At 38.7% G+C, this 130,666-nt stretch overlaps 3 protein-coding genes and 1 long non-coding RNA gene across 7 annotated transcripts; 2 read left to right on the top strand and 2 right to left on the bottom strand.

Moving 5' to 3' along the window:
* Nucleotides 1–17,031: 17,031 nt before the first annotated feature.
* TKTL2 (transketolase like 2) lies at nt 17,032–23,507 on the bottom strand. Its single transcript, XM_036233986.1, has one exon. The coding sequence runs from the start codon at nt 21,468–21,470 to the stop codon at nt 19,590–19,592; it is 1,881 nt and encodes a 626-aa protein (XP_036089879.1). The 5' UTR covers nt 21,471–23,507; the 3' UTR covers nt 17,032–19,589.
* A 2,159-nt stretch (nt 23,508–25,666) lies between these two features.
* Nucleotides 25,667–43,534, top strand: TMA16 (translation machinery associated 16 homolog). Its single transcript, XM_016154579.2, has 7 exons — nt 25,667–25,823; nt 31,579–31,691; nt 36,364–36,401; nt 37,641–37,725; nt 38,894–39,042; nt 40,379–40,421; nt 41,844–43,534. The coding sequence occupies exons 1-7, from the start codon at nt 25,821–25,823 to the stop codon at nt 42,022–42,024; spliced, it is 612 nt and encodes a 203-aa protein (XP_016010065.2). The 5' UTR covers nt 25,667–25,820; the 3' UTR covers nt 42,025–43,534.
* Nucleotides 43,535–46,608: 3,074 nt separating this feature from the next.
* On the bottom strand, nt 46,609–111,948 carry MARCHF1 (membrane associated ring-CH-type finger 1). 4 transcript variants are annotated; one of them, XR_004954968.1, is made up of 6 exons: nt 111,632–111,948; nt 110,567–111,328; nt 83,874–84,054; nt 57,188–57,335; nt 51,316–51,423; nt 51,022–51,116 (listed from the first exon to the last, which is right to left on the bottom strand). XR_004954968.1 is itself a non-coding variant. In XM_016154581.2 (5 exons), exons 1-5 carry the CDS (start codon nt 111,937–111,939, stop codon nt 50,818–50,820), a joined length of 1,698 nt encoding a protein of 565 aa, XP_016010067.2. In that variant the 5' UTR covers nt 111,940–111,944; the 3' UTR covers nt 46,609–50,817. The 4 variants fall into 4 exon arrangements, 2 of the variants coding, with proteins under 2 accessions (XP_016010067.2, XP_036089878.1); XM_016154581.2 differs by lacking the exon at nt 51,316–51,423 and having other exon boundaries at nt 46,609–51,116; nt 111,632–111,944; XM_036233985.1 differs by lacking the exon at nt 51,022–51,116 and having other exon boundaries at nt 51,172–51,423.
* Nucleotides 51,402–54,338, top strand: LOC118612467. The gene is made up of 2 exons (XR_004954969.1): nt 51,402–52,062; nt 53,736–54,338. It is a non-coding gene; the product is annotated as an uncharacterized LOC118612467 (long non-coding RNA).
* Nucleotides 111,949–130,666: the final 18,718 nt, after the last annotated feature.

Here is a 130,666-nt window from a genome sequence, read left to right as displayed (position 1 = left end):
TTCAAATTTTTATTTCATGTATCAATTTATTTTGCGTCCACATTAAAATTCATCCAGGTTAAAAAGGAGGGGACTCTTTTGTATGGGTTTTCAGCAAACAAAAGTGTAAACAGTGAAATGACTTGATTCACTATTAATTGTATGTAATTGCGACATCATTCACTGAAAACCCAGCACCAATACTGCAGAAAAAGGGTTAAAACCATGAGAACATTCATTTTGTAAAAATGAACATGAAAACTAAAGAAAATTATTCACTATATAAATCACATTTTTGAAGCACATATTTCGTCCCGTAAAAAGCCGATTCATTCCATTACCATGGTGACCTAAGAGAACATGAAATTGCCATGGATTAATGGTTTCACTTAAGGGTCAATTTTCAAACTAATAGACACATGTTCCTTTTTGTCCCTTACTCTCGTTTCGCATTGACCAATGGTCTTACATCACCTTTTAGGATACAGTGTATTATTCTTTTAATTAATTAATTTTAAATTAAATTTATTGGGGCGACTTTGGTTAATAAAATTACATAGGTTTTAAGCATACAGTTCTGTACTATACCATCCATATATTGCAGTGGCATTTATCATCCGTAAGGGTAAAGAGAGGTCAAAGATATGGTGACAGAAGGAGATTTGACCTTCGGTTATGTATCGCTTTTTATCAGAAGGTGACATGTCCACGAAACTGAAGCAGAGAAAATCGTAGGGCTCTGACAAGTCTCCCCGAAGTAACCAGTGAACACAGAAACCATTTCAACGAAGTGCATTTGCCTTGGCATTTAAAAATGTGGCAGAGGCTGCTAGAGGTTCGTTCGAATCCATCATCCTCTCTTTTCTTGGCAATAAAACATGACTCCGTTTCCCTGCAGTTAGGTTTGTCCGTGTGAGTTGCGTTCCACCCAGTGGATTATGACTGGAGGTCACATGTGCCACATCCAGAGATGACTGATGACATCATCTCCTACCTAAGTTTCTCCATGTTTCTTTCCCCTGCTGAATGGTTACGAAGGTAATGACCCCAGATGACCTTGGAGGCAACACATCGAAAATGGCAGAGAAGCTGTCAGCCTGGTGAATGAGCAAGTGCGTAAAGGAATGCCATAGCTTTGAACTGCTATAGAAGAAAGAAACTATCTTGTTGTTCTTTAAACCACTGAGTTTCAGGGGTCCTTTCATTACTGCGGCTTAGCCTACCCTAATTAATTTTGAGCTCAGACTTGGTGTGGGATAAATGGGTGTCTCATACAGTTATAATCATAAATTGAGAAGAAATATAATTATTAGGAGCTTAAAGTGTAAGATTTGAAGAAGGAAATGATACCTCTTCACAATTGACCTGGTTTTGAATAAAAATTAGAGATAGCACAGTGTGTTTTATACTTGTATCTTTTGCTTAGCATAAACTAATGTGACAAACACATAAATTAAGGGCTTTAGGAATTTAATCATTAATTCTTTAAAGCGTATCCACGTATTTTTCTGAAATTTAGGGGTTTGTCATTATTTGGAGTTCTCTATTTTCTTACTAATATGGATCCATCAAAATGTGGCAAATGGCCAATATTCGATTATCCTAACCATATTTTACAAGGCTCAAATAGCACTGTCTTGATATACCACCAATGCCAAATGACTAAATTTGCCATTAGGTAGCAACAGTGATAATGATAACGTTAACAGCAACTGTCATAATATTCATTGCTTACTGTAATATAAATTTAATCTAATCTTCACACCAAAGCTGAGGTTGATATAATTAGCCACACGTTACGGATGAGAAGCTAAGGCTCAGAGGAAGTTAAATAACTTGTCTAACGCTCTGAAAACATAAGTCGCTGGAACTAGGATTTGGACTCAGGCTTTGACGCCAATATTGGTGCTTTTGGTTTCCCTCTATACCAGCTCAGAGAGAAAAATACTCGGCACAATCACTTTGCCGATTTTCCTTGAGTGTTACTGATTCAGAGACAATTTCATGTGCCAGCAAGAAACTGAGACAGCTCCGTATTGCTAAGTCAGAACTGGACCCTTAGGAACATCTTTTCCGAATCGAGCGTAGAACCACATAATGTAAAAAACGATGGGAAAATTGTCTTCAAAACTAAAAAAAAAAAAAAAAAAAAAAAAAGAGGTTAGAATTGTGAAGTCATATCATTGGTTCTATATCTGCAATGAAAACATCTGATGTTCCATCCGATTTTTTTTTTTTTTTTTACAATTCGAAACTATATCTTCAATCTTTATTTTTAACGTGGGTTTCTTAACATAATTCCCAGTATTTAAAAGGTAATCCCTCCCAATTTTATATTAAAACCTTTAACACAAAAAATCTTTAAGCAAAACTTACAATTCCCCTCAGAACTTGATTGGCCATCTTGAAATTCCCATTTATTTCTCCAAGGAAGGAATTAATTTCTCAGCTCTTTTGCCTTCATGTTACTCAGTTTATACTGTATATATACCAATTATAAAATTTACAAATTTTAACTATTTTATACACAATTACCTCCTCTAATTGCTTGTAACATATATTTTGTGCATATCTTTTGTTTAGAAGAAATTAACTTTAACAATTTAAAGGTCATGGATTTATTTACTTAACCAGAAGTTTACTTTAAGGGACAGTGTCCATTTATACCTGAAACTAATATAATATTGTACATCAATTGTAATTAAATTTTGTTTTAATTTTCAGAAGCGAAATGGTGTTTTTGAAGTAGGTAAGAATCAAAGCTTTATCTTCATCTTCTCAGAAAGATCTGGTGCGATGTCCTGATTTCAGTTGGGTCGTGGCAAAGATCCGTTGAGTAACAAATCACGTATAAATATATTAATAAAGAACTTTAGTAATGATAGATAAGATAAATTCTGAAACAAGAAAGTGCAGTTATGTGAAACTATAGCGAATCAACACCCGATGGGCAGGGAGTAGGTGAAAATCATCTTACATTATGATCTTTAGAAATTTTTAGTTAGAATAGTAAGGTGATGAATAAGAATCCAACAAAAATATATCTGATGTACAAAAAGCTGTAATCTTGAAAACTGTAGTAATTCATAAACATGATTTGATATTTGTAATGACAGTTTTTACGTTAACATGAAATAGTGAAAATGAGAACAATCGTATAAGTAGTAAGTCATAAGGAATATCTGAATAAAAGTAGGCTATTAATCACAATTTAAAAAATATTTTTTGAACATATATTTATATATCCGATGTAAACCAATATAAAAATGCTGTTAGGGAACATTTAATCAAAATCAACATAGAGAATTTTTTGCTTCTCTTCATTTAGTTATAAAACCATACACTTTAAGACTCTGCTCTTCATTCTCCTTGTAAAGGGAGCAGACATAAAGATAGATAATTGTTCCTTTAGAGTCAGACCATTTTCCAGGTCAGAGACAAGATAAATGTACTCAACACCACACTCTTTGCTACTCAGTTCTTTAACTTGGGTCTCTCAGCTCTGGTGTAAGCGTGAGAGGGGACCAACTTCAGGTAGGACTACTAGGACCCAAGTACTGATCTCCAAGCTTCCATTTTCCAAAACTCATTTTTAAGTGCTCGCTCCAAGATTCTGAATCACATTACTGTGGTCAGATCCTCTGACCACTGCATAATTTATACACTGAATTCTTATTTATTTATTTCGAATGAGAAACTAACATTATCCTAGCCTAATAACTGGAGCCAGTTATCTGAACAGGCTAGTCCCTCTCTGATGATTTTGGAAAGTAAATGTTATAGAAAAATTCTGCTTATTGAACTTATTATTATAACCCATAAGGTAAGATGTTTCTAAGGCACATTTGATAAGCTTTAGTACTCTCTTAAATTGATTTTTTTCTATTTTCGAGATACTTGTATCTGGGACCAACCATCTGGAATCAGCGTACCTCTCCCTTGTCACACACCAATTTCTACTCTCCATGCTGCCTTTTAGATATTTCTTATCAGTTAGTAACATTTCTGTCATTACAATACTATCTCATGAACAGGTTAGTGTTTCTAAGCTTATACTTTTTCTTCTTTAGTTTCCAGGATGTGTGGCTTCCTGGCTTGTTAATTCAATCAGTGCACTATCTCACTGGCATGATCCGGGATGAGTTATTTCTGGGAAGTTTCCTAAAAATAATTAAATCTATTTGCAGTTTGTTGGCGCTGGTGTCTTACTGATAGTAAGACGTGTGTTCTCGACTTTTATCCTTTTTCTTCAGCCTCTATCTGTGTTTAACTAATATGTTGGACATTACAAAATGGGCTAGATTCATAAGTATAAGTGTATAGTATAAAATAACCATTTGATTTCTCATGCAGAGTCAGCATGAGAAAGATGAAGTGAACACACAGATCGCGCCTTGTTCAGACTGATGATGAGTTACCCAGCTGACAGGTGAGCCACGTGAGTCATGGAGGCCAGGCTGGGAAAGGGACTTCAAGCTGGATGGTGCCAAGCATTGCTGGAGGGCTGAGTAAGGAATATCCCAGACATGCTTGGCATGTACTCCAGCAGGATAAGAAAACGTCTCAGTGGTGTGGGGTAAGTGCTCTCTTTCTGCCCGACCCGAATTGCACCTGCTCTGTGTGAAGAAACAGATGCCAAGCAGAGGTCCTCTGTCTGGCCCACGGCTGAGACACACCCGCAGCCCAAATGCCTTTAGGTACAGCTATCGGCCGGGTGTTGTTTCTGAACTTTCTCATTTCCAACCATGTTGCTCTAAATTTGAAATCAGAGATTTTTGTCATATCTTAAAGTTGTTTTTTTTTTTTCAATTTGGTCCATTGCTTTATATGAGGCAGACATTATTTAAAATGTTTGCGTGACGTGGTAGCTTTCCCCTAATTTCAGTATAGAAAAAGTCTCTTCTCCAATAGTTTCTTTTTTCTTTTTCTATTTTGTGTTGTTTTATTTTGTTTAGTTTTATTTTATTTACCCACTTATGAAATTTTACTTTCATTTAAAGTTCAGGTAGGGGAGTTAAACAATTATGTACTACTTGGCCTTCTTACCTGGAAGTCACATATTTTCTTCTTTGATTAAAAGCCGTAGGAGGCAGAAACATTCCTAGTAAGCCTGTGGCTACAATTTAATTGTATCAGCTCCAAAGCGTCAAAGAATTCCCTTCTCAGCGTGTTACTGGCTACGGAATGAAGCATCCCTAGAGTCTCTAAATTAAATTAAAACAGAGTTTTTTTTTTTTTTTTTTTTTTTAAATAGATGGCCTAATTAGTTCAGGAGGAAATTATTCCAGCAGTTAGTAAGATCAGTGCAGAAGTCTTAAGTGATTCAGTTCTCACCATATCACAATTTAGAATGTCGTAATTTCCAAAGAAGAAAATAAAAGAAAAGAGCGTAAGTCTTAACAGAATATCTCACTTTAGGGTAGCATGCTGTCTTCCAAAGAAAAAGAAGTGCTATTTCATTAGACCTGGTTGCATGTTCCAGGGTTTTCGTGATTGCCCTGTTTAAAAACCTCTTGCTAGCAACCTCAGCAACTGAGTAAAGAGAAAATATTGTGACTAAGCTGAATTGCTTAAAGTAAATTTCCTGTTGGAGCCAGCCCCGGGCACCGTTACCGAAACTTTGTTGAGTTATACAAGGAATCGTAAAACAGTGCAACTAAGAGGAACCACTACCCTATTTTAAAAATTAAACTTTTTAAATTACGTAGCTTAAATCATAAAAATTGAATAACTGGGACAAGGCTGACCAAAGCTGGACTAAGGAGATCAGACTAAAACTCAGGCTTCCTGCTTGGACTTGTTTTTACTTGGCCATTCACGATTCCAGAGAATAAAAGAATGCAGCCACCATTTCAACCTCTTCTTCTCTGGTGAATTCCCCGCCAAACACTAAACACCAATTTTTCAATAGCCAAACATTTTAAAATGTTTGAAATATCCCCCCAAACCCTGTAAACAATATGGAAATGGTAACGCTGGTTGCCTCGAGACAAGGGAACTATTGGCTGCGGTAGAAAGGAACGGGAGAGAAATTTACGTTTGCTATGTACTCAATACATGTTCTTACATTTTGCACTATAGAAAATTTTTTTCTTAAGTAATTGTTTTACTAAAACACATTGAAACTGATAGAGAAAACATGCGTATGTATGGATTAAGGAGATGTCTATATACAGGTGCCAAGTTGACAAGGAGTAGACTTATGCATCGACCCTCGTGGGCCGCGGAGTGCCCAGACATTTGGCCAAACATGATTTCTGGGTTTGTCTGTGAGGTTGTTTCCTGATGAGATTAGTATTTGAGTGGTGGACTCGGTAAAACATATGGCCCTCCCCGGTGTGGGTGAGCATCATCGAATCAATTAAGGGCCCGAGGAGAACAAAAGATAGAGGGAGAATTCGCTGTTGCTTGTGCCGGAACATTGTTCTTTTCCTTCCCTTGGACTGAGGCTTACACCATCATCGGCTTCTCTGATTCTTAGGCTTTTGAACTTGGATTGAATTCCATCACCAGCTTTCCTGGGGCTCTGACTTGCAGACGGCATGTTGTGGGGCTTCTCGGCCTCCATAATAACGCTTCATATTATTTCTCAGAATTATACTTATAATACGATTGGTCGTTTCTCTGGAAAATCTTGACTATTACATTGTATTTGTTATGTGCCAGGCACATTATATACATCATTGTATTGTCCTCGCAATAATACATATTGTCCTACGTGTTATGAGGTGAAAGAAGTAAAGGCGCTGGTCTGTGAGCCTCTTCTTTTCTCCTCCGGAGAAATGTTAAAAGGCAGGTGATTCAGTGTAATCTCCTTATCAAGATGATAACTGAAGCTCCGAGTAAACAGACTAACATTTGCCAGGAGGGGGCTATTTATCTCATGAATGTTTTTTTTTTTAATAAGGTGTGTCTGGTTAAGTAAAAATAAATCCAGAATCTACGGTTTTATAGGTGTGGCTCTGTGGAAGAGGTCACAGAATCTGGGATACAAAAATGGAAACGTGCTGTGTGTGGTAAGCCCACAATAGGTTACTTTGAAACTTCATGTATTACCAGGGGTCAGAGAACATGTGTCTGAGGCAAGAAGCAAGAACTTGGGGAGCCAACTCAATGTTCCGGAATTCACCCTGCATCGACCTGGGTCTGGAGCCTTCTGAGTTCCTTCTTATTTCAGAGCCTTTCAGGGAAATTTACTAACTCCTAAACAGCTCTTTGATGATGAGTTGCAAGTAGAAATTTTGTTAGATAGACCTATTTTGCAAATGAGCACTGGGCTAATTGTGTGTGAGAGAGAGAGAGGCAGTGGAAAGAGCTAAAGGAAGACTGAGAGGATCTGTATAAATAGGCACCTGATAAAATCTGACTCTTCACACCACCAAAAGGGATTAGTTGGTCTTTCAAAATATAAAAAGCGTAACGCTCATGTGTCCGTGGCTTGTGAACTCCGAACACTGAATTAAAATAAATATATCATCATAATCGCCAGAGGCCATAGAGTGTAACAGTTCTGAACTCAGCGTCTAGAGTCAGACTGACTAGATTTTAACTCTTGCTCTGCTACGTATTAGCTATGAACGTGGCGGGCCACTTAACTTCTCCACGCCTCATTTTTCTCATCTGAAAAATGGAAACAATATTACTAGTACTTAGCTCATAGGGTTGTTGTAAGGATTAAGTAAGATAAAATATATGAAGGACTTAAAACAATGCCTAGTATATAGATAATAAGTATGAGATGCTAAGACACGAATGTATTGCACCGGCTCAGTCAGGGACAGAGTCCGAATTCGGATCTTGCTTTTCCCAAAACACTATGTTTCAATAAAATACAATTCTATTTTGAAGAGTTTTGTAAATATTTTAAAATTAAAACCACCTTTTGCTCTCTGATTTCAGAGCACTTTATGCACATATCTAATATACCTCTTTGTAGACGATTTTTGTGGGATTGTTTTGGTCTTTTGCAAGCTTCTCTATCGAACTGTGATTTCAGAGCAGATTTGTGGAGCATACATCCTTGTCTAACCTGTGTCCGGCATAGTGAATGTTAAGGAGTGTTTTTTTAATAAATATTTGGGAAATAAACATGAATGCAGCAGATATTAATAAATATACTGTTCAGTCTATAATTATCTAACTCTTAAAATCATGGTACTTGAATTTTTATATTTTATTATATGTGGTCACATTTGAGCATATCTTTGGTAGATCATGGTCAAAACTTTGAATGATATTGAATGGCAAAAAGACATTTCTCAAATTTTACTTACTTCCTATAATCTAACCATCCTATTCTATTTAGCAAATGTTACTTATGACTCCCAGACTAGTAACTCAAATTTATATCCTTTCTTAACCGAAAGTACATATTATCTAGTTTTCGATAAGTTTATTTTCCCAACAGTTGAGATCTTAAATGCCTCAGCTACGCCTCCGTAATTTAACTAAGGCCGTGACTCTCCTCAAAAACAAAAAAGTGAAAATTAATCTTGTAGATTCCTTTCTTGATAGAAAGTGTTCAGTAAAAAACAAACAAATAAACAAAAAAACAGAAAATTAATATAGCAGATTTTAGCATTGTCAAAACAGTCTCGACCTTGTTCATCGTGGTAGTTTTCTGTTTTATGTAAATTGCTCACACGCACACACACCCTACAAATATCCCTGAAATTATAGAGTTTGAAACTGTTAAAAATGGGAGAGCGCTGACCCAGATTAATCCAGGAATGAAACGGTATGATGTCAGGTGGGAGAAGTCAACATGAAATGCATCAGGGAGGCAGCTCGCTGTTCCTGTCATGACTGCAGACCATTTCTTTTTTACAAATCGCTCACAGTGTCCACAAATGCAATAACGCTATCACAGTACTTAGGGGCCTTAACACGCAAAATCCATTCCCATGTGACCCTTATCCCTATAAATCTACTTTCTTGGTTAAATGCACTTAATGCACAATTTCTCATTAACCAGAAAGATGTGTTCATTGGATAATCAAAATGTAAACAGAATCTGTGATTACAAGGTGTAAACAGTGTGTTTCACAACTAAGCGGAACACATTGCTTTAAAGTGAGATTGTGAAGCACTTTTAAAAGCTCTACAAATCCAATCAATGTCACCATATTGAGCCTTAACTTGAGTGTTAGAGTAGAATATTTTGGCTTCGATTTCTGAGTTTTGAGGTCCTGGATATATTAACAGGTATTCAAATTTTTCTCTAGGTAGTCAGATATATATATTTAGTGTATGGACGTAACTGTATAATTAAATTATACCTTTTTATTAGGGCTTATTGAAAATAGGTGTCAAGAAACAAAGTCAAGTAAAAAAATGAAGGACTTCTATCTTATTGGGTCATTTTTTTGTGGATAAAAATGTATTTTGAAAGGTAAACTTTCAGCCTCTCATAAATCCTTATAGTATATAGCTCTTTTATTTTGTTTTGTATGGCAAGAACATAAGTTTGCTTGTTATACAAAAATGTAAAGAATATCTTACTCACAAAAATGATAAATGATAAAATCATAAATCAAAAATGATAATTGAATTTAGATGGTGTTCAGGTAGCAGATAATGTACATCCTATATGCTCAGTCAAATGTAAGCTCCTAATAAGCGATATAGTATATATTTATAGAAATCTCATTACATAATAAAAATGAAAATTAATAAGGGTAGCATGTTGAAATTTGAAATCAGGTATCAATAAATATCTTAGTGTCTAATGGTGAGCAAAATGAGAGTCTCATGATATAGATTTCTGATTAAAAAACGGCCATAATTAGTTTATTTCACTTTTCAATTAGTAGATGAATATCAGGACAAAGCAAATACGGTTGAAGAATTGTAGAATGATATCAAGTTGCTTGTCTTAGACTGATCCATGGGAATCACACGCCCACACACATACGCTCACACACATAAATCTTATTTTCTGCTATGTATGTACAGCAGGGATTCTTAATCTGCATCCAAGATCATAGGTGGAAATAAAAGTTATATTTTTTGCCTTAACTTCTAATTAAAGTTTAGCATTTTCCCCAATTTTTAATGTATAGGAAATCAAGCAAAAAGCTAGCGACGACACACCATTAACGGTACGATAGAAGTCATATTAGTATATCACATGACAGTTATTGCCAATATTGGTTACGTCCTTTACCACTGAAATGATTACAGTTATTAGTCATCGCAATTCTTATTTAATGCTTACTATAGGACACAATTATTTTAAAATATTCTGATTATTATATATGATTTTTCCAGCGTATTCTCATGTAGTTTATTTTATAATTTAAACACATTATTCTAATAAGAAAACGGCAGACTTTACCGCACTGCAAAGGCGTCTATGTGTAGAAAACAGAAAAATGGCCCCTCGAAAGATATTCACGTCCTAATCCCCAGAACATGTGACGATGCTACTTTCCATGGCAAAAAGGACTTTGCAGATATGACTAAGTTAAGGAGATTGGGAAGGGGAGATGATCCTGAGTCAATTATTGAAGCAAGCCCAGTGTAATTGCAGGGTTCTGATAAGAGGAAAGCAAGAGTGTGAAAGCAAAAAAAAGACGTGCTGATGGAAGTCCATGTTGGAGTGACGTGCTGAGTGGAAGTCCATGTCGGAGTGACAGAGAGAGGAAGGGGCCACCAGAATTCAGGTGGCCCCTGGGAGTTGAAAAAGGCGAAGGAAACCAACTCTTCTCTGGAGCCTTCAGAAGGAGTGCAGCTTGATGACAGCTTGACTTTGGCTCAGTAAGACGCATTGTGGACTTCTGACCTCCACTACCGCAAGAATACAATTTGTATTGTTTTAAGCTACCAAGTTTGTGGGACAGTTATCACAGGAGCAATCGGAAACTAATGCACCATGGCGTCAAAGCGTCAAGGACTCCCGAGAGGGTGATGTTGATCACTTGTTCCACTGGTAATACCAATTTTTCTGAAATTTATGAGAAGTGCTTTCAATTTTTCATATGTGGCACATGGTCTTGGTTAAATTGACTATCACTGAGAACAAGGATTTTGTTTTCCTGGAAATATTTCAGCAGTAAAAGATTTTTAAGGTTTTAGCACAATTATATTGACCTTACATCAAAAATAAAAGAGTAGATATATTTTCTGTTGTTTGGAGACTAATAATCACTTTTCAAATATCAAACTGACTATATCTAAGACCTATTATTTACATAAATGACATCCTTGACTCAGAGACAATTTATTTTCATAGAATGTAATTTTAAAAGCCTTGAAAGTCATTTTAATATAATTATAGCAATTTTTTTCAGCTGGGAAAGTTCCACAGTGTTTGATGTTTTTTTCTTGTTCACACAGAATTGCAAAAATAACTTACTAAAGGCAAAGATCATGACCTAAACTGCCTTTGTCACTCTTGAGAGTACACTGACTAATACATTGACCACTATGTATGTCTATATGATTAATATTAGCCTGCAGATACCACTTTGTAATGACATATTCCTTTGGCTTCACTCTCTGATGTACATATTATAAATCCACACTGGCTGATAAAATTCAATATTATCATATTTTTAGATTATTTTTCATAAAAATAGGCCGTTGTTTTATCCACATAACGGTATCAAAAAAATTCACCTACTCTTTTATAAAAGCAGCTTGAGGAAATAGCATAATTTTGATAATGGAAAGGTCCTCATTTTATGAGTTAGTGTGACTGACTCTTTGTGGAAACAGTTTAAAGGCAATCCAATCATTTGTAAACATCATCTTCATAATGCTAGAACTACTGTTGCTATTTAATTCATTTGAAATCATGCTGTTATGATAACTGGTTCCTGGCAGTCAAAGATTTTTCAAATACAAAACATGGAAAGGGAATTATTGTTTAATGGCACAGGCTAATTGTATGTGTATAAGCTTTGGAATCATTCCAATAAATCACAGGTTTTAAATTTGCCCACTGATGTAAACTTTTTGCATTTAAGGTGATGCAATAGACTCCCAGTTCATTGTATAAATTGTACTTGGGAAAAAAGCTTGATAAATTATAATCCTATTTGTTTTTAAGTCACTGTAAGAGATCTGATGGCCTAGCCAGATTTTCTAGTCAGCCCTCAGTGCTCGAGAAAAAAGCCTTATTATCAGTGATCACTTTGATCTCTTGTGCCTAGGAATGCATCACCGCTCTTTATACAAATTGTGAAAACTCACCTAAAAAGGTCAACCATGAGCACATCAACCTGAACCATTGAGAATTGGTAATGAAAATGACGTTAAAGATCAACCGATACCTTCATTTTTACACATTAGGAAACAAAAACGTACAGAGGTTAAGGACTTGTACGAATGAATGTAGTTCACGTAGGCAAAGCTAGAAAACTAGGTTTCTAGCTCTGATCCTGTATTCATTCCATTAGATCACATTAGTTTATCTTCAAATCAATTCATTCTAATGCATTTGACTCAGAAAGAGAGAGAGAGAGAGAGAAAGCCTGGGTAAAAGCAAGAAAGAATATTCTTTTCTGTGACCTATCCCTGGCCACTGCTCTAACAGGAGAAATTACAGAGGGAAAACAGGAACTTCCTGTACTCCAGGTATGACTGTCCTCCTGATTTCTACGTCTCAACGGGCAGGAATTAAGTGGGCACCACGTAATGTCTCCTCTTCTCCAGAGGCATTAAGAGAGAGACTCATAGATTCAGGTGTTAACAGGGAAGACTGCCCCTCTCCTGGCCTCCACCTCGCTGTCAGAGGTCCTGGAAGCAGGTGCCCCAATCTAATCTCACAGCCTTGCTGCCACATTCTGTTTGAGACGATTAGGGTTGATCATCTCATAAGAGTCATGTATTTGATCTGTGATTATTACCTCAGTCACTACATGTAGCCCAAGACTTCCAAATCAACCCTCATCTCCCAGTTTCTCATCCTTACAGAAATTCTGTACTTCTCCCTCTGAAACTCATGGTGAGTCTATTCAAGAGGACCAGAGCTAGCTAAGTCATAGTATGGCACCATGCAATTTCAAAGGTACGCCCTTCTCCCAGTGTGAGCGCTCCAGGCCAAGGCATGTGGGTTGACTAGCGAGGCCCAGTCTTTAGTGTTTGCTCCACGTGCATAACACCCTTTGGCAAAACACGACCTGCATGACTCTTAAGTGGTGGCTGGGATCTTGAGTCATTTTTCTGAATGTTTCCTTCACATTCTCACTTTAAGTGAAATCTCACTCTACCCTAAGAATATTGCGTCTCTTGCATCCCTTTTAAGAGATACTGTTTTCCTCTCCTTTACTCTTAGAGTAATGTTTAATAACTGCAGTAAAGCAGTGGAGATGCTCACCAATCGAAGACCACAGGAAACACCAGAATCAAAGCTGGCCTGATTACTTGTTGCAAAGGAGACCATCTACTGTGGGGAAACAATGGGGTATCTCAGTAAGAGGATATTATGAGGGGATTGTCGTAGGTTTGGGGCTCATGTTAGATGATTCTAGAGAGGAACGAAGGAAGTGTGGACTCAGCATTTTCAGAAAGTGGGGCGATTCTCTGCTCGTGTATCATTCTTTTCATCTAGGAGGTAGGTGCAATGGAGTGGGGCTAAAGCTGTAGTTGATAAAGGAAATAGCAGTCAATCATGGAGCATGCAGAGGGATGCTTGGTCATTTTTGTGATTTGCACACTGTTCTATTTTTCCATGCTCAGAAATGATTAAGAAATAGTCTTGGTTTTGCTTACTCTATCCCAGCCTTTCAGAGAGACCTTGGCCAGTGTGGATGTTCTATGAAATTGTTAATATTAAGGAAGAAACAGCACAGCCTTGCCATGAGCGCCCGGTGTAGCTGGCAGCAGCCAGAATTGCTTCTTTTCTTTCTCAGTAAGTATCCTTGACAGATTTTTTCTTTTTACTCCAATATGTAAATACTTTAATTCTTTATCACTAAGTATATTTGCTATAATTTTTCACAGATACTTTTAACAAAGCAAAGAAAATTGATGTTTATTTTTACTGAGAATTTTTATCATTAATGGGTATTAAGCTAAACCACTACCGAACGACTGAATGATGAACAGAATAAGACAGACACAAAGACCTAGGTGACCATCTCTAATTTGTTCTGTTTCCTAGGCCTCTCTATTTTTAGGCTCTTCATTCTCTAAATTATACTTCATATTAATATTCAAATCATATTTCTAAAATATAAATTAATCAACACATTACTCTAAATATTATTCAGTAATTCTCCATTACATAATAAATTCCTAAATTCTCTGCATAAAAATGTCTTGAAGTTATAATCCCCTATTTATATCTTTAATTGTATCCCTTGTAACCTCCCATACACCTTTCTGTTTATTTATATCTAAATGTTCATTAATTCAACAAATATTTGATCGCATGCCAAGTAAGGTTCTAAGTATTGTGAATATAACAGTGAATAAAATCAAGAGAATTTTTTGCCCTCGCTGACCTTATGACACCCAGAGAGGGAGCGACAATAAAAAGTAACTCCCACCACATCTTTCTTTAATGTTTTTATTTGTTTGTTTGTTTGTTTGTTTTTTAGCCAATGTGAAAAACTGATTCACCATTGAAGAATGACAGTGCATTATAATAAGCTTCATCAGATGGGCACAGTCCACATTCCGATTGCTGCTACCTTTACGGGGGGGAGGGTCATATCATTAGAACTCATCACGCCATTCACAAATGATTTTTTCTCTCAACTAAGAAGAAGAGATCTCTAGAAGCAATTTACTTTCCCTGGAAGGAACGGCAGGACATTGAACATTTTACGTCAGAACGATGGCAACTCTGACTCTTTGCTGCCATTTAATAAATGGGAATTAGATCATCTCACCAGCCCACAGGACATCTTACTGTGCTGATGACGCCATGCCTTTTGGACCTGAACAGGAGGAAAGGTCCATATTCTAAATGCTTTTGTGAGATATAGAGTATGAAGATAAATCCCTGGAGAATACAGGGGTCTGTCACCTCATTGAAGTTTCTAGGGGAGGAGATAGCAAAGTAGTCTTCAACAAATTACAATCTCACCTATCAAATGATGTACCTGTTTTCATACCTTGTAATCTTTACTAAAAAAACCCCACAATGCTTAGTATTTGGAAGCAATATATAGCACATTTACCTGATGATATAAATAAGGACTTGTCAGCTTTTAGAACTAAGAAAAGGACTCTCCAGATGATGCAGGATGTTTAAGCAGCTCTGCCATTTTTTATCTGCATGATCTAAGAAATCTAATGATGCTTAAAATACTCCATGAATATTCTCTATGGTGACTGTGGCTGGCTTTGCTAAGAACAGCACGGCAGAGTCTCAGAATTCTGGAGCGAGTTCAAGCCACTTTTGGAAAGTAAGTCTCCTTTCGAGACACGGTTCTTGGATTGAGCATCTGATCACTGGACTTTAGAAAACATCAAGAACTGACATACTCGTCAAGAGCCGAGCATTGTGATATCAATTCAAAGTTTAGATTATACTTAGTAGCATTCTGTGCTCAGCTAGAATATTCTTATTTGGAGTGTCTCCTTGGGCTTTCAAGAGACACTCCAAATAAGGATGTTCATACTTCTGCTGGTTCTAAGCCTTCATGAGAAGTTGTTGTAAAGCACTATTTATACTTGAGAATCTGCAATAAACTGAAGTTAGACTAATATAAATCTAGTCTGTGGTAGCAATACGCACTATCAGAGATAATGAGGAATATCGAAGATTTAAAAAAGGAGAAAAAAGGTCTATCAGTGACAACGATCTAGAGCCTTACATCCAAATGAAATAATGTATATGGCTATGCATTATCCAGAAATCTTGTCACGAGTCAAAGAAACAATGTCCCCTGTGAACCTAAACAGAATAGTACAAAAAAAAATTAAACAATCCATTAGTCGATTAGAAATAAACATGGAACTTCTAACTTCCTCTGCCTTGGAATCATGCAAAGTCTAATTTCGTACTATAGACACAAGTAAATGAGAGTCTTTACCGTCTCTATAATGAAGAGACTGAAAATGCTTTTCATAAATCTTGAATATTCCATTTCTAAAGCTCATAGCTGGATAAGACCTAGAGACTTGTCAGGACTTGTGGACTGGGTGAAATAGAAAGCTGCAATCTTCCAGTTTAACATAATAAGATAACTCTGTAGAAAACCAGATCAGTTTAATAATTTTAGTTTAAGAAAATAAAAAAGCAGCTATTTCTGGATTCATCGATTTTAATTATAAAACAAGCTTACGTTTTATTCTCTTTTAGTTTGCTTTTTGTAAACTTAATGCAATCTTCATAGTATTTCTTACTATATTCTTTTCTTTGTTATCCTGTGACTCTAAGCGATGCTTTGACAGAAGCTCAGGCATAGGAGTAAGATCTTGTCGAACAAACACGTCATCTTTGCCACCACTCCAATCTATAATATACCGTGAACTCAGAACATACTCATATGGGTTCACATAACTTTCTAATTCCAAGCTCTACCTTTACGAAAATGAGCAGGAAGACAAAGAAAGATACATGCTTTACTAGCTGGTTCATGGCGGCTTCCTTAAAGGAGTCTTTTCCAGAGTCAATATCTTTAAATGCTCCTTTGTTTGGCAATCTGAAGATTTCACAGCTGCCAATGACTGATAACAATAAGAATGGGTGAAAAGTATGGCTTTGTTTTGAAAAGTACAAGAGGGACCATTATGAAAGAGAATATTGGGGAAAAAAAATCACAGGATTATTGTCAGACGGATCAATTTTAGAAACAAAAATATGGATTTGAGGATCTGGAAATAGATTTGCTTTAGAATCTTCCATGCCTACACATCACTTGGAAAGTCTTCAGGACCTACATCCCACCAAGGAGTACCCAGCCACATTGCAAGTCACTTTCTCCTCTATTTGAAAACTGTGGACTTAACTTGCTACAATTAATGAGATCTCTTTAGTTTAAATGCCTTAAAAATATTTTAATAATATCTCTTTAAATAGAATATTAAAAGGCAATATAATCCAGATATAATTGCATCAAGATGCAAGTGAATATTTGTTGAAATTGACAGTCTGTTTCTAAAATTAATATGAACAGTCAAAGGATCAAGAATAGGCAAGGCCATCTTGTAAACAAAAAGTAGAGAAAATGGAAGACTTAAACTGCTAAATATTAGGACTTATGAAAGAGCAATGGTAATTAAGACAATGTGGCATTGGCACAAGAATAAACAAATAGACCAATAGGACAGAAATAAATGAGTACGTGTGGAGTCACCTGATGTATGACATGAGAAAGATAACACTCGTGTAGTGAGGGAAATAATTTTTTTTTTAATAGTGCTGTGCAATTGTGTCAAAAATTGTATTGACCCCAAACCTCACGCTGAACATAATAATTACAAATGAAATGTAGATCTATATGTGAAAGATATAAAGTTTGCAAAAGAAAACCCAAGAAAATACCTTCAATAACCTTGGGGAAGACAATCATTTTTTAAACATAACACAGAAAGTGCTACCTCGAGAGAGAAAACAATGATTAAACAGTACTACATTAAAGTGAACATTTCAATTTGTCAGAAGAAACTCCTGAGGAATTTAAGGCTGGAGAATATTTGATATAACAAAACGGGATCGATTCCATCGTCCTTGAAGAATTGTAGATGCAAGATAATTTTCGCCTCTCATTCCTCCTCTCTGGAGCTGTTAGCACTGATTGATGCCTGATGGCAGAGAACCTTTCCAGGAAGTCTTAAGGGCTTGCCCACCTTCCTACAAAAAATATTTTTGATGGTCTCTGAGAGTGCACTAGTCATAAAAAAAAAAAAAAGCCTGATCTACTGTCATTATGAAGGTGTATTTATGCATGTTTGGTTGCAAACAGACCATTTTGAACCCTACTTTCACATTATAAGCTATAAAAGCTGAAGCCGTATCTAGTATGCGCACTCCAATTATGACGAGTAATTTTGTGTTCGTGTTTTATCTGTTTTACTCTGTCTGAATCAATGTTATCTCTCAGGTGTGAAAAATTGGAATGGAGTCTTGCTATTCAATAGCACCCTACTCATGGGTATGTAATGCTGACTTGATGTTACTAGAGGGGATTAATATATTGGAAAATTCAGGTATAATCTCAGGGCAGCAAATACAAATAGTTTTCTGTGTGTGTATGTGAGAGATAAATGGAAGTAATATTTTTTGCTTGTTTGTATTGTATAAACTTTTACAATGATCCTTTAGCAACTGTTTATTTTTACAAAATAATTTAAACATTTTATGAAATAAACAGAGTGCTTATGATCGACTTTTAAAAGAGGGAAACAGAACCAGCTCAGAGAAAAAGGGCAATGGTAGAATGAGTAGACCCCTAATCGTTCCTATTTTCAGGTAGGTCTTTTTTGGTCTCTACCACACCTTCGAGAATAATGTTTCCTGAGACATATAAATCCAAAGAACTTATATGTCTTATTTTATGCACTTAACAAAGGCAATAAAATAAGGGATTTTCTGATATGCCAGACACAGAGTAATTTTAAATTTAGTTTTCAACCTTGGGTCCATCTTTAATTTACCTGACTGGTACTCTTTTCTTGTAGTCTAGCCAGATAATTTATCTACTCATAGCTAAAGGTTAGGAGCCTGCTTAAGAGATGGCTTTTCAGCCCACACATTGTTCTCGAGTGGTTCATCTCCAGCTCAGATCTTTTCCCAGGATTATTGTGGAGAGATATGAATCTTTCTGCTCCTAGTTTTGACAGAAGTTTCTTTGTCACTGGGGCAAAAACAAATCACACATATGTGGCACAAACTAAATAAAGCTGCTGATTTTTAAATGCTTTATTATGGTGACTTTAGTATTCTTGGTAAATACAGTCTAGTTAGCAATCTGGTTTGGTCACTGAGAAAATGAAACATTTAAATCTCTCCAAACAAAGTAGTGTGCAGACTATAACTGGTTATGCCTTCGTCTCTCTATGGAAGCAACGTGGTACATCCTAAGAACCTTTGCTGCTTCTGTACTGCCCCTAAACTGCAGAGGAGAGACGAAGTCCAACTCGGGATGAAATCCCAAGGCAACTGCAGTGAAACATTATCTGAGGAGCTGCAGGTAGGACCGCATTGCATGAGAGTTCGAACTTGCTTCAAAACCTGGGCTACTGTGGTCAACAGTTAAATTCAAATTTTCTTTACTTACAAGGAAATTACACCGTTTAAGAAACTGTAAGCTCTGATTCTTAACCCAGTCAGTTATTTGTAGTCTTATCAGACAACTTTGTATTAGGTGGCTGTTTGTTTGCTATTTGGTTACTTAAAATATTAGAACTTACTTTAATGCTTCAAAAATGAAAGTGATTTTATACACACACGTACACATATATCTATATATCTATCTATATATCTATATCTATATCAATATCTATCTATATCTATCTATATATATCACAGTATAACAGAAAGGTAGTTAAATTGAATTTCTGAATTAGGAATAAAAGTGTTAAATATCTGTCAAAAACACAATGGTATCGATATAAACGGTTCTGTAACAATGAGCATGAATGCAATATAATGTAATATAGAAGATAACAGACCAAAGCCAACAGACTGACTTTTGAAGAAATCAGCCGTTTTAATTCATTAAAGTATCTTTCACGGCCTCCGTGATGTGTCTGGCGCTGATTCCAAACATATCCAGCAATTCGCTCGGCTTCCCACTGCGGGGGACCCCTGATACTGCCAGCTGCCGAACAAGGATGTCGGGCTCCCTGGAGACAGCCGCACACACGGCTTCTCCGATGCCTCCCTCTCGATAGTGATCTTCCACTGTGATAATCCGGCCGCCGGTAGCTTTCGCGTTGGAGACGATGGTGGCCACGTCCAGGGGTTTAATGGTAAATGGGTCGATGACACGGATAGAGATACCTTGCTGAGAGAGCTGGTCGGCAGCCGCTAAGGCTTCGTGCAGAGTGACTCCGGCCCCAATGACCGTGACTCGGTCCTTGGCGCTGTGGCGGACGACCTTGGCCTGGCCGATCTCGAAATTCTCTTGCGGGGCATAAATGACCGCGGTTTCTGGTCGGCTGCTGCGAATGAAGCACATCCCCTCGGCGTTGGCGGCCAGGTAGACGGCGTGCTCGGTGGAGACCGCGTCACTGGGGTAGAACACGGTGCAGTTGGGGAGGCTTCGGAACATGGCCAGGTCCTCCAGCGCCATCTGGGACGGGCCGTCCTCCCCTATGGAGACCCCGCAGTGGGAGCCGGTGAGATTGATGTTGGCCTGCGATATGGCCCCCATCCGGATTTGATCGAAGGCCCGCGTCAGGAAGGCGGCGAAGGTACTGACAAACGCCACGGTGCGACCACGCGCGGCGCAGCCCAGCGCCACGCTGACCATGTTTTGCTCGGCGATGAAACACTCGATGAAACGCTCGGGGTGCTCTTTCTTGAATATCTCGGAAAAGGTGGAGTTCTTGGTGTCGCCGTCCAGGACGATAACTCTTTTATTTGCGTGGCCCAGTTTGGCGACGGCCAGACCGTACGCTTTCCTCGTGGCCACCTTGTCGCCAACTTGATAATCAGGCAGACAGGCCATTTTTATATTTTTGATGCTGATTTGCGGAGAATCTTCAACGGGGGGTTTGGGGGTGAGATTCTTGTTGGTCTGTATCTGACTCTCGATTAGTCTGATGATCGCGTCTGCTCTTTCTCTAGGCATCGGCTTCCCGTGCCAATGTTCTGCATCCTCGACGTTAGGGATGCCCCGGCCCTTGAAGGTCTTGGCGACTATGGCCGTGGGCTTGTTCTTCACGCGAGCTGCCTGCGCAAAGGCTTGGCACAAGGCTTCCACGTCGTGGCCGTCCACCAAGTAAGTGTTCCACCCGAAAGCCTCACAGCGGTTCTGATAGATGTCCGTGCAATGCTCTAGGGGCGCGACGCCACTTTGTCCCAAACGGTTCACGTCGAAGACGGCCACGAGATTATCCAAACTGTAGTGCGAAGCAAAGGCCAAAGCCTCCCAGACCGAGCCTTCCGAGGACTCGCCGTCCCCCATCAGGCAGAAGACCCTGTAGCTGGCCTTGTCAAAGTACTTGCCCGTGTAAGCCATTCCACACGCGGCCCCTAGTCCTTGCCCAAGCGACCCTGTCGCCACGTCGACGAACGACAGTCTCGGGGTGGGATGTCCCTCCAGGTCGCAGTGACTCTTTCTCAAGTTCAGCAAGTCGGATTCGCTGACGTCGCCCACCTCCGCCCAGGCGGCATAGAGGATGGGAGCCGCATGGCCCTTGGAGAGGATGAACCTGTCGTTGTCGGGATGTTCTGGGTCCGTCTGTTTGTACCTCATCGTGTGGAAGAAGAGCACCGACATGATCTCGGCGGCGCTGCAGCAGGACGTGGGGTGGCCGGAGCCGGAGGCGCACGTAGCCCTGATGGAGTGGATCCGCAGGCGGTTGGCCAGGTCCCGCAGCACCTGCACGGTGTCCGCGTCGGGGCTGGCATCGTCGTCGGCCATGGCGACACTCCGGCCGCCTCCCGCAGGGCAAACGTTGCCTGAACGCCGAGTGGCCGTTTCGTCACGTGACGGCCGCACCTCCTCGTGCAGGTAACGAGCTCGGCCAGCAACCGGCGAAGGCGACAGCAGCGCGCGGGGATCACGCGCCCAGGGCCACCCGCCACCTCACCTCGGGACCCTCCGCGTGACCCCGAACACCTCCTCCGCGTGACCCCGCCTCTTCCTCTGCACATGGCTCACCTTCCGAGCCCAGGTGAATGGATTTCCAATATTAACTTTGTTACTTGCATGTTCAATATTATTAAAAATAAATTTCTTTATACATTTCCTCATGTTATAAATTCAAAAGGGGGCATTCGTATGTCCATGTCACAGGAAGCTATTTGTGAGGTCGTGCTTCTCTGCATGAACGCTGTATCCGAGACGGCACTGTTCACAGCAGAGCCTTAATAGAAGCGATCCAAAGTCACTTCCTTTTTTAATTTTTTAAAAAACTTCAGTCACTTTCAATCTAAACTAGGATGGCGACGCGGACTTTCTCAGAGCAATCAAAAATTTTGATTTCCACTTATAGGAGAAACAAATCTGAAACCACTCAATGGCAGAATGTCTAGAACCGTAATTTTCTAGGACATCCTAAAATACTAGTATTGTTACTATAAATAATAATTTTAAAAAATTAATTTACTTACTTTAGTTATGAAACTAAATTTGTGCCACGAGCTCTTCTAGTGGGGAAGGGTTATAGCTTGTCACAAACAACAACAATAGCAACGACAACAAAAAAATGAACAAACCCAAAGACACAATGATGGTGTGTCATCTCCCAAGCCGCATGTTAAACATCTTGATTCTGGAGCAGTAGCATTGACTTCACTTTAAAATCATGACACTGAAAACAAAACAAACAAAAACAAAAAAACAAAAAAAATACTGGGTTCCACCCCAGACACACTGAATTTGAATCTGTGGAAGTAGAGTCTGGGAAGCTATATATTTTTTAAAATGCAAGCAGTGATTCTAATGTGTAGTCAAAGTTAAGAGCCGATGATCATCTTCAAATAGACCAGTGGTTCTCAACATTGGTTGTACTTCAGCATCATCTGGAGAGTTTTTAAAAATCTCATGTGCAGGCTGCACTCCAAACCAATTAAAGCAGAAACTCTGGGCGATGTATCTAGGCATCAGTAATTTTAAAAGCTCCCCCAGACAATTTGAAAGTCCTATCAATCAAGTTGCAAACAACTAACTCATGGGTCTTGTTACTCTTTATATATCTCTTACGTTATATCTCAGAAAAATATTTTAAAGATTATTTGCCATTTAAACTAGTTTTATCATTTGCATTTTTAAGGATACATATTAGAATAAACCATAATGACACGAACAAGATTTTAAGACTTGCTGGAGGAATGTTGGAATACGAGAAGTCCTGAAGAGGTCATCTTGTATTCATTACTCCCCATGCCCTTTGCAAATTAATGTTTGCTTATCCTTTTAGACAAAGGAAGAGAAAATAAAAACAAACTAGAGTTAGACTGGGAGTAGAAAAAGGATACTCAGAGCATAATAATAGCAAAACTACTAGTGTCTTACAGGAAGGCACTTAGTATGAACACTGGTAGCTCACTGTTATTTTGGCTGAGGAGAGCTCTAATAAATCCAAGTAACTGGTAAACATGATCATTTAAAAATGATGTACGAGGCAGTGTTCACATGAATAAAAGATAGGAGAAATAGGAACTACTTAACATTTCTTTTTGAGTTCCTAAATTCTTCCATTCATTTAAAGTATTGCACAACTGTTTCCCAAAATATTAAATAGAAAGTTTTTTTCACATTAGTAAAGGTCAGTTGTGTGAAGAAAGGAATGTGGTCTTGGAGATTTAATACCTAGATAGTGAGTATGAATTTTCCACTACTATTCTAGGAGACCGTGTAGAATTTTTGCAGTATAATGACAACGATATTTTATAAATTATCTGTAAAATATTTCCAAGTGTTCTGAGATATTTTTAAAGGGAAGATTGAAGTTATATAAGTTATTAATAATATTTCCTTTAAACATTTTAGCCTTTTAGAATCCATTTTAAAACATACAATAAAAAATAACCATATAAAGTATGCATAATTTGATAATATAAAATTATCCAATGTGGCTGTGATCACAACTTAGTCAAATAAATCAAAGCCATAAAAACACATTCTATTTCCCTCATTTAGAAGAGGTGATTACCGACAAAAGGTCAGCCAAATATTTTTAGGTCAACATCCTCAAAATTTAGTCATCTTGGAGAAAAGTCCATTACTCATTTTAGAGGTCATATTGGAAGATAATCAAAAGTTTTCTGCAAATGGGAAGAAACTATTCATTTATTAATTTCGGTTTATCCACACAAAGTAGGGTATGGCAAACTCAAGTACCTACTGAACTAGAGAGGTACCATGAGTATATGAATGCCAAATATTATATGAGGGTTGGAAGGTGCTCGTGACAAATTGGAGAATACAAGCCCACGTAAAGACATTCAAAGCTGAAAAATTTGTGAACACTTTGTTGGAAAAAAAGATCCATAAAATAAAACATATCTATAGGCTGCAAGTTTGATCCTTGATTTAAACTCTATTGAAAATAAATGCTTTTTATTTTAATAGTATGGAAAAATGTTTATTGTAGGGTGTGCTTCAAATAAAAATAACACCTAGCAGGATTACTAATACAAATAGCTATGAAGGGAAAAATAGAAATTGCAGGTATTGGTAAATGCAATTTCTACTGGGTTGCAGTACAGAAAATAACACACATAATGATTACTCAGGAGGTGTACACTGATTTATGAAAATACATATATTTGCTCTATAAGGGTGAGTTATATTTAGAGATTGAGAACACTAAAGTTACAGTTATATTTTACCTAAATTATTGAGTTTTGTTAAAATATTATTAAAGAAAGGCACAGGTGCCAAGTTCATTTTTTTCTTCCATGTCTTGAATTTGGTTAGTTTAGTTGGCAGAGTATGGAGCAAGTAAAGGTAAAATTCTTTTGCAAGACAATAGGTTTCCTGGGAGAAACAATGTATTCTTGTAAGCACTGGAAGCAGTATTCTAAATAGATTTGTTAGGCCAAATCGTATTGTGGTCAAGTCTTCTAAATCATTTTACATCTTTATCAGTTTTTTTCTATTAATTACTAAAAAAAGGTAATTTCCCGCCAAGGCAGTTGGTTTTTCTACTGCTTGAAATTTTATCAGTTTTTTCATTGTATATTTGGAACTATCTTACTAAGTACACATATATGTCAAATAGAAACTTTTTATCATTATGAAGTGATCTTTTCTACCATAATACTTTTTGATTTACAGTCTATTTTGTATATTAATATATCTATACTAATATTTTCATTAGTATTTGCTTTGCATATCTATTTCTTTGCTTTTTAATTTTTCTGTTTCCTTATATTTTATATATGTCTCTTATAATCAGGACAGAGTCGTATGTTTTAAATTCAGTATGACATGTTCATTTTTAAATTAGGGCACTTTGTCCATAATTATTGTTATATGTATTTAAATCTATCACCATATTTTTCTATTTTCCCTAGTCTTATTTCCCCCCTTTATTTCCTTGCTTTGAATGATCTGAGTGTTTTCCAAATTATTCTGTTTTCTCTATTTGTTTGTATCCTATTCAAAGTTACACTATTTCTGTTCTTTTAATGGACACCCTAGAAATGAAGCATGCATTCTCATTTTATCAATACATAATGTTAATAAATACTTAACCATTATACACAAACGCAAACCTCTGTGTATTTGTTAAAGCACAGGGAAATATCTACAAACTACAGTAGTTACTGAGTGAGGGGGTGTTGGACTGAAGTGGGGGGTCATTTTGTCATTTCTGAGCAGTGTGCCCGGGAGGGGGCCAGCCTCTGCGAGAAAGGGGCCCCGGATCTGTGCACCGGGGCAGATGCTCAAGATCCAAGTCCGGGCACGGAGCGTCACGCGTCTTTAAGCACCGCTCGAAACCCCGCCTCGCACTCGGCGCGGGGTCAAGGTCACCCTCCCGCCCCACGCTCCCCCCCACCTTGTCTTGCGACTTCGCAGGGAGGCGGCTCGCTGGGTTACGGCTGAAAAGTCCAGCTCGGGCCAAAAAGACACGGCCTCGGTTCCCCCGGACGACTTAGACACACGTACTCGCCCCGCCTCTTCCGGTCGGCTCCGCCCCGGCTGCTTCGGCCCCACGTGCGTTTGGGCAGGACTCCCACGGTGAGCTGCTGGTGCTGCAGGCGGTGAGGTTGCCGCGGTCCGGAGTGCAGAAGCTCCCCCCGGGGCTGCGGGGACGTCGCCATGGTGGGGCCCCTCCCGCTCCCCTGAACCCGCTTGTCTCCCTGGAAGGCTCCCATCCGTCTGGGGGGGGGGGTGGGTCTTGGGAAGCTGGGAGAGAAGAGGATGCGAAGCGATTCTACTGGGCTGCACGCAGGGGTCGGGGGGCTAGGCAGCTCGAAGGAGGGCCCCCGGCCCAGCGTCCCGACCGTCGGGTTCCGCCTCTGAGTTCTGAAGCGCACGCAGCGCGCCCTGCCACTTTTCGCCCCGTGCCTAAACTTCCAGGCCTCTGGTCCCGCTCGACAGGGGGGAAATCCGCACCTTTCCATTTTTCGCTACTCACCAGTGTAGGGGGTTACAAGGAGTCGGCAAAACTCGTGGGAGCGCTTCTTCCATACACCTGTACCCCGCTCCGGCCGATGTAGACAGCGTGGGTTCTTGTTACTCTTATAAAAATTGAGCGGACGTAAAAGAGTGTTTATATAACACCTAAAGAATACAGATTAGTAGTAGAAGTACTGTTGTTAATCCATTATCCATTTAAAGAAATAAGACAGCATAGCTTTTGAAAGCCTCTCTTGGCCTCCTTGATCCTATAACCTTCAGTAGCCTCTCAAAGGGAAACAATATCTAAATTCTGTATTTATAATTCCCTTGCTTTTCTTTATAGTTACCACTTAACGTTTGTATTTCAAAACTGTTTGTGGTTTCTTCGTGCTTTTTTTCACTTCTTATGTCCTTTAGAATAATATAATTCTTGAATGGGATCATGTTTTATTAATATTCATTTTCAACTAGTTTTTAGTAAAAACAACATAAGGAAGTTTTTAACCTGGTAAACGTTATGGTACTCTGACTCAACCTGTTCGTTTGTTTGTTTGGCTGTCATTTTTGTCTTTCATGTCTTATCTATAGTCTTTGCTTTAGATTATATTCACATTTGTGTAAATCCATTCTTTTTTACTTATCACTACACTTGTGCTATACCCAACCCTTTATAATTTTCTTTCATAGCCTTTCCTTTTCAGAGTGGAACATTAAAACATTAATAATGTGATCGTGTGAGTGATTCAGGGCTTGGTCGATATTTGGTTGTAGTTGTCCCTATCGGAACTTCACTTTGTCAGGCTATAGTAGGAACATATTGCCCTATGGTAAGAGTCAAAAGATTGACTTATAAATCCGTTCTCCTTGGCGCATTTCTTGCCCTGTCATTTTTTCTGGTAGGTCTTCATGACTCTGCTGCATCCTCTCTTGAATTTAAACTCAGCTCAGTACTGGAGGTTTTCTATCTAGACTTTTATCCGTTACTGTAAACTTATTTCAGTAGAGCTCAGAACGTGGGCTGTGGTAGCCCAGTGGGCTGAGGCTGGCGGCTGTCTTTGCTAAGTAATGTCAGTTGTCGTATCTATTAAATTGGGATAGCCATAGTGCCTACCTCAGAAAATTGTGAAAATTAAATATAAACCAATTATCTTGATCTCATATTTAGTACATGTTAGTTGTATTTAACTTTAGTAATAGTAGTATATAGTAACAGTACAGCTTGTAGTTGTCCACCTTTGTTTCTTTGTTCATTTATTTTCCCTTACTGTGAATGTTTCCTGGAGCTTCAAAAGTTCATACCTTTTCTTATATCAAAACTTAACTAACATGAATCTTTATTTCATTTTATTCTTTATATATATATATTTTTTTTCACTTGATGTAATTTACATAACTTCCAACACAAATCTTTTCAAACTAATCCATCCCCCCCAACACTTTTTCTGCATTTAAAAAAGTTTTAGTGCTTTTAAGTTTGGTGCTAGTCTCTCTTTTTAAATGTAAGCCTATTATAGAGTTTAAGTGCGCTTATCTACCTAGCTGGATTATAAACCATTAAAAAGTGTACCATCATTCTCCCTTTAGTTACCGTGGGGATTAACTATAGCTGACTACCTACATATTCCTTAATGACAAGAATTGTGTGTTGTTGGGTTCACACTTATAAATGTAAGCTGTAACAACAAATCAGCCAAATACTAATACATCTTTTTCCCCCTCAGCTGTATTGAGATATAATTGACATATAACATTGTGTAAGTTTAATATGTATAACATGTTTTGTTATACATATATAAGATTTTTGCCACAACAAGCTTAGTTAATAATCCCTTACTTAGCATTGTTCCATTGTTTTTCCCGTTGTAAGAACTTTTAAGATTTACTTCCTTAGTAACTTTCAAGTATACAATACAGTATTGTTAACTATAGTCACAATGGTGTACATTACATCCCCAGAACTTATTTATTTCATAACTGGAAGTTTGTACCCACTGATCACTGTCATTCATATGCTTGCCCCACCGCTCACCCCTGACAACTACCAATCTACTTCCTGTTTCTTCTTGTTATTTTTCATTTTAACAGGAATGTATGAAGCATATCACCCCCGGAAATACCTCTCTGTTGCTTTTTTCCCGAGTAAACTATTTGTGTGTTTCCATTACTCTAAATTCTGAATATAAAGAATAGCTTAGAATCAGTTTTCTGAAGTAATCACTAAGATTGTAGGAAAGATACTTTCAATGAAGGATTTCTGACTGGAATATTTCCATGCCGCTAGAAACTTTTCAAAGGTGGCATAGTTATTCAAAACCGTCTATGAAAAGAAATTGTATTTTTTCTATATCTTTGAAAGTTAACTTTGTTGCTTTTAAAACATAAAATGTTAATCTTCCATAGAAAATATACCTTAAGCTCTCTTCCCCAGTTTTGTTATATGTTTATATTCTGTACTGGTCATGAATTGTCAGATACTCTTACAAAATAAATTTGGAGAACCCCTCCGACTAATGGAGATTGATTGCGTTTTTAGTTAAGAGATATTTAATCGAGTCCTTAATAGATTAACATTTTATTAATAGAGTTTTACTTCAATTTTCTCCTGTTGAAGCATTTTGTCGTTTTTCTTGCAATATATTTTAAAACATGAAAACATTTTGATATTTAATGTTTTATTGTACATATTTCTGTGTCTTATTATATATACATACCCTACCTTGAGGTAACCTTTTCATGAATAAGTTATTATAAGGAATCATACACTACAGTTGAGTCAGAATACAAGTTCAGTTTCTTTGTACCTTCTCTGTACTCAGTCTCAGAGGTTCTTAGTGATCTTCTAAAGCTATGAGGACGTTTTCATACTCCAAGGGTATCAAACTATTTCTTATTCTAAAGAAAGTTTTTAAATTTTTAAAGGAAATTTTTTTTATAGACTTGAACATACTACTGAAATAGTGTTACATGGCTCTGTAACTTTAGTTGTTAAATTTTAGTGGCTTCAGCGAGCTTTTTTTTTTTCCTTGAGATTTTTGTGACTTTTGTTTCATTTTATTTGTTAGGATATGAAACAAAGATATCTTTTTAAAGAGCATGTCTTCGGTTTTTTATTGGGGGGGACAGGGTCTTGTATTAGTTTTCCCTATCTGTGTAACAAGTTATCCCCAAATTGGGTGGCTTCTCAGGCTTACCAGGTTTCTGCCTCTAGGTTTCCCACAAGGTTGCAATCAAGGTATAGCTGTGGTTTAATCCCAAGACACAACTTGGGAGGATCCGCTTCCCAGCTCACTCACTCTTGGTACATCCATCTTGTGGACTATTGGACTGCAGGCCTCAGTTCTTCACTGGCTGTTGGCTGGAGGCCTCCCTCAGTTATCTGTCAATTAGACCTCTCCACTGGGCAGCTCACTGCCTCATGGTTTCCATGAGAGCAAGCCAAATGAGAGAGCAAAAGAGAGAGTAGGCAAGAGAGAAGCCAGTCCTTCCGAAACCTAACCTCGGTGTTGAACTCTCATTACTTGTCAAATGCTGTTTATTAAAAATAAGTCACTAGGTCCACACTCGAGGGTGGAGGGTTACACATGGGTATGAATATCAGGAGGTGGGATTCATTGGAGGCCACCTTAGGGGCAACCTACCATGAATTCTGAAAGTTTTTAGTTGATTCATGCTTGCTAGGTAAACCTCATGCATGAAAAATCCTCATCCCTCTCCCCAACCTCTACATGTGCGGAGAGACACACAAAGGGATGCACATACTTTTTTTATGATGGTTTTACTCTATATTCCCTTATAACTGGAACCGACTTTCAGTACCATTCTGGGTTTTTCATTTCGAGCTGTCATCTCTGGTCAGGTTTATCAAGAAGTGAGCAATACATCTCTGTCGAATATTTTAGTAAATGTCTGTTGAAAGAATGAATGAATGTGTAAATGAGACATTGGTGGTCATTTTAATTCTACCGGGAGAGTTTTACAGAAGAAATGACTTTGACTTGTCCTATCAAAGGACAAGTGAGGAAACAGATTTTTCAGGCAGAGGTAATAAGTACAGTCTCAAGATGTTACAAAACAGCAAGGTGTGTCCCGGAAATGGCCAGAAGTTCAGTATGAATGAGATGCTGACACTTTTAAGAAAGAGAAAGGTGCTGGGGACGGAGGTCGTGTAGGTGGTTTTCCAGGTTAAAGACTTGGGACCTAACTGAGCTAGTAGAGTTAGTGCTGTAGAAAAATAATCTCTGTGACTTCCATGACGAAAGGACTAGTGAGAACCTAAAGACCACCATAGTCATGAAAGATGAGGCTGAATTAAGGCAGGAACAATATTTTGAAGAGATTCTAGAAACACTTGGCCTGTGGAGCATTAAGTATGTTAGAGACAGCTGTCCTCTATAATAGACTTTCCTTTTCCTGTATGATTATTTTTTTCCAAGACTAAACATTGTATTTGCAACCCTCTCTCATATAAGCCTCTGATTAAATTTTGGTCAGTGGGATGCAAGCTGAAGAATCTGCAACTTCCCAAATTATTGCTCTTAAAGGAAAGTGTGTGCTTTTTGATTTTCTTTCCTGTTTCTCACTGGCTGGGGTTTAGAGCTGGCATTAGGCCATCTTGGACTGTATAGATATGCAGAAGATTGTATAGCCCAAGGATGGCAGAAAATGAGGTGAAAGGAGCCGGGATCTCTGAGGGCTTTGTGGAGCAGAGCCTCCAGCTTCTACTTTTGACATGACAGAACTAAATTTTATCTGGGTTAAGCCATTATTATTTTGGGTTTCAATCATAGGAAGGCAAACCTACTTCCTAAATAATAACAGGTGTGATAAGATACAGAATTATGTAGGAAGAAAGAATTATTGAAATGCCTAGTTTAGAGCACTGATTAAATTGTGACCTAGTTAACTGGCATAAGACTTGAATGGGAAAAATGGGAAAATAATTTGTTTCCTTTCGGGTATGCTAATTTGGAGAGGGACTCCATTATTTTCTCCGTTCCTCTTTTCCTATGAGCCCACCTTTGACTTTGTTTGGTTCGCTGTGTAATATGTGTAACTTCTACAATCAAGCTGCCATTAACGTGCTATGTATCCTGCCTCCTCCTTACCTTTCTTACCTGGAATAGAAATTTCCAACTTTGTGTCCTCGCACTATCTGCATTCTCTGTATTGAAGATGGAGCAGTCGAAGAGCTGGGTTTATTGACCCTTTCCGTTTCATTATTTCCTTACCTTACGGAGAGTAGTTCTGAATATATCATTTCTGTTATGACCATGGAAACAAAGACTTTGAATTATTTAAAAGGTGTGGCTTATCTCCTGATTCCTAGTATGGTGTTTCTGGCTCACAGTTTTTCTGTTATATTGCGGTTTTAAAATTTTATTTCTGAAGAAATTTTTTTTTGACAGAAATCACTTTTGTCTCTGACGTATATGTCATACGTTTTCTTACATTTTAGCCTAAAGCACCAAAGGGGAAAAATGCAGGACGGGAAAAAAAGGTCATCCATCCATATAGTAGAAAAGCAGCTCAAATTACAAGAGAGGCCCACAAACAAGAAAGAAAGGAAAAGTAAGTGTCTTTTTCTCATTTGCATTGTGCATTTCTCCCTCCTCAATATTCCTCGTCTTCCTTTAATGAATGTGTTAGGTATGTTCTATGCCTTGAAGGTAAAACCAAACATGAATTCAGCTCTTACAGACCTTACCTATAACAGGTACGTAAATTTAAATAGGTTGTGATGAGTGCAATGAAGAAAAACTAAAAAGGCCTATGGGATGGAGAGCGAGGGGGAAGTTCTATTGTACAGTGGGTAGTCATGGAAGTCTTCTCTGAAGAATTCGTATTGTGCGTTGGTGAAAAGCAGAGCTAAAAGGTGTGAGAGAGTGAGCTATGCACCTATGTATCTATATATATCTATATATATATACACTGGGCATATAGGTTAAAGTACATATTAGACATAAAAAGATATTGAATGGGCAGCTATCGCCATATAAATGACATCTTTAGACATTTTAAGGCCATAAACACAGTTCATGATTATTGTTTCTTTTGTCTTCAATGAGAAGGAAGGTGGTACAAACAAATACCCGTTCACGCTTCTCCAGGTGTGTTTAGTCCTGTGTTCAGGAGCTGGGGTGGGATGTAGACGCAAATTTGGGAGCCATCAGCATCCACATAGGACTGCAAGCCATGAGACTAAATTGGGTCACCTAGTGAGTAAGCGTGGGTGAGACTTAGAAGGGAGCCGAGGATTGAGTCCAGAGGCCCTTCACCCTGGAGAGATTGGAAAAAGGAGGACCCACCAAGTGAGACCGAGGAGGGAAAGAAAGATAGCGTTTCAGAGAGAAGGCGATGATCGACCCGTGTATCATTTGCTGTTGATCCATATGAGGACTGAGAATTGATTTAGTAATTTGATTTAGGAATATGGAAATCATTTAGGAAAGTAGAGATCACTGTATATGTTTTTGAGTTATTTCTTAGTTGTCGCCCTGGAGATTACATCTTAAACAATCTAATTGAGGTTAAAGTTCATTTCAATAGTATGCGAAAATTCGCTCTATTCCTGCCTTTGTACTGTTATCGCCATATAAATGACATCTTTAGACATTTTAAGGCCATGAACACAGTTCATGATTATTGGCTTTTTGTCTTAAATGAGAAGGAAGGTGGAACACACACATACGCGTTTACGCTTCTCCAGGTGTGCTGCTTCGTTGCTGCCGTTTGCTTCGTGTCTTTTTCTGGACCGATTTCGTGAAGTCTGTTGTGTTCGGCCACTGACATTTCTGCTCAGTCAGCGGTCAGCTAACATCGAGACAGGGATTTCTCAGAATGCCTTTAGCTGAGAGTTCTCTCAGCCTTTGTCGAGGGACCCCGAGCGTCTGTCGGCCATGCGTTCAACGCCCCCGTTGCAGTTTGCTTAGGATTCGTTTCTTGTTCGCACAGAGCCTCAGGGTTTGGCAGAGGTGAGAGGTGAGGAGCTTCTCGGATCTCTTCTTGGCATGCACCAGTCCCGAATATGCACACAGCATTCTCGATTCCCAGGGATAGGTTGGAGCTAGCTTTCCAAAGCCCTCTGGGGACCTTCCATTTCCCAGGTTTTCCTTTCAGATTTTTTGGTCAGGCTTTTGTTAGCCTCCAACTGGTAATATTGTTCAGGTAGCCACGATCTTGGACAATTACTGCTGATTTTTTTCCCAGAAACAACCTGGAGATGGGGCCGTTCCTACAGAGAGAGCTCTGAGTCCAATTAAACAAAGACGAAGTAACCCCGAGAACGGAGCTTTTTAGCATGTCGCCTGCCGCATGAAATGGTGTCAGTTTTGAGTGTCAGCATCACTGGCCATGAATCATTTTTTATTTAAACGGAAGCATGGTCGCAGTTAGCATCTTGGCACGCTGCTCATCTCCTGCACCGGGGCACCACTTCCAGCAAGACAGAGATGCTGAGTGGTGTGTTTTCAAAAGTTGGTTGTGACAAGATACTCAGACTGTTGGGATAGCGGTAAGCAGGATGATAGAAAAGGTACCGATGGGACTTCAACTTGACCTTAAGGTGCCTGTAGTTTTTGAGAAACGAGTAGCAGTTATCAAATACTGCTTTAATTACTGATTGCTGCATGAGATTAAGTATACCACGCATCTTAAACAGCTTGAAATACACATGGTTTCTCCATCAGGAATCCCAGCTGCTACTTAACTGGGTGCTTCGGGCTCACAGGGTCACAGTCAAGATGCTGTTTGGGACTGCATGCGTCTCAGAGGCTTTGCTTCCAGGCTTGCTCACACGGCTGTCGGCACGCTTCAAGTCATTGCTGGCAGTTAGCTGGAGACGTTAGTTCCTTGCCACGTGAGCCTCTCCGCAGGGCTACTCACGACTCGACAGCTTGATTCCTCCAGAGCAAAGGCTCGGAGAGAGAGCAAGAGGCGGTGACCAAGATAAAAGACCGTCACTGTAACCTAATTTAGGAATGACATCCATCACTGCCGCGCTGTTGTATTTGTTGGAAGTGAGTCACTAGGTCCAGCCACACTCAAAGACACGACTATCAAGAGCAAAGATCAGCGGAGACCATCATAGATACTACCGCCTTCTGCCGCCGTCTGCCCACCGAAGATGCTTAGTTTTCTCAGGAACACAGGTGGCCAGGAAGCTTGTGTCCAGTCTCTGTACCTTTTCACGGAACCCAGGATTCTTTGTACCACTTCCTTAGGCTTTTTTTTTTTTTTTTAAGGGAGAAAGAGAGGTGGCGGTGGGGGGTGGGGAACGAGGGACAGTACCCGTCAGGACGCAGCGCCTTTGGCCCGTGGTAGAGAATACGGACCTGCCGGGTTGATCCGATGGACTGTTACTGATGTCCGCTGACTGCTTAGAGGTGGTGCAGGAGTGAGAAGCAACAGAGTAAGATTTCAAACACGTTCTTCGTCCTTAGTATCCGAATGCTCTAATTTAGACCTATGCGAGATATGGCTTCTGTTGATACTAAAAGAAACTAGTGTGGTTTGAAGACTAGCGCATTTCAAGCAATGCAGAATTTGTAGGCAGCAAATGGCTATTCTGTATCATGATTTTAGCTTTGTTTTATGATTTCTCAGCATAGCCACATTTCTCAGCATGATGTTTGGGTAGAAATGTTCTCATTTTTCATTCAGTTCATAGAACGTGAATTGCTGGGTCGTTATAAGAAATTAAGTTTTTAAGAATTGTAGGTCATATGAAAGGGGTGTTATTTAAGTATGTAAGAAATTGCCTTTTTAAAAATGATCATACTATTATAGTTTCACCACCAGTGTATAAGTATTCATTTGCTCCGTATCCTCTCAGGCATGTTGTATTATCAGATTTTTTTTTTTTTTTTTTTTAATTTTAGCCAACCTAGTAGGTGTACAGTAGTATCTCAGTGTGGTTTCAATTTGCACACGTAGTAATCTTGATGGTTGACAATGTTACATATCTTTCGATGTGCTTATGGTCATTTGTATGCCTTTCGTTTGATGAAAAAATTTGATGTTAAACTCTTTTGTCCTTTTTGGTATTGTTGTGGTGCGTTCAAATTTAAGACTCACGGAGCCAATTGAGATTCATTATGAGCCTTTATTAGTGGGCCGGGGACTGACTCTCCCCACTAGAGAATCAGCCCTGAGCCTCCAGAGGGGATAGCTTAAAAAGCCCTAAAACCCCCTCTAGCAAGCAAGCAGGTTTACAGAAGCAGAGGCTGGCCATTAACACATCTTTACACAGGATAACTGCACCCTTAACATTAGCATATCTTTGCACAGAATATCTCCTAGAACTACACCCTGTTTAATATTAAACAATGGAAGCAGAAGTTGGCCATTTGAAAATTTTCCAACGTTAACAGTGTCTATCTTAAACAACAGATAGATAGTTGTTTATCTATCATTAAGTAAGAAGAACCGTTTATATATTCTGTTTGTAAGTCTATTTGTTTGTTTTTGGTATGGTGAATGTTTTCTCCCAGTCTTTGGCTTAATTTTATTTTTTATTTATTTATTTTTTATAAAAGAGACTTCATTTTATTCTCCAGTTTTCTAATTGTTTAAAGTGGGAGAGTAAACCTGGTCTGGTTTGTTAGGGTGGGGACAGCGGGTTTTTGTTCATTTCTGTATCCCTAGCGGGTAGTGTCAAGTGTGGCAAAAACTATCCAAAGATCTCTTCTGAATGAATTAGTTCTAAATGAATATCAACAAAAGAAGGCATATATTACTTAGACTGTTTTCTAAGAATAAATGAGTTCTTTTTTATTATTATTATTATAATTCTTTTCAACTTTATGAAAAGTAAACATTCCGTTTTGTTCTTGTTGAAGTTTAAAAGAAATGTATTTTGGTTTTGGTGGTAGCACTCAGTCTCTTCTAGAAGGGATTCATTATTCTTTTGTGCACAGATATTCTGCATGTTACAAAACCCGCCTGAACATTCATAATGCAGTCAAGCTCTCATTTGTGTTTTCAAAATTGATTTGTTTTATAGGTGTCCTTTAGTTATTGAAGAGCTAAAAAAAATGTTTCTAAATAACATTTTGTTCCATCCAATGATTTCAAAGAGAAGCATGGTGTTCAGTGTTTCTGTATTAATACAATTAATTTCATAAGTATGAAAGAATGATCTTTGAATTAGGTTCTTTAGGCAGTTTTTCTTTTTGTCGTTTTGACAGATATTTAAAACTTGCTTTGGAAATCTTCTAATACATTACATACCTTTTCTTCCAAGGTTGAAGAATGAAAAGGCTTTGCGTCTCAACCTTGTTGGTAAGTGGCTTTACTTACTTATTTGCTGTTCTGGCTAGAGTCGATTGAAGTTCTGCCCTATACCTATTTTTCTTTTAACTTACCTGCCGAAATAACTATTTTTATCTAAGTGAATTTTTCTTTACCAGACTTGATTATAACAAAACGAAATGAAATCAGTTATTAAGCTCTTAAAACTGTTAATAATGTTTAGCTCAGTTTTTCAGGAATTATTTGGTTTATATATACCTACCTACATCCATCCATCCATCCATCCATCCATCCATCATCCATCCATCCATCTTATCTATCTATCTATCTAGCTATCTATCTATCTATCATCTTTCTATCTAATCATCTATCATCTCTCTGTAGCTGAATTTAATTCTAGCCCCTTAACCATTAGAATTAAGGCTTAAGTAATTTGGAAACAGCAATTCATATGTAATTATGTGGACACAGATACAATCTTTTTTTGGGAGGGGGCATCAAATTTATTGTTAGTAAATTTTTACAGATAAGCCTGAGATTTCAAAATAGTGCCATTAGGCTTTATTACAAATTAAAGATATTTGAACTTTTTTTCTAATGCTTCATCAAATAATGGAATAGTATTTCTAAATGGGTCATTAGTATCTGGGTAGGGCCATTTCTTTATCTCTAATACTGAGAAATCTCACTGAAAGTGACCCCGATGGTCTGATTTAGTTTTAACAGTGAGGTCTGTTAGTTCTTTGTGTCTGGCAGATGTTCTGTGCTTAATGAATTTACTAATTTTGAGGCCCTGGACAGGTTACTTAACCTTTCTCATGTGTAAATGAGAATAATAATAGTACTAACCCTCATAGGATTGTGAAGCTCTTGACATAGTGCCCGCTGCTTATTAAATGTTCAGCAAGTACCATTTTCACCATTAATCTAATTAAGTTTTCAGTTTATTTTAGATAAGTTCTATCCTTTGCTTTTTAAATACTTAGAACTTCATGTTATATGAAAGTATTCTCTTTTTTTAACTTCTTGCATCCTTATTGGTTAAATATGCAGAAAAGCGACCCTCTTATCCCTGTCTCTTCTCCAAATTAAAATGTGACAATTTAATTTCTTGCAGACTGGTTTAATTAGCTTTGAGCCCACACAAGTCTTTATATTTAGCATTGAAATAAATTTTGATACTGTTTTAAACACATCAAAGTTGAAAATTATAATGAATACCCCTGCTTAAATGGTGACTTGTGTTTATCTTGGTGCTTGTTGTTATAGGTGAAAAACTGCAGTGGTTTCGAAATCACCTTGATCCCCAGAAAGCAGGATATTCAAAGAAGGATGCTTGTGAATTAATTGAAAGGTAAAGACTAGACATGTTATGAACAGAGTCAGCAAAAGGAATTCTTGTATCAGGTTCTTAAAGAGACAGAGTTCTGTTCTGGATTTAGAGAAGGCCAGATGCCTTTGTTATTGAAAAGACTTCGGATTCATATCCTAGCCTCTCAACTTCAGTAGGTTGTAACTTTTCTGGACCTCGGAGTGGTGGTTATCCAAGGTTCTTGGGACCTGGAAAGGTTTCTTGGGGAAATAGCATCTAAAATGACAGCAGAAGGCTAGAGGTTAGCAGTTTGAGGTAAGGTAGTTTGAAGAGCCTCTAGACAGAGAGAACAAATCCAAAAGGCCTAGAGGTGAGAGTGACATATACAGTGACCCAGCAAACATCTACTATGACTGACATAACAGGTTCAAGGAGAGAATCATGACAGGTAGGTGACAGTCAACTCATTGAAGACATCAGTATCATTTTAAGAATTTGGACTTCATCAAAGGACATTGGGACCCATGGGAGGCTTTTATAGCAAGCACCCGAGGTGATCATATTTAAACTTTGGAAAGGTCATAGTAGCGAGAATGAGAATTATGGTCCCAGGGAGCATGGCTCTGGCCAGGACGCCGTTGAGAGGCTGATGCCGTAATTCAGCTAAGAGATGCTGGTTGCCTCTGCTTGGTTAGTAGCAGTGTGATGAAGAGAAACGGATTACAGAGCTGTGAAGAAGGTAGACGTCTCAATCTTCAGTGGAAACGTAGACGTGGTGTAAAAGGGAGAGAGAGGAATCAAGAGGGACACTTACATTCTTCATTTGGGCAACTGGACGAATGGTCATACTGTTTGCTAAGATACGGAGCCGAAGAGAGAGCAGGTTCGGTAGGGGATGGGTGGGGACAGGGATAAGGACCTACTCGGTTTTGCTGTGTGAAGCCTCTACGGGACATCCAAATGGAGACGTCCAGAAGGTGGCCGGATACGAAGATCCGGAGTTTAACAGATACTTTAATAACAGGCAGCGATTTGGTTGCTAACATTTGGGGAATGGTCGAGTTATCCTGGGAAGGGCTGAGGTCTGAGGACCTGAACTCGGAGGAATACAAAAATTCAAAGGACAAGCGAAAGCTAGGCTTTGTTTCAATGAACTAATATCAGCCAAATATACAAACTTGGTGACTCGAATCATCTTCTGGCTTTTCAGGTACTTAGATCGATTCAGCAGTGAGCTGGAGCAGATCGAGCTACACAACAGCATCAGAGCCAGGCAGGGAAGGCGGCACTGTGCCCGCGAGACGGTCATCAGACAGACGCTGGCGCGGGAGCGGCAGCAGTACGGAGGATACGGCCTGGGTGCGCGCGCTCTTTCTTTCTTTCTTTCTTTCTCAAACACAGAGCAGCGGCAGCTCTGCGGTTCATGCCAAAGGTGTATTATTCTACTTAGTTTAGTTGGGTTTTCTTCCTTTGATTTTCTTTCTTTTGTGAGTATACGGACTAATTTTAATTCTTTTTTTTTTTTTTTTTTTCTACATCACAAAACTATCAGTTGTGACAGTGACATCATATCTTTCTAATGTAAAAGTTAAGTTTCCCCGTCCCCTTGGGCACATCCCCGTTTGCTTTATTGCAGAGTTATCACTTGCCCATCTCCAAATCCATTTGTTTCTTTAGAAGGTACGTGTCCTTGTCTTTGTGATTCTTGTGGCACCAAGCTATACTTTTTGCAGTTATTCTTGAGAAACTGTAGAAATCAAATAGTAATTTCTAGCATTGTCACATTTCTTACCTTTCCTAAAGACGAGTATGTTATTAGGTTCCCAACACTGAAGAAAAACACTTCATGGGAGAGGGTATTTAAGGCATGCAAAGCCCCCAAATAGTTGAGGACCCTAAGGCTATATATGGCCTACAAATGATATTTGATTGGCTTATTAATTGTCCTTATAAAAATACGTGGTGATTTTACATGAAAAAAAAAATGTAGATTTCTGGCTTCTCTTAAAAAAAAAATCAGTTGGTCTGGCAACATAATTTGCTAGATGTGCCGTATACTCACCTTTCAGTTAAAGGAAGCACTTTCCAGCTTCTCTTTGGCACGTCCGACTTGCCGGCATCACTGCCTGCGCTTTGGGGCCACTGTTAAGTAAAATCAGGGTGATGTGAACACAAGCTCTGCCAGGCCGCAACAGCGGATCTGATACCCCCGGCAGTTGCTGAGTGGCTCACAGGCAGGTGAGCGGATACTCTGAGCAAGGGGATGGTTCACGTCCTGGGCAGGGTGTTGTGAGATTTCATCACGCTCCTCAGAAGGGTGGCGATGAATTGTTTATGTCTGGAATCTTCCATTTAATATTTTCGGACTGCAGGATCTCTCAGATAACCGAAACCTCGGAAGTGAAACTATAGATAAGGAAGGACTCTGTGGTTTGGTTTTGTTTTACAAATTCTGTGCTAGAATTTATTATTTAATATCATTCTTCTTAAATCATCTTCTTAAACTAAGCCCTTTATACTTGCAAAACTTACTTTCATCTGGCAGTATGACAATGCTTTGATATTTTGTTTTGCTTTGGATAGTCCTGCTGTCTGTCAATTATTATTTGTTGTATCTGAGATAATAAATGAGGAAACTAAAATGTTGTAATTTAGAAAACATTGCCTAACGAACATAAATTATTTTCTTTCTCAGAGATTCCAGATATTGTAAATGCTGGGAATCTGAAAACTTTTAGGTGAGTCTGTCATTTTTATTGTTCCGTGAAACTGTGTGTAAAATACATGAGACATCAACTTTCTTCCTTTTTGAATCTAGACATTAGATCTGAAGGAAAATCGTTTTTTTAAGCTTTTCTGTTTTATCAATTTTCCTAAATCGTGTTTATTTGAAACACCAGGTATACACTGAAATGACAGTGATGTGCTTTTATTTCAAAATACTTTAAAATACTTTAATATAGTACTTAAGAGAACATCTCACTGTTCTTCTCCAATTCTTATTTTATAGAAAGATAAAATAACAGAAACGGATTTGATGGCTCAGAGTCACATTTCCAAACTGTTCACAGCGCCCTCTTTTGGAGAAGTTGGTTAACGGGAACTGATGCCTGGGGAAGGACTGAGTCTTCCAGAAGCAGGAGGTCCCGTGGTCGCTCTGACAGTGCTCTGTTTTGACCAGAGGCACCACTGAATAGGATTTTAGTTTTTCAGTTTGCAAACATGGCTTCTTTGTCTTTGGAACAGTGATTTTTATTAAGCATTTTGGTCTTAACCATGCTGATAGGTTTGAAATGTTATATGTTAATCGAAATTAGATAAATTGAAATCCATTCATATTCTTTGAAATCTTTCAGCTTATTTTATATTTTTATACTTCTGAATTCATAGAAAATTACTTAGTATTTAATATGTATAAAATATGAGCTCCAATCAAATTTATCATTATATATAAGAAGTAGTTTGCGTTTGTTCAGATACATGGAGCTTAAGATTCTTTTTACATCTTTGTGTTTGTTTGTTTGTTTATAGTATTAATTAATTAGATATATGTATGCTCTTTATTTCTAAAACTTTGTATGTTCTGCTTCCCCCAAAGAAAGCCAGATATGAGAGACAAAATTAGCATAGACTGTTAGTATTGCTGGTTGGAGTTCAGTTCTCAAAACAATCTCTACGTTGCTCCTAAAGTAAATAAATGAACATAGGATCGTCACAATAAAGGCGGAGGTTGAAAAATGAAGTTCTCTTATATAACCATAAAAGTCGTTTGATCATTGAAACTTACCTGTGACTTAACCACTGTGTGCAAAAAGCAAAACTTTTCTGACTGCATTTTGGAGGTTCGCCAGGCATGACACACTGGTGAGAGATTCTTGGCACCGTAGGGCCTGATTGAGAGAAGCGTTTGGGTTGGGAAGGACGGAAGAATGGAACAGAGTCTCCTTGTAACTTCTGCCTAATATTCTCCTGTATTGCTTTGGAAGTTTTGAATATGTGGGAGTCTCTCTAATGCATTTATATTGTTTCTTTCTAGTGCATTTGAATTCGCTATAAATTCATAAACTTTGTTCTGCTCCTTCCAGAGTTTTGAATATTGACTCTTTCCTGTTTCCCCACCTCGCACCCCGCCAACCCACTGTACTTTTTCTTTCATCTAGGGAATGGGATTTCGATCTGAAGAAGTTGCCAAACATTAAAATGAGAAAAATGTGTGCTAACGATGCAGTTCCCAAGAAGTACAAGAAGAAAACTGTCACAACTGTAGACAAAGATTTAGGGGAATTGGAATTAAATGATGAGTCAGGTGACTCAGATGAAGAAATGACTGCAGTGGCCTAATTGTCCTTAACTTGAGCTGAAAATAAATAGAGAGCTGTTTATTCGAAGTTACACTCTAATCGATTATGGTAAATGTCTAGATACGAGAATTTGCTGTTTAGCTTATTCTCTTACATGATGAGAATGTCACTTGTGATTTCAAAAACAGTGTTATGATTTTTATTTAAAAATGAATGTTGCTTTTTATTTACATCAAGTTGCTAAAAAAGATATAGTCATTTAAAAGGATGATCTTTAAGATTGATTTAACCTGAATTTCCGGGACAGGAGGTAGCGATGTGAATAAAGACAGAGAATGCTTTCATTTTTTTCTTCATGTTTGCGTGGGGTCACGTAATCTCACATTTCGGGGTTTGGAAAGCAACCTGTTTTCTAAAAGGGTCCTTTGGGTACTTCTCGGGCAGTGATGGTAGCAAAATGGTCTTTCAGTAATAGTGTTTTAGTAATCTCATAAACATTAAACCTCTAGTTTGGTTTAATGTTTATATGATGCGGAATTCATATATACTGACGGCTCTTGCATTATTTTTATTTATTATCTTTGAGCCACAATTAGATGGTAAAAGAAGAAAAGGAGTGACTGTTCTCGCTGTGTTGATCTCCCGTGCTTGATCTGTTACCTTTGACAGCGGAGACACATGATTTCAGGTTAGCGCCGTTTGTATTTCATGTTCTGCTTTCTCTTATGTGGGAACGGACCTCATGATTAGAGAACCAATTGTTTTTAAGTGTGTTTATTTTCATCTAAGAGATAGATTAAATGACATGATATAATTTCTTAGTACAGGTATCGTGAAAAACATGGATGTAGTAGAATGTTTTTCACAGAACTCGTTAAGTGCAAGTATCTTTCAGTCTGTTTCTAAAAGATGCAATGCAAATGTATCTGGGTATTTTTAAGAAAAAACGTTAATGCAATATGAGGTTAACTAGCTATCAATTAAGTTTTGTTAACAATTTAAAGCATCATGGCTTCTTTTTTTGAAAATAAAAAATAAAATTTATTTTCATAATTTCACTTCTTAAAGTTCTTATTTCATTTGCAGCGATGTAAATGATGCTGATTTGCTTTTTGCTTTAGTAATCTGAGAGTGTGGTTTAATGGTTACGTAAGAAGTTCTATCTCTGTAGTCATTGGAAGATTTCTGTTTTTTGGTCCTTTTATAGTCTCAAAATTATTCTGAAAACTGAGTCCTGAATTACAGTAAAGCGAGTAATAACTATTCTTTTGTCTAATATTTAAAAAGCCCTAATGTTAGATGAAGGACTCGTGAAAATGGCATCTCCTCCCCCTCAAACATTTGTTCCCAGTCTTCCCTATGCTCTCAAAGCAAAAAATAGAACAAGCCACCATGCTTAGAACTGGACAGATAAATATTTGTCGAATGGATGAATTTACTATTTAGGTCCATATTTATTATGTCACTCCTGGCTGGACCAAAGTCGCTTACGAGATGATTTGTCTTTGGAGTACCGCTTTTAAATAAATGATATCCTCGTTGTTTATAGAGCATGTTCTTTCTGGAGTTGTAATTTGTGCCGTCTTATCTAGACCCCTTTTCGGTCAGTATTGTATCTTTGTGGGCTGGCTTCAGCAGTCCATGGCCATGGAACAGGGTTAAGGTAACTCACTTTGTAGGTACTTCTATATCAACTAGGGGCAGACAAGCTTTTCTCTTGTAAGAACCAGACAGTAAATGTTTTAGGTGTTTCAGGCCAAATGCAGTTTCTGTTGCACAATCATGTGCGTGTGCATGCGTGTGTGTATTTTACCACCCTTTAAAAATGTAAAAACCATTCTCAGTTCGTCGCCATCCACAAATAGGCTGCAGGCTGGATTTGGCCTGCTTGCCAGTTCGCTCACTGCTGGTCTAAATTGGTGAGTTAGACTTCCATGGTCATAGGCTGATGATCTATCTAAGCTCGGAACAGCTAACTCTGACATCCTCGCGGCCTTTTCCCCTGATATCCTAGTCACTTCCTTGCCTTACCAACATAAGTTTCTCCCTAGGACTTGGGAGCCTCAAACAGAAGCTTTTTCTACTCAAATCCCTGGCATTTCCGGCGCAGGAGACGGGAGAGGTGTCTTTTTCGCTGCACTGTCGCGTTCAAACAATTTCTCCCTTTGTTCTCTAAAGTTCTCTTCCTGTCTGCCTTTCCTTACTATCTTCCCTCCCAGAAGAACCTTCTGCCCATTCACTGAAAACCTTAGCTCGGCTTATTCCTCTTCTATTTCAATCATGTTAGTGATCCCAGTAGTGATAGCAGATCGAACACTGCAGCTTTCAGGTTTCTCAGTCTTTTTCTCTGTCTCGTAAGAGGCCTCTCAGTGATCACGCCTGCCCAGATCCTTAGATACACCTGGAACTCCTCTAAACTTGGCTTCGAGCCTTTCATTCTCCATTGACTGTTTTCTCCTTTGCCATTGCCGAAGTTCTACACTTTTATCTCATTCTCTCATTATACATCACCCGTCTCTTGTCTTCAGATTCTTTCTTGTTCAGCTTAGATTCAGAGTTCGTAGTCGCTTCCTTGCACATGCCCTCAATTCCTCTGCCCCCGACTGCACAGCATTTCTCTTTCAAAACCCAAACCAAGTAAGGCTCAGTTGTCTGTCTCCTTCGTACCCATTGCTGGTGAATGTCAGACAGACCGTTTTCCAGTTCATGTTTGCAGATCTCAAGTGGATTCTCAAGAGTGCTTAGCAATTTCATTGTTTCCTTAATACATTCATTTTTCTAAATTCGAGATTTTTTTTACTACTTCATACTTTCTAGCTCGACTTTTTAGTAACTAGCCTCCTCAACGTTCAGCCGTTACCTTTTTATGCATCACCGAGAAAACAGAAACTCATTTTCTTTTGATTTAATGGATATAGTAGCTTTTCTCCTTTTAGTGGTGAATTCTCCTACTGATAGCCTAGATCCCACTCTGCACTGTCTTCTCGGGAACCTTGATTCTCCCCAAGTTTTTCGCCTAATGTCTCAAGCCATAAAACTGCCTATAAATCATCCCTGATTCTTCCTTGTGTCTCTCCGAGGCTCTTCCCTAGTCTAATTTAATGAGTGGGCATTTCTGGTTCTGCTTCCAAACCCGAAAGCCATGGCAGGCCACGGCAGGCCATCTCCACCTTTCGCCCTTACCTACCCCGCCACGTCTTGGCTGTGCCGTGCGCAGTAAGTAGCTTCCTCACTGGCCCTCGACCCTCTATTCTTCCTTCACTTGATTTGTTCTCCAGAGTTGTTCACGTATTTAAAAAAAAAATGGACACTAAAATACGCTGTTCCTATGGCCAGTATCGTTACAGCGTCATTCCACGTTTTTAAATGTTTTTTAAGAGCAGTTCTAGGTTTGCATCAACATTGAGAGGTAAGTGAAAGCCATTTCCTGTATACCCTCTGCCTCCACACACGCACGGCCTCCCCCGTCATCAGCATCCCAGAGCGGAACATTTGTCACAGTCGATGAACCGACAGTGGCATCTCTCATATTGTGCATGAAACTCACGTTCCGTGCCCCAGTCACGGAGGCCCAGCATGCCTCCATCCCCGACTGCTTCTGCAGCCCCAGCTTGCTGCCGCTAGCCCTTGGCTTACGGCACATCGGGCGCACTGGCCTCTGTCCGTCCCTAAGATGGCCAGGGTGTTCGCCACAGTGGGGCAGCTCTGTGCTCGCACCCTGACCACCTCATGTGTGTGTGTCCCCTCAGTCCAGGCGTGGTAGCAGCCCACCTCAGCCTTCGAGGACTGCCCTGTGATCTTCCTGGGGCCTGGGGATGTGGGACAGGTGTGGGGAACTACCATAGGCCACTTCACATGTGCCTTCCTGTCACCCAGGCAGGACCTGCGGCCGTTCGCAATTGCCTCCTGAGTTCTGACGCAGGAGGAGTTTTTCCACCTTACCCCTGTCTCTTCAGGGTGCAGCTGCGGGCTGCAAAATTGTTTAGTTGCCTTATCATACCATCTGGCCGTTTTTCTTTCTGCGTCTGTCTCGGGGCAAGACTGGTGGAGAGCGGGCGGCTCTGTTCATCTCTCTCTGGCTGCATAAGCAGTCGCCTGTCTGGGCCTCGCGAGGGCTCGTGCTCTCTTGACCGGCTGCATCTTGCTCGACGTTTCTCGTTCCGCCCCTGGCGCTTGCGGTTCCCTCTGCCTGAGTTGCCATCGCCCTGAGTTAGCCTCTCCCCGCACCCTGGTGGCTGTGGGGGTCTCACTGTCCTCAGCTTTAGCATCATTAGCTGAACACGCAGTGAAAACGGTTTGTGCTCCAGGCGTGCTCGTTGTTATTTGGGAGATGGGGGAAGACCGTTAAGTTCAAATACCCAATTTGGGAAGAAGAATGAGCTCATAAGATGAGCAGCCTCCGTGAAAGGCGTGTAGGCGCCCTGGGCCGGGCGGACCCTTCACCCTGATTTTTGACCCAGAAGTTGTTGGGACTTTGGAAGGGAACATTTTTCTCACTAATCATCCAATCTCTTAGATTAGAAAAACATTCCAAAGTCTTTCTCTGAGTATTTATTATCTATGAAATTATCTGAATCTACTCTTATTATCTGAGTAGAAAAATGCTGTTACATTCTTTCGTGTGTCCAAGCCTTATTCATGAGAAAATCCTTTCTCTATATTACATTATGTTTCTTAATTTTTTTTTTTAAACAGCGTTTGAAAATCTGTATAGATTATTTCCATTGTTTTCTCTTGTTACTGCTGGCTTTAAAATAATTAAAGATATGTTCAGACCCTGCTTAAAAACCCCCGGACCACTGTCAGATACGAACTCAAGCTTGTTTGAATGTTACAGATATAAATTTGGAGCAGTCCCTGTAAGTTAAGCAAAAAGTATAGAAACCACAACAAAGGTATGAGTCACTTGTTTAATATACAAAGTCTTTCACAGATAATTATTTTCTTTTTCTTAATTTGTCTTAGTACACATTATTCACAAAACAGTCAATTGTTAATGCAAGAGAATTGGGTAAAACCAAAAAAAGTACAAATGCTCAACCTCAAAAATTGCACACAGTTAAAATGTATCCTTGTTTGTTTTGATGCAATATCCAATTTCAAAATGGGCTTTCTTCAGACGTGGACGAAACACCGCGCAGCCCAAAATGACAGTACATCCTCTCGACTGTATTGATATGTAAAATAGCACCTTTGGGCTGCCTTAAGAAAAGAAAAAAGGTTTTCATCTTTCTTAATTAAAGTGTAAGTCCTACACAGTCAGTATATAACAACTACACTAATGATGATGATAAGTTTTAAGAGCTCTACTTTGTTCCACGATATTCATTGGCCAGGCAAGGCAAGGCAAGACTATGTCAAGCAGATGGAATGATCTTCCTCACCTCTCCCCAAGGACGGATATGACAATCTGTGATGTCGTTGCCCTAATAAGGAGCTAATTTTCCAAAGAGTAGCTGTTTTAGGGGTGCGTCACAAAACAAATGTAACTATGAGGCCACCTCACTGGGACAGGAATCACATGTAACAGCAGCTCAGGGAGACTTTTAATTCTGGGGCGTTTTGAAAGCCTCCTTCAATACATACCTGTCTTCCTTCAGTTTCTCCATTGCTGTATCGTAGGTCGATGGGATCCTTTTTGTTTTGATTTTTTTTTTTTCATTTTTGTTTTGTTTGTGTTTATACTTAAGCTTCATTGCTTTTGGGGCTTCACTTAAAAAAAAAAAACCTTTGTGTTTCATTCTTTTACCATTTAATCTTTAATTCTATACAATAAAAGTGACAGTTCTTTAAAAAATGAACAACATAACTGCTGCGGTGTACGGTACTGATAAAACCCCAGAATCGAGATCATAAAAAAGCCAAAGTTTTTAACAGAACTGTAGTTCATTCTTCAGTTTCAGTCCTTTGTTTCAATCCATTTTACTTCCTAAGTGAGCAGGTAAACATGCTTCAGGAAAGTCATTCTTTCTTTTTGAAAGGTATATCCAGTCCACAAAAAGTATTGTCACAAAGCAAATCCTTTAACCGAAAAGGCAAATGTACTGGTGCCACACAGAATATAAGAAGAAAATAACCTTAGGTTTTAAGTGCACGTAATACTTTAAATTAAACCATAAAGAGCCATTGCCGGACAACTTCTTAAAAGATTTGCATTCAGGAGTTCAGGGTTTAAAAAGGTCAAAAGAATAGCGGAATAAAACGTTGACTTTTAACCTGCTAGGGAGCTATGTTATTTTCTCATTTCAAGAAAGTCAGCCTATACAAGTGCACTTTGAGAATGGTTTTAAAACAGTATGTCATCTTTTATTGATAATACAGTAATGCTCACCTTTACTTTTCATTTTAGAAATGTTTTCTTAGTGTTTTCTTAGTCCTAATAAATGAGGCCTGTTTTAGCTAATCGTGAAATGAGCTATACAGTTATCTTGCTTAGGTTTGTACAGAATTTAAACAGTATTTTTGGTAGGAATTAGGGTAAAGAATCCTTTTCCTTCCAGAGCAAACAAAAGAGAAATCAACATTTTTTTTTTTTTACTAGTGACTAGATAATTTGCCCCTCAGGAATATTTGTCAACAGCATGTTGCCATTGCTAAACCAATGGAAAAATGGATTAGTAGAAAGCCTAGGAAAATGAACAGATAAATCGAATCAAGGGTAAATCCCTTGGGGGAGGTGGCATGTCAGTTTGTTTAAAGTTCATGTTTTTGATTATACCACTTACGTCCTTCTCTGCACAGAAATTTTGATCCAGTTAGTTACCTTTAGAAAAACGTTGTTTTCCCTGTGCCTTTATCGTCCCTACACTAAGTTTTAAGAAAGATGAATGTTCAACCTTCTGTTTCCTGACTGACGGGAAACCTCCATGTGTTTCTCATGCACATACTTGAACACACACACACACACGCCACGCACACAGAGAATTGACATTATTTCCCTTTATTTCGAGGACTCGGGATCATTTGGACTCTGTGTCATCCACTGCTAACTAACATCCATGTCATCTTTCTCCTCGTTAAAAGGCTATTTCTTTTTTCCCTTTTCCTATGATGCTCTGACAAACAAGCACATGGATAATGACAAAGTGCATCGATGTGAGACCCAGACTTGTGCGATGCAATACCCATGCTTTGGTTCGTATGGCCATCACGGTCGCCTGTTCACAATAATAAATATGACAGCTAACAAAAATAAAACACTTTTTTTTTTTTTTTTAATGTAAGACATCTTTCTTTGACAGGCCACTATATCTATAATCATTAATATAGCTCACTGCAATATCATTCACGCCTCGGTTTTACATGAATATGCAAAGGACACAATAATCAACCGAACTGTCAAATCTAAACAACTCAATTTATGACTAATCACAGAACCTGTGGAATATGTTTGCTCCCCAGCTGAGCAAGGGAAATACTGTCAGCTTTTAAAAATAGAGTCTCAGTGCTTGACTACTCATCTGTCAAGTTGACACCTCACGTGGATTTTTTAAAGAAGCCTTACACATTCGACTTAATCACAGAAATAGTTTTGATTTTCCCTATCGTAAGTGCTTCGTTGTAGCAAACAAGTTAATTTCGGGACTTTGCCACAGGCAGATTGTTTTACCTTTCTATGCGTTCGTTTTTTCAACCTTTAGTGAAATAGTAACTCCATCTGACTCCTCAACCAGGATATTTACTTTGACTGATGTAGTGCTTCGTAAAATTATAACATTTGGGGGACTTTGAATAAAAGGATGAATTAGCCGCTGTTTTGAAATACTCAACTGTTACATGAAGCAGAGGGTCTGTCCCTAATTTTAGGGTTGTGTCACCCAATATGGTTAATTCCAATTGAGATATGCTGTACGGATAAAGTACCTAGTGGCTTTTGAAGACTTAGTCATAAAAAAAAAGATGTAAAATATTTCAATTTTTAATATTGATGACATATTGAAATAACTTGGATATATCATGTTAAATACAATGTAATACCAAAATTAATTTCACCTGTTTATTTTTACTTTTTCTAATGGGGCTACTACAAATTTAAAATTTACATATGTGGCCTGAATGAAATTTAGCTCACGTTATATTTCTGTTAGACAACACTGTTTTAGAGGGTCTAGATGAAATATGGGACCTGATAATTGATTACAACTTCTGTGTGTATTTACCAGAGCTAATTAACCTCAAAAAAATCTCTGAAAATATTTTTCTCATGATTTAAACATAATTCCAAATATCGATAGCTTCAAATGTGTACTGCCATCTATTTTAAAAACATGCATCTGTCAAAACAACTGGACTCCACCATAGCCATAAAAATCTGTTGTCTGTCAAAGTGACTATCAAAAGATGCATCCTCCAAGTGTGCTTCTGATGTGCCTTAGGGCTAATGCGGACAATTTCAAGCTTAAAAACAAATGTGTTTGTTATTTCCAGATGAGATAGTTAACATGACGAGGCCCTAGAAGAAATACACATTGCAATTCAAGTCTGTATTCTTAAACTTTCCCTGCTACCCGAAGAAGATCGTGTGTCCATTGTCGTCTGACGGTGAACATTGCCTAAAAGTATTCCTTCCTCCAGGGCTTTTTAATTGTTTTAGAAATTACTCTTTAGCAAGCTGTTCACATCTCCATCTCACATTTTAGACTCTGCTTCAGGGGATCCTGGTCATCCGACGTCCTTTCCTCCTCTCCTTTTTGAGTCAAGTAAGGAAAAACCAGTCCGGAAGGAGGAAGGGGAGAACATAGAGCAAGTGATTAATTCGGGATCCCTTCTGACGTTTGTAGTGGCTGAGGGCTGGAGAGATTCTTCCGTGGGGAACCTCCCACCTGTCTCCCCGTCACACCGGTATACCTTCAGGGGGGCCGCCTTCCGCAGGCGGCAGTGAATTCGGACCCGTCTGTAATACAGGCACTACCACAGCGTCCTTGCTGTCCGTGTTTATGCTGCACGAGAAGTTCTTCTCCTGCTTTTTGGCAGCGTCTGGGCAGTTCTGCACGAAGATCACACGGTTGTAGGCCTTCAGCCTGCGCCACAGCTGAACGTAGGCTTTGCACTGTACGTACATGAAGACGAGGCCGCCTGTGAAGCCGATGGCCACCACAACCAGTTTTGTCCAAAATGGCCATTCGAGGATGCCTTAGAAATAGAAAAGAGAGAACGCTATCACAAGTTGTTGTCAGTGGATTTGGTATTTTTTTTTTTTTTTCCTACGGCTCCTTCGAAAGGCCACGCCTGCCTGCTAAATTTTCGGGTAAGACTTATAACCTGAATTGCTTAATTGCTTTCAGATATTTGAAAGGTACTTTTAACACTGTATATGAAGAAATCCTCTTACCTACCACTGTGATGACTTCTCTTATTTCTCCTTCTAGGATCAAGTACCCTCTGTGATTATCAGATAACTACGTTTGACTTTTGAGACTTCGACATTTACTCCTTGTAGCTAAGTCGTTAAGGAAGGATAATGAACATACTAAGTGAAAGAATCAGAATTTAAAATCCTTGTAAGAAGGCAGACTAATAGATACATATATAGGATTGTATATACAGGTCTCCGTACCACACTCATTCCCTATAAAAATAAAAATTTTTGAAAATGAGAAAGTGGCTACCACATCTCAGCAGAGGAGCAAATTTCTGAGTACAGACATGCATGTGATTTAGGATTTTAGTCATATGAAATTTGTTCCGTAAATTTTATATTTTGTTACCGAGAACCAACACTTTATTTTTTCTCCCCAATATAGCCAGAATAGTATCATTTAAACATGCAATCGATATAAAGACGATGAACGTGCAAGAGATAGCATCCCTTAAAAATGGAGGTGATAGTAAGTTTCGCCTCAAAGTGGTTCGTATGGATTAAATGAATTAATAGCTCTGGACACAGAAAGGGCTATAAAAACGTAAATTGTTATTGTTGCCTCCTGAGAGATTTAAAAGCTGCACATCTTTGGCTGATTGAGATGCAGATTGATAGCGACACTCTTGAGCCTACAGGGAAGATCTTTCTAACTTCGTTGGGCTTCGGCCTTTGGAGGTCGCACCTGGACTCCAGGCAATGGCTACCTCAGGCATCTAGGTGAGTGGACAGTCGGGTTAGCTGCTCACCAGGCCTCAGCACTACACCGCCTCACCTGCTTCCCTAGGCATCCCTTGCGATTGTAATTCCTTTCATGAGGAAAAGCTCAGAAATGTCACCAAAAATGAATTATAAAAGGTCCTGAAATGCTTAAGCGGCTACTGTGTACTGAATTTTCTAAGAAGCATTTATGCCAAACTTTAAGACCATGAGGGCAGTGGCTTGTAAGCTAGGATGTATCTACTGGCCCCTTTCGGACTCATTTACATTGTTTCTCTGAAAATATGTTTCCTGGGTGATAGAATAGGGTCCCCTCCCTCTCTGCCTGAGGCACACATTCCGAATCTCCTGTGACATCTGGCCTCTCCGTTTTCTCTTTAGTCAAACGGGGTAAAGCACGAGCTCGCAGGCTGGTGTGTGTAGTTGGCTGCAGAGGTGGCAAATTACTTATTTCTTCCCCTTTAAAACAGTGATCTTTAAGGTCTCTTCCAGCTTTTAAATTCGAATTCTCCCAGTATTCTGCATCTGTTAGGTAGCAAATCACGTGTCGGGAGGCACCTGGGGTATGTCTAAAAAGCCTTTCTAAATCCCCAGACGAGGGAAGAGAACCTGCCTCCTTGAACTGCGACAGGGACCATGTAGAGCTATAAAAAGCATCTCATTGGTAATTTGGGATATTTCCGGCTAGGTGCTTAGGTTATAGTTACAAATCGTATTCGCTTACAGGTCTGTGTCGGGTAGGACTGGGAGGCGGTTTTCTCCTGTTGTATTGGTTGCTTCTCTACAGTTGTATACATTATTTTTAAAAGCTCACATCCTCATTACCTTTTCCTTAACTTCTGTAAATGGTAACATTCACTGTGACTAAAACACCTTATGATAAATGTGCGGTATTATGTAAATGCTGTTTTATCCGATGCGAGGTCAAGTTCATGGTGTCTTTGAAAAACGAAGCATAACTTAGTTTTACAAATGAAAACACTGAGTTTCAGAGTGATGAATTATTTTATTCAAGATAACTAGAGCGTGACCGAGGCAGAACTAGAATCCAGGCCTTCTGACAACAAGCCTAAGTCCATGTTTATCATATTTAGATTGTTAACAATAACGGCCCATGTAATGACTTTTAAAAACGGTCTAAACAATGATGCAGAAGAGGAAAACATTATATAGATTGCAGGGAAGTGATTTTTAACATATCCTGTAAGTAGATGTTAACAACCAACGAGCTGTGTAGCCACAATAAAGTGCTGGACGTGGCCATGGCCAGCAACCACTTCTGAGCCTTAACTCATACCAAGTGCTCCCTGAGTGATGAACTCGGCCCTTGCCCTGGAGATGCCGAGAGTCTTACAAGTGAGTCAGGCATGACAGAAACGAATCAGTCCGTCATGCCAGTCCCTTGAGGTGTCAACACTTCGGTAATCCTGGAGCAATATAGACAGCTACAATCTCTTTAACGGGTAGTATAAAATTATTGCTGTTTTTCTTAGTCTGTAGTTTTGAGTTTTGTTTTCAACACACAAGGAGTAAACTGGAGCATTCTTCTAGAATATGTAAAGATAAGGCAGGAAGAGCAATTGTCCCCCCAGAGTAGAACTGGCAACATGGGTAATTCAGGATGATAAAGTTTCAAGTACTGTGTATTTAAATTTTTTTTTTTTTAATTGCAGGTGACAGAAAGCACGAGGTGAGAGAGCTAGCTGGGGCATCAGGCGTATTTAATTTAAAAGAATAACCATTTAAAAACATGAAGGATTTTATTTTTCCTTCCAGGATTGTTATTACAGTTCAGAAGATTTTGCTGTTTTATATTCAACCTCAATTCCGCTTGAAGAAGGACAATTTGTTCCTCTTCGAATATTTTTGAAGGTTTCCAAGATAGATTTAAAATATTTTGACTTTTAAATTATGCAGTTAAAAAAAAAAAAAACTTTGAAAGTAAATTCAAGATCAGGGCTCACAGTCCAACGTCAAAGGAAGAAGAAAAAAATAACGCATACGAACGGCCACTCTACCTTAACATATACTTTGTATACTTTGGGAAGTCAGGTTTTAAACACAATTTGCACGTAAGTAGGGACGACTTCCTTTACGAAAGTCACTGTGGTTTCCTTTTGAGATTACATGCCTGCCATCCCACCAGCAAGCGATTGCTTCTCGATGTTCATCTTGCTTCCTAATTCAAAAGCTCTGAACGTTAAAAATGAGTTAATTATTTTTCATTTGCTTTTAAGAAACTGAAAATAATTCTTAAAAGTATATACTAGAAAGCTGCCCCTTGACTGTGTGTGTGTGTGTGTGTGTGTATGTGTGTGTGCGTGTGCCGACCTTTAATGATCATCCAGGCGGACGATAATGGTGGACAAGCTCGAGTGCGAGGTATTTACACTTCATTGTCCCTTTTACAACACCGACTGGGCCACTTTCCAGGACCCACACACCAGGGATGTGCCCAGCACCAGGGATGCCCGGGTGAGCAAGGCAGCCACGGCCCGGCCTGCTCGGAGCTCAGGAGGTAGTGGCGAGGGCCGCATTTCAAGAACTGCTGTGGTCAGAACAATTATTCTAGTTTAGGGAGCTGAGCTGGGTTTCCCAGAGGGAGCGAAGCTTAGGGTGCACTGCAGAGTCTGGGGGTTCAGGGAGCGGTGTGAGAGTGTGTGAGTGTTTCAGTGAGTGCGGGGGTGGACAGGAGAAGCCGGGGGGAAACGTTTCGTGTAGAGAGAAAAGCTGAGCGAGGGTCCAGAAGTCGTCGTGGGGGGCTGACGGATGTTAGGCAGAATTGGCCACCGCTAGGTCGCGGGGGTGGGGCAGGCGGTCCCGTGAAAGAGTTCGGGTGTAATTTTAGAGTAATGGCTTAATTAGGGAAAGGAGGTGATCAGATTTGTATTTCGTAAATTTGCGGAGGGCACATGATTCAGCATGGGCTGAAATTGGGCAAAACTAGAGCCAGGCTAGTTACAAAGCTGCTGCGGGTTTCAAGTCACAGGCGCGACAGTTTGCACAGGGCCGTGGGCAGCGGGGAAGGACAGAAACGGACAGATTTACGGCAGAAGCGAGGGCGAGGAAGGAGGTGGACGGAAGGGGACCTGGCCTGTGTTAGCAGTGCCTCCCCACGGGCGTTAGAGGGTCAGCGGTAGCGGATGGTGAGTTCGGGCGCGCCGAGTTTGGTGCCAGGAAGACCTTTACATGGAGACATCCAGGAGATGGGTAGATGCATGATCGGAGTGCAATATGAGCTGTGGATAAATGTTTTTTGTTTTTTTTGGGGGGGGGAAGGAGGGTTGTTATCGGCATAGAAATGACAACTGGAGACAAGGATATCCACGGGGACCAGAGATTGATCAGGCAGAGTGAGATGAATGGGACGAAACATGGGGCCCTGGGTTTCCTGGGTTCTGGAGAGACGCTGGTGGCTGCAGTCGAGATGGTCAGGTTCACAGTGGAGTAAATGACCATATGCACTCGCCTGTCTCAGAAGTGGCACCGGATGAGCGAACGTGTGAGAGGAGGCCTCACCTGTCTGCACATGGACGCCGTGAGGTCGCCGCTGCCCGTCGTGTCTGGCAGGGGGGCCCTTAAATCTTTTTCCCCCCCGCACACGTGGCTAAAGGAGAGCAGAACGAGCCCTGCAGGCTCGTGGAGCCAGACCCAGTCAGGAGGACCCCGGGGCGAGGCCAAGTCATGATGCTGCCTGGACTCCAAGTGACACAGCTACGCATATTAAGTGTCCGCTCGCGCCGTGCGCTCGTGCGCTGGGTGCAGTTGGGTGGGGACCGTGGCGGGGCCTCTTCCCCGCACACACACTGTCACCTTGTTTCTGTCACCCGTCCCGTTACGTGGCTTGGGCCAGTGCCCGCAAATACAGGGCACGTGGATTTTATTTTGAAAGCTCCTCCCCTCTAGGAAATGATTGAATCGGTATCTAATAGGCATGTTTGAATCCAGCATCTCAGGAAGAACGCATAATCTAGTTGTAAACCATGTCATTTGCTAGAAGTTACATGAAAATGAGTTCAGAATGAACCGAAAAACAAACAAAATTCCACCCTACCTGTTTTCTCTAGCGACAGAGCTTTCGTGCTCTTTCGGAGGAGGCCAGTGGGATCTGTAACTCCGCCGCCCGCGCATCCGCCGCCCGCAACACGCGCACTTCAACCGCACAAGCCGTGGCCCGTGCGCACTGCTGCCCCCATGAGGGCACGCGTGAGAATGCAACTCCCCGTCTGCTTTCACGAATCTCCCCAAATACAGAAATAACCAAGCCTTCCTTTTTAAAATTCTTTTACTTTTTCCTTCTTTTCTTTATTTCTTCTTATTACTTTCCTTCTTTCATCTTTTTCTTTTTTATTTTTTTTAGGAAAGCACAAAGACATGTTCCTAACACCACAAACTGACAGGTATCATCTGAACAATCTCTCCTTTGAAACTCACCAGGGGTTTAAGATTGCCCCCTTCCCCTCCACCAAGGGGTGCGTGGAGGTGGGTTTAGGAGAACGTTTCTCACTGCTTTACTAGCTATGATTTAGGCTGTACGCTCAAGCTGTTAGAGCCTGATTAAAAACAGGGCTGGGTACCTTCAGGAGTGAAGATAATCTATTTCAAATGACCTATCCATTTGAAATATTAGAATATGCCTTAATGATTTTTAAACACCTTGCTTTGGCAAACTCGATACCAACCTTCACAACCAAACTCAGCACATTTAAAATATCAAACCGCAGTGTTAATCCGCTCTGTCAAATGATATAGTATTAATTAATAAGCTACGACATTCTTTACTAGACTTTCACCTTATTCATGTTTTCAGAGAAGCATGACTATGTAAGTAAGGAAAATGAAAATCTGATTCTTCTTCGGCTCCCGAAAAGCCTGGAGTGGTGAATGACATTTATAGATTTCTTCCGACTCAGGTTTACATGGACCTGACCATCTCCCATCTCAGCTTGGGACCCCGTGCATGATCCGATTAATAATCCATAGCGCAGCTGGGGAAGACTCAATTGCTAGTAGTTGTTTTTGCTAGGGCACCACACACGAAGACCTGCACCTGAGCAGTGGCTTTCCCGCCCAGCTCTGGGGACCGTCGCAGAATCCAAAAGAGAGAGAAAAAACGTGCACTTACCATTATCATTGCCTTGTCTGATTTCCTCTGCGGTGCGATCTATTAATACATACAAAGACCAAACCACACAGGTGATCGCGATGACGTGGAACGTGACTGAGCAGAATATCTTCCTTCTCTCACTAGAGGTCATCTGTAGTTTCTCCCACTGCGATTAAAAACGAATCACACACAACTGAATGTCTAACCAGGACATTTTGGCCCCCGTTTAAATCTCAGACACGGGAAAAACGTTAAGTATTTGCAATTTCAGATGACACTATAACATTCGAATATAAGTCCTCACGTTTAGGAGGAAATGAACCATAACCTGTGTAGCCATATAACTGAAATAAATGTATTAAGGTGAAAACAAATTTTTTTTTTCTATTTCCAAGCGTGTTATATCATTTCTGTTTCGCTAGCCTGTATGTGGTTAGTTACCTTATCTGTAACATGAATGGGATAGTTTTAATACTGTACAATTTTTAGAAAACATTTCCTTTCAGGTTTCTGCATTTCACTTCTCTGTGGTACTGGGTTATAAACAGTCAGAAGGAATCTCAGTTTGGACTAATACATAGCCTGATACAGTGTCGCATTCTTGAACGTGTCACGCTAACAAAGTATTTGAATGGCCGGATGACGTCTGTGAGAGAGAACGTTGACATGGGTTTGCATCTCTTCTCCTAGGAAACACATTCATCTGGGCAATGGGAGATAATCAGCTGAGACCCCTCTCAGTGCCGTCTTGATTTACTGCTGCTACTACTATCTCAACTATTGTCCCTTAGTCACATTCTCCGGGAGGTGAGGGCTGCTCCCCCAAGTCAGAGAGGAAGAGGGCCACCGTTTTTATAGCCCTACATTAAGGTTTAATCGAGGGAGCGTGTTCATTATTAACGTCGAAGAAATCGACTCCCAAACGAAATCGACTCCCAAATGAAATCTTATTGCTTTGACACCTAGAGTATCATTTCGTTTCTGTGTTAAGAACCGTCTTTATTTTTCTTTGTGAATGTCGATAGCAAAATCAGATCGGTGTGACCTAATGAGAGGCGAACCGATGTGCCGAGCTTTCCATAATCCGTGATTCTTTACATTCTTTACTTATTTTGCACTTCTTCCCCACCCCACCCCCCACATATCATTCCAAGCATGACTCAGTTGAAAACAAGTGGGCACGCATCAGGCTCCATAAAATACTGGCTCTTTCATGGGTGAAGTCGTTTAATCTCTCCAGGCCCACTTGCTTCAGCCTAAGGTGCAAATTGTGGCAGAGGCTGTGACAGAGAGGTTTGGGAAGAAGATGCCACTCCTTTTTTAAATTTATTATTATTATTTTTTTATGAACAGACTAGTTAATTCTATGAGGGTTCATTGTGGCAGTTGAAAGCTGCTTACAACCTTCCTTGGCAGAAGTGGACATGGGCTGTTTTCCACTCAAGAGATATGAGTGACTATCTAGTGGGACATCGAGTTTTTGACCTACTGACCCAGGAGTTACCCCTTCTTCCTTTCCTTCATTGTCTCTTTGTGCTACCCGGAATTCATAACAGTAAGAGTACCGACAATCATCTTCAAGGAACCTTGAGGAAAAGTCTAGAGAATTGGAGAGACCGTGTCCTGAAGAGCGGCAGCTTACCTCGGGATGCCCATGTATGCGCAAGGAAAATAAAGCCCTTATCTTCATAAAATAAGCCATTATCTTTCAGGACTCTGTTACACACTATCAAACGCGATTCCCGATGACAGAATCAAACGGATACTTCCTAACTCCCCTCCAAGCATGATGGTTAAGATCCTACAATGTCATCTGTAAGAAAGCGCCACCCTTCAAGTCTGATCGTGATGCTCTAGCAATCTTCTTCAACATTTTAGATGCATAAACGTTTTCTTTGCAAACACCATCCATTTCTCTCCTCTTGCGGGTCAGTTATCATGTAGTTTTCCGTAAAAGGTTCTATTAGAACCAAGTAACAATTCACATTTCATCTTGTACTTTCTTTTTCATCAAGCTACATAATATATATTATTCCAAGTAAATAATGGAGAAATCTTAGTAATGTGACCAGGGGTTTTTGTCTAGAGTCTATTTTTAATTAACTGATATTAAATTGAGAAGATTTTAGTATGTGTATCTTGGTTTTAATCGAAATTTCACATCATAACAGTGAAAGATGTCTTTTTAAAATTTTGTTTTGTTATTGATTTATTGTAATGTTAATTTGGATAATCCGTATCATTATAAAATAGAATATTATCATTTGGTAATGCCATTTTGTGATTTAATAACTGTTTCTTGAATTACCTGAATATTCCACATGACCAAATAAAAAGTATAGGATGGTGCAGAAAATACAACTTTACAACTTCGAAGTTCCTAAATGTTCCAAGTAGGTGAAAATACCTCCGGTAACAAAATTTCATACCAAATCAACCCTCAACTGTAAAACTAGCTTTTAAAAAAGCTATTAAAATGGGGTCTTCTTAAACCTAAGGAGCGTATTGATTGATGTGCTGGGTGAAACACATTCTTCAAAATTAATGAGCCTCAAATAGAAAAGTATCAATGAGGGTGATAGGGACGGACCGAATCAAATAAAGACTCTTTCCAGTTCCAGACAATAGGAGCTCTGAAGCTGTCACTTTCTAATCTCAGAATTTTAAAAAGGAATAAAGTGTAAAAAGACCATGAAAATTTCCCACCTTCCTTTATAAATCCTTAAGAGAGACTATTCAGGAACTCACTAGCCGACACACAGGTACATGCAATACCACAGCGCCCCCTGCCGCATGATCACAGTTCTGCATGCAATAGCACAAGGCATCAACGGAGATCTGTATAGTTTATATGAGATTCATCCTTATCCTTGGATTTTCAGGTTTATATACAAAGTTTGAATAAGCCCTGAAAGCCTTCACAGTGAGCAACGCATCGAGAAGGCAGGGATAGAAATCTTATTTTAACAAAGCTGTTACGAAAAAGACTTAGTTTAATCTTTGGGATGCCGAGATTCAGTACCCGCCCACAAAAGATTTTGTGATAGGAAAGTGATCATCTGCCCAGTTTTATACAATAATATGTGTATAATGTTCACTACTGTGACGCTTCTGGGAGGGGGATACTAGAGAGGAGCCTCGTGGGTCCTTACTGTGGCCCCCCGCTCAGCGGCAGCTTCACCTGGTACCTGCGAGAGATGCAAATTCTCACGGTCCACTTTTGGGGTGACTCTCTGCTGGCTGCACCCCGTCCCTGACAGCTCTCTGCCAGTGCAGCAGCCTCACGTTCACTGTGCCACCCACACGGGGCAGGGCCACCACTCTCTTCTTTAGATTATTTAGACCTGAGTCAAATATTCACCCTAAGCCCCTCAATTCTGAGGTGACACATGTCTCTCCAATTGGTCTCAGTGAAGCTGGTGCAAATGCTAAAACAGCAACTCCCTTCCCCAAGGGGCAGAGGAAAACGATGGACCACACACCTGTCACCCGTCACCCAGCTGTTGAGAACTCTTTACTAACTCCCCCAGCTGCCTCTTGTCAGCCTTCAAGTTCATTTACACCTTCAAAACAGGGGATAAGCTACCAGTTTCACAAAATCCTCCTACATAGGTGGTCTTGGACCTTGCTGTAGGCTTTATAATTGCTGGGTCTTTGGTGCTTGTTTTATTGTTCTTGGCCTTCAGTCCCATGTTGAACCCCCCCACCCCCACCCCCACCATCCCCCAGATTGGAAAGAATTGAACAGAACTCTGTTATTCACTTAGAAATATGCTACTGAATATTTCTGAAAAGACTTCCGCATTGGAGTATACATTAATGCAAACATTGTTTCTGTGAAATTTTCCATTCGTTTTAGCTAAATCAAATTGTTCAGGTTTTCTAATTTAAATCACTTGCATTTATACTCCGTCCTAAAATACAAATTCAAAAACGCTGCCTAAAAAGAATGTTTTTCTAATCTTTGTGCCAGTGAAGAATGAAGGCAGTTTATTTGCACAAAATCAAAATACATGAGACAGGAACTGCTTTCCTGAATCCCTTGCCGTTTCTTCCTTGACACAGGTGCACTGCATTGTCCCGTTCTCTTACCCACAAGAACCAGAATTATCTACACAGTGCTAGAGCAAACAAAAACAAATTCCACCAGGTGGCGCCAAGCCCCAACTGTTGCTAATACAAAGACGGATTTTTTTTTTTTTTCCCACGTACAGCAGACCCAGGAGCTCCTAGCCAGCTGGTCAGTCATCAACATAGCAAAATTGCAAAACCACATTTTAACCGTTTAAAATTTTCTGACCCTCCCTTGCTTATCACATTGCGATGGAGTTTTACTGCGCACGAGTAACAATAGTACCCAGAACGGCAAGTCTAGAGTTCATTCCATTCCCTGCATGCTTTAGTAAGATATATTGTGCTAGAGGAGAGTAAATAAACCCAGCAAAAGTAATGGGGCTTACGAAATCGGTGAAGTTCCTGGAGGGCCCATTTACAGGCTGCGAGTTGGGTTTGCTCACCTAGGTCTGGGAAAGTGGTTCTTAAAGAACGGTCCCCAAGACCAGGAGCATCCATGGGCCTCGTTAGTGTTAATTAAACAAGGAGGCCTTTGGGCTGACGTGGCCCTAAAGCCAGCGTGGCCTATGTAAGCAAACTCAGCTCTAAAACTGTAAATTCCTCCAGGTCTGGACATGGAAACCTAAAGGTCACCAATCACGAGCAGCCAACTGGGCTTGAAGCTGTAGCCATCATACAATTTCCTTGCTTTGCTTCTGCGCTTTCTCCAACGACTCCCATCTCGCTCTGGTGGGTGGAGCCCTCCTAACCGCTTCCGGTTTGGCACTGTCTGGGTTCCAACGAAATATTGATCCAATAAACTCTTAAACAATTTAATATGCCTTAGTTTCTCTTTCAATAAGAGTGTGATTATTTTGGGCCCCACATCAGACTTGCTGAGTCAGAAACTCTGGTGGCCAGGCCGTGCAATCTGCATTTTAACTAGCCCTCAGCTGATTCTGAGGCGACCACCTGCCTCATGAATGATGCTTGGCAGAGTTGTATGTGGACATCAATGGAGTCTGTATTAGAAGTAGCATTTGTCACTTCCTGACATAAACTAAGCAGCAGTCCAGGGAAGGAAAGTCAACGAACCAGTTTGATTACCCAGCTGTGATGTTAATATTTCAGGTTGAATGAAAAAAAAAAAAAAATCACAGACTTGGTGAATTTGTTTGAAATAAAATAACATCGTTTGGAGTTAGCTCATTAATCACTGAAACAAACTGTTTCGTTTTTTTTAATTCCACTTTTCAAATTAGTGTTTAGGTACATGAAAGCCTATTAAAATCTAATTTTATTAGTTATAATTTTAAATACTCTAGGAGAGAACGGAACAACAGACTCTTAACATTTATGAGGAGTTAACTCCTGAGATCTTAATGAATGCCCAAGTTCACGAATATGCCTATGGCAAATAATTGACCCCTTAAAAGCGAAACAAAAACAAGACTCGCAGATACAGAGAACAGACTGGTGGTGAGTGCCAGAGGGGAGGGGCGTGGGGGCCCAGGCAGGAGTGCTGAAGGCATGAAGAAGCACAAATTGGTAGTTACAGAACAGTCCTGGGGATTTAGAGTACAGCATGGGGTATACAGTCAATATCATTGGTAAAAAAAAAAAAAAAAAAGGAAAACGAAAAAAAGAACCCTGGAAGAAAAAATTGACTTCTTTAGGCTTTTAGTAATAATCGCTACAAACCTGACAGTAGGTAGGAGACAAGGAAACCGGTTAGGATGTAGATTATTGGCAGTTGTGTAAGTTCACTGATGTTAAGGTGCTCACTATGGGACACAAGCCAGAAAGTATACAGGATGCAAACTTGCCTCTCAGCAGAATCACAAATAACCACGTATAGAGAGCTCCCGGCTTTCTTACTAAGAGACAAAACCTCAAATGTTATATCCACAAATGCTCTGTGAGTTTACTATTATCTCCTGGTGTGGGGGGCGGAAATATCTTTTCCCCTATAGTTCTCTCATCCCTTTTTGGTCCACCAATAGTAATTATTTAGCATCTTCCCTGCGTGGGCCAATGCGAAGGGACGTTGGATGATTTCTGGTTGCATGCAGCTCCTGTTTCTCTCGGTAACAGGACAAGAGGAAATTGTCCTGCCCTACAGCAGGCGCTAGGACCTCCATCCAAACAAATCGCAAGCAGGAGCAGTGAGGAATGGGCCGTGTGCCTAGATGACTCTTTAAAGTCTCCAACTGCAATATGAACGTCGGGTTAACCAGTACTGTCTGGGGCAGTTTGATCACATGTTGATTTAGAGTTGGAGGAAATAGTTATTGATACCCAAGTTAGGGCGAAGCTAACAGTGCATATTGGCAGTCTTACTGAAAAATGGTTTCTGAATCTTCCCGCGAAGAGGAGGAATACTTGGGAACCTGAAATCAATGGCTACATTCTGCTACACTCAGACTGTCTCCTTTGGCACTCAGAGCTATTGAAAGATGGGCATTACTTGAACATGGAGGGGGAAAATAATAAAAATTATTCAGTTCTGGGAGTCTTTTATAATTAAAAGTACTTCCCAGCCTGGGCTGTCTAACAGAACGCCCTGGGGATCTGAGTCCCCATATCCACACCCAGGCCTCGCTGAATCTACCGCTGAGGAATAAACAAACCATGCAGTACACAGTGTATTCTGGTCCAAGCTGTACACGAAGGATCTGGGTTCAAATTCTGACTCTGCCACGAAGTATTGTGTAACTGTGGGTGAGCTATTTTAATTTTCTGTCCTCTCGTTTCCTTACCTGTAAAATATAGTACCTACTTTACAGGGTCAAGTTTAGGTGAGTTCATACGTGTAAGTGCAGAACAGTATCAGGCACGTATAAAGAAATGAATGAACGATGATTATAACTGGGATCTTGCGGCATCGAATCCAGTCTGACTTTGGTTGTTTTTAACCTTCATGTCAACAACAGCCCTGAAGGGCAGAGAAAGGGTGAGCTGGGCTTTGTTCATGCAGAATCGAGACAACCAAAGGCCCCATTCCTCATCTATTTTCTGAGTATAAGTAGACTTTTATAAATAATGAACCTCACAGTAGGGAAAAACAGCCCACTTTTGTGAACTATTTTTGCAAAAAGTGTTAGTAGATGAGTTACTGCGCATAGACCTGGTAGACTCATTTAAAAGACTGCACAATTATAGCTTCTTTTCTGTTAGGATTAAAAAATATATATATACACCCAGGTTATGATATATGCTTCAGTAAGTTTTCATTCTTTTTGTCTGAAAATTTCATTCAAAATGTTAACACTTCCCCCCAAAGAAACACTGTGCCGGATGACAGTTTTCACAAAATGTTAAAGAGATTCAAACTTTCGGGATCAACTGAAAGCCCAATGCGAGTGTGTGTGGGCCTGAGTAACTCAGTGCATCAAGGGCGGCTGCTCAGAGAGGTTTGGAAATGTGCCCCAGGCACCTGATCTCTCTTAGTGACTACAAAACCCAAGGAGCTCCTCGAGATTGGATACATGAAAAAAAATGGCTCTTTATCCTCAAAGGTAATTTAACTTGGATCTTCTATACAACTCAGTGTTTGCCTTCCAAAAAAAATATTTTTTAAGGCCAACGATATAATAGTACTTTGCTAAGAGCTCGCATTACTTTACCGTATTTACAATAGTACTTGGAAGAGCCCGGAGCCCGGTTGAGTAGATAAGTAGAGGTGGTAATAATAGGTCAAATTCAACTTACAACAAAAATCCGAGCCTTATTGCAATACCATTTTAAAGCTCTAGGAAAAGGTGCTCTAGGAAAAGGTGCACTTAAAGCAATAGTAGTAAAAATATATTGTGATGATATGCTTGTCACATTAGTTTACGATGGGAGAGATAAGTTAGTAAGAAATGTGGCTCGTTGCTGTTGCAGAGACAGGTGTCAACTACCAAACGAGAAACTGTCCATTGTAAAGATACCGGTGGGATCATAGACCAAGAGACCGGAAGATGTCGCAAAGAACCACGGGGAGCAGGAAGAGCTGGGGAGAGGCAGGGGTCCGGGGTGGTCAGGTAGAACAGGCAAGAAGCCAAGTAAGTGCTCAGAGAGGCAGGCACTGGATTGAAGAGGTAGGGTCGGGCCGACCCGGATTAGAGCCCTGGGCAGGAAATCCGAACTGATTTGGGCCAGGAAACCTTAAGCTCAAGTTTCCTCACTGATGAAATTGAGATGATGGCTCTATCCCTTGTACAAGGCTGTGGATAAAATTATATGAGATGATATCCATAAATAACACATGGCAAGCCCTCAAGTAAACCAGGAGCCCCTACCTGGCTAATGATACAGCCTGCTACGGTTCACAGATGATGTTTTAGGCCCAGGGCGGGCTTTATAACATTTGAATTCCTTGAAATGTAACAAACTCAGCTTGCTTAGTCCCCACCGTGCTTTTTGGTTTACGCCCTGCTCATTTGATTCATTTATATTACCTGCTGGGCGCCTACGCTAACTGAATTTGTGATCCTTGAAGTATTAGCATCAGTAAGCAGCATTTTTCAGAAAGGTAGGAGTCTCGATGTGCAAAACAGACATCCAAAGCGTTCCGGATCTTGAAAAAAAGTGTGGGTCTTAGAAGCCAGTATGGAGAGGTCTCAGGTACCTGAGGGTCTGCCAGGTACCAAAAGACGCCCATAAAGGAGCACTTAGGAAGATCTAGGTTACTGTATTGATGTGCTGGAAGCTGCTGTATGAGAATGTCAACCTTACAGATAAAAATGCTCTAAAAATATTGTGGCCAGTAAATTCAAAGTTACTGAAATATTGTAAAAACAGACGTGTTTCGTTACATCAGTCAGCTTTAGCAGGATTAAAATGTTCTGTCTACATAAAATGTACGTATGTTACATATTAAACGTATATCTGAATATATGTGATTCTGATGTTATAGCAAACAATTTTTTTTAAAGATAAACTTTTCCTGATCTCTTATTATTTCCTTTCAAGAAGTTTATGAGAGATGGGATTTCCTAACAGTTTTGAGCAAGGTATTTACAATGTATGGGGAAAAAAAAAAACAAAAAACAAAACGAGTAAAATCGCCCACTAGAGGGCGCAGTGACAGCACACATGAAGATGATATGAGAGAGAGAGAGAGAGAGAGAGAGAGAGAGAACGAGGAAGGAAATGAACGCATGCTTATTTTATGTTTCCGTCTAGGTGGGGAGATATGGTAATGTGGTACTTAGGCACATCTGGGTTGAAATCGCTATGGTAACAGTTACCACCACACATTCCTAGGCTCCGCCCCAGACCCACATCTGGGGTGACCCGGGATCCGCGTTCCCAGGGGTCACTCCCTGTGATCTCCGTGTGTGTGTGTGTGTGTGTGTGTGTGTGTAAGTTTCAGAATCACTTTTTCGAGGAGAGAAAAATTTAGGGAAATATTTTAGAGAGAAGCTCTAATTTCCAACACCTTTTTAAAATATTTCAACTCCCCCTCGTCCCCCCCCCCCCCAAAATTTCAAAACCCATCTATATCTGGGTTGATTAATATGTCATTAGGAACAAAAATTACTTTAAAAACTTAATAGATGCATTTAGACTAAGTCAGATTTGGCCCATACTCGGTTCTCTGTTTTCCCTTGAGGGTGACGGTGAAAAATACTTCCACACGCCCTGGAAGGGTCGTGGGCGTATCACTGCTTTGGGCACTGGTCACAGAATACTTAACCACGGACTGTGACTTCACAGAGAAAAGGAAAAGAACAACGGGGCAGCATTTCATAAGACGGCACATTCCCTCCTCTCTGCAGATTTAAGTCCTCGCCTAACACCCCTGGCCATCTGCACCGTGCCTTCTCCGAAGCCCGTTTCTCAATGTTTATTTCTGCTGTGTGCGCCGTTCTCTCGGCCTCTTGTGTGAATATCCATCCTGCACGTGGGGTCTCCACAGGCCATCTGTCACCCCTTTGTGCCTGAGATGATCACAGTCCCATAGTTTGGGAGACAGTGCCCACGTGCTAAGCAGAATCATAGAGACACGAACGTTAGAAGATATTTTAAAAGATCCGATTTTACCCACTCATTTTCTAGAAGAAATTGAGGCCCGGAAAACCGAATTGATTTGCCCAGGGTAATAGAATTATTTATTAGATTTTTTTTTTTTCCTCTAGCTTTATTGAGCAGATTATTTTTTTCTCTTTAATTCAGGAGCTAATTATTAAAGCATTACAATGTATTAGATATTTTCTAGGTGTCGAGGAACAACATAGTCAAGATTCCTGGTTTCATGAAGTTTACATTAGTGTTGTTATTGTGGAATTTGGGGGTATCTGTTAGAACACGGGCTGTGTGTGTGTGTGTGTGTGTGTGTGTGTGTGTGTAGTTATCTTTCCAAAATATTCCTTTGGGTGGCAGCAAAGAAAAAAAGAGAAGTTTTTTTGTGGAATCTGCTGTATAATCCGGAATGGGAATGATCTTACTGACAACCTTATCGTCAATATTTATTTTCATGGGGTGGGGGGGTAACCAGATCCTATTTCCAATCTGCTTTAACAGTATGTCACATCTGAACATTCTATGCAAAGTGATTAAGTTGAGTTTTTTGTTGTTATTGTTTTGTTAGGTTTTTTTTTTTTACCTTCAGAGTCTTTTAATCGCATAAACAGTTGAACTAAATCTCATAAATATGTATTTAATTTACATATTAAATGACAAGTTCAGCTTAAACGGCAACCAGTGAAGATTCGATCTCTCCAAATACTGATTTGGATTTTGCATATAATAAAACTAGTGCACAACTAACATGACAAAACAAATAGTTTGTAGTTAATATATCAAAAATCAGTTTCATCAGTAGTTTGACATCAAGAATGATTAATTGGCCTAATATAGTGCCTTTAAACTTGTTTTTGGCATTTTAGAGATTTAGCCTTTGCTAAGAATTTTGTCCTAAAACTGAAGACTTTTTTTTTTTAAAGAGTAAAGTTCTTTAGAGTTTTCATGGATATATAAATTCCCTAAATTGTATGTAAAATGTTGTAGTTTCTTTTTCTGGGGAAAGGTCCATAACTTCATCGGATTCTCAAAGACGCCTGAGACATTTCTAGATTAAAAGTCCTTGCTGGAATCTTCTCTTCCTCAAATTGACTCAATAGTGATAAATCAAGTTCTTATAAAATAAGGAAGGACTGGCCAGGGAAGGGCAGGAGGTATATGTAATCTCCACAGGCTGGAAATGAAACTCGTGGTTCAGGGACTGGACTTTGTCAAGCAAAAACTTCAATTGCCATGGCTGAAAAAGTCTTCTTAAAAGAAAGGGTTTATTAGGCCACCGCTAGCCAAAAAAAGAACACTAGTTTTGGGGCGTGGAGTCTAAACCATTAGCGGCGTGGCTAAGGTAGACAAGACAGCACGTGCATCATTCTGGAGTTCTGCAAGCGTTTTATACATCAAGGGGAGGAAGATGTAACAACTCTCAAAGGAGGGAAAGGGGCAGGAGCTGAAGGGCACTAGTCCCACAAGCAGTGGAGGCCCCTGGCGTTTGATGGCACATGGCTATTCTCTCTTTTTTAGATAATCTCTCAATAGCCACCTGGAAGTCGATTTAATAATTCCGACGCACACTAAGGAGTGTGAACAGCCTTTCGTTGGTTTAGCACTGCGGTTATTAACTGATCCCCACCCACCCCCCTTCTGTCTTTTCTTTCCTTCCACTCTCTGACCTGCTGTCCTTTAATTTAGGGCGTCGCAGAATTTTCTCCTGGTCGACATGTTTGGAAAACAAAGGATGGATCTGCAACCGTAACTGGCCAGATGTCCTCATTTGAAGTATTTAGTTTAGAATGGATTTCAAATCCCAGATGCTGATTCTCAGGCTGCCGGGTGGCCAGAGAGGATGTGTAACGCTCATGCATGTCTCCGTGGGCATGTTCAGCTGGGTCCCAGTATTCTGCTGTGCAAAAAAGCAACTGTGTCCCATCCCGCCAGCCCCAAATCCAGTTTTCCTCCGCTTAAGAAGTTATTTAGAAGCAAGGGAAGCTTTCAGGTGGCTAGGAATTTCGTTTCAGTTCGGAGGACACCAGAACTATTTTGTTCTGGACCTTCAAGAGCCCTTAACGAGGAGTCTGTTTTGTATAACGATCCCTTAGGTCTGTTTGTCCTTTCTGTGGGATTTCTTGAGACACAGGTGACATTCGGGCACAGATCCCATATTTATTCCTAGAGCTTAAAAGTGAGAAGTGAGTGTGACATGAACTTTTACTCAAAAGTTCTTATTTAGCACTCATTTTTTCCCTATCTCTTTGGATACGGAATAAAAATGTTTTGGCCTTGCTTCTTTCTCTATGCCTTTTATTCCCAGTTATTAAAATTCTGATAATAAATTCCTTTTTCTACTGCAAAATTCAGTGCTCAGTTTCTCTAGTATCCTTGGATTCCTGCAAAGGGAAAGAAATTAAGTGGTAAACCGATTTAATATTCTAACAAAAAAGGAGAAGTTCAGTTCCCTGCATTGAAAATGGAGTAGGAAGCTTTTAATATTTCCATTGAGATATCCCCTTTCTATCAAAGAGCATAAAAGACTTCTGATACCTGAGCGGAGCATGATAAAGGTGGAAAGAAAAGAGGGTGAGCTTTGGGTTACGTGAAAATTTATGGAGTTGCGCGGATAGAGATTTATCTGAGGAAACTGTGATGACTGAGCAGGAGCAGGAGGTGGACGGGCAGGAGTGAGGTGGGCAGCATCGGATGATGAAGAGCGTTGACTGTCAACTCAAAGCATGAAACCATGGGGCATGGGCCTGATGCGGACTAATCGATGTGCAGAGAGAAGCAGAAAACGTTCTTCCTGCATTTCCTTCTGGGAGTTTTTTCAAGAGAAATTTCTCTGTGACTAGTTGGGGGGAAAAGCAAGACCGACCACCAAGGACGTGACTGTGGGCGGGTCCCTTTGCGTGAGACAATGGGAAGAGCTTCTCTGTCATTCTGAGGAGATGAGGGGCTGGAAGGTCTGAGCCAGCTGGGGGCGTCACTGGGGAGAAGGTGGGAGGCTCCGGCTTCACCCCTGGAATCCAGCCCGAACTCACCAAATGTGGAGGTGGGTGGATTTGGAAACAAAATCTACAGAGATCAGATGACACGGACAGAAGCGGGGTGGCCTATGAAAACGAAGGATGCGGAAAGAGGGAAACTAAGTGGTAGGCACCTGCAGAAAGCAGGTGTCAGATGCAGATTGTCCCAGGCCCCAGATCTGAAGTTTGGGCCAAGCTTAAGAAATCTCCAAGGAATAAGGCAGAAAGGAGTGTGGGGGACCAGGGTTTTAGAAAGCCCATTCTTGCAGCTGTTTGGAGGATGAGTGGGGGAGAGGGTGACTAACCAGTAGGTCCTGCTTCCAGTTTCTCTCCCCAGGGGAGGGAAGGAATGGATGTCTTGATGGTAGGCCTTATTAAATATGACTTCTACTTTGGAAAACATTGGTACTCTCATGTGTAAACTCCCGTAACTTCCTGTCTTCAGACGCAACGCATATTTATAACAGCATCACACCCTTCTTACTTCCTTCCCTCTGATCTAAGAAAACAAAATCTCTCTCTGCAGTCTAAAATAATCATTCCCCACGACTCCTAGCCCTGCGATTACGTCTTTTTATTTATTTTTAATTTCTCTCTCTCTCTCTCTAGCCCTCTTCCCTTCAACATGAAAACCTGCTTGTATGTCTCTCCCAGCTTTTATTCTGCAATAGCTGATTACTTTATTGACTACTTGTTCATTACCGAAAATTTGTAAAATACAGAAAAGTAAAACAAAGAAAATCATATTATCTCATCTGCAATGTATATCTTTAATCTTTTTATTTATGTACATATAACATATACTAGAATGTAAATATTCAGGCTATTTTAAAATAGAAATTGAATTCTCGTACATATTTATTTCTTTGGTGGAGTGATAATGGAGAATGCTTCTACCCTTTAATTAGTGGAAAGAAGGAAGAACTGAATAAATGTGGGAAACCGAGCCCCAAACTGTTTTCTGTTTACATAATTTGAAAACAACATCATCGACATACAATTGACATTTATTCTGCATATATTTAAAGTGTAAAAGTTGATAAATTTTTTACATATACACCTGTGAAAATATCACTATCAAGAATATGAACATATCTCTCATTTCCCAGTTTCCTGTTATCCCACTGTGATTTTAATTTGCATTTCTCTAGTGATTAATGTTTAACTCCTTTTAATGTTTTTATTTGCCATCTGTATATCTTCTTTAATGAAGTGTCTTGAAATTTCTTGCCCATTTTAATTTCTTGGATTGTTTTCTTATTGTTGAACTTCCAGAGTTCTTTATATATGTGGGATACAATTACTTTATCAGATATATGATTTGAAAATATTTTTTTTCCGATATGTGGCTTGTCATTTTATTATCTTAACAGTGACTTTTGAATAGTAGATGTTTTTAATTTTAATAGCAATTTGTTCTTTTCTGGATCTTGCTTCGATGTCTTATCTAAATATCTTTGCCTAACCCAAAACCATAAAGGTTTTCTCTCCGCGTTTTCCTCTAGAAGTATTATTATTTTAGGTTTTACATTTACAGAATACATATTGAGTTAATTTTTGTATATGAAGTAAATTGTGAATTATACATATTTTGCCTTTACTAAAAAAGACCATCCTTTCTTTACTGAATTGTTTTTGCATCTTTGTCAAAAAATTTTTGAACCGTATACGTGTGGATTCTCGATTCTAGTCCATTCATCTATTTGTCAGTCTTGACAAATATACTACATTGCCTTAATTCCTGTAAGTTTATTGGTAGCTTTTTCATAGTCTTTAAATCAGGTAATATTATTCCCCTCAAGTTTATCCTTGTTTTCAAACTTGATTTGGCTATTCTAGTCCCTTTGCATAAAAACGGAGACTTCAGATAATTTCTTTACCTTCTCTAGGCCTTATTTGTGTTTTCTGAACACCTATTTCCTATTTCTTGGGAAGATTAATGACGTTAGGTGTATAATAAAATGACAACGCGATGCTTGGCACCAGTAAACAACCAGTAAATTCCAGCTGATCGCTGTGGCCACGAACACAATGCACTTCAGCGTGTTATTGCTATAAATGACCCATACCGTGACCGAATCTACTTAATGGAAACGTAAGAGAAAAATTTCCCTAGGACCTAAGTGACCTGATAACCTGTATATTTGCTGAAATATTGATATAGCATACATTATGGAATTGATCACATTCCCTTCCTTGCTTTGACAGCTAAACATTTTGGACGCAAGTTAGCCTTCCCATGCAAGTGGTGCACGTGACCTGTGGTACCCATCTTCCTTACGCCTGCCTTACAATGTCACTCCACTCATTTTCTCATACTGCAGCCTCCTTAACCACTCCCCTTAAGATTAGGTATGTATCTCTGCAAGCAGAACTCAAATCTGTAATGCACGGCGATGGAACGCTAATAATTTTTGAAGGTCGTTAACAAGAGAGGGCTGAGCTAAGCAAGCGACAAGGCTTCGTAGACTGACGTTTGAATGCCTGATCTGTCAACTCACAATAACAGAAAGAAAAATGCCCGTTCTTTAGGAGTGGATATGATAATTTGTACTATTTTATAGGAGTAAAATTCTCTGGCTTATTGAAATAAGAATGGCAGCTGAAAGGAGCCGGAGTGTGTTTTATCTAATTAACGTGCAACACGAAAATGTTCTGAGCCATTAAGATCCATACGGAAACTTCATTCGAAGCCACATATTTGCATTCTCAAACCCTCGGGGATCATAAAATGAAACGTGGTTGCCTTTTATGTAGTCAACTTTTGAACAAAAAGGTAAGGAGCAGGAAGTCACATAAATATTTGAAAAACTAACTGGAAATCCAGACCGACAGTACTGGATGAATGACTAAGAATTACTTCCAATCATCATGTAAGTTAAGTGTAATCTGAGACTTGTATTACCAAGATTAGGTCCAAATATGAAGTCTCCAAATTTTTAAACCTCAGTAATAACTTTAACCTAATCTAGTTATCTCATTAACAGTAAGCTAGCAAAAATAATATACTACATTGCCTTAATTCCCTCTCATTGGGTTCTTCCTTTAAACCAACCCCTGGGGATCCCAGACCTCTGGACTCTGATGCCAGTCTCCGAATTCAAGTTCGATGTAAGCATAGCTTCCCAGAGAATTGTGAAGTTACCTTTACTTACACGGAAATAACTCTCGAAACTGGACCTTGACTCTTAGAAAGGGGAAAATGTACAACATGTGGGTGACGTTAATCCCAGAAAATACTTTGCTTTTGAGTGATTTAATTTCACGAGCCATGAAAAAGCTGTTGATTGCAATCAGTTTACATAGGAATTAGTCAAAATACGCCAACATTGTTACTACAGCTTTAAAAATGTATCTGCCTGCAGTAAACAACCTCCTGTGTCCTGGAAATGCAGAGACAGAGTTTACGTGCTATGGGATTATTCTAACTTTCATGCCTTAATATATACATCATACCTTGAGTCAAATTCTTTCACTGTAATGACACGATATCTTATTAAAAAGTAATAGCTTTGTGCATACAGGGGCTGTATTTGACCCTGTGTATTCTAAGAGATGATTGTGATTTAAGGTTTGCAACATCGGAAATGGCTTTTCAGAGCAGAGAAAACAGTGTTGTGGGTTGCCTTGACAACGTGGGTTAGTTGCATCAAGAAATCCATGGCAATGCAGGACCTTCCAGTCTGTCAAGATTACAAACTATCTACCAAATTAGGTTAGGAGAAAACTAATTCCGTTGCAAGGCGGTGTTACCTGACATATAAAGTATCAGTTCTCACTTTTTTTTATCATGCGTTGTGTTGGAAAAAAAAAAAAAAGATGAAAAATCTAGGTGGCCAAGACACTCAGGTAGAAACGCAGGAAGAAGGCAGACAGTGTGAGGGTCTTATTCAGGAGTCTGTCCCCCTCTCCCCTGCCGGCCATCGCACACCCAGCAGAATTTCAGGAGTTCCCGCATGTTCTCTGAAAGTCAGCGGTGCTAAGAGAAACGTCTTTTGCCCAGATTCGGCTGACTTCCCCAGCCAGTCTCCCACAAAGCTTCTCTACGAGGAATATCACTGGCTCATATTGCATGTTCTTAAATCGTAAGTGTCACAAGGATCGCCATGACAGAGCTAGTCATTAGCTGAAGAGAAAACAAAACCTGCTAACGTACGTGGCCCCTGGTGCCATTATTCCGGCAGGGCCGAGAAGAGATTTATCTGGAAAGGATCACGCCTCCGACATAAAGCCTGTTACTGAAAACCTCCGTTACTGAACAAGCTGGCTCCTGGCCCCCAGCAAGCACCCCTTCGTGACACTGTTCTTAGTTCACCGTGTTGATACTCTTCTTCCTAAAACTACCATAAAGCAATTTCGAGGGAGACGCATGGACCTCCCTTTCGTAAATGATTTTTTTTTAAAAGGTAAACAGAGCTCTGCTTTTTCTTGGGCTTAAACTGCAGGATGAGTTTTGTTTTCAACATAGTCTCATGCTGTGACCCCTCCCTGATATTATCAGAGATGGGCCCTGCGTGAAGGAGACACACTGTGTGGCCGGGCTGGCCGTCCCTTCGTGTTTCCTGGCTTTGAAGTCATGGAAGGGGAACTGGGAGACTGGAGGGACATGAATTAGGGGCAGAGGAGTGGCCTCTATGATAGCAAAGTTGGGAGCGCTAAGGACTGTGTGTTGAAATGGCATAAATGGGTGTGGACAATGGCGGCTGCGACTGGTGCAGGGCCAAGGCAACCTGTCCGAGTGTGCTCTTGAGTATGAGTAAGAACAACGAAAGCCTTTCTCCCAACTGATATTCATTTTCTTTCTCCTGGGTAACAGATAGGGAAGCATCATAGGTGGACCCACCACCTGCATTAAAGGCCAGTATTACTCATGAGGCTTTGTGTCTATTAGAGGCGAAAGCCATCACTCCAAGCCTATGAATCATTTAAAGGCTGCCAGTGGACAAGAGGAGACATGGCTTTTTAGAAGTACCTTTAGAAGGGACAAATGAACAGTCACGGCATCAACAATGACTTGCTGACTCTATAGCAGGTAGAAAAATAGGCATATTATTTGGGGCGCGTGCCGGAGTTCAATCCTAAACATTAGGATTTCTCAGTCAACTCTTTCTAGTTTATAGGTATATTTTCTGAGTATTCAAACTGTGGTCGAATATATATCAGAACACTCAAGTTCTTACTGCACCATCCCTTCGGCATGCATTGTTGAGACGACTACCAGAATTCTGATTACAATGAAATTATCAGGAATCCTTTGAAAACTTCCAGAACTTACTATTTATTTTTATTTATCTTGTTAGTCTAAATTTCTATAGTCACATACCTTTATTGAAGTCATTATTTATTTGTGCCGGCTAATTATGGCCTTCCTTTTCAGAAGCATCTTGCATTATTTCTTTAATAATTTTCTTTGTATTTTTAGTATCTGGAAACTTTCTCAATCTAATTTTAGACTACCTTTACTGAGGCTTTTAAAAAAATTGTTTTGTTCTTTTTTGCCCTTTTATTTTAGTTTCTGGAATATTTGCTCAATTTTCTTTTTCAGGTCTTTTATTGAATGCTTTTTATTAGCACACAATTTCTATAGATGAAAAAAAATCCACTTTCTATTTTTTCTTAATAGATAGGTGCCTAAAATGTATACAACTTAAACAATTACGTTTTCCTTGTCAAGTTCTGATATAAATGTCATGATTGGTTCCTAAAAAAATACTGAAAAAGTCATTCTTTCTCTTCCCACTGGAATTGTTTAACTAGCACATGGATTGTATAAGTTATATGTCCTGACATCCTCCAATTTCCACAAAAATCTGAATGATATTTGAAGAAGATAAATGATGGCCTCTGAGGAACAGGAACTCTTAAGTTGTGATAACTTTGGTTGAGGTGTTCATTGAGCTAAACCCAAGGGGTAAGCTGGGGGCTAAATTTCTGCCCTTTCCCCAAAGTCACCTGTTAACTGTGATTTGGGAATTTGGACACACAAAAGAAAGACAGAAGATGTGGGCTATGAGGAAAGGTAGAAGGTGATTTTTCTTACAGAAAAATATTAATTCTTGAACTCAAATCTTTATGACTTGAGTCTACCTATTAAAGGTGTTTAGAAATATCTTTCCAATAACCAGGACTTGGTTCATGGGCCTTCCTCAGGAGCTGTGAGGCTGAGTCAGAAGTTACAGTGAAGATCAGAGCCAGCCGGCACTCACATGCAAGAAAACAGCGCACCCATTGAGGCTGTGGGTGGTATATCCGCGTGGGAAACACAGGAGGAGAGGCTACATTATGGTACCATTTAGAGAAAAGTAGAAAATTGGAAGGAAGCAGGCTTGTGAGAGATTAGTTCTTGTTTAGAGTGAAGCCTTTCAGCCATCTTGCTCCTTATAATGTTGATAATATCACACAAGCATGTTAATGCACGCACAATAGGGCTAGACATCATCCTCTCAGATAAATCATATCAAAGTTTTCCTTATTTCTCTTTTACTTGTCGATTTGATAGAAAAGGAATCAGACTTGTCTAAAATATTTGGTTTAAAGAAAGCCATATTATACACTTGAAACTTATTTGATTTTGTTAATCAATGTTAACCCAATAATTTTTAATGAAAAAAGTAACCAAATTTGGAGTCAGAAGTTTGAGTAGTTATATCTAAATATCACATCAAGATTTATCTTGTCATAAACACAGAACACTATAATTAAGAAATAAATAAACAGCAAAAAAAAAAAGCCATGTTGATTTTTAGTGCCTTATGATTCTTTCTTATGTTTCATGCCAAGATTTGAGAATGTGGAATTATAAATTAAGAAAAAAATCCCAGCTGAGAAAGAAAAAATTTTAGCTAAAGGAAGATTAAAATATAGAAGCAATTTAAAACTCAATCATTATATCATTTTAAGAAAAATTAAAATGAAAGACAAATATAATTTCTTTGCCATAAAAACTTAATCGTAAGATGATGCTTTAGGGAGAACTTTATTTGTAACTGTGTGTGTGCGCGTATACACATGGATGTACATATGCTTCCGCACATTCTAATTTGATGCTTTTATGTTTTCCATATGGATCACTGTAATATCAATTCTATCATTTTAACCATAGTATATGTTTCGAATATCCAACTACACAGTATATAAAAGAAGTTCCATTGTGTCCCTTGTTATTGTCAAAATAAAATTGGATTTTCCCAAGAATGGAACTGTATCCTGTTAAAGACTTCAGTAGTAAGTCTAACGTAATTTAAGTGCTTCTTCTTCATATCTGGAAGAGTAACACAAGGTGACATTCTTAGCAAGCATGTGAGGTTGCGTTCTTCAAGTGCTAATTTTCAAAGAGAGAAAGAGAACGGAAGTAGTATACAAAAATACGATTGCACCTACTAATAAGGAAGTACCAAAGAGAAAAGTTCCAGCCACAGTGATTATCCAGGGATATTGTTTGTCTCCTCTGAGACACTCTGTCAGATCCTGCTTTGTAGTCCCAACTCTTTCTCCCCAATGTCCTGGATAGTCAACTGCTAAGTAATGCCTTCTTGACTAGGCTTGGTTATGTGAAACATGGAGAATAAAAGAGAAAAGATAGTCATTTTGCTATGTGTTTATAGTTACTGTAAAAAAAATCTTTTTATATGAATGGTCTTATAAGTAAAGACTGAGCGTATGATGGCTTGCTCTCTTTGAATTACCTTCACCATTCCCTCCGGAGTTAGAGAAAATTCTCTATCCCCATAGTACTACCCATTGACTACCATGCCTTTCAAATTTACTACAAAATATTGTAAGTAATTCATCCCTTTCCATCTTTCTTGCAGTGGACCGTATGCTCTCTGAGAGCAAGGGTTTTTTCCTGTGTGGTTCACTACTGAACACACTGGGCACTTAGTAGAGAGCACAGTGTGTTCAGTGAATGAGTGAAGTGGGTATCATTGGAATCTTTTCAGATGAATCGTTCGGAACACAGTTTCCTGCTGACATGGGCTCAAATCTGCCTGGAGGGAGCTCTGTGTTTACGCATGCGAGGGTCACAAAAGGATAAGTTCTTCTTCTGTCCAGAGAAGAATATTTCCACTTTGCAAAAATTATTTTGTAATGTTGATCCCAGTTGACAACACAATTTTTTTTTGTTTTTGAAAATTTAAAGACTAATGGACCTACAATTAATAAATAAGTAAACAGCAAAAAATAAATAAAAAAAGAAAGGAAGAAAGCCAGTGTTTCTCAAAAGACAAAAGAATGAGTCTATGTGATAAACCCCAAGTATCTATTAGAAACAAACATGAGCCACTCATATTTTCCATCCCATAATAATTTGACGTAACACATGTTGAAATCATCTACTCACACTGGAATATTATTTTACTGAAATCTCAATTGTAGTTCTGAAAGTACGAATGTGTTAAGGCAATAAAACAAAAACAAGGAAGACATTTTAGTGGAAAAGATAATGCTTCAAATTGAGTTTGAAATACCTTTCCTGTAATAATCTTTTTGTTATTTCGTAGTTTACTAACCCTTTCCATTCCAATCACCTAAGTAGCCTGCTGGGTTCTTCTTTCTCTCGGGTGAAACAATGAGAAGTAAAGAGAAGTGTTTGGACGTGCTAGACAAAATCACCGTTGTACTGTGAGAAATTTGTTGTGGAAAACTTACAACAAATTTGGAGAGTATGAGTTTGAAAAAAAAAAAAAACATTTCCTAAGAGTATTCTAAATCACTTCGACTACCCTTAGGACTCATATTATAACGACGCTGAAACACAGCAAAAGGATGAGAAAATGAGCATGAATGGCAAATTAGGAGCATGGATGTTTTTTTTTTTTTACAAGCACAAAGAAAGCTTTGCCCGCCTCGTACTAGAGCAGAGATTTTCATTGCCTGTAGGCTAATATGTTTGTGAAGAAATGAAACAGAAAATCTACTCCCCCCAAACTGGGCCCTGATTATAGGATAACAGCCTAGAGACATCATAACTTCATTGGCTGAAGGCTTTCTTATCATGCAATCCCACGTAATTTGAGTTAACACTGAGAATTAAGAAATGGCGCCAAAGAGAACTCCAGGAATCTAAGAATGATGCCAGAATGATACCCACTGAAACTCTTGCCAATGACCAAAGCAGAATCTTGTAGCAATTCATCTAGAACTGACTTGGGCTTTTTATAGCCCTAACTCTATAACTCTTGAATTGTTTGTTTGTCTGTTTGTTTAAAGTAGAAAAGCAGTAGCTATGTAAAAATGTCGAATGAGGGCCACTGGAGGAACAGAGAAGTGACATGGATGCTCTGAGGGCAGGGAAGAAAGAGAAACAATGAAAAAGCATGGAAGGGCTTTCGAAACACTGCAGACAAGGAAAGAGAGTGAGGATAAACAGCTTTATAAGTGTTTCGAGTTACAGAGCTGTTAATGTTTTTCAGCTTGCAAAATACCTGATGTTTAACTTAACTAGTGTTAAGTATTAGGAAAATACGCTGTGTAAAACATTCAGGTTTAAGAAGGGAGATTAAAAATTTTTTTGTTTAATAAAAATTCATTTTGAAAGATTTCCATTAGAAACGGTTTAAATAGAAACTAACATTTTGGTGCTTAAAATGAGAAGGTTTCGGCTATTTAAGGTCGTGAGTCACAGTGCTATAAGTACAAAGCTTTAGAAATCAGGGAGCTTTGGAGTGTGTGATATTAAATTTGACACTGTGTCTCATTTTCCTCATCTGTAAAATGGGCTTATGGATGCCTACATAAAATAGGGTTGCAATGAGGCTTAAATTAATTAAGTGATATATTCTAAATATCTGGCACATAGTAGAAATTCAGCATGTGGTGTTGTATTAGGGAAACTGCAACCCCTGTAAAGATAAGTAAATGATGCATCTGAATTTCTCTGATGTGCGATTAGGCAACATTATTCAGCAGGGTACTGGAGGACTCTCGCTAGGAATCTGGCCATATTCCCTGCCCTGTCCAATTGTAAGGCATGAATTGCAAGACCTCCAGCTCAGTAGAGAAACAATAATAACCTTTGGGCAGTCGACTCGCATTGATTCTTGGCTCTTTTGAAAAATGGGATGTACAGCAAACTAAGGAAAGGAAGGAATTAACAAGCTATTTGTCAAATACAGTTCTTTATTTTTAAAATACATTTCGACTAAAGCATTGTAAGCCATTATAGTAGAAATGTAGTCATGTCAAAAAAGATTATTCTTTTTTTCCTTGGCACAACAGGTTCCCAAAGAACTTATATTTTATGAACTTTTCAATATTCAACTGTTTTTGATCTGCAACAATGACAAGTGCATATGGTCCAACCTAACTGCTACTCAAGCCAAGGGGATCGAGTCGCTGCCTCATTTTAGAGTTGAATATTTTGTATAATGTATTTGTCAAATAGTTCATGTATGGAAAACTATATAAAGACGTATTTTAGGGGAGGGCCTGAGGTTCTCGGTAGCATTTGCTGTCCTCAGGTCTAGCTTCTTATCCAGTAGCTGGTCTCCCTCATTCAGGAGTGAGTCAAACCTAAACCCCAGCGATTCTTCAACTTCGGAACAGATTATTTTGTTTCCTAACCGATGCTGTGTCCATTGCCAAATTTCACTGAGTTGTCACTCTGCTTTCTACAGTTTTGACTTTCTTGGCTTTTCTGGGCCCTGAGAATTATTTTTGACCTGGTAACTCAGTAGATTAAAGGGACTTTTCTGGAGTGTCATCAAAGTAGCTGAGCTACTGACTTAAAGATGATGAAAACTGCTTTTTCTCAAATAAACTCTTGATTTTATTTAGATTTTAAAGATTTTTCTTCTGGAAACATCAGGGTACTTTGATGAATTCACTAACTATAGATTTTGGTGTAGTAGTAGTAGCAATTAATGAAGTAAGGTTTTACTGATATCTTTAGAGACTAACTATTAAATCCCAGGGTTTGTCAGGCTTTGAAGATTTGAACCTTTTTACTTTAAGAAGCCATTTCATCCAAATAGAATCTCCTGTCTCCATCGGCTAATGGTAGAAATTCAGAATCATTAGCTAAATTAATTGGTCATGTGGTTCGTCTTTAGTCTGTTATAAACAGTAAGGGATTAGTTACTGAGTTGAGAGCAATTAATTGGATGTACTTTGAATATATTCTAACCAAACGCTATGCCTGTCATTCTTAATGACCTCTGATAGACGACCAAAGGAAAACCATCGATGAATCTTAGTGTCATCAAAACGACATCTAGAACAGTTTAAAAATTCCTCCCGTCTGTATAATTTACACCACCTCAGAGTGAAAAGTCATTCTGAATACGGCTGTTTAAGTGTTATCTCAGTGCCTTATAGGTTTAAAGGGGAAAGTGAAAGTTTGGAATACTTTTTCTAAGTTTTTAAAGCCCACAAATCAGAGAGGCAGGAATAGAACGCACGTTTCTTATGTCTAGGACTCATGCGTTAGATCAGGAAGGAGTTGAAAATTCAGATTCCTTACAGGAGAACCGAAGAGGCGCTCAGATGAATGGAGACAGCACAAGGTCTCAGGACCAGAAAAAGAGAAAGGGATGAGAAATGTAGAGGAGTGGAAAGCAAACAGCCCTTAAAAAAGACTAGTCACCCTTTAGCTCCACTGGTTATTGTCCTGTGGAAACGCGGTTCTAGTAAATTCAGATATGTAGATGGGTTATTTACGTGACGTAATCACAGAGTTCCATGTGGATGAGTAATTCAAATTTGAAGCTCTGTGGGTCAAATAAAACACATCCGTGGGCTGTCAGGAAGCAGCCTCTGGATTAGATTCCAAAATTGTCTATAGATACATAAATGTTATTAAAAATAAAGGATGTTGAATGCTGTCCTTCATCGATATTGATGACTAATCAAAGGAAATATTTTTTTTAAAAAAAGCAAGGGTATTTCATTAATCAACAGATAGCAAGAGTCCACTTGGTTGCTGCCATATATTCATTACTAAGAAGATATTTATCATCTTCGTAGTACACAATGAATATTCATGGCCATTCAAAAAGACAGATGTTTTCACTGCATTTCTCTGGTTTATAAACAGGTGAGTTGAGAAAAAAAAAATTTCCTGATAGGATTGTAAATTACTGAGAACGGAACAACCAAGAAAAGATCAAAGTTATACGTAAGGGTTGATTCTATAAAAGCTGAAGGTAGAAGAAGAGGACTTTTCAAGTTCCGTACAGACCCATGTATTATTTATCATACAAAACATGGCAGGTTGGGGGGAGCGCAGATAGTATGAAAAAGAGAAAATGTGAATATTTTATTATCCTAGATTGCTGCCCTCAAATTGAAATACTACTTTTGACAAAGTTGAAATGAACATTTTCTGTAGATCTAGGTTTAAAAAAAAGGCTATGGAGAAATATACAGATGCTCCGAAACCATTTGTAGTTCCCTGAGGGGTTAGAAGAGAAATTTACAGAATCATGGAGCACAATGTGTCATTTAGCTACTCGAGACAGCACATAGCATCTGTTCAGCCAATGAAACAAAGGGCAAGGGGTAAGGATCCATTTCTATTTCTGGCATTTCACTGCTCTGGGACCAGAGGTATGGACTGACACCTTTTGGCACTCAGGTCACCCCGTATGTTTTAAAAGAAAGACTATGTGCATCCCAAAGGCATTTTTTTTTTTTTTGCATCAGTGTTGACGCCTTTAAACCATTGCCGACTTTTAAAATCAAAGCTACCAGAAAAGTAGAGAATGCTATTCTCCCTCTCCATAATTTATAGATTTGATGAAGAATTGTGATGGCCAGCCACCAGTCAGATGTTTATTGGAATATTCTTGTTTGCTTTACATCACTGTTTATCTCGGGACTCATCATGTTTATTTCCAAGCGATGTTCTTCTTAATCCACATTTTCTTTGCACTTAATTTAAATGAAAAAGCAGCTCTAGGCAGATTCATTATTTAAATTGCAGTCTCCATACTCTCAGGCAGGAATTATATAAAGTTCACTGTCATTGAGTCCTTTACAGGTTTTCCTTTGCTAGTTTTGAGTGAGATGCTAGCTTTATATTTGACTCATATTTTTACCTTCATTTTAAAGACAAATATAACTTAAAGGAGGAATTCAAAGATTAAGCTTATAGATAAAAAAATACTTACCTCTCTCTTACAATATGATGCACAATGTAAAAAATAATACTTTTCCTAACTGCCCTAATTACACATGAACCATCAAATAAAGGCAAACACAGAAAATGAGAAATTATAGGAGAAATTATTCTCTTCTATTACCTAATGCCTGACTTTCAAGAAATTAGATGAGCTCATATCATTTAATGTAATCCATTATCTAACCTTCCTGGGAACTGACCTCCGTGAGTACAACATTCTCGCTCTTACCATCAATTCACTGAATTACAAGTATATTTTGCGCACATATACCTACGAGCATACTTTTTTGACTTTGAAGAGTGATATAAAAATCAGAGGCCCTAGAATATCAGACAGAGAAGAAGGAAGGATTATCTGCCAACACTTGGCTGCATTATACGCGCTCAGCCCGACACAAGACATGGATATTAGCATGTTAGCCAAATCTTATTGGGGAAAGAGATTACTTTTTAAAGCACGCTGCTTTGCAAGGTCTGTCTCTCACACCAGTCCCTGCAGGTACCGTACCTTCCGGAGGGGCTTGAGCTTGGTCTCCATTATGAAGTCATACTTGCAGAGCTCACAGCAGCGCGTGTCTGAGCTTTTGATCCACTGGTGGAGGCAGGACTGGTGGACAAAGCGCAGGGTGCCCGTGCAGCGACAGGGCGTGATGAGCGGGCTCTCTTCATCTCCTTCGCAGTGACAGATCCTGGGGAAGGACACAGCAGCTGGGATGAGACCTCTCAGAGGATATTTCTCAGCCCTGGACTTCCTCGCTCGCTCGCCCTAAGCTGTCTCAGAAACTGCAACCTGAGAATGCATGAACATTTCACTCCAGCTTGAATGCTGGGTTCGAACCTGGGACCCAAATTGCTTTCATTTGCAGAGTCATTGCTGGACTTGTAAGTCATGTTATATATAGGGCGTTAGGCATTGGCAGATTCTTCCACTGAAGCCAATTTTAACTATTGAGCTATATCCTCAGCTGAATCTAGTTAATAGGTCAGTGTCTATGAAATAAGCTTTCTTTTACATATACAAGTTATGACTTACAAGTATTCTAAGGAATGTTGTAATATGGAAACTTCATTTTTAAAATTTTGCTGATAATTTTATAAGGGCATGATATATAATTTAGTACACATTGGTATCCTACCAATGTGAAAGAATTCTGAAAAATTTAACATATTACCAAACGATAAAGTGAAGACAAAAAGTTACAGCTTGGAAATAATTACAAAGATTTTTCTCGGAATATTCACCCATTTTGGTCATAGTGAATGGCCTAAATGGTCAAGAATCATTGTTTAAAAGACACAAAAATTACTGATTACATAAAGTTCAAATACAGTAAATCTTATTGTTTTAAAATATTAATTACTACATAGTCTAAGGAATTCAGAGTTCAACTAGTTTACTGAATCGTTATGAATTCTAGTGTTACAGATTCACAGTCTGTGGCATTATCATTATTCTCATCGTCAAATTAAAAAAAAAAGACTTTGTTTTCCTCATTGGATGACATCATCTTTCCTTACCTCAAGGTTGTGAATTCGAATCCTAGCCCTTTAATAATTCTTATGATTTAACCAGCTGGTAAGGTTGATAACAAATTTGATTAAAAATACTGCTTGAAATCAGTTAGAAATAGGAATGAATGGACCATTTACAAAATATCTATATAGTTACTTTTTTTTTTTTTCAGCTGAGTCACAGTGGCAGGCTGGACGAATGTTAACATTGCCGCTACTGCTCTTTCCTCTTCTCCAGAAGCATGAGTTTTAAAGAGTGAATTTTTAAAACACACCGATCTCTCTCAGCTGTCTCCCCAGGGGAAATGAAATAGCAGCTCAGGTTGTTCCTACAGTGAGATACAGGAACTGAAACCCAACTCCCCCTAACCTCAAAATAAAGAAGTATGACACAGTACGCTAGTATTTTGGATCTCTTTTCTTAAGTAATAATAAAGTAAGCCGAAAGGAACACCGACTTCCAAATTCCTTGGGATGGGAGTAACGGGATGAGGGTAGAGAGAAGTTCAAAATCGGCGTCCGTCCTCCCCCGAACTGAGTTGGGAAGCAGCAGTGTTGGATGGAGCAGCACATATCAAAGACTGGGATGGTGGGGTCACATGAAAAATTATCTGAGAGCTTATTTTTTTCATATGGAAGCCTGATAGATTACTTCTTTCCAAAGGTGTAGGTCCTAGGGATCGGGGCTTAGTATACTTTGTATCACACCTGTTAGCAATAGAGTGTTGGTCACATCATTGGTGCTGAGTATATGATTGTTAGGTAAAGGAACTGTTTGGTCAATAGACTATGAATAATTATAAAAGCAACCAGTGAAAGCAAATCTGGGTTTCTATAGTGCTGCATTTTGTTGGAGTCTCTGAAACCTAATGAATTATACAGCATGAGAGGCTGATATTTCCTAAGTCCCTGAAACTCTTATTTCCCTGCCTCCACACGAAGATACTCCCTTAGATCAGAAGTCAGCAAACCATGGCCCAATTCTTCCAGCTGCATGTCTTTGTATATAAAGTTTTATTAGAACACACCCATGTCTATTTCTTTAAATATTACTTACAGCTTTGCTTGCCCTGTAACTGTAGAATTGAGAGTTGCTACAGAGACCATGTGACTGTAAAGACTAACATCTTTATTATCTGGCCCTTTACAGAAAACGTTTGCTTATCCCTGCCTTAAACATGGTGATTCTGAGTTAAAGACAGTGCATGAATATTTTCAACAAGACAAAGTTTAGAAAAAAAATCATTCCAACCTCTGCAAGGGACAATAATTGAAGTAAAGGTTACACAGAGAAGCTCACAACAAAGTGAATGTCCATCCTGGCCTGACCCTGAAGCTCGCTGACCCATGAACAGTGCAGGGACAAGGGACACGATTCCTCATTTGAAAGATAAAACTTGCAGTTCATGCCACCTGATAATTCATCACTAAAAAACGATCGCGTCGAATTCTGCACTGCTACCAAGATGGCTCTGAGGCTCTGATTTTCTACTGACATGAAAAAGAGTAATTTATTATTCATAAGCAAATTTAAACAAAGACCTTGCTGATCACTGAATTCAAACCAACATGAGTAGTTTACAGATTGCAGTTCGACTTCCTGTGTCTTATCGATTCCTTTTAAAAAATTTCTGCTGAAACTGTTACCTGAAGCGTCACTGGCAATGTCATTTTATTTTTTCATAAGATTATTTCCCATAGGAAAAATCAAAAGGTTAGTTCATTTTTATTCCCACTTCGCAAGATTTATTTTTACATTATTTTGGACTTTGAACTTTTTCCAAATTATCCAATCGATGTTGGATTCCAAGTTTTTTCAAACCATGTTGAGATTGTTCTAAATAATTTAAGAGCTAAATATAAAGTCCCAACTATCTCCTAGAAATAAAAAAAATAATGTGATAGTCCTACAGATAGAATTAAACAAATTTTTAAACTGATATACTTCGCACAAACCACAATTGCTAAATTATAAATGAAAACAAAAACATGCTTTTTTCAATAGAACAATCGTGTGGACAAAATGATTTTAATAATAAAATAAAATCGCATTGTAAAATATTCATAATTTTTTTAAAATTAAATTTATTGGGTGACATCGGTTAATGAAATTATATGGGTTTCAAATGTACACTTCAATAATACGTCATCTGGATAATGCATTGTGTGTTCACCGCCCAAAGTCAGCTCCCCATCTGTCACCAAATATGCGACCCCCCTTTACCCTTTTCTATCCCATCTCCCCTCTGGTCACCACTAAGCCATTGTCTGCGTCTATGAGTTTTTGTTTATTTGATTTTTTTGACTTGTTACTTTCGTTTTTCTAGTCCACGTATGAGTGCAATCATAAGGTTCCGGACATAGAGAAGCTGAAAGAATTTTCCACCACGAGGCCTGCATTGCAGGGAACACCTGAAGGGGGTTATTCTACCTGAAATGAAAAGGCAGAAGAGCAGAGAGCTGAGGAAGATGACGGACAGACAGGAAAGAAGCAGGAAATCGCGACCTTTACTCAGAATAGTGCACTATGTACTTAAAAATATTCATAGTTTTGATGCATTTTTACCTGTTGGAAACAGTTTGCGACTTGAGTGATTCTATAAAGTCGTTGCTGATCTGCACTGTTGTCAATTTTACTGTCATTTTAGTATGTGGACTGACTGCTCATAGTCTGATCAGCATATGTTGAGACTTTCACCATTTATAACTTGAATAAACTTCTACTTCCATATGATTTCTAGCTTTCTGTGAAAAGCAGACCACAAAATGGCATTCTGCAAATTAAATTTTGTAAAGTATGTGTGTATGTGTGTGTGTTTACACATTTAAAGTTACTTATGTAAAGTTACTTAATGTTCGAATTATAAGAAAAGCAGATTTTTTTTTTTCTTTTTGTCCCATGTATCTTAAAACGACCTTCACTATTTCCCATTCCTTCCCTGGCCAAGGCTTCTTGGCTCTGGTAGAATAGTAATTGTATTTTGCATACTTAAAAAAAAATAATAATTGACTAAAAAAATATTCATGAAGACCATAGTGATCATATAACTTTGGGATTTTTCATTCATTCATTCATTCATTCATCACTTCATTCATTCACATATCCTTGTTTCTGCTAGATGCAAAGAAAACCAGGTTATAATGTCAGCACGTAGGGTAAATTAGAGGGAGAGAAAAGAATGTGCAGGCAGGTACCCCATTTGAGCATCTCTTACAGTCACCTTGGTGTTAAGGATCTGGAACCCTGCGGTGACATTGGGGAAGAGATGGGAGACTCAGCCTGCAGAGTGTGTAGAGGTATCCGAGGACCTTGCTTGGTTTCCACGACTAGCTATGGCGGCACAGCACATTCATTAATATGGGACTCCTACAGGCAGCGCCCCTGTAATCTTCAGACAATACCTCAAGCACAGGCCTATCCACTCTTCCCACATTCCAGGCCATTTTTCCCTTTCTCTTCTGACAAATCTTGCTGATAAAGTTCCCTACCTACATTTTTTCTCTATACTTCTCACCAACTAAATAATTTTTAAGCACTGTAATTATGGATACAGCTATGTTCGTAATGGTTTAATTTGGATGTTAATCTTTTCTCAAACTAATCATTATGCTTCAGAGTTTGGCACTCATCCTTAGAATTCACTTTACTAGGCTAAAAATGATTGGAATGTACGTTGGGCAGATGCCATATTGAAAGGTATTAAGCACTGGGCGAGAAGTCAGTGATCGAGTAAATGAGTGAGGAGATATAATCGCCCTATTATTCAGAAATATAGCAGAGCAGTGAAAGGAGAGCGGACTGGAAACATTTTACTTTTAATTTTTATTTCATTTTATTTTTTCGTAAAGCGGAAGTGAAGGTGCCAAAAAGAGGCAGGCATGGGAAAAAAAAAAAAAAAAGGCAAGAGAATGCCCTGTTAAATGAAGGTTCTTGATAAGTGAGGAAAGGAATCTCTCTGGGCAAGTGGAAGAATACACAGGAGGAAAACGTACACATTTTGCTGGGGGTGAGAGGTAGAGGGAGAATGATAGGCAGAGATAAAAAGGCAGTGGAGGCAGAGAAAATTCGAGTAGCTGGGTCTGGGAGGTCCTATTATCTTCCATGAAATAGGAGACAATATGTGTGCTAAAGAGAAGGCAGGAAGGCAGAAGGTTAAAGTCTTATAGAGGTTGTAAATAATTAGAAAAAGCCACTTGGCGAACGGGATGGAAAATTAACCAAGCATGAATATTAGAATCGTGGAGTAGCCACGGGGTCCCTGGCGAGATTAGACGGCACACATTTATAGTAGACGCTGTTAACATTGCTTTGTGACTTGGCAGTGTTCAGCGGTCAGTGAGCGGTCGCGCAATCCAACATCTTGAGATCACTAGGTCAGACGTGGGAAGGGCAAAGGAGGGAAGGATTCTGATGTATCAGAGAACACAGTCTGCAGACAGTCATGGGGTCCAGACTCTGAGCAGGAGGGCGAGGGAAACCACCTTGCTGTTAATGTGTTATGGGAAAAGAATGGGTTTGAGAGGCTGGGAGTCACTATGATGGAAAAGGCTGATGTTGAAAGTGGGAGGAAATGGGACAAAAACTGTCTCTATGTTGAGTGTTCACGTCCCTTACGGATGACTTCATACCCCTTTTGCTGTATGTTTTCCATTGTCACAGGACAAAAAATATAGAATTGTTTGGTGCTTGAGATTCACAAGCAAATCTGAGCCTGACTCACACCTTGCTTTCTGTTCCAGTGAACTGGAGTAGGTCTCAGTTTGCTCGTGTGTAAAATGAAGTTAAAAATACCTCTTAAGGTGTCATGAGGATTAAATAAGATACAAGAGTGCATACCTGGTACACAGTAGGCGATCAAACGTTCGTTAATTTTATTATGGCTAATGTGTTAATTTTATCAACGGATCATGGGATTAACACTACTGTTACTACTACTACTACTACTACTACTACTACTACTACTACTACTACTACTACTTTGGTTTATCTATGTCATTATTTTTAGTTCTGTAGAACTAATAGTCTTTAGCAGCTAGTACGTTAAGTTGGCTAGAGCAAAAGCTTGTACAGGCAAGGTCATGAATTCTGACTGCACACAAGTGAGTTAGTTACTGACACATTTGAATCCCAAGGGCAGTCAAGTCAAAGACACGTGTCAAATGAAACTAGGTGAGGGAGTATAATTCGATCTGTGAATGGTCAAATTGAGATTGAATGTAGCTTCACTGTTCTCTACATTGGATGGGCTCAGACAAATGTTGAGGCAGTTGATTTTTTTCATCTGTAAAATCATTGCTATTATGAAGCAAGACATATGAGAAAATAAGACATGTGAGAAAATACTGCAAAGTATAAATATCCCGGATTAAGGCATTATTGCCAATATATAAAAAATCAATAAAATCAGTAAAAAATGCTGCTGGGTAATAAATGCAATGCTTTGCACACTTTTTATTAAAAGCAACTCAATTTTCCATGTCTGCCTTTCAGTTTACAGACTGTCATTTTTCATCTTAAAGGACTGCGATGTAAGAAAGAAAAATATCTTCTTCATCTATCTTACTACTTAGATTACTTTTCTGATAATCCACCATCATCTTCCTAACAGTCAAGTCTAAGGACCTTTCTTAGTTCTTCATCTGTCCTTTACCTTCATCTTTCTGCATCGCTGACTAACCCCTCCTTCTCGAAACTTATCTGTTTGTTGGCTCACGTGACATTGCTCTTATACTACATCCTTTACGGTCGGAAAAAGTGGAATCAGGACATATAAAATGATCGCAGGGGTTGAAACAGTGACTATGTGTTGAGAACAGACTGAAAACGTTAGGATTCTAGAGCCTGGGAAGGTAAGAAATGATAAAGGAGATGTGATAAGTGAGATGATAATACGATATGATAGGCGAGATATGACAGCGAGGGATGATAGGGGAATAATATAGAAGTCAATAAATGTAAATTCATGGCTAAGACTCTTCTACCATAATTAAACATTATAGGTCAAAAGAGCAACCTCCTAAAGTATGGGTGTAGTCCTTTTGAGATAAACAGAAAGGAATACTAAGTCCTCACATTTAACATCTTGGAGGGGGAAATAAAGTCAGGGAAAGGGAAATGATAGAACGGCTTTCTTCAGATTTGTGAAAAGGCAACTAACTGGTTTTGTTCTGTCCTACAGCTGGATCCATTGAGTAAAAGTTAGAGGAATGAACAGCTTTCCAAAGATGTTATAAGCTGTCCAAGGAGAGTGTAAATTTTCCGTTCCTGAAAGTGCTCCAGCATAAGCAGGGTGATTATATGACGAGCATAGTGTAAAAAAAAAAAAAAACTCGAGCAAGGGTAATTCGACTCACATGACCTCGCAGCTATTTTCCAGGGCGGTACTTCTGTTTCCCTTCCTTTCTCACAGACTGATTTCCACACCACGCTAACCCCCCCCACCCCCCCATTTCTTCATCAGCGTTTCCCCCTCTGCTTATCCTGGGAGTTTGGAACTTGACCCGTTGGTTTTTCCCCTCTACACTGGCGACCCTTTTACAGGCAGGTAATGTAGGCTCGCAACTTCAAGCATTGCTCCCGGGGTTGCTGTTTTAAAACATCTGTCTCCAAAACCAACTTCTGCTTCTCCGGTAGCAAGATGCTTCAGCCAGTTCTCCGACACCAGTCATGAGATATCCCCAAAGGGACACTTACTATTTCCTACATCTTGTCATCTCCAAAACAGCTTTTCTTCCCAAAGATGCCATTCTATAAATATCTCATTCTCTTGGTGTGCCTTTTCCTTGGAACCTCCCATGTACTTCGGACTCAATATTCAGATTATCACTCATCAATATGGCAATATTTTTGTCCCTCAGAGTTTTTCATATCTTCCTCCTGTCCGCATCACGGCCATCTGCTAGTAGTTTTGAATTGTCAAGAGGTACCGAACTATCGTTAAGGCTCTGCTCCTTCCAAATCATGCCTTTTAATTTAATTTTTAATTTTTTAAATTTTATTTTGTTATTAAGTTTATTGGGGTAACATTGGTTAATACAGTTATGCCAAATCATTCTTAAAACACAATTATTCAGACCCTTTTAACATACTGCCACTCTTCAAGGACTTTAACACCGATCAAATAAAATCCAAATGACATCACCTGGTTTTCATATGACCTTTCATAATTCAGATTTACCTCGCCTAACCTTTTGTATTTCCCACTGATCCCTAACATACAGGCATTGTAGCATGGTACAGAATTTGCCCGATAATAACCTATGGGTTTTGCCACAAATAAATGACCACTGTGCCAAGATCATGATTCATCTCAGCCTAGAGGGAAGTTTAAAGGTCCTGGGTGTGTTGTCCATTAATTCCAGCTAATTCACAAATGTTATCATCCTCTGCCTGTGTCATGCTGAGAAAAATGTTGGGAAACACTGGTGTGGTTGTTAAAAGTACAATCAGCATTAGAAGCATAGTTCTGCTTATCTGTGTCTTTTACACTAAGCAATATCTACTTTATAGGAATTTATAAGGATTGTTAAGTTAATTCTCAATGAAGGTTAAATAGCCTACCACATTCAGGAAATGTCTGCCTCTGAGAAGTTCCTCAAATATCATCTCATACCTGTGACACCCTCCCCTCTTGATAACACCTCAATTCAAGCTATCCTAAGACTCGCATCATTAATGGAACAGCCTCTAGTTCTTCTTTCCCTACGATATTCTCCATTTCTTGAGGTTTCATTGCTCTTAAATCCTTATCCACACAGATCTAATCTTTGTTGTTTGTTGTTTAATCTAAGTTTTGCTATTAAGAGTTGAATAAATTCCTGTTTATTAATTTTGAGGGGGCAAGACCTTCTTTGTATGTAAAGAACGGCATGATGTTAAGAGTAAATTATATGATGAGAGTGTTAAAAAGTCAGGATAAAGATGGCTAATCACCGGAAATGGACTGGGAACAGTAGAAGTTAAGCTATGATTTAAACGTGTACAGAGTGTAGACCGAAAGAGATAGCTTAGTGAAATGATTTAGCAGTTCTCAGAAACTGTTACCAACTACCATTGTTTTGTTTATGTTTCGGGAAAATTCACTTATAACGAAAGTGAGAAATGCATACTCTTTCCACATACCATGCACTCCTTAATTTACATTGAGGAACCTGACTGAGGTGTACCAATTTTATACCCTATCTGAGCATCAGAGGAAGTCAAGCAAACCGATCTGCTATAGAAAGGAGAAGTAGCTATTATTTAATAAGCCAAGGAGAAGATGGACGGTATTTAATAATAGTATTCTTACTAACAGCTGTTTCCAGCAGCTCTTATTGACATGGAATCAGAATACATTTTCGGGAGTAAAAGAAAATAACCTTATAAATCAATGAAGATAAACATCGTATGCTACCATTCAACCTGTGACTAAAAGTATCTTGGAAACTCTAATTAAAAGTGCAAATATGACATAAGAATAAAAATATTTTGTAGACAGTTGATACAACTTTTTGTAATAAGAGTTTTGGTTATTCTGAGTCTACAATCTTCTTAACGTCTCCAGATGAGTGACAGCTTTTCACACACGGTGATTTCTCAAAGTGTTCTGTTTTCTCAAAGGAATATTTTCAGCTCCAAAAACCTGATACGGAGCATGAGTTCCTGAGTTTAATTTCATGCCCTAATTTGTCACTACTAACTTGGTCAAAACCTCAGACCATCTGCACAGAGCTGCGGGGAGTGATTCACAGCAACGACAGAGACACAGCAATGTCCCTGGCTCCTAACTTAATCCTGGAGCCGATCCAAAGTCACCAATAATCAGCGGCATCGTCTTCTCACTAGATTTCACACTGATGGAAAACAGTGGAGAAGAAAATGATCACCTTTGCTGTACCAATAATAAAAGCCGAGGAGGCCAAGCCTTATTTGAAGTCACAGTTATTTTGCTTGTGGGTGTTGTCACGGACTGGGAAGATTCTACTTGGATCACTCCTCCTGCAGCTGACGTCATGCCTGGTTATGCTTCGGTCCTGTTGACATCAGTTTAAAACTGACTGAAATTGAGGATTCTCACACGGATGTCTTTGTTACTGTCTAGCCTAGTGATGGTCTCTTAGTGGGCCAGGCCCTCTCTCAGGACATTCTGAAGTCTCCGTGGGTTTGTGGAGTACATTGCGTTTTTACCCTTGTGTGTTGGCATGCATCACCCCAAGAGTCCCAGCCCTAAGTGTAGCCAACAACCAAAGGGATCTTCCTCATTAGTCTTAGGATCGGCTCGAACTGTCCAAAAAGCACAATCTACTTCTGGGGAAAGAAACTGATTTTCCTCATGGTATTTACCTTTTTAGATTATACCTTATAATTTTGGCGACACGTAGATGAGTAAATAGATAATAAATATTGAAAGACTATTCCGATGTAATGATTTTCTCTATATTCTCACACATCACAAACATTCGTTTTATATGTTGGCTTTGAGATATTTTGGGTCTGTTTGTAAGACTGACGAAATTAAACTGGAGACATTTCTAAGCAGGTATTCTTAAAGTGATTAGGTCCAATTTTTTATTAGCAGCGCACACCTACTGGGGTGACAAGGAAAAGCAAAAGGACAGATAAATACACACTAATTTGCTTTCTGTGCAGAAATAACAAAAAAAATATATTTGGTTAGATACAGAATAGGGCTTTGGCACATACGTAATAATAGACCCTATCTGGAAAATTATCATTATGACATTTTAGTCTTTTTCTTTTCTATGTGTGGCAGAGATTCTTAATTCAAATCGATATCGTAATAGCTCTTTCTTTGTGATTGCGAAGTGTTGAATTCTCATAACCTCATTCTCAGTCATGACTTCCTTCTGTCGTTGTCCATTCATTATTCTTATCTGGCTGAGCATTACATCGAAGAAGTCTCAAGTTGCCATAGATAATTGACAAAGTAATTTATTTACAGATAACTAAGAATGCATTGAATGAATTAGATACATGCTTCTGCATATGAATTTTTCTACACGGGCAAGTGAATCTCTTGGTAAAACAGTGATATTTTATAGCAGTTCCAGGCACTTCGAATGAAGAATGATTGGTCTTTATTCATTAATTTGTTCATTTATTTACTTGATCATTCTCTCGGGAAATAATTTGTTGCATATATACTATGTGCAAGGTTATACGAGGTGCTACGTTAAATAAAAAGATGCATAATTCTCAGTCCTTGCCCTACGAGGAATTTATATCTTGACAGTTCATTCATTAGACAATTGCACAACTATCTAGAATTCAAGTCATAATGTGATATGTGCCATCTCAAGCACCGTCATATACAAGGGAGAGAAAAATAAGGTACTGATTGTGGGTAGGGATAGTGCTTAAGCCCAATGGAAGATGTAGTTACGTGAACTGGAATTGGAACCTGGGTAGGATTTTGGCTGATGAGATGGAAGTTGGTAGACTCCTCCAGACGGAGAAGATATTTTTCAGTGAATGCTCAGAAGTTAGAATTGACCCGGTAATCAGGTCAAGTATGTGGCAAGTTTTAAAGAAACACAAAAGTTTGGGTAGGACTGTAGTGGAATGGGATATAATGCTGAAAATAAAATAAAATTTTGGACAGCCTGAAATACATTTCTGTCACCCAATGCCAACATCAACATGCGCGCGCGCGCACACACACACACACACACACACAGACATAAGAAATTTGTTTTAACTGTATTCAGTTGGAGTAGAAACTCACTAAAGAATTTTGAGTAAGAGGGTAAGATTATGAGAAAGATTAATCTGGCTGTGTTACCTCAGAGATTAGAAAGAAAAGAGAAGAATATTGTAAGAGTCAAAGTCAAAAGTAACAAGAACAAAAACTAGCGTCATAGTTGCGAAAATGAAAAAAAAATAACGAGATACAGTAAAAGCAAAGTTGATAGGACTTAGGCATCAATTTGGGAAAAGGAGAAGGGATGAGCTGTGGGAGAATGGGAGTAAATAACAGACTAAACTGACTTTATGGTTTTAATTAAAGCGTCTCAGGACAGATGCTCAAGATTAATCTATTTATAGGGTCTCTGAGCATTTGTTTATCACCGCAGGTACCACTTGAAAACTGTAATGCTCATAATTTAAATTTTAACTTAGTTCCTCCATATGGGAACAGTCATTTTGAAAAGTAGAAGGAAGTAGTTTCGTACTTTCTCATAGATAATACTATCTTGAATTTGAGATATTTCAATGAATAATCATATTTGAAAGATATTTTTCCAAACAGCAGCAACATTACCAATAATAATTATTTCAAGGAATAATTACATTTGAAATACACTTTTCCAATTAGCAGCAGAATTACGAATATGTAATTAATAATGCGCTTGCTTCCTTTCTCTTCTGAACCCACACTTTCCTGGCATGTAGTGTGTATATCCAGAAGGATTCTCATACCATTTGTTAATCCCAATTATTTGTTTCTCAATCATGGGACAAAAAGTACACTTTTGTGGAACCAATTTAAAATGCTTTATAAAAATAAAATCATAAAACTTATATCTTATTCAGAATCCTGATAGAACAGAATTTCCATTTAGACCCAAACACTAAGATCTTTTTTTCTGACAGATTTCATTCTTTAAAAGCTGTGTGCATGAACTTTTTATCTTGTCATTAAGAGACCTAACTGAAAACATAGTATAATCCTATTAAAAATTATGTGCACACAAAAGAATAGAAAATATATCAAAATATAAGAAGTGATTATCTATCCAGGTAATTAAGTTTTAACTGAAATAGGAATTTTCTCTATTTTTAATTTTCTTTATAATAATCATTACTACTATAATAAGCACTAAAGGAGATGTTAAACTAAAAGTAGAGAGAATATTTTTCCAATTCTACTTCACTTTTTCCCTCTCATTCTCTAGTAAGTTAACAAATCATAAATGTTAGATAGATTTATTTATTTGAACAATTTGTAACAGTGACTTGATTTATTATTGGCCAACATGAGTTGCTTTCCTGTTCCCTTTCTGACTAGCTCCAGGAGACACCCTTGTAAGAGTTTGTTTACACAGTAATCAGATGAGTTCCATTTACTATCATTTATATATTATATAGAGGTAGAAATGTACAGGTGTTAACCTTATCAATGAGAGTCTCCATTCTATACCCAAAATACTTTATTCACTCGAAAGACAGGAATGTATGAAGAATACTTTGTCCTCCACCTTCGCCCCACACACAGACACTACTACTAGGAATAACATATTATCTGAATTTAAGTATATATATATATAAAAATTGATATATATGGTCTTCATCTATGATCTATGCAAGTATCTGATATATATGGTCTACATCTATGATCTATGCAAGTATCTGATATATATGGTCTACATCTATTATCTATGCAAGTATTGAGAGATTCCGTGACGGTATCTGAGACTCTACTTCTGTTTCCTAGAAGATAAAACCAATTTTCCGTGTTGTTTGCTAACCTGAAGGAGTCTCTTCAACTACATCATTAGCATTTAAACCACCTGGATTTGAGGGTGTGTCTGAACTTCCCCAATTCTCACCACTGTCCATTGGGTCTTTCTCAATGGCTGGCTTCCATTTATCTCCTTGTCCTTTAATCACCTTTTGATCTTTCTCCATCTTGGACAGAATTTTTCACTACGAAATACTATAACTGATAAATTGATATCATTTTTCCTCCACACCCAAAATGAATGAATTTAAATAATTATGTGCGCCAGATGCAATCATTATGTATATCCCTTCTCTGTTCATCTTTGCCTTTCTGTGATGTCTCTGAAGCAGACGTCTTCTTTGAAAATAGAGACAATAAAAACTTTACAGATGTGTAACTTCCATATAGAGTTTAATGAAAGGTAAAGTACACCTTTTTCATGTGCAAACTACAGAAGTGAAAAGTACCAGCGCAGAAATGAAAAACCTCAAGTATGGTGTTGCACTAAACGCGATTCAAGATAAATAAAGTAAGTAGGTCACTTCTGGAGTGTGCGTGTGTAAACGCATATGTAACACACACATGCACGTGTGTGTGCGTGTTATGTGCTGTCGTGTCAGCTCCCGCTCCTGGAAACCCTATGACTAAGTGATGTCCACAGTGGCCTGCCCTCAGCAGCCCTGATCAGCTCCTGTAGACACCTGCTTATGGCTTCTTTTGTGGACCCGATCCATATCATATAGGGCTTTCCTCTTTTCTTACTGCCCTCTAATTTTCCATCTATCTATCTATCTATCTATCTATCTATCTATCTATCTATCTAATCATCCTTCATTATCTGCAGGGATTGGTTCCAGAAACCCCCAGGGATACCAAAATCTAGAGACGCTGAGTCCTTCATGTAAAATGACTTAGTCTTTGCATATAAACGACACACATCTTTTTGTACAATTTAAATCATCTCTAGATTACTTATAATCCCTAATACAATGTAAATGTGATATAAATAGTTGTTATAGTGTATTGTTTAGGGAATAAGGACCAAAAAAAGTCAGTACATCTTCAGTACAGATGCAACCATGGGAGGCCTAAATATGTAGTACAAGTCAGCAAGAATGTAATATTTTTTTCTAAAAATTTTAATCCAAAATAGGTTGAATTCATAAGATGTAGAATCCATAAATATGGAAGGCCAACTGTGTGTGTATGTATCTTTTGATACACATATATACACGCACATAGAGAGTGTCAAATCATTTTTAAAAGGAAATAGAAAATCATCAAATATAAATATATATATCATCTCTATTATTTGCTTTGTGTTTTGCTGCCCCCATGCACAGACTTCCGTTAGGCACTTTTGCCTTATACTCTAAAGCACCCTGTATGTACCCTATTGCAGGATGAACGCACTCCATTACAATCGTCTGTTTTCTTATCTGTAGTCTTTACTTCAACGGTTCTCAAGCTATAGCGCGCATCAAGCTCACATAGAGGGGTTGGTCCCACTCTGAGAGTTTGTGAATCAACAGGTCTAGGTCTGGACCTACTAAATGCCATGTTTAACAAATTCCCAGGTTATTGTGATGCTCCTGGTACAGGCGCTATACTTTTGAGAGCCACAAATTTAGTTTTAGTTTAGTTTAGTTTTTTTTTTTAATTTATTTGAAAGTGAATTGCAACTAGATCTTTGAGGTTCAATCCAAGATGAAAGCTGTTAAAAGCAACTGGAAATTCTATTCCGACCAACAAAATTGTCAGGTTTGAGAATCGCTGTCCCAAATGATTTTAGAAGCTGAGAGGGACTACTTTGCACCAGGTGCTCACCCCCAGGCTCCATTCTAGTGTGTCCGGATTACAGAAGTGCTGCCAAGTGGACCTCCCGCACCAAGTCTGGCGGGTGCAATACATGTATCATCCTGGCTTCGATTGGTTCCTCTGAAATTGGTCTAAAAATAAGTGATTTCTCAGCCCTGGGTGCTCATTAAAAAACCATTTGGGACACTTAAAATGTATAGCATACTGAGACATCACTTCCAAGCAATATGGATGGGGTCCTGGCAGTGATAGTTATGTTTGTTTGTTTGTTTGTTTATTTATACATACTTCTTAAGGGAGTCTAACACGCAGCCCAGATGGAGAACCACTGGGTTGAGTGATCTCTCTGGTCCTTCCTGGCTCTAACAGGCAGAACTTTGAGGCTTTGGAACGCTGATGGAGCCAGGACTCTTTCCATGCCTACGACATTTTGACAGTGCATGTAACTTCTCATTCACTCTAGTTAATATTTTTTTTCTTTCTTTATTCCTCTTTTGTTTCTTTATTTTTCCCATTGTTACTATCTTTTAGTGTGGCGAAATATTTCAGTTTGGTTGTGAGCTAGCTAGGTCAAAGAGTCTGTAAAATATAGACGTCAGAATCTGTTAGGCGAGGCTCAGAAGGGCCAAATAAAAACAAAGTCGTGAGGCGGATAACAGAGAGATTTTGATGATCACTTGTCAGATAACCATGAAGGGAAGAAGGATGTTTTGAGTATATTGTCTAAAATCAATTCCATCTCCAAGAAGCTTCCCAAACACAAAAACTCCTGGATCTGGCATCTTCAGTTCTGCATAAACCTGGAAGGGACTAAAGGGGAACTAATAATAGCCTCCTGGTGTCTTCCTTGCGTCCAGCAGAGGTGGGAAGGAGGACATCACGCATGCGCTGGGTTTAAGACTGAGTACGAAGAACAAAAGCCAACTCATCGAGGCTGTTTTGGGGCATTTTGATTTCTGAATCAAATTAGATACCGGTATTTAAATTTACTTATGTCTGAGGATGATCGCAGATTTGAAATGGATGTACAACTACTGCGCAACGGTTATAACGGGATGAGAACCTAAACGGTAATTAGAAATGGAGGAAATGTTCAAGCTATAAATAAATTCTCAGATAGAAATCACGATTTGGAAACAACAAGTACCGTACCCAATATTTATCATTTTAAATACACAGTGTCATTTTCTGTTTGCATAATTATATAGGGAACCTGAATTTAGTATATGCATAAAGGTTTAAGAATAAATTTGTATATGAGAAAAGAGAGAGGGTGTTTTTGTTTTGCTTTCTTTTCTTTTCAAGACAGAGAAGAAATTCCACTTTGCCAAATAGATATATTCATTAAAGAAAGCACACAGTTCAATAACTGTAATCCTGAATACATATTGTTCTTAAATTAAGAAGTAGATAAACTCTATCTAATTGAAATTTTTTCTTATTCAGTATTTTGAACTTTGGTATTTAACAAACAGAGATTAACAAAGAAAAGATAAATGTAGTACAATATAAACAGCCTTACAATATGTAAATACTGACTTATACATCTGAAGGAGAACCATACTTCTACTTACTTTTGCCTGAAATTTTCCGAGGTTGGAAAATTCCTGAATGATATTCAAATCTACTTTCAGATGGTTTTATAAGCAGAGAAATGTCTCTCTTTTTTTTCTTTTTTCTTTCTTAAAAGCACAACTTGTGAAATAATTGGCCTACAGAATACATGTTGTTCCCAAAAATCCAAGTGACCTGTTTTGCCAAATTAGAAGGTAATCAATCAATCCACACGTGGTTTTGTTCGTGTGAGATAATTCACCAGTCTAGACAATCAGTATTATTGATGACTCTGTCATTTCATTCCTAGAAAGATTATCTCCCAAATTGAGAACAATTAGGAAAAAAAGAAACTGCTAAGTACAAGGCATGTCTTTGAAAGATATTTTTTAAATAACATATAAAATGATTCTACTTCTACAGGCTTTTCCAGTTATTTTTCTCATAAGTTATATATATATATATATATATATATATATATATATATATACTAGTGTCAAAATCCACATTACTGAGATAAATGCTGATAGACTGTGTGAAATCACGCTAAACCTTTATAACGTTAAAATGTATTGTAAATGTTTTTCTTTTCTTTATTGCAGAAAATGTACTCCGTAAAATAAAGCAGCAGAATGTATATCTGAATTTTTACTGAGGACTGCAATGAATCAAATTACTCATTCCAAGGAAAGAAATAGTTCTAAAATATTGTCTCATACTAGTAATGAATACATGTGTAATGCATGTCCATTTTTCTCATTTTTTGGTCATATAACTGAAGAGAGAACTCTTTTACCTTGTACAAATTTGACCACTTTGCATAGAGAGAAAACAAGAGTTGAAAGTGAGACCTTGTGACTCTATGTTGCGTGACCCCAAGTAACCTCCCTTTAACAGGTTATCAGCCGTTTCATACCTGTATTTCCTACCAAGAGGAGAAAGGTTATTAATTCCTACAAGACTCAACAAACGAAAGGCAAAGACGTAAGAAAGAGAATAAATTTAAAACTTCCTTAAGAATCTGTTACCTCCTGAAATGAAAGCTTCTCATTAGGTCCCTCAGGATGATCTTTTCATCTGAACATTAAACTCTGAACAGCTTCCCTTGTGCTCATAGAATAGGTTTCAACAATAGAAAATCAGTTTCATTTTTCTACAGAAAAGTAGAAAGAAGTAACAGAATGCATAACTGAATGAATATAAATTTAGGAGTAAGAGGTAAAAAATGACCACGGGCTGATTAAATATTTGAAGGAATGTTCTCATAATTTAGAGACTCTGAAAGGAAAGAGGATGTCCCAGGAATAACATGTCCAAGGAGCATCTGTCTAGATGATAACGTGTGCCAGTGTTCCAAAGCGCTTCCCAGAGTAGATGGGAAAGTGGCCTAGGTGATCTGTGAATCGACGAACCCAATGACTATGATTATAATTCCACCAATTACTATGGTGGAATTATAGTCATAATTATAGTCATAATTCCACCATATGACTATGCTCCACCAATATAGTTCACTATGCTCATTGGCTGAAATGTTAAGGTACAGGGAAGGATGTTTTTTTTTTTTCTCTAAATAAATATTGAGAACCAAACTACTCATTGAAATGTTATTTTACTTTTAAAATCTTATTTGCAAAGCATGTTTTTCTTAGTTTTTAAATTTCAAGTTTATCTGGGGATACTCGATATATAAAACTGTGCTAAATGTAAAACTTAGCTGTTTCATGAAGTCCTTCCCTCAGGCACGTGTTCAACTGTCTTCTTTGGTTGGATCTATATGTAAATGATGAGCTGCAGAGGTCGATTATACCTCCTGCAGTTCGTGGCCACCTAAATTCATAGTTACGAACCTCGACAGAACTCTCAACAATGCTTTTTCATCTTATTATGTTTAGCATTGCCAGACTTAGCCAAAAAAAAAATGTACAGGATGCCCAGTTAATTCTGAATTTCAGATAAACAACATTTTTTAAATGAGTATGCGCCAATGAGAAATGATCTGTTGTGTATCCGCAATATAAATTTCACTAGATGTTTGACCCTGCAACCAAACCCCTTCTCTACAAGACCATCAAACAAACAAACAAACCCCAAACTTTTATAATCTGTAGATCTATATTTGTCCACATTTATCACATCTTCTTTTACTTCTATTGCAAAGAAAGACATACCTATTTTCCTTTCTAGGGCAATCCTTTTATTTTGGGCTTTGAGTCCCTTCCTTTTCTACCTTTTCTGCGGGACCTTAATAAATCTCTCTCTCTCTCTCTCTCTCTCTCTCTCTCTCTCTCCTTCCCTCTCCCCTCTCTCTGCTCGAGTCCTCTAAATTAAAAAACAAACCAAGAAAAGGCCCCCAAATTCATCTCTCTCTCCATTTATTACATTATCTCATTCCTTTCACACTCCTAGGTTTCAGTCTGCCTCTTCATTCATTCTGCTCCTTCTCTCTGTTAGTTTCTTTTTCTCTTCCAGGACCATTAAATGTTGCCATTCCACATGCCCTCATCTTCTCAGTTTACAGATTTCCAATGGGAGACCCTGCTGCTCCCCACCTTATGCTCGAGACTCCCGAATCTTCATCTAAAGTTGAAATACTTCTTCTGAACTGTAGACCTTTATACAAACCTGCCTCCTGGGTCTCTCTCTTTGGATATCTGCCTTATATCTCAAACTATCATGTCTAAAACTGAACTCTATCTTCATCTTTTATATCTGTCTTTCAAACAGTGCATTCATTCTCTCAGTAGTAAATGGTACTACAACCTTCACCGTTTTCTAAATTGGAAACTTGAGATCAGATACATATGTAATTTATCATCAAGTCCTGTTTGATTTACTTTCAAAATACTATCAAAATCCACCTACTTCTTTTGATTCTCCCCGTCGTCACCATCACCTCTCCCCTGGGACAAAGCCACACCTTTTTAATTGGTTTCCTGAAGTCAGTCTTGCCCTCTCCAATCTACTTTCCAAAAGCAACTTGAGTGATCTTTCGAAAAATAAAGGTGACAGTGTAATTCTTTTGCTTAAAAGTCTACAGAAATTTTCCTTCGTCCTTAGTACACAGTCCAAGCTCCTAACTATGGCTGATAAAGAACTCAGGGATTCGCTACCATCTCTTCATCCTGCTCTCTGCTAGGCCACACTGAAACCCTTTTTCATTGTATCTCACTCATCTCTGGGTGCTCAGATGTAACCATATCCTTTTCCTGGAACAGATGATCTCTTCTCTTTGCCTGACTTACTCTTACTTCTCCTTTGCATTTCTCCTTAATTGTTAGTTCCTGATTGTTAGTTAGGGAAACCCTCTATGTTCTACTAGATGCGATGCATTCTTTCAGCTTCATTCATGGATATTTAAAAAACATTTTAAACATTTTAGCACTCGTTTAATTATTTGTCTTACCAACTGGAATATAAGTTCGTGAGTGATGGGATCACTACTGTATTTTCCACTATATGCAGCTTCTAGTAAGTTCCCTTGAAATGGTAAATTCCCAACAAATAGTTGTTTAATGTGTGAAATGAATGAGTACACAGATATGATGACAGAGATAAAAAGGGTTCATTTTCAGCACAATTTTCTTAGGAGCTCAGGTCAATTATTCAAAAACTACCTAAATCAATCTTAAAAATGCTAGTGCTTTGTCACAAAGCATGACCCCGTTGCTCTTGAAAAGTAGTCTCCTGTTATGAATCTTTAGAGTTTCAGAAATTTGCTCTCTTCCTTTTCCTACATCCAGTTTAAAGTTCCTGCAACTTGCAAGAATTAAGTCAAAATACAGATTCTTTGTTCCCATTTTCTCATCCAGTTTTTCCTCCAAATTTTTAATGAAGAAATGAAAATATGCCTAATGAAGACTATAGCAAAACAATACAAAAACTAAAACCAGAACATTACCAGTAGCTATTATTTACTTTTGGGCTCTTCTTTAATTAAATAATGCACAGATGGAATTCAATATTCTTCACTTTGCTCTGACCCACCCAACTCTTATTATCATGCCCATGGTTTTTAGAAGTCTTTGCTCTTAGTCTTCACTGACTACGAAGTCATTCCAAAAGTTCTGTTTAAACAACTGCTAAAGGCCAGACTCATCTGAGTACTGTGGAGGGCACAAAATGGGTGTGAGATAAGATCCCCATATTCGAAGAGCTGATTCTATAGGGAGAAGAGAATTAACACACGAGAAATGGTTAGAGAACAACTGAATCCTAAATGTGTGATATTGCCCCTAAAGGTTGTGGGAATTCCAAGAAAAAACAGATCACTGTGGATTGGAATGATACGGAAAAGATTCATGGAAGCTGATAAAAACAAGATGACTAGTGAAGTCTACCTAAATATGCCCATTTAGAGAGAAGGAGAAAGACATCTGGGAAGGGAAGAAGGGACTGCAATGGCAATTGAGCACTATTTTTTTTTTCTTCTAATTCTTTTCCCACTTTTTCTGGTATTGCTGCTGCTCTTGCTATTGTCGAAATGTCCTATCCCCATTCATAAGGTTCTAGAGGGGTTTTCAATAGCCGCATCTTTTATCCAACTTTCTCACCCAAGGACTTGCTTCAGGCAGAATGTCTCATGCCCCTGGTGACTGAGATCAGCTCAAGGATGTGACCTGAGGCATGCGAATGACATTCCTTCCCCCAGATTTCAAATTCTGGAAGAGAACATTTCTCTCCTCTGTTAGGTCACTGCTGGTAAGATGTAAGCCTGAAACTATTTCTGTCCCTTCCCTCTGCTATAGAGAGGAAGTTTGTCTGCAATTGGAGAACATGAGAAAAATGCACAGAGAAGAAGAGGGTGTGAAGAACCACCCAGGTTGAGTCCCTGAAGCCATCTGTATACCTGAACTCCCATTTCTGTGGCAAATACATCCCTTTCTTACCTAATTTGAATTGGTTTCAGTCAAATTTAACCTAGTGGAAGAGTCCTGACCAAAAGAGGTAGTAGGCTAAAAGAGGAAGAACCAAACTTGGACATTGGCAATGAGAAAGAAGGCATACATCAGAAGCAATATCTGGAGGAAGAAATAACAGGACTTGGTTAGAGACTGGATGTATTCATTGCATAAGGAAACAGTCTAAACTAAAAATTCAAGAACTCTGTGGACTCACTGACAGAAATGGGGGTGGTTGAGATGAGGAAGTGGTTTTGAAGGGAAACAATATCCAAACCATGAGTTTCTGCTAAAGTTGGGACGTTGTCATCTACGGCTTTTAGTAAAGATGGCCCTCACTCTGCTAGTTAGTACCACAGTGTAAATGTGGACAATAATCTAATTATGCTTTGGATCAGCATTCAATAAATTGATAGAAAATGATAATTATGCTTGCCAAACCCATCCTCTTAGGAACGTTTCTCTTTCTCATCCCATGAAAAGCCCTGGGAGAATTTGCAGCATAGAACAGTGGTTCTCGAAATGTGGACCTTAGGTCAACAACATCTGTATCACCTGTGAATATTTTAGAAATACAAATTCATGGGCCCAAAGTAAGGGAATCCGAAACTCTGGGATTAGATCCAATGGATCTGCATTTTAACAAACCCTGTAGTCGATACTGATGTCTGTGCTAAGGTTTGAAAACTGCTGGTGTAGTTTTCTTTATATGTTGGGCCCATAGCAATGTGTATGATTTCACACACTAAGAATGACTTCCTTAGAAAAATTCGTTTTCCCGAAATCTATTTATTCAAACACTGTGTTGAGTATGTGCTATCTGCCAGTCACTGTTCCAAACACTATAGAAACTGCAGTGCACACATCTGATAGTCAATCACAAAAATACCTACATGTTAGCAATTTTAAAACTATGCTAAGAGAGTGACTACGGGGGGGACCTGAGTGTTGGTTAGGGAGTCATGAAGGCATCCCTAAAGAAATGACATTTAAACGATAAACGAATGACTAGGAGTTAGTCTGGTGAAAGACGGAGGGGTAATATGAAGGCATTCCGGGCCCTAAAGAGAACAGGGCCGGATACTTTCAGGGAACCGAAGACAGACCAGCATGAGATCATCAGCAACGACTGACAGGGAAGCTGGGGATGCCGGATCATGCAGGGACTTGCAAATCATATTAAAGATTTTGAATTCGCCACTGAAGGCAATTGAGAGGCTGTTGAAAAGTCTCAAGGATGGGCCAACACGACCTAATTCACATTTTCGTAAATGGAATTTTTTTTTTTTCTATAAAAAAGGCAAAGCTTTCCCCACTGCACAACTGTGGAGGTAGCAGCATGATGATTTCTGTTTCCCGTAAGTTATACCTGGCTAACAGAGAAACTCTCTCTAAGGTTTTGATGAGGGTGAGAAAGAACACAGAGTCCATGTCAGAACTGCCTGCTAGGAACAGAGAAGGAGGAAGGGCTTCTTCTGCTTTTGTCATGCGGCTCAGACCGGTCCTGCCTGTGCGTGTCTCAGGCAGCAGGAGCGCAGAGTCACAGGGAATTGTAGCTTCTTCAGTGGTCGTCCTTCTTCAGGCTACCCAGAGACCCTGGTGCTCAGCCTCTGTCCATCTGGAGGCTTTTCCCCCCCCTACATTGAAAGATTTCATTCACTTTCCAGACATCACAGTCACCTCCCCGAGAATGACACCCAAATCTCTACGTTCTCTCTGGCCTCGACGAGATTTTTATTTTTATTTAAATAAAAATTGCCCTGTGCTGATACATCATGTTAGTGACAATTGCAAATATGCAATTGCTTAGTGTCGGTCTGTGTATAGTTCGCTAATGTTTGGAAAATCATACAGACCCAGCCCTGACCGGTCTCCTGCGTTTCCGTGACATGTCTCATAATGTCTGCTGGACAGCTGACCCTTGAATGTCATTGCAACCACGAACGGCCTGCCTGTAACTGAACTCACGTCTTCCCCAAACTAACTGGCCTCTGATCTCTTTTGCCTCTGTCAGGAACATCAGCATTTACTGTCTCCCACGTTCCGAAGATTGGAGTCATCTTTGACTCCTTCATCTTACGCGCCCTCCAATTCCAAGCATTAAGATTGTTCTTATTCACCTGGAAAGATGCCAGTATGCCAACATTCCCCCTTCTCATTACCCTTTATCATCCTAGTCCTACTTATCCCAAAGTAGGATACTTCTGCCATATTACAAATCGTTCTCCTAAATCTAGGTTCCTTTCCCAGTACGCCCTCAAACACTGTGGCTACTCTGTGTTGTTCTTCATCAGCCCTATTTTATTTAGCAAAGGCTGTTTTGTGTTATTATTATTATTATTTTTGCAACAGAATCTTCTTTCTTTCTTAAAAGAATATTATGTAGAACCACATTATATAAGAGAGATTCACGAAACTTTTCTGGTTGAAGCCGAGCTAGAGGAAGTACAATCCTCTTGATCTGGCCTCAAGTTTTGAGGCAGCCTCTTTGGCACCAAGAGGCTCATGGAGGCAGTTCGAAAACAAGGATGTATACAATAAAATCCATGGAAAGATATGCATGTTTTGTTCACAATGTCTCTTTAAAACAACAAAAAAAATTTCACTGTTTTCAATCTATGCGCGCATTCCAACCTAGTCACACAAGTTCACACGAAATTCTTAAGTGCACAAGTGTCATTCCCGCATCTTTGGATGGGCTCATGGTATTTCCCCTGCCCTGAGTGCCTGGGTTGCCATTCAGGCATCCCAGCCAATCTAAAGTCTACTTTCCTCAATCCCAGACCTACTTCGTATGGGGTTCCCAGAACGTTGCAGCTCTCGGCAATTTCCTTCCTTCAAATTGCTATAGTATTTCTTTTTTTAAATTCACCCCGTACTATCTCGAACTTTCATGTTTTCAGGTACACATTCGATTTCTCCCACCAGATTACAGGCCACTTAAAGGAAAAATCAAATCTTTTGTCACTTTTTACCCTTGGTATCTAGTATAACGCGATACACTCAGTATTTGCTTAGTGGTTATATTTAGATGATAACTCATAGGAAGAAATAACACCTACAGGCTCATCGACCTCACTTTCATTAATAAAAGTCTAAGTTAAATATCCTGTCTTTGAAAATATTCCTCCACAGCCGTGTTTTTAAGTGAGGAGAATCAGCCACGCTATGACTCTAGTTGCAAGCATGACTTTTTTCTCCAATTCCCATTAAGCCTACGACTAGCTTCTTTGTCTGTTGGAAGTAGATTCGAGGAATGGTAACAGATGGCTGCAAGTGGACAACTCAGTCTGGAGGAGAAATAGTGTTGTATTCCATCCCCCAACATTGTAGCCAAGCCACACGTAAATCATATTCAAAAGATTACAAGAAATGTACATTAATATTTAAATCAAGTGGTGTCACTTCTCTTTTAAATCCCTTAGCATGTTTTACATGGCTCTCCCACCTCTGTCTTCCTCTGCACCTCCCATCCCCCCCCCCCGCCCCCCCCCCCCCCCCCCCCCCCCCACACACTTACCACACCCTGGCCACAAGAGCCGGCTTTCAGTTCCCTGGATTGCTAAACTCCTCTCGCTCTGCCTGGCCAGTCTTCTGTTTCTTTCCTTGATCAATACCTGTCATCCTTTGAGCCTCAGTCAGCTTGTCACTCACTGCCTTAAGAGAGTTATTCTGCGATCTCCCAGAATAAGGAAAGCTTCCTTGTTCATATGCCTTAACACAACTGTACCTAAATATTGACTACAAAATAGTTTTGCATCTCTTACCCCCATCAGACTGTAAGCTCTGTCAGAGACTATATGACCAAACCTTAGGCATTATAATATTTTCAATGTCTAGAATAAAATGGGTGTATAATAGATGCTTGAATATTAAATGAATGAGCATTGAATGAATGATTAGGTTGCGAAACTTGCAGAGAAGCAAACCATTCTAATATTATATGCCGCCCAGAGTTTAATTCTCGTCTTGTTGCCTATGATCTAAAAATCTGACCTTAAAACTCCCAAGCCTTGAATATATTTGTGTTAGGGTGCTAACAGTTCACCAAATTGACATAGGCAGCATTCTCTGGGTCACATGATTCTCATGACACACACACTTTAACTTCATAAAAACAAGCCCAAACCACCAAGCATTATGCAACAAAAACTTTACTTGTTCAGAACCTAACCGACTTAAACGATTGGGTATCATATAACAATTTAAAAATATTTGTCTTGTTTTAAATGGTCTCATTTGTAAATGACAGCAAGGATATTCCTATAATTCTCTTTAGCATTATTTTGAAAATGTGCACAGTTGGGTAAAAAGTGCGAGAAAGCAGTCTTATAGGTGTGTCTATATTATAGAAATATCTACGTGTCGAAACCTTTTACTACGTGATGATCACTACGGTTAACATGGTTTCCTTCCCTGAGGGTTCCAGCAACCCCACTGATAACGTCCATGACCTGGTTCTGTGTCCTTTCAGACCTGAATTACCCTGCTGAGTCAGACAACTGGATAACAAATTAGCACCAACCGCACAGGAGATTTTTCTGATCCAAAAATCTGACCTGAAAACTCCCGAGCCGTGAATACATTTGTGTCAGGGTACTGACAAGTCGCCCGATTTGCATTGGACAGCCTAAGGTTTCATACACTCTCACTCATATTTTCTCCACTAGTCTTGTCTTACCTAGAATGGGTGCGAGACTCAACTGGGTTTTCAGTCCCTTTACCAGGATAAATTCTGATTCGGTTTAACAGAGGGGAAAGGATAAATCAAACTGAATTCTGCAGCAGCTTTCAAACTCATGGACACCTCCACTTCGTTTTTCTCAGACCCACCTTTTCTCATTTTGTCACCTTATATTCAACAAAACAATTAACAGTAGGAGCCAATGTTCCGCTTTAAGGGTAGGTCTCAACCACAGCAAAAAGAAACACATTCGGATGGCATCGACTCTTTCCCTATAGTGACTGACCTGCACACTTCTAAGTTATCAGAAACGTCACGGTAGGCGGCAGGAGGCTTCTGAACAGAGTCATTCACCTGGATTCCTGCATCTTCCACACACTTGCCGCCTTCTGTTCCTGCCAACATGTCAGTGCTGGGATCTGTCTCTGGAAATCTTTTCTTGATTGTTTCATTTTGCCCAAGACTATGTGAGAGCCACGGGTCCCTGTGGTGGTATCTGCCTTCGCTTTCCTCATGGTTCCTCGAGGATCTCTTAATCTCAAAGGCTTGTCTAGGGAGGGAAAGACTGCACTCTTGGTACCATGGGCTTTTTCCTCGGCGGAGATTTAAAGAGCAACTCTCACTTTCGATCAGCTCTTGCTGCTTTTTACCTCTGGATCCCAAATCTACCAGATCGATTTCGTTGGGAGAGGAAGACCCATGCAAGTTTCCACATGATTTATTATTATTTCTCCTTCTTCGCGACAGTCGGAATTTAACTTGGGCTCTTCTTTTTGCCTGAATCCAATGACTTTCATCTATGGAAGATGAATCTGAAGAATCTGTGTAGAGCTCGCTCCATCTGGGGCTTGAGATCTGGAGGTTGAAATCACTTCTTCTCCCTTTTATCTGCTCTTCTGCATGCTCATACCTCTCAGAGGCCCTTCTCCTCCTCCTAGGCCTCTGTCTTACTGATTTCTTACCAGACTCCTTCCTAGCAGGGCTCAGCACCATGACAGGGGTGCATTGCTCAAATGCATCTTCTGACATATCATGCAAGATGGCAGATCTAGATAAAGCAGCAGGCAAAGGATGGGAAATGGGAATGGAGAGGAAAGCCATGGGAAAAAACAGAGAGAGAGAGAGAAAGAGAGAGAGAGAGAATGATGAAAATGATAGCATGGATCAGAAGCTGGTAAATAAAGATCAAATGAAGAAAATGTACTAAAGGGAAAAAAATAAATAAGCCTGTATAAATTATCCATGGACAATGTAAGGCAGAAGCAAGAGCCATACAGTCTCAGAAGGCACAACAAGAATACAAAACACAGGTCCAAAAAATATTCAATTGGATCATTTGCTCAGCACTTACCTGCAGATGTCCTGAGTGGATGGACAGACAGACAACCTTGACTGGCTCCTGGGAGCTGTCCCTGTTGTTGGGCTGCTTGCCTGGAGAAACAAGTTAGATAATTTGGCATCTTGGTTAAGGTAATACATGGTCGATATCTTGCTTTTCTTCCACATATTTAAAAAATTACAACAAACGTGGCTGCCGGTCATGTTGCTTATAACACAGCTCACAGAATGTAGGAAGTTAGAGGTCCGTTTTGCAAAAGTAAAACTTATTTGAGGAACTTGAAACAGCTGAGATGCTGTACCACTTGGCTGTTGCTTCATTTATGAGAGAGGAAGATGATTCTACAAGTTTCTATTCTATTTACTATAAACACGGGTGAAATGGCTCAATTTGCCTCGGAAATAAATGATCAACACTTTAATATTCTATGATATAAAGAATATAAAGGCTACTGTGTGACGAGGATGAGAATAATCTGGGAAGGTGAAATGACCAAATAGCCATTAGATTGCTAGATGCTGCCTGGAGTTCACAGTAAGTCACATCAAGTCTCCAAGAAATAATAATATAATTGAAAATAGTAACATTCAAAAGCCTGCAGTTATTACTAGTTCATCACTGAAATTAATAAAATCTATCCACTGCAACATCATTGACCTTTTATGTCTTTTAACTCATGACCATACTGAGCCTAAGAATAAGAGAGCCTGATACAATTCAGAGTATTGGTGCGAAGTTGAGTGAGCTACACTAAGCTCCTACTTTTGAAACAGAGCATTTTCTTCACTCTATTTGACTTCTTTAACCTGCTGTATATAATACAGATGATGATAAATTAAAAGCTGGATTGTATTGAGAATTTACTGTGTGCCAGGCATTGTGCTGTGACATGATCTACTGTCTCTTTAAGCTTTATAATAATCTCACAAGTGGGAGATAATTATAACTGTTTTGAATGAATATAATGTGCCGATCACTATTCTAAGTAATTTTCATCTGGTCACTCATTAATACTCACAAGAAATGTGTGGTAAAAACTGTAGTTATTTCATGTTACAGATGAAGAAACATAATTTGGTGTGCTGTTTTTTATTAGCAGGATTAGAGCAGGGGTTGGGAGGAGCAATCTTGCTCCTTTCTCCCTTCTCTTACCTACCTAGTAGTATACTTCTCCTCCTTATTAACATAGGACCCAGTAATCACTCTTCTAACCCCCAAATATGAAAATATTTTTCTGTGAAGATATGTGAACCCCAGTGTTCACTGCAGCATTATTCATGGTGGCCAAGACGTGGAAACAACAGAAGTATCCTTCAAAAGATGACTGGATAAAGAAGCTGTGCTACATACATACGATGGAATATTACTCAGCCATAAGAAGAGATGAAATACTGCTATTTGTGACACCATGGATGGATCTCGAGATAATCATGCTAAGTAAAATAAGTCAGACAGAGAGAGTTGAGAACCATATGATTTCACTAATATGTGGGGTATAAAACCAAAAGCGAGGAACGAACAAGACAAACAAGCAAAAACTCATAGATACGGACAAGAGTCTAGTGGTTACTGGAAGAAAAGGTTAGGGGAGGCAGGTAAGGGTTAAGGGGGTCAAATATATGGTGACAGAAGGAGATTTGCCTTTGGGTCGTGAACACACAATGCAATATACAGACGATGTATTACAGAACTGCACACTTGAAAACGATATAATTTTATTGACCAATGCCACTCCAATAAATTTAATTTAAAAAATAATCAAAAAAAGGTGAAGGGGAATAAGAGGCTCTAATTTCTAGGTATAAAACAAGTAAGTCATGGGAATGTGGTATACAGCATAGGGAATATAGTCATGGTATTGTAATAGCGTTGTACAGTGTCAGATGGTTGTTGGACGTGTGGTGATCACTTCTTTAGGTATATGGATGTTGAATAATTATCATGTACACCTGAAACTAACACAATATTGTATGTTAGTGATATGTTAATAAAAATCTTTATAAACAGATGTAAGAATGAGAGTGGAGGTCAGAGAGAAGGGAAGATGCTGTATATACTTCTGTGTTTGAAGATGGAGGGAGGGAGTCCTTGAGCCAAAAAAAAAAAAATGCAGGTGGCTTCTAGAAGCTGAAAAAGGCTAGGAATAAGACTGGAATATATTTGTCCAGGTGATTGATATAAAATTAATCCTAGCCATTGTCACTTTTGATTCGTTTTCTCAGCAAACATGAATAAAGAGTCTATTATGTAATATATACAATGGTGAGTTCTGAGATTAAAGAAATAGATGGCATCCTGTGGGGGCTTTTTGTTTAGTGGAGAAGAGATGTAAATGAGCAGGCAACTTTAATAGTCTAGTGTTTGCCGACAGAATCGAGTAATAGGAATTTCAAGGAAGGAAGGACGCAATGCAGAACGGAGGAGAGATTTCAAGTAAGAGTCCCAGAAAAGATGACGCCTGATCTCACAAGGGGGACTGTGAGAAAAGCGGAGAAGGGCGGTCTACACAGAAAGGAGGGTGTGCAAAAGCAGGGAGTAAAGAAGACGTGGCTTGTTTGGGAAGCACAGACAATTTTGTAGTGACTGGTGGAAGGTGGTGAATGAATTAGAAGTGATGCAAAGTCAGGATAAAGCTGTAGACGGAGGTCCTGTCTGCCCCATTGAAATGTTTGGGTTGTATCCTCAAATAAATAGAGTCTTTGACAGATATTCAGCAGCAAATGGAAATGATTAAATCTGAGTACTAGAGAGCTCACTTTGGCAGCTGAGAATTGGAAGGTCCAGGCCTGATTGTAAGCAGGGAGAAGAATTAGGATTCAATATACCCAGGATGCAGTGGGGATTGAGAAATGAGTTTAAATAATATAATTTCAACTGTTTTATTTTTAAACATGATAAAAATTATTTGAAAGATTAGCTGAAAAAACTAATATGGGGAAACATCTAGGAAAATTCTTTAATAAAGGCTGAGTGGGATCAAGGGTTAGAGTACCTTTAACAGATATCAAAACAGCATGAATCTTCAGAAATTAAAAGAGTATATGGATGGCAGAGGAAAAGACACATGATCAAAATAGAAATCTATAATCTATCTATGTATATATGTATGTATCTATGTATGTGTGTGTGTGTATGTATGTATGTATCTTATCTATTTATCTATCTGTCTATCTATCTATCTATCTATCTATCTATCTATCTATCTATCATCTATCATCTAGCTAGCTAGCCATCTTCTATACATAATAAAGTTGCATTTCAAATCAGCGGGAAAAGGCTAAAATCATTTGGAAAATGTAAAGCTCAATCCCTCCCTTACTGCCTACACTAAAGTTTGGGTGGATGAAAGACTTAACTGTAGAAAAACAAAACCACAAAAGTATGAGAAGAACACATAAGTAAATACATTTATAATATTGTGAAAGGGAATCTTATTTTTTTAGGATAATATGAAAAAAAATTAACATAGGGAAAGACATAAGGATGATGTTTAAAAAAATAAAAACTTCACATTTATAAAAAGGAAACATACACTCACACACAAACATTATCCTAGAAAAAATTCAAAGCCATAAATAATGTCATTGTCAGAATATGATAGCTAAACAGCTAATTTCTCTAGGATTCAAGGAAGAAAAATTGATTGATCTTTGAGAAAAATGAGTAAAACACACTGACAGGTAGTTCACAGAGAAGAAAATACACATGGCCAAAAGCCACATGTGAAAAAGGTGCTCAATCTCAATAAGCAAACAAATGCAAATTTACTTAGCACTGGTATTTACTTTCACTTATCAGATGAGCACATTTAAAAAAGATTGATAATACCCAGTGTACTGAGGTGGGGGAAACCAAGCATTGCCATATATTGTTGAAGTACATAATTGTAAATTGGCACAATCTGTTGGAGGACAATTTGGTAAACTCTATTAAAAGAGAAATGTCTACGCTATTCAAGTCAGAAATTCTACTCATAGGAATCAGTTTTGCTAAAACACTTGCGCAATTGCCCAAAGATATTTTCATTATAACAAGAATGTTCATTATAGCATTGTCTGTAATAGCAAGAAATTGGAAACAACCCAAATGTTTAGTTATTTATAATGAAATACATAAGCCATTACAAGGAATGAGATACACCACATGCATGCACACATAAAATCACACATACATTTGTAGGATATATTGTTATGGGAAAAGTCAAGTTTCAAAATTTTATGTCGTATGAGCTCATTTGGGTAAATAAGTCTTTCATGATGTATGTTATATGATTAGGACACATTTGAAGACGTATACATCAACCATGAGCAGTAATTATCTTCGCGAGGTAGGATCATGAGAACCCTTTATTTTTCAGGTTATATATTTCCATAATGTTTAAAATCTTTTAATTCTAATAAAAGGGAAAATAACTTTTTAATCATACTAATGATGATGTCATAAGTTACAACTATTAAAATCAAGAATCGAGATTGGTGGTTTTTCCCCCCCAATATTTAGTGATAAAGTCATTGCTTATTTAGCCTTTTTGAGTTCCACTTCCCTCCGATTAAATGTAGTTATCATGACGTCTACATAAAAACATCATTAAGAGGATAACATGAAAATATCGATCAGATACTGCTTTGTAGAGTGTCCAATGGTTGTAACAGGATACTAATCTTGAAACATTAAAATTCTTTTTATTCATTCCCAGCAAATTATGGACTCAGTGGTATCCCCTCATTCAGAGAGAAGACACATAACAGCCTCAAGTCAATGATTCTCAATCCTGGCCAAGAATTAGAATCACTGGAGAGTGTTGTTTTGTTTCGTTTTAATCCCTCTGCCCTGGCCTCATTTTAGAATCTGAGCAACAGGACTCAGGGTACAGAACCGGATCATCAGTGTTCTTATAAGCTGGCCCAATTACTCCATGTGCCTCCAGAGTTAAGAACCTGGCTTCGGTCAAAGTGTACAACATTCTACTTCAAATTTCATATTAGTCTTCTTTTCTTCTGAGATTCCAGTGATAATATTCTTAAAAGCTTGATTTATTTTATTATTATTATTATTATTATTATTAATAGAGAAAAGTGTTTTCTAAATTTCCAAATATCACTTTTTCAATCTAGAAGAGATCTTGGACTTCCGGTCACAGTTTTTCTAGAACTGGTAGTAGAGGGAGATGAGGAGTATGACTTGGTAGAAGTGATTGAAGCAGCAATCCCATTCCTCCAGCCTGGTGTGGGCTGAGGGAATCCAGATGCCTTCTGGTCCTTCTGTGAGTGTGTGAAAGGTAACCGAGATTGTTAGCCTGGGGAAGTAAGCAAGGGTCACCAGAGTTAAAGTTTATGTGACTTTTTTAACAGACGGCCACAGAAAAGACTAATCAGGCAAGAGGCCTGGCAATGCCAATGAAACCCAAATGGGTTAGAAGATGGTAAGAGTCCTGTTTGACGGTAACAAAGAGCTAGTCACCAGGCCTAAGAGCCAGGGACGATGCTCTAGCAATCGGCTGGTAATAACCCGTGGTACAGAACTCTGTATTCTGAAAATGGAAGGAAAAATGGGAAGAAAACTTGAAAGACTGAATGTGATTGAGTTCTGAACTGGCAGAGACTAAGGTCTTGTTTTGAAAAACAAACAAATGAACGAACAAACAAACAAACAAACAATTTCCCACATCAGCAGTAGAGGGGACTTAGGAGGAGAATAAGAAAACTCAGATTACTTTCAGAAATTCATGTTTTTTTCCCCTGCTCTGGTGTGCAAAATTTACCACGCTACCTGCTGCGAGCATGCCCCAAAGCATATAGAGACTTTATCTCTAGGCATCCCTCAACCGAAGAGGGCAGAAGCCAAAGGATAAGCGCTCCGGCCTCTGGTCTCTCCGGAAGTCAGTTCTTGGAGACTTTCTTCACATTCCATAGGTGACCTTGGTGGGTCTCACATCTACTCTAGCCTCCTCTTGGCCTCTCCTGCATTTCTCTCATTTCCCTTCTCCTTCACTCCTGTCACCCAGAGAACAGCTCCCAAACCACCCGTACAAGTCTTGGTCCCAGGTTCTGCTTTCGTGAGAACATAAACTCAGACACTGGGTGTTTTGTGTGTGCCGTCTCGTCTCAGATGAAGTGGGGGACTGTTGCCATTGGCCATATACCAGCCCGGACTGTCTCCCGCGCTCCCGTGGTTGTCCGTGTTACCCTTCACCGGAGTCCTCTAGTTGCAGGTCTGGTCCCCAATCTAAGTCCCTCTGCCGGAAGATCAAGTTCCAGATCCTGGCCCTCCCCCCAACCTCGTACAGTTAATTGTCCAGAGAGGGGGAACTATTCCTCTTACAGTTCTCATTACCTCCCTTTCCCCCCCTCCATTTTGATCTGTATTCCACGGAGCTGTGAGATTTATCTTTCTAAGGGATCGCTCCAGTCAATTTCATCTGCCTTTTCGAAAGGCTTCAACGGTTCCTGACTACCTAATAAATTAAATACAAAGAGACCAGTTTGGGATTTTAGGGCCTTTGTGTTCTGCATCCCATCGACTTTTCTGGTATTAACTTTAATCACTTCTCTTATTTCCTGGGTCCCAGCAAAACCTAGCTTACTTACTATTAAATATGCTCCATACTCTATCTCGTCCCTTTCTCTATAAAGAAAACAGCAAGAGAAAAGGCCTGGAATTTTCCTCAGTTAATTTCTCTACCTTTACGCACAACCATTTTCCTCTGTACTCTAAGAGCCTTTTTAATTCTCTTATGGAATTGCCCTCGCTCTAGCCTTTACTTTATCACCCATATTCCTTTCTGACCATTTCCAAACTGCCAAATTCTACAGCTAATCTTCTTCTTCTTCTTTTTTTTTTTTTAGCTTCCCTACCAGCTTGGGAAGAGGAGCCACGTCTTACTTGTTTTGGAAATCGTCACAGTGTCTCGTACGCAGCAGGCAGCTAATAAGGAATTGTGGGGTCGAGCTGAGCTTGGTCTAGACAGACTGACTTGAATTGCCCTTAGTAAAGCCTGTATCAATTTCAGTAAAGTGCTGACAGTCGCATCCAGTGAACCAAGATGAAAGGGTTCCACCCTCCTCTGTAAAAGAGGCGGTTCTGCTTTGTAACAAAGCGCATAAAAATAAAATTCGAGGCCAAATTTTATAGAATTCTTGAGTCCCTTTCCTTGGACTGCGGAGTTAAAAAGCACATCAGATTAAAAATGCATCTGCTGTTTTAAAGAGAGGGACTCTTATTTAGGAAGTGACGTTACTATCTTGTGTGGAGGAGAGTATATCTTTCATAGATTTTTAAGCGGGCAGGGTCTGTTTAAAAAGAAAACATAGTAATTGAGAATAAAAACAAATTAAAATCTTTTAAATGTATGGCCCTATTCAGCAGCAATGAATTGTTTTAATTTGCTAGTTGGTACATTATGAGAGTTTGGTAATTTGTTCATCCTTTTAATAGGTATAAGATTGAAATGTGGTTGTGAAGGGGAAAATAACAATTGGCTGGATGAGCAGAATAATATGTTCTTTGAAATGAAGCATTCTTTGTAATGGATGTTTATTTCAGATGATTACATTGTACAGTGCATTCGAATGGGAAAAACAAACAGGAGGCCAGCTGCACTAATTTTATCAAAGTTATTTATATCAGCCATATAATTAAAGGCAGTAATTTCAAATTAGGTTTTCTGAGAATCCATTTATAGGCAACACAAGGCAACTTGTCTCTATGGCATCTAGACCATGATTGTGCTCCGGGGGCATTGTTAACTATTGCCAATTGGCCTTGGCATTTTGAAAATTAATTATTGTTTCAAAAGATGCGAAAGCTGTTGTCTCCTGCTGCCCCTGACCAGTTTAGATCCAGTCTACTAGGAGAACGTGATCTGTAATTTATGGATGTGACAAAGTGTACTCATGCATAATCATTTACAAACGGTTTCTCTTATTTAGTAATACATTAACAGAGCGCCGTGAAGAACGATTCTAGAACTTCAGACGGGAAATGCTGTCACAGAAGATTCTTTTTTTAAAAAAGTCTCCATTAATTTCAGCAGCAGTTCCTGAATTACACATTGAAGAATTAAATATTCAATGAAACATTAAACCGGCTCTAGGGAACAGAAAAAAGGCCAAACGCTTTCTAACAAACCCTTTTTGGTTGTGAAAATGATATTTAATGAACAAAAAGATATCGGTTGAGAGAACAAACTTATAGAGTCTTAGGGCCAGGGGAAACTTCATGAAGATGACCCGGTCTAACTTGCGACTGACACTATTATTCCATTTATAACACTCGTTGTCACCCGCCCTGCTTGGCCAGCAGCAGAATTTACTTTCTCCTGAGAACATCCCTAGCATCGTTCTAACTATAGCGTCTAACCATCTCGCCCTAGTATCACACTGATGTCCATTTCTCTGAGGTTTTCTGTACTAATTCTAGTTTTACCCTCCAAAGCCACACAGAATTTGCTAGTCCGCGTCTTTCTTCGATAGCAGGGCCCTTTACTGCGTGCTGCTCCACGTATGTAGTATACTCTTGCACCCCATCCTTGACCCTCTTATGCAATACTGGGGTACACACATGCAATTTCATGTAAGAGTTTGACGTACGCATTTGGAGCAGTGCATAATTAAACTTATTGGAAACATGGTATGCCAGTGATAAATCTGCCGAGGAGAATTTAAGACAACGATAGAACGTCAATGTCAGGTTAGCAGCGTTTTACTTTGCTTGATATGTAATCAGTGAAGGTTCTGATTAGGAGATTAGGATGATGACAGGTGTCCTTTGAAAAAAGGTTAAACTACTGAAAAAAAATGAAACTGAAAAAAAATCAATTTATAATAGCGCCAAAGCCATAAAATACATATAAATTAATCAATGCGACAGGATACAGAGTCCAGAAATAGATTCATAAATATGATCGACTGATTTACGACAGAGGTGCCAAGGCAATTCAATGAGGAAAAGAATGTCTTTCAAACAAATGGTGCTGGAACAGATGGATATCCACATGGGAGAGAACTAATCTCAATCCTTACTTGAAAACATTAAAAATAAAATAATTCATTCAAAACAAAAAGTGAAAACTATACAATTCAGAGGGAAAAAATAATAGGAGAAAATCTTTGTGACTTCAAAGTAGGAAAAGATTTTCTAGATGACACCCAAAAATTAGTCATTGGTGTATTAGGTTTTATATAAATTAAACACTTTTGTTCTTAGAAAGGCATTACAAAGAAAGAATGGCGTACCATTCATTGCACACCCATTAGAATGGCTACAGTTTAATAATACTGACAGTATCAAGTACTGGTGAGAATGCAAAGCACCTGGAACGTTCATACATTACTGGAGGAAATGTAAAAAGGAAAGACCTTTTGGCGGTTTCATATAAAGTTAAATGCACCTACCCATACAACTTAGCCATTCCACTTCTATGTATTTACCCAAGAGAAATAAAAGCATATGCCCACTCACAGCAAAACCTCGTATACAGATCTTCACGGCAGTATTATTCACAATAGCTAAGATGTGGAAGCAACTCATGTGTCCATGGACGGAGGAATAAATAAGCAAAATGTGGTGTATGCACACAATGGAATATTATTCATCCTTAAAAAGGAAGGAAACTCTGACACATTCCACAGAATGAATGAACCTTGAGAACCTTATGCTAAGTGACATAAACCAGACGCAAAAAGACGAATATCGTATGATTCCACTTATGCGAGATATCTAAAGTAGTCAAATTCATAGAGGCAGAAAGTAGAATGGTGGTCGTCGGGGGAGTAGAGGGGGGGGAAACAGGAAGTTGTTGTTTATTGGGTAGAGAGTTTCAGTTTTGCAAGATGAAGAGAGTCCTGGAGATTGGGTGCACAAAAATGAGAATGTACTTAATTAACACTACTCAACTCGTACACTTGCAATCGGTTAAGATAGTACATTTGATGTTAATTCTATTTTAACCACAATTTAAAACAAAAATTTAAAAATGTATGAAGGCAGTGGGGCAACGAGGAAATGAGAGCGGCAAGGACGAGAGGAATACCTTTGGGTCCACGGGCCAGAGCAGTAATCTCAATGTGGTTCTAAGTTTTCTGGTCCCTCATGCAAAGAATCGCATGTACTTTCCATAAGATAAAAGCATCGTGAACCATTAGAAGAAGTGCAATTGCTGGTTCGGACACCAAAAATGAACGTTCATCTCTAGGTTTTCATTTAAAAGAAACAGTGATGAACATTGATGCTCAAACACAATTTTTATAACGAATACAGTGGTGAGTTTCAGACTCACATCCATTATTACTTTCTAATGGCATCCGGTCAAAGTAAAATTCAGTGTGACAGAAAAACTTCTACTTCGATCTTATATCGTCAGAAAACAATAATGAACATATGTTTGAAATTTATTGCTGTGTTCATTATAAAATATTCCTACCTTCTTCACCTACTCCTCCCTTTTGAAACCTTCACTGCTCATCTGCCAAGTCTTTGTCATGCAATTTGGATTGGCAGATAGTGATACTTAAGGGAGAAAGAGAAGCGTAATAGATTTCTCTACAAAGTCTGAAAAGGAAATAAATAAGATCCAGTAAGGAGATAGAATAAAGACAGAGTGATAGGGACCTGAACAGCGTTAAGTTTTGTGGGTGAGAAACAAAGATGAGCAGCTGATTAAATGAATAAGGATTTAGGGGATAGAGATAAAGGATCTTTAGGAATCCTTATTGTGTGTTCTTTGCCCTGGTTCGAGCATCATCTCTTCATCTGCTTCCAATCCATTGACCACGCCAAGAAAACCTTTCTGAAAGAGTTCACCAGTTCAGAATTGGAACTGCATTTCTTTTGAATGACACTTTGTGCTGACACTTCACTTAAATTGGGAGCAAGGCAGCCTGGATTTATTGAGTTTCTATCGATGAAAAGCCACCTTACAGAAGAGCAAAATATGGGGATCTAAAGTACTCTTTGTTAACCGGCTTAATTCAAGAATTAACTTTAAGAGCACCTGGAGGAAAAGCTGGAGATCAGATAATACTTTATAAATGCTGTGTCTCTCAACAGGGTTGTTGAGAAAGAGTTGAAATGGGTTAAGAGTTATGTAGTCACGGTAATATGCTCCATGAAGCGATTCCATGTGGCTAGTTAAGTGTGGAGTCAGATGAGAACAGGGAAACATAAGCATCTTCTTATAGATATTGGGAGTCCTATCAAAATGCCTAAATAAAAAGCTGGCACATAATTACAAGGAAATTAGTCAAAAGACAGACACCCAGGCAAGGCCAACAGCTAGCAGAAGAAACTTTTGAGGTTCACGTAAGTGTTCAGATAAGAGAGCAACTAAGATCTCAAATTTCAACACCATGGGTCACAGCTATGGGTAGTTTTATGCTGGAAAAATCTTTAAGTATGCCTAATCATATTTCTACCATGTTTAAACAATGACAACAAAAAATCAGCAAACAACCGCACATTTAACCATCTGAGCTATATCACCTTCTGTTATATCCACCAAATTAAACAGCTTGCCTACTCCATGCTGAAGTAACTAAATAAGTTGTATTTTTATACAGGATTATTAACATTTCATAAAAGCAAAAGCACATTTAGTTTTTAAATAGTTGATTTGTAGATCTTTAGAATAATAATCTAATAATTGGGCTAATCATCTGGTAAGGCCCCCCTTTGTTCATTAAAATCATATTATCTATATCAGAGAGAATGCTTACTTTTCTATTTCAAATGCCAAAGGGGTACAACCTGACAATTAAGACAAGAGAATGCAAAAAGACTTTACAATATTAGTCTCAGTTTTCATACTTCCTTCATTTATAATTTGTGTTTTTATGGTTTTAACACAAAATCTCATTATCATGTCAACCTATAAGTTTAGTCTCTGAGTTGTCCCTAAAGTCATTTTTAGCATCTGGCAAATACATTTGCTTTATGTTATAATATGTCATTCTTGCATTTTCTACATGTTAATTTCGAAATAGTGTCTGCTATAAGAATCTAAAAAATATTTCTTAACATCTGAGTTGTTACTTCATCAAATCTGTCACTTTTGAAGAATAAAATGATAGTTTAACTTTGATTGAGAAAGCATAAGGAAATCAAGTAATCATACTGTTTGGGAGAACAAAGAGAACTAAAGTTATTACGATTCCTGTAATTTTGTTATTATGACTAATGATAGTATAAGAAAATGATGGCTGTTTGCAGGGGGAAAAAAAGAAGTGTCTAAAGGAAATGAACTCTTGTGATAGTCATAAATCTGGGGTTTACTGAAGGTCTTGAGATACATTCTTTCTGAGAATCAGGGGTCTACTCTATGTAGTTATCATATATTAGACCAGAAGTAAGAAACTACAAGGAAAATATTAATTCCTTAACTGAGGCAGCAAATATTTTTAAATTTACTTTAATGGAAAGTGAATATTTATATGATGGTGAAGGAGTCAAGGACATACCACCCCAAAATATGCTGCTTTGGAGTATCGATTATTTTTTCAGCTAAAGGCACTTGAAAAACAGCAGCTACACTCCATCCTTCCCTTTTCTTCTTGAAAGCAGGAGACTGACTGTCCCATGAGAAAGATGCCCTCCATACACCAGGAAGAAATAAACGTTCTTATCACCAGAGATGAGGAGTTCAGGCTGACAAAAATCTATGTAAATAAACCTTGCTAAAATAATTCTTATCTTCCTTTAGTTTCCCCATGTATTTTACTTACCCTTTTATAATTCCCACTCTTTGTTCAACCTGACATATAAGCCCTCGGACCTACCTACTTCTTCGTGTCTTCATTGTCCTGTGATTACTCTCATGTACATGCACAATCTTATTAAATACAATGTGTACGCTTTTCTTTTGTTCATCTGTTTGATGTCAGCCCAGCTGAAAACCCAAAAAGGATGGAGAATAAATTTTACCTCTCCTACAGTAGCAACAGGGTGTTCTCTTCTTGGGCTCCAAGAGAAGCGTAACTTTTGTTGACAATCATACATCTGATGGATAAACTTAGGAACCCCCAAAGAATTCCAAAGACAACTTTCTAGGCTAGCTTTTGTCTCTCTCTTTGATTTCCATTTATTTTCCTCTTCTTTTCTTATTGTTAGGTTCTTTCTCACTAGATTGGTACTAGAGATTAGTGGAATCAGGTATAAAGTTAGTTTACCTATGTTAGAATAAATATTATCCAAAATTCCTAATTTCTTTGGTGTGATTGGCCCTGTGTACGAGTGCTCAGAACCTGTTGAATTGATGGTCACTGTAGTACTTATGAAGACATTGGGTTCTTCCGCCCCCACTCACACAATGCTACCACGGCCTGATTTCTCAGTGGTTGTAATGTCCAGCCCAAATCCTGGTCTGTTAGATCAGATCACAGAGAGTGAGTTAATTTGATTATATATTAGGATCAATGATTCTACAAATTTAACTAAGCTTAGGTGCACAGGTTCTCATAAATGAGTATGTGATGGCCCTAGTGATTTCACTCATTTTTGCCTTTCTCTGGAGGGTAATTTTGAGAGTCAGCTTTAGGTTTCTATTGTCTTCCAAAAAAAAAAAAATTCATTTTTTTTACAGTAAAAATACTAAAAGGTTTGTACTTTTTTTTATTAACACTTAATTATTAGAAGTCTCCTTCACCTTCTAATAGCCAGTAATGTTAAAGTTCTCTAGAGAGTACTCGATCATCTGAATTTGTTTCCCAACTAAAGAGTATAGTCGTCATTGTTTGCTTAAAAGTCATTTCAGTTCCAAGCGACGCATTCTCATTGGATTTATAAATCATTGCCTTACATTCCGGTTGACTTGATGGCATGTTTATCTTTTGACTAAGGAGACAAGTTTGCTAGATCTCTTTGTAGAATTCCTTCCATAGCTATGGTTATAAGAAGAATTTTTCATATGTTCTAAAGCAATTGGATGAGTGGTTAATGGAAGCTTATGAAATATACTAGTCATTGCTTTCTCTGGGCTGCTCCTCCAGAACTTGAGATCTACTAAATTTATTCTGGGGAGCTAGGATATTATGTTCTGTGGGCCTGTCAGAATAGTCCTCCTAAAAATATTTCTATCTATGGAGTGCTACCATAAGGTTTGAATAAAACAAAATTGAGTTGTTTAATATCATTAGGCAATAAATTAAAAGGTCTTAGATTAAGAATACGAAAAAAAAAATCCTTTAATGTGGGCTAAGCACTAATTGAAATACCACTTTTCTATATTTTGTTGTTTTTTTTAAAGATGGTTTTATTGCTAAAAATGCGACAAGAAAATTGCTATAATGGACAAGAAAGAAGCATTACATTTACATGAATGAAGTATTCCTCAGTATTGATTTTGAAGTAGTTAATTAAAGGGGAAAATTGTCACATTTCCTCTTCTTGTAACTCCCTAAGTGTGATGGTTAATTTTCTGGGTCAATCTGACCGGGAGAAGGGGTGTCCAGATTAAACATTCTTTATGCGTGTGTCAGTGAGGGCATTTCCTGAGGAGATTAGAATCTGAATATCTGGGCTCAGTAAAGAAGGCTGCCCTCCCCAAAGTATGGGGGCATCGTCCAATTTCTTGAGGACCCGAATAACACAACAAGGTGGAGAAAGGAGAAATTTGCTCCTTTTGCTTAGTACCTGTCCACTTGAGCTGGGACACTGTTCTTTTTCCGTCCTTGGTCTGGAATTTACACCATCTGCTCTCCTCTCTGGGGTTTCAGAGGCCTTCAAATTCAAATTGGAATTATACCATGGCTTTCCTGAGTCCCAGTTTGCAGATGGTGGAACTAGGGTGAGTTCTGAATAATTAGCAATAATTTCAATGATTTCAATGATTTACATGTCTTTAGATTTTCTTTTGGGAGTGAGTGGGAGGGTTAAGCGACTTTTTTTTTTTTTTTTTTTCAAAATTAGCTTTTAGTTTATGTTTTGCAACTATTTATTATAACATCAAGAAAATGCCCAAAGAGGAAACATGTGGAAGACCATTAATATTTTTTAAATAAATAAGGTAGATGGAGATGGGAGTAATGAAGAGAAGAATGTAAGAGTAAAATTGACAATATTATTGCACAAAGTTTCTCCTATGCACTCAAAGTTAAAATATATTTTTCTCATGATACATATTCAATAGTCTTTTATAAGTAATACTATCCATATTTCTGCAAAAAATGTTTTTTAATTACAAAATTTATAACATTTCGGTAAAGACAATATTTCTATATGCTCTTTTGTAGCATGCTTTCTTCAGCACGTTTTAATCATTTTAGGTAAAATATTGTTTTCTCAGAAATGTCCTTCGAACTTATGTTCTCCACAAAATTAAAGTAAATTCTTAAGGTTGTTTGATAAGTTTCAATCTACAAGAAAGAAAATCACCTAATAATGTTTTATATTAATATAAAATAAAACAGAATTTCTCTTTACATATCTCTTGTTTTCTTTTTCTTTTTTTATTAGTCAATCATTTAGTTAATAAAAAATGTTTCCAAACTTCCTGTAAAGAATTTTTTTTTTTGAGTCAAAAGATAAGAAATTGAGGCTAAGTAAATATTTAGCTTCATATAGATCCTTTTTTCTAGATATTAGGCTTGATTGTTAGACAATTTGTGAGACAAATTTTAGACACAATAAATCTCCCACTGTGCAGAATACTACCCAAGAATTAGGACTACTATGTTCGTTTTATTTATATTATGGTGACTCTCAACATAAACGATGGTGAGTCAACTTTAGGACCTATCTCCTACCTAAACTTTAAAGTTTGGTGCAGAAAACTAGGCAGGTTAGGCTTTTTCAAATGTCTTCTAGATAAAGGTAAAGATTTTATTTATTTTTGTCATTCTATAGTCTGTAGGAGGGGCCAGAAAAATATGGCCCACGGGCTAAATCCATCCTGTGGCCTGTTTTTGCAAATAACATTTCTTTGGAACATAGCCAAACTCATTCATATACATACTGTCTATGGCTGCTTTCACATTGCGATGACAGAATTGTGATATATTATGAGGCCTCCAAATTTGAAAAAATTTACTATCTAGTCCTTTACAGAAAAAGTTTCCTGCACCCCAGTCTATAATAAAGGTAAAAATTCATAGGGGAAAAGCCCAAATGGCTACCTTCAATGCCAGATACATTTTTTTAAAGTTTGAGAGAAAAAAAAATATGATGTTGTAGGGGAAAATAAAAATAATGAAGGAGCTGAAAATTTTCACGGAGAAAGAAAGGAGGAAATACACGAAATAACAACGAGTATATATTAAAATTACAGCCCTGGTACTAAACAGGAATTCGAAAAAGAATATCTGTGAGGGGGTGGAAAAAGAATATAGCTTAGATGTTTGAGCAAAAGAAAGGTAAACAAGCAAGCGTGCAAGCATAACAATTAAAAAAAACTGTCTGTTCTTCCCTGTTATGCTCTGATACCTACCTTTGGGAGCGAGGAGCATGCAAAAACACAGGATATCCACTGCAGCCTTTTTTTCCCCAATATAACTATATTTTTGGCTTTTCTAAAATCATCATGGTTGTAGAAGGCAAACAGTGCTATTTATGTTGAATGCACGGCATAAGATCCAAGCCTCGTGTGATTCATTTTTCTAGAATATGCTGAACTTAACTTCGTTTCTGGTAAATTATGTACCTGTTTCAGCACATTCCCGAGAATGAGTTTTTCTTTGAGCACGATATGTTCCATTAGACTGGATATTCCATTAAAATGAATGGATTCTCTGCACTGAAATAGGCTACCAGAGCCCTCGTATTGACTTAAATCATACAAAAAGAACGTTTTCCTGGAGTATTTTTGGAATTTAACTACTCTAAGCTTAATTTTCTTTAAACCCACAGGAATGCCTAAAGCTACAATGGAAGAGAAATTTACAGGCAGAGACTTATAAATCAAAACCTACTGCCCCAAAGAAAAGAATATTGGCAAAAATAATTTGTTATAATCCATATTTTTTTGTTTCTATATCTATCCGTCACAGAGATTGATCTGATAAAATTTTAAATAGATTTTTAGAACATAAAAGGCATCTACAACTTAGAAGCTAAGTCTTGCTCCTCCCCAGTAGTGGGGGCTGTAGAGCCCATCCACAGAAGAATCTCAGAAGCAACTTGTCACCTCTTAGCCGGATGTCAGATTTAAAGTGCCTGATGGTAAAATCAAATGAACAAACAAACAAAAAATCCAAACACAACATTTTTCCTCAGACAGAGCTAGCTGAAAGTTCTCTTAGGTTACTCTGTCGAGTCTCTCCTTGCCGATGCCTGGTTCTGTCATTGTGTCCTTCATACGACTGCTTAATGGTTATACTCTAGTTTCCACCTCAAAACAAAAAACAGAGAGAGGATATCTCTAAGTGTCTAAAGGCAAAATGAATAGCCAAATAAGTCCAACCCACTTCCTGATTATTAGAGACACTGGTTTATAGTCTGTTCCAATCGCTAACTTTTGTTTTTTCTTTAGTCTCCACAGAAACGCCTCTTCTAAACTGATATCCAGCATCACACGCAGCCCAACTTTGACAGGAGCCCACTTGAGACACCACCTCCTAAAATGAGAAACAACCGTTTCACTGAGCTGACTTATTTTTAGGACTAAGAGACTGGTTCAATGAGATATAGAGCCATCTACTAACTGAGCTTCTGGACTGTGAAATTTCTTATGGAAAGTTTAAGGGCAGAGAATGACAGGTGGCAGAATATGCCAGCCTCAAATCTGCCACTTTGGCATAAAGATTATTTTGAGCTGAAGGACATTGAGTAGAAGCAGATACGAGAAAAGCTTTCTACCTTCTCTTTATTTGCCTAATAGCAGGACATAAATTTACTTCACTTTTCCCCTCCTTACCAAGAAGGACAAAAGTTAATCCCCAGACACAGCTTTGAAGCCTCATCATTGGGAAAGGCTTCCATTTAAATCTGTGTGACATAGCTTATTCTTGTTTACTGTGCTTTTCCTGGTAACCTCCCCACAACGGGCCTCCTCCTCAGCATTTTTTCTTTTGTTGTTAGTTACCTGAAGATGGTGTTTAAGTGAAGAGTTTTAAGCCACTGTTTGAGTTACTCATTTTCCTTCTGCATATCCCCTATGTATATACGATGTATACATGTTAATAAACTTTTTTTTTCTCTTAAAAAAGTCCAGAGCTATGGGATGGGTGTGATAACCGAGGGGTTGAGTATAGATAAAAAAATAGGATAGAAACATTTCTGAAATTTGATTTCAGAAAGATGAAGAGGACTCACTAAAAGAAGGATCAGTTGGGTGGGAGGAAGGCCAGCAGAGGGGGACCTTGCAAATCAAATGAAAGAGAGAAGGCACTTTAAGAAGAATAGAGAGAACCAATGTGTTAAATGTCCTGAGAAGTCTGGTAAGATAAACACACTGAGAACCGACTATTCGACAATGAGAAAATCACTGTTGACCTTGACAAGTGCAGTGTGGAAATCGCTGTTGACCTTGACAAGTGCAGTGTTTCGGTAGGTCCGAGTAGAATATGCTGAAGAAAGAGTTGAAATAGAACGAGTGAAGTCAGCAGATATAAAACGCTTTAAATTCTCTCGTTTTTAAATTATGCAATATTTTAGATCTACAAAATAGTACAGAGGCCGCTATATTGAACACCTGTGTACCTCACATCTTTTTTTGGGTCAGATTTTGAGTCAGCGCTTCCCAGCCCTTGTCCTGTGTTGATGTGCATGTACAATAACAACAATATCTGTGGAAAATGAGGGTGTCTAGAGACAGAGGCTTGCAGATGGGATTAACTGGCTCAGACAATGCAGCCCCTTGAGGCCCTTCTTAACTGAGGGGAATCAGTAAGTTGGCCAGGGCCTCTAGAATCTTCTCCTGGAGAAATGAGTTAAATAAAGTGTGTTGATTGCATTGTTTGTATCTCATTTCTATTGTAAATTTCTGTTTGTTTGTTTAGCAAATACTGAGAAAGATGTATTATTAAACTTTTTTTTTTATGGAGATTTCTCTATTTCTCCTTCAGATTTTATATTTTTTACTTTATATGTTTATATTTTTAATTTATTATTTTGTGATGATGT

The sequence above is a fragment of the Rousettus aegyptiacus genome, unplaced genomic scaffold (assembly GCF_014176215.1).
Source record: "Rousettus aegyptiacus isolate mRouAeg1 unplaced genomic scaffold, mRouAeg1.p scaffold_m13_p_16, whole genome shotgun sequence".
Classification (NCBI taxonomy): Eukaryota; Metazoa; Chordata; class Mammalia; order Chiroptera; family Pteropodidae; genus Rousettus; species Rousettus aegyptiacus.
Note: the sequence above shows the minus strand (reverse complement) of the source record. Positions and strands in the feature narration are given on the sequence as shown.

Coding starts and splice junctions, on each gene's coding strand:
- TKTL2 (XM_036233986.1), bottom strand. CDS start 21,470: ATGGCCGACGACGATGCCAGCCCCGACGCGGACACCGTGCAGGTGCTG.
- TMA16 (XM_016154579.2), top strand. Junction 37,726..38,893: donor GCTTGTGAATTAATTGAAAG/GTAAAGACTAGA, acceptor CTGGCTTTTCAG/GTACTTAGATCGATTCAGCA. Junction 40,422..41,843: donor GGGAATCTGAAAACTTTTAG/GTGAGTCTGTCA, acceptor TCTTTCATCTAG/GGAATGGGATTTCGATCTGA.
- MARCHF1 (XM_016154581.2), bottom strand. CDS start 111,939: ATGAAGCAACAGCCAAGTGGTACAGCATCTCAGCTGTTTCAAGTTCCT. Junction 84,055..110,566: donor GATAACTTAGAAGTGTGCAG/GTCAGTCACTAT, acceptor GTCCTTCCCCAG/GATCTGTCACTGCGAAGGAG. Junction 57,336..83,873: donor AGCTCAAGCCCCTCCGGAAG/GTACGGTACCTG, acceptor TTTTAATCGCAG/TGGGAGAAACTACAGATGAC.